Raw genomic sequence first — 144,179 nt, 5'->3', positions numbered from 1 at the left:
GTGAGGTGTGTATATAGATTCATACATGTGAATAGTTGTAAATATGTAATAATTGTAAGTGTAAATTTGTACATTGTTTATAAGCATAGCAAAAGGTGTATCCAAGTGTGACTAATTAGGGGACACCGGAGACTAGTAGCGAAGATAGTTTATGGGACGTCTCATAACAACAAATATTCCCTTGGGAATATTCTTTGTTATGAGAGGGCATTTGAGACGGTTCCTCGTATAGGATGAGGAGATTTTCATTAGATTAGTATTTCGTGTTAATATTCTTATATGGATAGGATGCGCGGACGTGTAAGTTAGTTTCAGAATCTGAGACGGAAGTAACAGGTGGACAGGAAGACCGAAGGGAAGCTAGGCGGACAGGAAACATGTGTCCAGGCGTGGAGTTGACTGATGAGGGAATGTATGGACTTTGCCTGCGGGTGGTCAGTAAGATGACGCCAAGCCAGGTTCCAAAAGAGATGATCTGGTATATGTCAGAGAATTGTCAGGACGCCGGAAGTAGGGGGATGTTCTAGTTAACGAACAATTTTGAAGAACGCGTCTTAAGTGACGTAAGTGTAATCATGGCCAATCAGGATTCTTAATAGAGACACGTGATATATAGATAGGAGGGCGAAATTCTATGTTTGGTGGTTGAAAGTAGGGGATAGTTTTGGCAGATAGACGGAAGGCATATAGAACGCGTACGGAGAAGTTGCACGCCACATATTCTCGGCAAACCTAACTCGGAAGTATAACAATTTACGGACTTAGAATTTTTTTTTAGTGGGTGTAGTAAGAAGTCGTGTGTTGCATTATTATTATAAGTCTGAATTCTTTCCTCTCATCACGTTATCAACTGTCCGTTATATTACTGGTGTTTTATAGTACAAAATATATAATCACGTGAACTCAGAAATTAGTATACCAACTTGTAGGAAGTGAGAGCGAGATATTATACACTTGGACGCGCATTTCTGCTAATCTGAAACGAACACTTAATAATAATAATAAACGTTCTCATAGTTCTTACCAACAACTTCTGGTGTGCGCCTACATCATTTCAACCTACGAGCACGTCTCCCAAACCCCATGTCCCGACCGTTTTTGCAGCTGACCTGGGAATCTCATACCTCTACCGGAGTAATCTCGAGGAGGCTGGCGCCCAAATTGATCAGTGTACATAGTTAATTATTGACATCGACGTGCATCCTCGAGATACTTTCCATATACGAAGGAGCTGGCAGCCGAGGGCAAGGAAAGGCGTCGTGGGCACCAGCAACGACGACGACAGACGACCGTCGCAGACATGGCGACCCCAACGAAGGCCGACCGTCGCAGATATGGCGACCCCAACGAAGGCCGACCGCTTCATCCTTCACCCAACATAAATCCAGTAATTTCGTTGTTTCTTTTGTCCCTTTTGTATAGGCCTATCCTTCATGAAATAATTTAAGCATTTCTTGTGTTGCATAATAGTTATTACACACATTCTTCATGTTGCGCATGTCTAGTTTTATACAAGTGATGAAACAATGTCCGTGAAGAATTTTGTTTACTTGTTTATTTTTCGTTCTAATCTCAGACACCATAGAAAACATGCGTCCCACATAAGTAGGCCTACTTTTCGAGTTTGGCAGAGAAAATTTTTTTTGACAAGTTTTGGTATATTTTAAAACACGAATTGAGAATTGACATCTTGGAGCTCCTCTATTTGTTTCCAAAATTCCAGAATCGGCAACTTCAAATAGGCCTATGACGATTTTTGTTCGGCGGAGAAAATTTAGCAAAAGCCTTCTTGTAAGGAATGAAGATTACCTTGTGTGTTTGAGCGAGAGACAGAGAGGGAAATTTACTAGCTATTCACATCATCACGTGAGAGCTACATGGTTGGTGAGTGTTGTTTTCGTCTTTATGCGTGTCCGAAAGGGAAAGATAGAAACAGAGAGATTACTGTAGGCTGGTGAATCTACGAATGTTTATTTCATCACTTTTGACCATAAAATGAAGGCGACTGTGCCCACAGAACAGTAGAACATTATTTCGTATCACGAGGCTTGGAGTTTCTCAGTATGTTAGGCTTCTTGCTTGGTTTTAACAAGAGCAAATAGGCCTAATTGTCCAGGAGTAAAAAACGAGGGAAAAAAGAACACTCTGAAAATCCCTACATTTTCGCAATTAAATACAAATAATCCCTAATAATCTCGAATATAAGTCTGTTGCAGCAATGATATTTCTACATACAAAAAATAAAAAAATGTGCATCAATTAGGAAAAAACTCAAATTATACCAGCCTCTCAACTTAACAATGGAACATAACTTACAATAATAATACACATAGCTTATAATAATAATTAAATTATTCTAAAATCCGTCCCCGCACCGTAGCGTCATGCTCTAAGGCATCATGCCTAGCTCTGGCGTTACGGAATGAGTGCTGGTTTGAGTCCTGATGAGAAAAAATGTATCAGGAAATTTAAACTAGTGTATGGGACTAACAGGTAGCTAAGTACACGTTATCCCCTTCTAGATGAATGATCGTTCACCTCTGCCGAACACATAGGCTATGGGCGTAAGGCAACTAGTCGGCTAGTTGGCCTTGGCTCTTCATGGACTATCACGCCAGGCATTATTCTCATTTAACCTACTATATAATACGCAAGAAATGCCTATACATAATTAAACCCAATAAATATCTGATCATAAACCCCAAAGTGGAGAAACTTACGGACAATTGGTTTAGGACAGCGTTTCTCAAACTTTCTTGAAGTGGGGACCACTTTTTAAAGTCAGAACAGTTCCGCTGACCACCTTACTCTTGTTCCCTTCGAAAGCAAATTTATCATTTTCGTAGCATATTTTAATACCAATAGGCCTATATTTATATTTTAAAATTGAATTAAGATTCGGTACTTTAGTTTTCTGTTATGAATTCGGGTGGTCCCTGGCTGTGTTACAGGCGCGGCGCCAGATGTGCAGGAAAAAGGTTTCGAGAAACACCACGTATATAGTGCTTTAAATCCTTCTTTTGTTGCTGAGAGTAGTGGAGTGGGAATTCGATAGACGGGTAGGGTAATACATTTCATAAAATGCAGTACTGAGAGAAAAAGTGAAATTCGATTGCCATGTGTCATTTCCAAACTCTGAGATTTTAAGCTATAGTGTGATACGCAATTCGTTTGAATTTTATTTTTTCTTCTGTCTTTTTTGAAGAATCACAAGGACAGACCTCGAGGACCACAGGTGGTCCGCCGACCATAGTCTGATAAATGCTGGTTTAGGAAATCCCAGGACTCAGGTAGACAGTGTGCCAGTTTCTCTTGACGACCTAAATGACCATTTTGCAACGGCACAGTCAGTAACCTTGGATACGGTCGACAAACAGCAGACAGTTCACGAATTACAAATGACTCCAATTCCGAATAGGGAAATATTTTTCTTTACTTATGTCACAGAAACTGAAGTAAGAGCGGTAATAAAACGTATTACTTCTAAAGCTGAAGGTGTGGATAATATTAGTATAATATTATTGAAGAAAATATTGGACATAATACTGCCGACGTTAACACATATTCAACGCCTCACTCATAACTTCTACCTACCCGAACCTCTGGAAGAAAGCCTTTATCCGTCCGATCCCTAAAATTAAAACCCCATTATGTGCAAATGATTTCCGTCCAATTAGTATCCTACCTGCTCTATCAAAAGCTCTGGAACGTATTGTTCACAAACAACTAATGAACTATCTAAACGAACATGCCTTACTGGACGAATACCAATCCGGGTTCAGAAATGGACATATACGACTACAGCACTACTAAAAGTGAATGAGGATATACGTGAAGCCGCAGATGATCGTAAATTAACATTACTAACATTACTTGACTTCAGTAAGTCATTTGATACAGTTGACACGGACCTTCTATTATGTAAATTAAGACTTCTGAACCTTTCTGAAAGTTCTGTTACTTGGTTTGAATCCTACCTTCGCGAACGTCAACAATGTGTCATTGCATGCGATTATTCTTCAAGATGATGTGTCGTGAAATCTGGAATTCAAAAAGGATCAGTTCTCGGACCTTTACTCTTCATGATTTATATTAATGACGTGACTAAAATGATAAAACATTGCAGATACCATATGCATGCTGACGACTTGCAAATTTATTTGCATTTCCACCCTGACGAGACTAGTGACGCAGTAAATAAAATAAACGAAGACTTGAATTCGATTTCACTGTGAGCACACAAATTTGGATTAAGGTTAAATCCAGAGAAATCACAAGCAATCGTAATGGGACATAATCGTCTACGAAGCAATCTTGATAGTGGTACTAAAGCACATATAATATTGAATGGGATTATTGTTAAATACAGTGAAACAGTTAAAAATCTTGGCATTTTTATGGATGGCGATCTAAATTGGAACATTCAAGTAATACACACTTGCAAAAAAATATTTTCTCAACTTGACTCCTTGTTTCATATGTAAGAATTTCTACCACTTAGTCTAAAAAAGAATCTTATTCAGACGCTTGTAATGCCCCATTTTGATTATTGCGATTCCTTACTAACTAATGTAAGTTCACTCTTAGCTTAGAGACTACAACGTGTTCATAATGTGTGCATACGATTCATCTGCAATTCTCGTAAATTTGACCAGTTACTTTCATGGGTGCGTCTGAAGGAACGAAGAACAATACATTCACTGTCTCTTCTATTTAGAGTCATGCATACTTCTACTCCGAATTATCTCTTATCGCGCTTTCAATTTCTTACAACTCTTCGAAACCGGCATCAAGCACTTCTTTCTATCCCTCATCATAGAACGTCTCTATACTCATCCTCCTATACTGTAGAAATACCTCGTCTCTGGAATTCGTTACTTAATGACGTCAGGGACTGCCGGACTTTATCACAATTCAAAATTAAATTGGAAAATTTTGTCTTGTTTAATGCTTTGTAGGTATTGCTAGAAGTGTTGATTTGTGTTTTTTACTCTAGATTAAAATCGCTAGTTTCTTGTTTATGTTAGTTAATTCGTTAGAATACAATTAATTGTACTTAATCACTCATTTAAAGTTTGTGTGACTGCAACCTGTGTATATTTTTGTGTGACTTTACTTTGTTTATAGTGTTTTTCCTTTTTATTTCTGCTATTGTATTTGTATTTCTGGTGGTGTGGAAGGGAAGGCCTGATGGCCTTAAGTACACCAGAATAAATAAATAAATAAATACATAAATAAATAATTAAATAAATAAATAAATAAATAAATAAATAAATAAACAAGTTAATGAATAAATGAATGAATAAATAAATAAACAATAAATAAATAAATGAATAAATAAAAGCACGCAGTTAGCCCATTAGATTCACAGACTGTTTTGCACTCGCTTTCCATCTACGTTATTCCTTGAATTAATCCAACAACAAAGCATTCCTAGAAGAATCGAAGGAAGGTAGACCTAATGTAATAACGATATCGTAAGACTGTTAGCAGGAAAAGTAGCGATTCACTTATTGTAATGAAAAATATAAGTACCCCACTGACACAGACATCATGTACTGGAGAATTAAATAAGCTATTTTCTATATAGTATGTAACTTATTATGAGTGAAGAAAATCGACATGGGAAAAGAGCTATAATATTTATATATTGCTTTATGTGGTGTAAATTTCAGTTTCGTATTCAAAGCACTCACAGTCGTAGAATATTTTTGTAACCTGGAAAAGTGCTTTCGGCTCTCTAATATATTTCTAGTTCGTTATTTTACGACGCTGAAACTAACGGGCCCCGGTTCAAATCCTGATTAGAGCAAGTTACCTGGTTGAGGTTTTCTCCGGGTTTTCCCTTCAACCTGGGTCACTTTCGGCGCTGAACTCATCTCGCTAGCATTTTCATTTTAACCTCACTCAGACAACACATAGCCATAGCAGTTGATAAAGTGTCGTAAAATTACCGATTAAAAACCGACGCTGTATCAACTAATGGGATGGAATTTGTGATAGCGTGATGGTACAGTTCTTGGCAAGATGAGGCAGAGGATTCGCAATGGATTACCTAACATTAGCCTTACTGTTGGGGGAAATCTCGAAAAAAATCTCAACGAATAATAATAATAATAATAATAATAATAATAATAATAATAATAATAATAATAATATCTCTTTCGTAAAATTCTGAATTATCCTGTGTTTCTCCAAGTAATATTAAATCGTCCGTGTATGCTAAGATGATAGCTTTGTTTGGAAGCTGTATTCAATAATTTACTTTTTTAATGTGTTCGATACCTAAGTTGAATAATGTTACTTGCTTCAATCCACAATTTATTTCTAATTTCCCTGACAGTCATTTCGTGAGTAACGTACTATGAAGAAGTAATTGGTCTTGTTTCAACATTTAATCTGAAATCTATGTATAGATATAGGATACATCATGTTTCATAATTAACTAATAATTAAATGCAGAGCTTTCATTTCAACTAAATTACCATTTATATTATTTCAATTAAATTTAATTTAAATAAAAATAATCGACACTGTAAATATTATGAGGGAAGTTTAAAACCTGTGTTCATTGCATTTTGTTTCAGCCCAATACCTTTTGAAATTTCAAATAGCACCCCTATATTGTAAGTCTTACCTAATTTAAAATAATTTTCATTTTTTATTTATGTAATTAATTTGTTTTCACATTTTTTTGTTTTGTATTGTCCTCGTCTGACAACCTGGATTGTTGTCATTGTCGGTTGGTTTTAGGGTGTAAACGCTGTTTATTTTGAGTGATTTCCTAAATTGTATTAATTAAATTCAAATAACTAAATTTGCTAAATTAAGTGTTCAAAAAGTACTCCACTATTGGCTAAACAGCCAAACAACCTATTTAGGAGCTGCTTTCGCTATATAGCACTGTCATAGTAGCAAAATCATACCTGAATTGCAGAAGTAGCCACCGATGTAGCTCAATCGGTTAAGGCGCTTGTCTGCTGATCCGGATTGCGCTCGAGCGCGGGTACGATTTCCGCTTGGGTTGATTCCCTACTTGGTTTTTTCCGAAGTTTTCCCAACTGTAAGGCACATGTCAGATAATCTATGGCGAATCCTTCTCAACCAACGAGCCGCGCCTTGGTACCGAGTCCTGGCATCAATTATACCGGGCCTCCAGGTATTCTCCTAATTTGTTACTTTACTTTTCTAAGCACTTTTCACGAAAAAAAATATTGTACATATAGTGAAAATATTCTTGGGAATATAATTTTCGTGATTGTCTCGAAAAGCACAGATCATAAACTCTAAATTTTAAAAATCTTACTAAATATCAATTGTGTAGCAAATGTCACCGACCAAGCCACTTATTTTTAATGACTGGGAATTTTTCAGTCTTAGAAATGTTTCAATATTCGGGAAAGGGATTACCGCTGTTTATGACCAGTCATAAAATTTGTCTGCAAGCCGACTACAACAAAGGGCGGCGAAACTTCTGTCCTCAAAACTGAACGAAATAGCATGTGTTGCAGATGTCTGACCAATTAGCTGGGAAGTATAAACAATTTTTGTTCACATAAATTGAAGATTAAAGCAGTCTGTATCGGCTGTCGATACTGAAATCGTCGTGAATACTGTCTCTTACCAAGTTCGCATTGCAGTGTGCAAGTGCTTGTTTCAAAACCAGAGTGTCCTGATTTTTTAAAGGTAATAGGCATACAGATTTAAATAGCCTATTAATATGAATAACAAACAAGGGACTTTGCTCAATTTTGATATTAAGACCTTTCGTACTGAATATGTTTGTTACGGAATATAACTAGCGATGCATCCACCTCAAGTCCACAGAGCTATCTTCAGGATCAGCGGCATGTTGGGAAAACTACCAGCAAACAGGAGAAAATGTCTGCATTCACTCGTAAGTGCGTTGGCACTTAAAAATTTGGTTTCATACAATATCCTGGCACTGACCAATTGCTACGACCTCAATGTGTCATTTGTGCTGCTGTTGTGAGATTGGCCTATGTAGCTATGAAGACATTGCAACACAAAACGTTATCCAATTTATTAAAAAACTCCAATCAATTCTTCTTGAGTAAAACAGATACACCGTAAAATGGGGTAACTTTGCGCCATTTTCTAGTTAAAAAATTTGTTTTCAGTCTGTATGCAGTCTTTAAATGTCTAATTTTGAGATGGGCAGTTCCTTTATACGTTCTAGGGATATGCAGGAATGTATTTAGCCAGTCATATCTTCAAAAATAAATGTCTTTTGAAATGTTTAATCTGCCAAAAATTGGTGCAACGTTACGCATAGTTGGGGGTTACTTTGCACGGCCAGAATTTTAAGAGGGGTGGTGCAAAGTTTGCCACTGCTGGTGTTACATTGCACCATACACGTGTTAAACAATGAAAATATAATGTATCAGGAACAGAAAAAATGGAAACACAGATTCAAGAACTGCTATAAATAGTAATACGGAAAAAACGTTTTGAAAAACTACACAAAATTTCAATAAGCTTATAAGTGATCACCAGAGGGCGGACCAGAGTGACCAGGTTCCGTGGCTTCATGTTACTGATGCAGAGAGCAGAATGTCTCGGCACGTGTTCCCTAGGTACAGACAGTGGGTAAAGAATTATACAGTATGCAGTAGGAACATCACGTTCCTCTTCGCAAACAGGTGGCGTATGCTACTACTAGTGAAAGCAAATGCGAAGTTATTATTTGGGAATACGACGTATCCAATGAACTACGCATAGTAGTGGACCTATAGTTAAACAGAGCAATTAGGAACAAGCGTGTGCTATTTGTGTTGTTATTTATAAACTGTCAGAATGCCTAAGGAAAAACGTGTACAAAGTGAAAAAGTGAACGCTTGTACACCAGTTCGGAGGTAATATCTTCAGCAGTGAAGGAAAAATAATTACGTATAATATATGTAAAATGACGTTAAGAGCTACGAAAAAATGGCACTTAGAAAGGCATTGTAACAGCAGACATCACAGGGAATACATACAAGAGAATCCGTCAACATCGGATGCAAATGTAATTGTAGGAACATTTATACCTAACTCTACTGGAAAGAAATATGTACTAACGTGTGAGACGATAGAAAATGTGAACCACACAACAATGGCAACTGTATTTTCTAATGCCATGAGTATTTTGTGTCGTACTGGTATCAGGTATAATAATGTACTTCTTTTAGTCACAGATGCTGCGCCCTATATGATAAAGGGGCCAAGGACATAAAAATAATATATCCTAAGTTGGTTCACCTTACTTGCTTACCATACTGACTCCATAGAGTGGCGGAAGTAATTCGCTCTTCTTATGGTGACGTCGATAGCTTTATAGGCAATGTTAAGAAATTTTTTTCTGAAAGAACCTTCCCGAATACAAAAATTCAAGGAAATCGTTCCCAGGGTTCCCCTTCCACCAAACCCCTAATAACAAGTTGGGGCAGTTGGATGGAGGCTGCCTTCTATTATGCCACATATTATGTTCAAATTGTGAAAGTGATCAATAGTTAAAATTCTACAAAGGCACATGTAATTTATTGAAATAGCAAAATCCCTAATTTCAGATGATCTTGCGAGCAGTTTAGATTTCATACAGAATAACTTTTATCACTTACCGAAAGCCATCACGTTGTTACAAACATCTGATTTGCACATGCCAAAGGCTATAAACATATAGAAGAAATATCTGTAAAACTTAAGGAAACCAAAGCCGGAAGTTACGAAAAAAGTGAACGAGAAACTTCAGAATGTGTTAGCAAAAAATAATGGTTTTTTCAATCATGTGTGGTGTGCGAGATGTGTTGCTGCAAAAACAAACAGAGCCCTCCAGATCAAAAAGTGGAAGAAATGTAATATCAGACATTGATATTAATATTCCTGATATAGTACATTATTCGTATGCACCTATTACTTCTTGCGATGTCGAAAAGAGTTTCTCACGATATAATTTTTGTTTAAGTGAGAGAGGCAGAACGTTCACTTTCGACAATCTCCGCATGTGCATTATTGTCCACTGCAATGCACAGACTATGTAGTATTCACTTTATACGTAAGTACAATGTAGTGTTTTATAACGGAGCACAAATTCACAGCCGTCATGTACAGCACAGTGTACGCATTCTTTTGACACAACTGTACGGACATTGCAGGTACGCGCCCGTTGTGTACTTCTGGAGTCACCGTCTCTGCTTCAACATAAACAGACTATAGTAAATGGTTAGTAAACTTGTAAGAACAGTCACTCTAATCCGTCCTTTGGTGATCACATTCTTCTAAAATATTGTTTCAAAAATACTGTATTTTCAGTTCTTTCGAATGACAAGTCGAGATAACAGCACGTGAATAACTAAAAAAAATATCCGTATTATTTTGTGTCAAGTTCTGGAATGGAATATTAGCAAGCCCTTTCTTGATACTTTCTTGGGTTGATTTACTCTCCCAATTACATCCTTCCATTCATATTCCATAATATTCTCCATTTCAGTTCATTTGCAAGATTTGAATGATTTTGCCACTGCCTTGATGACAGCATTGTTTGTTTTTATTCCCTGGTACCTGTCCAAGCCGAACCAATTGCTGACACCTTTTGGAACACTTCATTTGGAACTTTGTCCCTCAGTGATAAGCCAAATATCCTTCTCAACATTTTCCTTTTGGCATATTTGGAGATTGTTATTAAGTTTGGCAGTGAGAAACCATGTATGACTTTAATATGTAATAAAAAGAAAAACAAATTCAAGTAATTTAGCTGTAATACAAAGTGTGAATTATAAGCTTAGTAAGCGCTTTTAAACTTCATTGAAGATTGACAAATGAAAATAATGCAATTAAAATTTTAAAAATCTTTGTTTGTGTTATGGTGCAAAGTAACCCCAATTTAGCCTCAAATTCACCTTGATTAGGAAATTATTCTGTAACACCATTTGCCGACAAATCAGCTGCACAAGCGAAACTAGAAAGTCTAAATGGATGAATAAGGAACAGATACACATATAACTTATCTTGAGACTGTGCACACCATCTGCGATGAACGGTAATTAATATGATATATATTTCAATCAAATTATGCACACGTTCTGTTGTTAAGGTATAGAAATATCACAAACAAATTCTATGACCACGAACAGTGGAAAATACTGTACATATATACTATCTATTGGTGGAAGTGATGAACAGATAAATTTGGTTCACGTAAACACCTCTAGACATATATAAAAAGTTTTTCATAGATGGTGCAAAGTTACCCCTGCAGGTGCAAAGTTACCCCATTTTACGGCACTTAAAATAGCAAGCAAAATTATGTCCCAAGTTTTAACCAGTGATACTTCACTTCTGACGTCATAATACTATTTAATATAACGAAAAATAGTCAACATTGTATACTTCACCTAAGATAAACAGCAGCATTAAAACCAGACTTTTGAGATGAGGAGGGCATGTAGCAGGTAGGATTGAATCCAGAAATGCATACAGAGTGTTAGTTGGAAGACCTAAGGGAAATAGACCTTTGGGAGGCCGAGACGTAGATGGGAGTATAATATTAAAATGGATTTGAGGGAGGTGGGATATGATTGTAGAGACTGAATTAATCTTGCTCAGGATAGGGACCGATGGCAGTCTTATGTGAGGGCGGCAATGAACCTGCGGGTTCCTTAAAAGTCATAATTAAGTAATTATTCATAAAAACAAGAAAATAAAGTCTTAATAAACATGGGGCCTAAAAGAAATATCACCCGAGATACAAGTAGGCCTACTTATTCACCAAAGTCACAGGAGATGCTCAATTTGATTTCCATTTTTACGAAGGAGGGACCTGAAGCCTTCCACCGTATCCTGAGGCTTATTGTGCTTACCACTCCTGATGTGAGAATGAATACATCACGCCGCATCATGTAATTATCCCGGGCTATGGCAATGACATTTGTGGAGCTTCTTTCCAAAAGGTACCAAATTCATAATTTTGGAAAAATGAGTTAGTAGTGGCAGTGCATACCTACTAGGTTGCGGCATTTTTATGCGAAAGAATTTTTGTCAATACGTACCTAATCCCATAAATTTACATTTTATAGCAAAACATAGCATATCCGCTTCAGCTTTCACAGCATAAAGTACCTACTACTCTTCCAACGATGTGGCTGTGTGTTGTTACGTCAATTTTCTTAAAGTTTCAGTAATGGCTGGCATGTGTGTTTTGTGTTATTCTGTGTAACATTTTTGTGATTCTTGTTATATCACTTTATGGTGAACGCTTAAAAATGGATTCTGTTATTTGAGATGAATATGTCGATGTGCAGAATGTACTGGCAAGTAAAAGAATTGTAAAATGTCTGCGAATTCATTGTAAACAAAGTATACTGAGACAGGAAAAGCTTAAAGTTGCTGCAAGTGCAAAACCCGACATTTCATACAAACGTAAGAAATTTTGAAAAGCGTTATCCATATCAAATAATGATATGGTTCATGAAAATAAGCAATACTGGCCCAATACAAATGCAGTGAGCCAAAGAACAATCAATAATTATAATGGGATACAAAGACATAAAATCTCGTAAAAGACAGATCCAAGGGCTAAGAGATTTAAATTTAGTGCAGCCAAACGACCGACTATTCATCCTACAACAGAACTAGTAGGTGCACATTCTGCATGCGCAGTGACACCAATATGTATGCTCAAAATACTGAGGAATGGGATAGGATATGATTGTATTTTGGTTCAACTAAAAAAAATACCGAACTGTAGCCATGTAAAAGAAACTAAGAAAAATGGTTTGATATTTCTAATTTCTGTTAGGTAGTATGAATTACTTTACAAGAGAGTCGGGAAAGTAAATAACATGGCATTAGATACATCTTTATTAATGTAATTGACATTCACTATGATGTTTGATAAGTTTTGCTTTTGTTCCTGCTGAGACAAGATGTTAATTCTAAATTGTGTCTTATATGTGGAATAACATTGTAATTAATACTACGAAATATATTATTAGGCCTATTGTAAATTATTTAGTCATTAGGTGTACTGTATAGAAACGTTTTTGAAATTTTATGCCAAAACATACCAAATCGTCCAAATCCAAAATTCAATTCTTAATAACTTTGGAATAAAATGTGGAATAGCTCAAAATTTTGCTCTAACAATCTTAAAAAAGTGCAGATAAGCCCTAAAACAAAAATTTATATTATATTACAATAATTATTGTAGATTCAGTAGGCCTACTTCCCCCCCCCCCCTCTAAAATTTGTCCAGGTGGATTGAGTGTCTATCTTTTGGAAACAAGCTCCACATTTAAATTAATGATGGATAAATGAGTCCCAACCACAGACATAGGTCAGTCGGCTAAGGCGCTTGCCTGCCGATCCGGGATTGCGCTAGCGCGTAGGTTCGATTCCTGCTTGGGCTGATTACCTGGTTGGGAATTTTGAAACGTTTGCCCTAACCATAAGACAAATGTAATGTATGGCGAATCCTCGGCGTCATCTTGCCAAATATCTTTTCACCATTACCAATCCGATCGACGCTAAATAACCTAGTACCGGTAGTTGATACAGCGTCGTTAAATGAGTCCGATATCCAACGCCGGGAGGTGCCCAGCAATTCTGCTTTAATTTTTTGAAGGAGAACCTCGGGAAAAACTCAATCAGGTGACTTGTCCCAACCAAGGTTTGAACCTGAGCCCGCTCGTTCCTCTTTCAGGCATAAAAACCGTATCTCCATAGCGGTGGACGATTTCTATTTTAGTAAGCATTCAATATTCTGAGAGGTGGTAGTATTCATCAAAAGAAGAAAAAGCCTGATCAATACAGACCCTAAAATTAAATTTTGTACAAACAAGGGCTCTGAAGTTGGTATTGTAAGAACAGCACATTTTCTAAGCTCGTGTTCCTTGTTGGGTATAGGCTACAGTACAATATTGGAAATGCGGTGAACAAAGGGGTAAGAAGGTGTGATTTCATAAGACTTATGGTCCATTCCAGGAATCTGTGGAGTAACTTCACGTATATGGGGGCGGAGTCTTTCTGTGTCGGAGTGTATTGCGGGCAGCATCAGCTCGAGTCCGCTATGAGGTAAGATGCTCGTGGTAGAAAGTAGAGTAGAGTTTAGATATAAATTATCCCCTCCTGCAGGCGATTGCTCGCTTCGTTCAAGCAATGTCTCCCCCCAGAGCAGTCACTGAGTCCACACCTGTGGAGTAACGGTTAGCGCGTCTGGCCGCGAAACCAGGTGGCCCGGGTTCCATTCCAGGTCGGGGCAAGTTACCTGGTTGAGGTTTTTTCCGGGGTTTTCCCTCAACCCATATAAGCAAATGCTGGGTAACTTTCGGTGCTGGACCTCGGACTCATTTCACCGGCATTATCACCTTCATCTCATTCAGACGCTAAATAACCTAAGCTGTTGATAAAGCGTTGTAAAATAACCTACTAAAAACAGCAGTCACTGACCCTAGCCCTCCCACATACCACTTGCACAGAGTTATTGTTTCGTCTTCTACTTCACAGATTCCTCGGACGGACCTTAAGGCAGAAGGATATGTTCGAATTTACTGAACTGAAGTTTCTAGAGGGGGAACAACAACCCAGTACTGCGACCTTTCACGATCCATTGTGCTAACCTTCAAACTAGGCGTATCCCCAATTCCACACCGGCTGACTACACTAAGATTCGCTGCGTGCCTAGGTTTCCAGCAGGCAACTCCACTCGTCCCTAGGTCAGCCCCCACCGTGTGTTGCCAGCAGGAGTTTGGGGAATGCTATAGAATGATGACGAAATGGAGAAATGTTGACAGAATGATGTAGATGCCTAATATGGGGAAACGGGAGAACCCAAGAAGACCCCCAAACTGCGACCTTGTCCGCCACGAGAGTCACTATGGATTATTCAATGAAAAATCCCAGTCCTGACTGGTACTCGAACGCGGACCGTCTGCCTGACATGTTGAAGTCTGACCACTTAGCCACCGTAGGGTTGCGTTACAATGAATGAAAATCACATTGAACATCTTCCATGATATTGATGAACACGTAGATACTCATACTTTATTTCGGAAGATATTAATAAAATTAAGGACCCATTTTTATTTGACTTCGCTTTCTTGTTGTGCTCTCAAAACATTGAATGTTTTCTTAAAGCTCTGTTTGTAGACTTCTAGAACTCTATATCGGGAAGACTAAACCGATTTATCGCGATTAAAACGAAACAGCATCAATCTGTCTTTCCTAGCATTTGGGGACAGAGATAGAGGAAATATGAGGATGAAAACAAATTATTATTTGCCCTGATGCAGTAATGATTGCCATAAATATATTCTGCAAAACTCTAGACCTACTTTTGTATGGATAAATTTCCAGCGTTCAGATCACTGTTAACTCCTTCAAAGGACCTTGGCCCGAGACGTGGAGCGAGTGAGACATGTCGTCACGGTTTATGTCGCCCACGCAGCCTATGCGCAAAACAATATCTTTACAACACTGCCATCATGGCGTACAAGACACAGAAAAGGAACGTTACACCTGTTGGTGGCCTTCTTATAAACAACGGGGCTCATTTTTCAACACCGCCATATTGCCGGACACGTAACTGGACTCCTATTGGTAAAGGATACATATTTCATTTGCGTAGCGTGTGCATAGCCTACATGCTGTGGAAAAAAGTAAAAAAGGCGAGGAAAGCAATAAAATGCAGTGATGCCAGGTTTCCAGACACTTGCTTTGATGCAATATCTCACGCTCCTTCGGATATTGGACCAAGAGTTAAAACTGACTTTCAGAATTATACACGAGAGAAATTTGAATGTGAAAGCAATAAAGAAAATAGCATTCGATTTTGTGTCATTTAAAATTAGAAGTAAAAGATATTAACCTGAACGAAGAAGGCATTTGCGAACAATAAACCAGATATTAAGTACCCTGCTTTGATTCTCATCGCAACAAACGAACTAATTACGATTTATAAGAGCTATAAGGTAAAGTACCCAAATAAGAGACACTTTTTTTTAACTGCTTATAAGTGAGGATAGGAGTAGACATTTTTAATCTTAATGAGTGCAATACACACAGCATTTCGTCTATTTTTAGAATTGACAATACAAATTTTAGTCAATTTTTATTGTTATTTTAAATTATTAAAAGAAATAAAACTGGGAAATAATGATGTTTTAGGAGGTTCCAAATAAGAGATACGTGTGTTATTTAACTTTATTTTTTAATCCTTTCCAGCCCAAATTAAATTGAAAATTAAAAACAATATTTTGACATGAAGGAGAAACGCTGCCCGATAGTGTTTTGTTTCGGGATTTCAGGGGTGCCAGCTATCTTAAAAATAACCTAGAATATGGCTATGATAACATATGGAGTCATTTGGCATTTTACATGCGTTCTCAGAGCAGGTAAAGTGTATGATGCCATATGGAATCATTGGGCTGGAAAGGGTTTAACATGGACAAAAATTATTATCATTGGGTGAAAATTGAAGCAATTTATGACATTGTTAAATCATGAGGATACTTTAATAAATCCAGGAACATTTTAAAATTGAAGGGGTTAGTGCAACAGTGGTCTAACTCCTCTCAACAGCAATTTTGTTGTTTACTTGAAATTTTTCCAAGTGAAATTAATATGGTTTACGAAAATAACACAAAGTCGGTCAAATTGGACATGAATGTACTAATCTTACTTAGGCTACTATTGCTAATGTTAATATTTTGCTACAGACAGAAAAATAGATAGAATATTAAACTTCGATCTCCATATTTTAAATTTAAGTTGATTGCACTTATTTTGCGACCCCTTTAATTGATACAAGTCCTATTTGGCTGTATAGAGCAAGTTGGACAAATAAAAATTCTTCATCAGTGCCGCAGTCTTCGTGTGCCCAACAACGACACATTTTGAACACTGAGTTCTCCCCCCCCCGGACCCTGATGTCCTCTGAAAAAATCGAGTGCAAAACAAGCACTCTCCATCATCATAATTTTCTCCATATTCCGAGTCACTAGAGTTAATTAATTGCATTTTCACATCGGATTCTTCATCACTGGACTAACTCAAGCAGTGCTTCTTGGACTCATTTTTTCTGTAGTTTTGTTGTTTTTCGAACTTCTTGCGAGCTCCATCTTTTCTTTTTTTTCATTATCTAAACTCTTTCTCATTTGTTTCTGATAAAGAGTTGATATTATGATAGCGCCTTTCCTGTCCTGGATACTTTACATGCGACTTCACACTGGCTGAAGCTTGCGGCTCTTGAGGTGGTTGTTTCTGTTTCTATAACTGTGCTATAACCAAAGTCACCGTTTCTGGCACGTGAAATAAGTAATGGGAAAGTTGAGAGCCAATAACTTATCTTTGCCACGGTCTGTGGGCATGAAAGCTGACAAATGTGATTGGCAGATTGTTGACGTCACATCTGTTTAGGAGATGGTACCACTCTCAGCCGAAGTTTGGCAGATTGCTTTCGTGACGTGTTGGGTGTTATCTTTCTCAGCTACACTGGCAACAAGTGCTCACAGACTGGTTTTTTACTCAAGGACAACAGCCACAAACGCTGGCACTCGGTGTAGTGGCGATATTTACACAGGTCCAACGAAATTTTCGAAACCAGGAATCACAATTAAATTTAATAGTTTTAATAACTGCACAAGATTTTTATTTGAAATATGTAGAGACTATTTCACGAATTACGCACTTATGTTTTGATGTTTAAGTGAAGTAAATATTGCCAGACTAGCCAATTTTAATTGATTTTAGCTATTGATATTATTGTCATCTCAATTAATAATTAATTGTAGTCATTAATAATGATAACTTAATCATTTAAATTAGTAATTTTGTAATGAATAATTGAGGACAATGGATAATTAAAGTTGACCTAATTCGTATTTAATTTTAATTAATAGTTCAATTAATCTTTCATTGGTTCTTACGTAGTTTATGGCAGACAAAATGACACGACTAAAACCATTAACGCCTTTCGTAAATTCTCAATGGTGAGCATCATAATAAAACCAAATAAGGGTTTTAAATAAGAGATACTATCTCTTAATAGGACCCCTAGGTATCTCTTATTAGGGACCGGAATAAATAAAAATGAAATAGCTTCCCAAGGTCATAAATTATTATCTTTCTTATTAGCAATCTACCTTATTATATGCAACATTTTCCCAGCAATTTTATAAAATTAATAATAAATTTGTTATACCTTACATTAACTGCTGTTCACTTCCTTAACAAAGACCATCAAAAAGTTCAAAATGTGAAAAATTACTTTTCTTGCTCTCAGCTGCGTTGCTTACTTTCAACTGAGGTTAGACAAATAACACGATGTCTTAGAAGCACAAACATTGATTTCCCATGGTTGTCGAGAGATGGCAAATTATACCGGAGAAATTAACAATGTATCTCTTATTAGGAACCTGTCCCTTATTTGGGTACTTTACCTTAGTAATTCAGTAGAATTCCCAGTTCTATCTGCCTTCCCCGTTAGTTGCAGGTGTTACTTGCGCAAATGTTTTAAGAATGCTACCACTTATCGTAAAACAATTTAAAAACTAGTATTATTTCGTCATATCTCATCCGTGAGTATTTTACGTATTTTTACGTAGCTGTAGTTTATTTAGCTCTTTCTCAGTCCTTCAGCAAATATGGCGTTTTTGCGTTTGGTAGAACTTCAAAAAATTTTTTAGACCCTATAGTATAAATTAAAATAAGGATAATCAAAATCTACTTAAAACCTATCGATTACCTTCTAAAAACATCTTTTCTATATTTAAAATCTAACTTATAAGGTTAAACAATTGTACAAATATAGGGGCCTAGCCCTATAGTTTTTAAATTTTGATCACAGAAATCGCAAAGATTATATACAATTCACTAATAGATCTGTTTACAATAATAGGAGAATCGTTAAGTTATCTACGACCAAGATTGCACGCACGCACAACGCATACACACAGTGTTCAATTGGTATGGAATATTACACAAAGGCCTAAGCTTAACTTCTTAAATATTAATTTTACAAAATCAAGTTTTATACAAAATCTGTTGGAGGTAAACCATAAATTACGATAGGAATGTTCGAAAAAAATATGATTACATATTTAGATAATTAGGTATACGGGCTGTGACAGTAAATGTTATTTATTTTTAATGACGAAATATTTTAAGATTTACATAGGCTTATTCTGAATCTCAATTAAATTTTACGTAGCTTATATTACACACTTGCCCCTTACTATTTAGTTTTAGGCAATCCTTCATTTTATATATTATGTCGGTAATGCCCACGAAATTCTGTTTGTCTACTTGTTGCTTGGGAGATTTTAACGCAAGGTTAGTAATTTATGAAATTTCTTACATCCAGGTTGGGTAATTCCTTAATTTATTTGAAGTAGACAATTCTGTAGTTTACGAATCTGGCTTCCAGGCTTAGCTTCCTGTAAAGTTGATTTTGAATAATTTTAAAGGGAAAATTGTTCCGGGACCGAGTATCGATCTCGGGACCTTTGGCTAAGCGCGCCAACGCTCTATCACTGAGCTATCTAGAAACGATACAAGACCAAAGGACAATTCTTTCCTTTACGCCCACATAGGCATACCTCAAGTGGGTTGACAAACGTCAAAGATCCAACATAGAGTGCACATTATATTGTGTGACTTTAAATTGTGGTTTCATGTTAACGAACAGGGGCGTATATTATGCGATATCTGATCTTGGATCGTTCCTGGGTAGCTCAGTAGTAGAGCATTGGTTTGTTTAGCCAAAGTTCCCGGGTTAGATATCCTCTCCCGGAACAATTTTTACCTTTAATATTTATTCAACTCTACAGTTTATTTGACTGCCAAGGAAAGTTAGCACCTGTTGATATTAGACACTTTCTTCGTTTTAAAATTCTAATGAAGTAAGCTACTATGATTGGTCAGGTTATAGGCCTAGCCTACAGACAAATTTTAATAACGCATTACATCTAGTTATTTAGCCTATTTGTTAAGTATTTACGTTGGTAGACTTGAAAACACAATAATTCATAATCTCATGCCTGAACTGCGGTTTCGACATTAAGAGAAGAGCATTAAGTAACATAGACCACATAGCTTACTGAGAGAAAACCGTCACACCATCATTCGCTAATAGGCCTACACACCTTTATCACCATGAGAACCGCACTACTTAAATTAGTTAAGCGTTGTTATGTCATAAGCTTTATTAGAGAATTCATAATTTTATTAATTTTAGCTTGGAAAATGAACGTTTCTGCAGATGCATTGGTTACAAAGATAATCAGAAGTTCTCATAGAAATTTCCAACTCGAAAATGAGAGCGGGCAGAAATGTGATTTAGTATTAGTCTATATTATCACTTTAAATACCGGAGTCATGAATTTTGTTTCCAGTGGAACTGAAATTAGTAAATTATTAATATGTTCCGTAATTTCCTTAATATTACATTCTTCTCGTTCTTTAGATTCCTTTCGACTTGCACAACCACTTTCAAATCCCTCATTGATATTAACAGTGACAAGTTAAAAGGGAATAAAATGTAATAACGCAGTAGACTCATTGACACGATCACTTAGGTACGTGTAAAAAATTAATAAATACTTTCTGATGTGTAGCATACATCATTTGAAGATGAGGTTACATGTTTCTCACATTTAAATAAAATGTCATTCAATATAACTGTAGGACTAGGCCTATAACAATACTGGCCACCGGCGTAGTTCAGTCGACTCAGGCGCTTGGCTGCAAATCCGAAGTTGCGCTCGGATGTGGGTTCGATTCCCACTTGAGCTGATTAACTGGTTGGACTTTTTCCGAGGTTTTCCCCAACCGGAAAGCAAATTTCACATAATCGATGGTGAATCCTCGCCTCATCTCGCCAAATACCTGCCACTTGTCACCTATCCCATAGACGCTAATTAATCTAGTAGTTGATACAGCGTCGTTAAGTAACCAACTAAAAATAGCAATATTGCGTTATATACAATAAATTAATAAGCTTAAAGGAATTTGATATGATCTCTGATAAAATATAATATGGGACTACAACATTAGTTATTGACATATAAACTATATAGTGGCTCTGTTGTGAGGCCTACGTAAATTGTATTGGTTGTAAGTTGAGAGGCAAAGAACATGCGATCAGGTGGCCCGGGTTTGAATCCCGGTCGGAGCAAATTACCTGGCTGAGGTTTTTCTGGGGTTTCTCTCAACCCATTACAAGCAAATGCTGGGTACTATCTGTGTTGGACACCGAACTCATTTCACCGGCATTATCACCTTCATTTCATTCAGACACTAAATAACCTGAGATGTTGATACAGCGTGGTAAAATAACCCAGTAAAAATAAAAAAAAGAAGACATTGCGAGAGAGCTGTGTTAGGTAAGAGACTTGGCCGCTCTTTAAGCATAACGAGAATATATAATAGGCTATATATTATATAAGGGAGTGCACGCAGCTGAGACATAGGGTATCTTTTATAGGACAGTAGGCCTACATTGCCGGATCAGCGAGGACAGAGAGGCAGCAACAAATAATATTCTTTGCGTTCAATAACTAATGTTTGGGTCCAAAAATTAAGATTTGATATATTATTATTATAATTATTATTATTATTATTATTATTATTATTATTATTACTTACTTACTTACTTACTTACAAATGGTTTTTAAGAAAACCGGAGGTTCATTCTCGCCCTCACATAAGCCCGCCTTCGGCCCCTATCCTGAGCAAGATCAATCTAGTCTCTACCGTCATATCCGCCCCTCAAATCCATTTTAATATTATACTTCCATCTACAACTCGGCCTCCCCAAAGATCTTTTTTCCTCCGGCCTCCCAACTAACACTCTATAACCTATGCATTTCTGTATTCATCCATACCTAGCCTACTACATGCGCTGCCCATCTCAAACGTCCAGCTTTAATATTCCTAATATTTCAGGGGAAGAAAAAAATTCGTGCAGTTCTACGTTCTGCAACATTCTCAATTCTCCTGTAACTTCACCCCTCTTGGCCCTAAATATTTTTCTAAGCATCTTATTCTCGAACAACCTCAACCTCTGTTCCCATCTCAAAGTGAGAGTCCAATTTTCACAACCATACAGAACAACCTGTAATATAACTGTTTTATAAATTCTAACTTTAGCTATCTGAGAACAGACTGGATGACAATAGCTTCTGAACCGAATAATAGCAGGGATTTCCCATACTTATTCTGCATTTAATTTCCTCTCGAATGTCATTTATATTTGTCACTGTTGCTCTAAGATATTTGAACTTTTCCACCCCTTCAAAGTGTAAATTTCCAATTTTTATAACTTATTCCATTTCGTACTAGGTTCTGGTCACTAGACATAATCATAAGTTATATTGTTTCTTTTCGGGACATACTTCCAAACCTATCTCTTCACTTGCTTCAAGTGAAGTTCCCTGTTTTCCCCAGGAGTTGGTGGATTTTCTCCTCACATATTCATGTCATCCGCATAAACAAGCAGCTGATGTAACCAGTTCAATTCCAAACCCTGTCTGTTATCCTGGACTTTCCTTAGGGCTATTACTATTATTCCTAACTCGAGGTCCCCAGCGTTCGCCAAGATTTCCCGTACATTAAAACGGCACTGCGAAAGAGTACAATAGCAACTGTCTGTAAATGAACATTAAACCTTTAACATTTCACGTTGGTCGGTAATTGATTGTCGGTGAGTCTAGTAATGAATCATAAACTCATAATTAAGAGTATTAGGCGAATGCACGTGATGTAACTGTCATGTAATACAGTAAGTTAACCGCGTCTGTGGCTCAAGTGGTAGCGCGCTAGACTTTCATCCAGGCGGTCCGAGTTCGATCTCCTGGGCCATGACGAAATTTTTGATGAACAAAGCAGACGTGGCAGAAGGTTTTCCTCAGGGTACTTCCGTTCTCCTCTCATTCCACCAAAACTCTCTACCTCCCCCTCATTTCATCTAGGCCTATCATGCGCAGTAGTCTGGAGTGAAGTCTTGGGAATAGTTCGGGTTTCTGACGATATAGGCCTAGGCTCTATCATGTGTTGAGTCACCTGTCAGCCTCGGAATCACGAATGCCGCTCAGTCCACTTCTGGAATTCGACAATCATCGCATAGCATATAAGAACGCACAATGGGTCAAACAGTGCCTAAGCGTACAGTCTTAGAAAAAAGTTTTTGGCACAGATACTTTATAAGTCCCAGCAAGGAGGCAGTGCGCATGATCAGAGGATGAGCGACCTGGTTTACAAGAGAAAGACTAGCTGATGTAGTAAAATTAATTTTGTTTCGTTGTACGACTGATCATGCGTACTGCCTCATTTCTGGGACTTATAAAACATCTGTGCGATTAAACTTTTTTCTAAGGCTGTATCCTACGGACGCGTCCCGGGTCCAGCCCGCGTAAAGACAGCCAAGCCAACAGTGCATCTTTTTATTTTTTCATTTTTCTACTTGCAACGAATACCAATATGGCGCATGACTCACGTGATCTTGCTTCGACCTGGACTCTGACATAGACCACACCCCGGTCGAGGTGGGTTCCTCCAAGTGGTGACCGGGGGGTGCAATGGTGGCTCTGGTGCTCTTCTTTTCGGCCATTTTTCGTCCTATCACCAACCACTCCTCTTCGTTCTCTCTTCTTTTTCATCACTATTTCTCTCCGCCAGCCGCCATTGCATGCGGAACGCCAACCACATCATCACAGCCATTTTCATCTCTCCATCCCCACTGTTTTTGTTCTTGCCACGTTCGCCACCATGACGGGATTTGTTAACAATGCCTGAAGAGGCTTTATTCTTCTTCCCCTTCTAATTCTTATATCTATTATTAGGTTAAGTTTCTTAGGTTTATAACTCCCGTCTCACCAGCGGGGATCTTTCCTATCTCCGTGGTCCTGTCCCACGGTTTCGAGCGCGACTTCCAACTTGTGTGGCCCGACAGGGCGCCCAGCAACGAAGCAATAGTGGACCCTTCATACTGCCCCTATATGCAAGTCTAGGTGCGGAGCCCGGACCAGTAGTCATGTACACTCACGTGGAGCCCCAATGGGGGCCCGGAGCGACTTAAACGTCCCGGTGACCGATTCTGCTCGCCGAGGCGGATATATCGCTCCGACGTGTTACCGCTGACGTATGGGTGTCGCAGTGTAATCAACCACAAGTCCCCTGAAGCTGCGTGCGGTCTCGGATTGCTCCGGCTTTGGGAGGGTCGGTCGGAGTTAGCCGCAGTAGTCTGGCACTTGTATTCAGTGTAGAGTGGGGAGCTACGGGCGGTTATTCCCGTGGTAGGGGCATAAAACTGCGACACGCCTCTGGTGTAAGACTTGCCATTAGGTGTGTAATGACCAGTTTGAAGGGTAACTTGCGTGAAGTGGGTTGCTTGGGATCGGGCTGTGGGGGGGTCCCCACGGCCGGCACAGACCGAGAAGACTTTTTTGGTGTCTTTTTCTTCCGCCCCCCCCCCGGTGGCAGGCTGACGCCGACGGTTCCGTAGGGGGGGCCAGTTTCAAAATGGCTTCTACGCGCTCTTCTTCTCCTCCTTCAGTAAAAACTAATAAGAAACATAAGACAGGAGAAAGTATGACTGGTGGTCATATGACGAAAATTGCTATGGAATTGGACCCTGAGAAAGTTACTGTAAAAGTGCCGCCTCCAAAGTTTATCAGTATCACATTGGACGGAACGGAAAAAACTATGAAAGACATTAGTCCATTCTACGTGAGACGTGCGCTCGATGGACTCGTTGGAAAGGTCAGAAATGCAACTCGACTCCGCAACGTTAGTCTCCTCGTTGAGACTGCATCTGCAAAACAGAGTGAGACGCTGTTGAAAGCAAAGTTGCTGGGGTCATACCCCATCAGAGTTGAACGACACTCCTCGTTTAACACCACGCGAGGAGTTGTGCACACAGATTCTCTAGATGGTCTATCAGATGAAGAGATCCAATTAGAGCTGGCGGAACAGTCCGTGTCCAAGGCTTACCGTTTAATACGGAAGCGGGACGGACGGACTGAACCCCTGAGCACAGTCTTTCTGACCTTTGAAACGTCTCTCTTGCCAGAATATATCTTTGTTGGGTACGAGCGTGTCCCTGTGCGTGCGTATGTGCCGAACCCAATGCGGTGCTTTAGGTGCCAACGGTTCGGACATACGCAAAAACGTTGCACAAACAATATCATCTGTGCAAAGTGCGGCGGTGCAGACCATGGGGATTCCCCATGTACTGGCGCCGAGCACTGTGTGAATTGTTCTGGGGACCATGCTTCAAATTCTAAAAACTGCCCAAAGTATATGCTGGAAAAGACGATTCAAGAGCTTCGAGTCCGGGAAAATATTAGCTTCTTTGAGGCACGTAAGCGTATTTTAGATAAAGAAAAGAAGGCAACTGAAAAGTCCTATGCGTCTGTACTGCAGAGAGCAACAGAGGGAATCGATGCCACCACACAAACGCCACCTCTTACGAACATACCTGGGAAGCGAATTGAGATCGCAACCCAGACATATGTAGACGCCGCTACTCAGACTGCTGAGTCAGACGACACTTGTGGACTTGACATCAGGCCTTACGCCCCTAAGAAAATTATTGCTATGACAGCCGAGAAGGATTGTAGGCCTAGTAGAACACCAGAACGTCGCACTCCTAGTTCGGGTGGCAGGTCGAGATCACGTTCTCGATCACGTCCTCGATCAAGATCGCGATCAGGAGTGCGACGAACTGCAAGTGAGTCGCCGGAGTCGAAGACAAAGCAGTCGCAGGCAAAAGCATCTTCCCATAGAAAGGAAAAGAAGAGAAGATCCCCTGTTAAGCCACCAACATGATATAGCTCCTCTTGATGACTGATATTGTACAGTGGAATGTGAACGGTGTACGAGCAGAAATACAGAAATACAGCAATTGATCTATCATGAAAACCCTGCTATTTTATGTCTACAGGAGACACACCTTCGGCCCGAAAACTCCCTAAGTATCTCGGGATACTACGTTCACCGGTACGATCACCTTGCCGGTATTCGTGCCAACGGAGGTTGTGCTCTCCTATTCCGCCAAAGTATCTTTTCCTCTGTTATCAACATCAACAGCCCACATCAATGCATAGCTGCTCGAGTCACTCTACCTTCCATCCAGTTCTCAATAGTCTCTGTATATATACCCCCAGACACACCTTTCACAGTGCATGACATTGAAGACATTTTCTCGCAGGTACCTGCTCCATATCTGGTAGTGGGGGATTTTAATGCATCCCACCATTCATGGGGCTCAAATTCCGATGATGACAGAGGAAATAAAATAGCAGAGGTATGTACCCGTCTAAATCTTGTTACCCTGAATTCAGGGGAAGCAACACATCTCTCCTTAGCTTACGGTACATACTCCATGATAGATATCTCCATTTGTAGCCCAGTTTTGTCCACGCATTTCGAATGGTCTGTGATTCACGACCTACATGGTAGTGACCACTATCCCATTCGAATGCGTATGTCCGCTTTACGTCCGGCGGAATCTCTATCTCCAAACTGGGTTCTTAAAAAGGCGGACTGGGTCGGATTTTCGGAGTCCATATCATTCGATGATAACGGACATGAAAATGTGGACTCTGTAGTAGACCATTTCTCAAATGTGGTTATAAAGTCAGCGGAATTATCTATCCCCCGGTCGTCCTGCAGGCCAAAACGCTTCTCTGTCCCCTGGTGGACGGATGCCTGCAGAGATGCAATCCGTGACCGCAAACGTGCTTTACGCCAATTTGAGCGCCATCCGACCCAAGAATATTTTGTCCAGTTTAAACGTCTTCGAGCCAAAGCTCGTCGCATTGTGTGCGATGCTAAGAAGACGTCCTGGACAAATTACGTCAGTTCATTGAAACACAACGTCCCAGTTAACACCATATGGGACAACGTCCGTCGAATAATGGGGAAACGTAGTTCTGTAATTCCGGGCCTTCTAAACAATGGAGTAACGACCACCAGTCCAATAGACATTGCTGAAATATTTGCTACCACATTTTCACAAATAAGCAGCTCAAATAATTACGACCCGGAATTTCTGAAAATCAAAGATACTGCAGAAAAACGAAACCTAAATTTTCAATCTGACAACACTGAAGACTACAATGCACCGTTCACATCCGAGGAGCTGGAGGCGGCACTAGACACATCCCCTGACACCTCCCCTGGCCCTGATAACATCCATAACCGCATGCTTCGTCATCTTCCACCAGCTGGAAAATCCTTTCTTCTGTCTATGTACAATAGAATCTGGACTGAGGGTGTATTTCCATCTGCTTGGCGTTCTGCCATTGTAATTCCAGTCCAGAAACCGGGAAAGGACCCTTCTTTACCTGGCAATTACAGGCCAATCTGTCTCACCAGCTGTGTGTGCAAGGTTATGGAAAAGATGATAAACAAACGCCTGATGTGGGTACTCGAATCGGGAAACCGATTATCTATCATCCAGTGTGGTTTTCGCAAGCGCAGATCCGCCGCAGACCATCTTGTTCGGCTGGAGACCGCCATTAGAGATGCTTTCCTCAAGAAGGAACATCTTGTGGCGGTCTTCTTTGATCTAGAAAAGGCTTACGATACCACGTGGCGTTTTGGAATTCTGCAAACCCTGTATGACTGGGGGCTTCGTGGCAGTCTGCCAACGTTTATTGCGAAGTTCATGGCAGAGCGGTATTTCCGAGTTCGAGTAGGCACCACACTTTCTAACGAACATCTCCAAGAAAATGGCGTTCCGCAGGGGTCTGTATTAAGTGTTCTTCTTTTCTGCAATGCGATCAATGGCATTGCCCACTGTGTAGGTAACCGAGTATCTTCTCTCTTGTACGTTGATGACTTCAGTCTATATTACAGTTCCCGATACCTCCCATCTATCGGTCGACAGTTGCAACTGGTCATCAATGTGCTATCGGAGTGGTCTCTTCGCAATGGATTTAAATTCTCCACTCAAAAGACGCAGTGTGTCCACTTCTACAACCAACGTGGACTCCATCCACATCCTGAACTGCGTCTTAATGGAGTGGAGTTGCAATATACAGACACTGCGAGGTTTTTGGGTCTTATCTTTGATTATAAATTAACGTGGGAGGCGCATATCCGTGATTTGAGAAGGCGTTGTGAAAAATCTTTAAACATTTTACGCCTTTTGTCAGGGGTTCGCTGGGGTGCAGACCGCATAGTGCTTTTACGTCTATATCGTTCTCTTATCCGTTCAAAGCTGGATTATGGCTGTTTTATCTATGGCTCAGCAAATAAATCTAAGCTACGTTTCTTAGACACTATCCATCATCATGGGATACGACTCGCTACAGGTGCCTTCCGAACGAGTCGGATAGCGAGCCTGTATTGTGAAGCGGGGGAACAATCACTGTATCGGCGACGTAATGTCCTGTTGTGCTCATATGCGGTTAAACTCCGCTCGCAGCCTGAGCACAATTCTTTCGACTCTTTCCATCATTCGACTCTTTACGGCCGATACAGTGAAAATGCACGGAGACCTCGTCCAGCAGGTGTGCGATTCCGTGAACTGCTCTCTGAGCTCGACGTCGATCTACCATCCGTTCGCACACTAGAATACACCACCTCTCCACCGTGGATTATGCGACGCCCCATGTTTGATGTAAGCCTGAGCCAAAGTTTTAAGAATTTTACACCAGCTTTTGTTTATAGACTTCGTTTTAGTGAACTTTTATCCCGATATCCAAATTATTCTTTAGTTTATACTGACGGATCCCGAATAAATGATTGTGTTGGTTGCTCCTTCGTTGCAAATGGACAGATATTTAAATATAAACTGAGCGAATATACCAGTGTTTTTACTGCAGAATTATATGCTTTTTACAGAGTTTTATTGTTTTTAATTCGAGAACCTCGGGGCAGATACCTAATCTGTTCCGACTCTTTAAGTGCCATTCAGTCTTTGCAGTGTCTCTATTCAGAGGATCCCCTTGTGTTAAGAACTCAGCAGCTGTTCCACACACTCCTAAGCTCTGATTGCGAGATTGGAGTAGTGTGGATTCCTGGTCATGTCGGAATTCGTGGGAATGAGGCCGCAGATGCTGCAGCCAAAGATGGTGCCACGAATGGCACTCTGGTATATTGGCGCGAGAGGTGGCAAGACTTACAAAATTATTTGAAATGTAGAATATGGTGGCAATGGGAAGGAGAATGTTCTGCACAAGAGGAAAACAAATTACAAAGAATAAAGAATACTGTTCGAGTTTGGGATTCGTCCACAAGAGCGTCACGACACGAAGAAGTTTTACTCACCCGGTTGAGGATTGGCCACTGTTATCTGACACATGGCCATCTGCTACGTGGCGAGCTTCAGCCGGAGTGTGGTCTATGCCATGTTCCACTTACGGTGGAACATTTTTTATTGCATTGTAGAAAGTATGACCGTGTCCGTCGGCAATATGGAATTCGGCCGACTCTTCGTGACGCTCTTGGAAATGATTTTAATTGTACAAATGCAGTCCTGAGATTTTTATCGAGTACTGGACTTGACAGGGTAATTTAGTTTTTGACCCGTTTTAATTATCCTCCGGACCCTTTACATCCGGAGGTTACACTTGTTATTTAGTATATAAGTTTTTTTTAACAAACTTGACATTCGGACATTTTACATCCGAGTATTTTAGAAATACGCCTGATAACTTATTTATGGTAGCATTTGTATTGTTATTTTGTCTCTTTTTAAATACTAGTTAAGGTCAGATTTTTATAATGTTTTATGCATCACCCTGCTGAAACTGCATTTGTATACCTCATTTTAATCGTGACAACGTTTTTTAGTTCTTTAAGCATTCTGATTATTATATAGTCTCTGTTCTGTAAAGAATTTTAGATAAGGGCGCAAATAGCCATAGATGCTGACGCGCCCTTTTTAAACCCCACTAACTAACTAGACCACACCTCTTTCACTCTTCCGAATTCGTCAGTCAGTGTATTGTGAGTACAAAGTGCAGTTAGGATATGTGTGAAGTGACGGTGTAAAAGGTAAGCTTATTGATAAAAACGCCAAGATATTTTGGTGTACAGCATATTTATACATAGGCCTAAAGCAATTTTGTGAAGACATAATTGTGTTTGTACGAGAATTTGTTCATAAATACGCATAAATTCCAATACGCATAGAACAACAATTCACAGGATTGACGAAAACTTGCGCTAAACCGATAGTTTTTGACATAAGAACCAAAGCGTAAACGAAGTGTTCTCTCATAGGTAAAAATGCCAGTTCACCAAAGAACTATACCAAAGTAAGACACCTCTATCTTCCCCCATCAATGCAATTCGCGGGAAATTCATCAAAAGCGGGCAAGAAGGAGATGTGGCTCGTTTGATGTAGTTCTTCAGATAATAATAATAATAATAATAATAATAATAATAATAATAATAATAATAATAGCCAAAGACTGTAATAACTTTGCCTGCTGATCCGGAGTTCCTTTCGGGAATTGGTTCGATTCCGGGTTTTGCTGATTGACTGGTTTGGATTTTTCCAAGTTTTCCCCAACCGTAAGGCGTATATTAGGTAATCTATGGCGAATCTTGATCTTATATTGCCAAATAGCATTTAGCTATCGCCAATTTCACCGACGCTAAATAACCTAGTAATTGAAACAGCGTCGTTATATAACCAAGTAATAATAATAATAATAATAATAATAATAATAATAATAATAATAATAATAATAACAGAGTGCTTAAATTAAATTGTAAATCATAACCACAAACGAATATCTTCCAACGCATTAACCAGTGATGAGTCCAGGTGGAGGACGGGGCATCCCCCCTCCCCGGTTTTCAGGGTGTCTCCCCCGGAAATTTCATAATGTTTTCAACTAAAATATAGAATTTACACAATATTTTAGCCTGTTTTAATTTTATATGACTTTTTAGTAATTGAAGCATGGGCTGTAACAACGTTGTAAGTTACAATTAGAAAACATTATAGAAATCATTAAAAACTAATCAGAAGGCGAAAGGTGTCACATCTTGTTGATAAAATAGCGAAATTCAATGCAAATTAACATTATTTGTTAGCTTCTATTAATTCTTTGACTTTTTAACAAAGAGATCATTTAAAGCAAGATAGAAATAATATTCCATGTAACAACGTTGTATGTGCAGTGATATACAACGTTGTTACACTAACAAGTAACAAATTATGGGAAATATGTATAAACTTACCAAAATACTGAATTTTAAATTTATTACAGTACTTGAATTACTACATACATGTATCAAACATGAAAGATTATCACTTTAAAAATTAAAAGGAATCAAATTTTTATTTGTCAGACTCTCATAAAACTCCTTGTATTGAGGCCAAAAGGAACTGAAACGTGTTCAAAAGATCTTCCTTTGTAGTTGGTTTGATAGGAAGAGATGTAGGATATGCTGTTTTTAAATGTAAAATATCTTGCAGTACATTCATCTCTTCCTTTGCTCAGTTTGTTCGAAGAGTATGATATTCAGAGCTATAAAAAAATGGGGTTTTTTCATTTTTGTTTTGTAAATATATTATAAGTTAGTTGATATGAAGTGATGTGGTTTGTAAATAATGTAAAATGGTGATTTCCTGTGCGGCGTTTAAGTGCAATGACACGTGGCTTAGAGGTCAGGAATTTCTTTTCACATGTAAGTACACACGCTTTAAAATAATAAAATTGAACTCTGGAGGCTACATTGAAACTGTAACATATGTATATCTTAGATACCATATTTGAAAAAGTTCATAATTAGGCATCAATCTGTCTTTACAGGTTTCCTTTGAAGAAGCCCGAGCTACTTTCTAAGGGGGCTTGTTGCTATAATAAGAGACAAAATTGTGCCCTCACATTATGTAAAATTGTGTTCGTCTCATTTTAAAGAAACAGATTTTTGGGGAAGTAATGGCAATAGAATTTTGAAAGATGATGTATCGTCCCTGTTTAATTTTCCAAGTCATTTGCAAAAGGTACGATATAATATTATCTCTGTTGTTAAGATATCAATATCATTAAAATTCAATCAGTAGTTTACGATAATTAAAAATACTTAATTGTTAGTACAGGTATATCAGACCGTAGAGAAATCCCACTGAGTGAATTATTTGGACTTACACATCAGATGTTAAACACAATTTAGTGGAAAGATAACTTTTTGTTTTTATTATGTAAGTGAATTTATCTGCAAGATAATGAACTTTCACTCAAAATCCATATACGGATAAATAAATGAATCGGTTATTGTTGAAACGAACTAAGTCCACTTTTTAAAGTTTTGAGATAATCTAAAAAAAACTGTTTTGTGGATAATCTAGCGAAGATTAAACCAACATATATTGTACACATATTTTTTATGTGTACAATATATGTTGGTTTAATCTTCGATAGATTATCCACAAAACAGTTTTTTTTTTTTTCGATTTCTCAGAACTTTAAAAAGTGGACTAGTTCCTTTCAACAATAACGGATTCAAATATAAAGATGATTCAGGGTTCACCTTAAAGGTTTTTTATACTTTGCCGGGTACATCTTATTAAAAAAGCAATGAATGCGATCTTATTGATATTACATATGTGCATAAAAATTATGTACCATACTCCGCAAGCAATGATAATATATTTATTTAAAATAAGAATACAGTATGTAAAGAAATCCACTCATAAAAAGTATGTCGTTTTTCTACTTTGCATAAAGTGATTATGTTTATTTTTTAGGTTTCACGTTACCTATTGTTTGCAATGTATTAGATACAGGTATTTTTTATAATTGATAGCATTTCTTTTATTAATTGAAGAATGAATTCAGTCTAATTTGGCACCTTTGCGCATTATATTTTGCCAGATTACTTAATATGTCGTGTGGTCTAGAAGTACTGGTAATATAAGCTTCATTTTCGATTCTCTAAAACTTAACAACAGGTCTATACTGACTATCACATATTTGTTTCACTTATGAATTTGATTATAATAAGAACATGCGTAATCAAGATGCATGTATTTATGTTTTGTTATCTCAGAGTAATTTATGTTAATATAATTTTCGATTCTCTGAAACCTAACAATTTACTGATTATCGTAAAATTATACGTTCTGTAATGTGTATTGTGTAGGCCTATTTATGGATGTATGAGCATGTTTTCTATAAATTGCTGCGTACGTATTTTCTTTCCTTTAATGCTCTGACGCATATCAATGAAACATTGAATATGTTTATTTCGTCCTAATTTTACGTTAAACGTCGAAAATGGTCTAAATCTGTCAATTTTAGATCATCACAGCATTAAATTTGGTGATTTACGTACTGTTATTATGCGTCTGCTCTCCAACACCATGGCGGCAAGCGCAGCGTTCAATTTCCCCCGGTTTCCTCGTTCTGCGCAGCCGAGACTGTAGGGGCTTGGCTACACAGAGCGTTTGCTTACTATGTCGAGTAGGCGGTGCACAACTGGCATCAAGGCCATGCAACTCGCGGCAAACCATCTCCCCCATGCTCGGCAATCCACTTCAGTCTCTCTGTAGGAGTGGTTGTATTGACATTAGATTCCAGGTTATTCTTCTGATTGTGTTAGAGAGGTTTAAATTTAGAATTAGGAGTGGTCTTTTGCTATTTGGAACGGTAACATTAGGAAGATTTCTTGCAAATCGTATTTTTACCTTTCGGCAATCACTCTTTTTCAGATGTCTCTACCATAAAAATCATTTGCTCTGATGTAAATTTCTGTGGTATCATGTGAACAGCTAATGTAAAAACTTTACTAACACAATCAGAAGAATAACTTGCAAGCTAACGTCAACACAATCACTCCTAAATCTAAAAACTAACTGAATCTATTTGAAAATTATCGAAGAGAAAAGTGCTTAATGGTATGCTTGCTAAAAACATTTTATAACCCTAATATGTTTCTATAGTAAAATTCCACAATTTATCAATTTATTATTTTTTAACACCGGTACTATAAACTAAGTTAATGTATGTCTAATCTCAAAAGGATAACAAGTTTTCTACATACAACTCTGTTCTACGTATTTCATTTAGTTCTGGTAACTCTGATTTTATAATGTTTCTGAAATTAAGATAATATTTGAGGCACTCAGAAGCAAAGTGATACAAGTGACATTTAGTAAGTTTTGAGATAAGTGACTTTGAAGTTGAAACGGAAATTAAAAAATCTGTTACAGGACTATGTTGCTGTAAATTTATAGTTGTGTTTGTTGGTACCTATATTTTTTAACTTCTAAATAGAAATTATCTATTCTAAAACAGTTTAGGTAAAATAGGGGCCTAAAGTCACTTGTATTATTTTGCCACGAAAGTATTTTTGTGGAAAAGTAATATAACTGCAAGGGTTTTCAGTATTTTTATATTATTTAAAACAAGAACAAGGACATTGCTTACAACATTGAAACATTTCTCTCTTAACAGCACTTGAGCTTTCTTATTATCATATTATAACAAAAAATGTGTCTGTATAACCGAAAGAATCAATCAATATTCTTATTGTATCCAGTTGTTTGCAGACAACATAAAGTCAACTATAGTCCACTGTAGTATTTTCAGTTCTTCTTTTTGATAGTAAATTAGGGGTATTTTGATCAGTGTTCATTATAGACGCCTGTTGCTAGTAGCCAGAGTTGGGGTGTAGTCAATATATACTGCAGAGATGTGTCTTCTGCAACTGATACCGATGATTTTAATTTACTTCTTTTGTGGTTTATGGATGGACAGTATAGAAGAATGTCTTCCAGATCTTCATCATGATTATTACACCACAGACACGTAGGAGCATCAGAAAGGTGAAATCGGTGTAGGTACAATTATGTGACCATATGATCTGTTTTGACTCTTGTTAAAAATGTTTGAATATGTCTGGGCAAGTTTTTTGTAAATTTCCAGGTCATTCGGTTTCTTTTGAACGGACTGTAAAATTTTTCCTTTGTCACAAGAGAGCCAATTGTTGATTCATAAGTTTATAAAATGAAACTTTACTGAAGTAAAGGCATTGGATAGAGATATCATTTGAAGAGGTCTTGGTTGCAAACATGTTGCCTGTTTCGCAACGTTATCGACTTTCTCGTTTCCAGATAGACCACAATGACTAGGTATCCATTGAAATTTTATTTTCTTTTGGAGTTTTTTTAGTTCACTTAGTTGTTTCTGAACTGGAATAATTCTATGTGAGTATAGATGTGGTACATATTTGATTATATTAAATATAGCTCCCTTGGAGTCGGTAAGTATTCAAATAGATCTTTCAGAAATTTGAGTAACACACTAAAGAGCAGCATCAATAGCTAGCAATTCAGTGTCAAGACTGGAGGAGGCTGAACATGGTATGAAGTAACTTTCTTGATATTTTGGAATATAATACCCTGCTCCTGATGTTCCATCATCAGGGTTTAGAGATTCATCTGTATAAATTTGAAGGTAATCCTTACTGTATATGTGCTGCAGAGTAGTTCCATGGCATCTAACTTAAGAATGTATGGAGGATCATTTTTGAAATGATTTCGTGGAATTTGTAGGCCATGTTCTGGAATTATCCATTTTCATGGAGGAATTTCATTTACAACTGGAGTTTTACAACTGAGTGTGTCTGTGATATAGACTGGTATTTCTTCTTTGTTTATTTTGTAGAAATTACATACCGTAAACTGGGGTAAAGAGGATCACATGTGGTAAAGTGGATCATATGTGTATTGTTAGATAAGTCAGCGCCACATGGATCACACATGCAAAGAAAACTATTTTTAGTGGCATTTATAAAAGAAAGGTTTTCTTTGCATGTGTGATCCATGTGGCGCTGACTTATCTAAGCAATACACATATGATCCACTTTACCACATGTGATCCTCTTTACCCCAGTTTACGGTAGGATATTATCTGATAGTTTGAAGAACATCTGGGATCTGGATGAGGTTTGCAATTTTAAATGTATTTTTAGATCCTTTTTTTAATACATAGTGTCTGATTGGTTAAATATTATATTCAATTTCTAGGGCAAAAGTTGATGTGGTTTTTGGCACTCCGAAAGAAGAAGGCTAAGAAAATTTCAAATTTTAAATGAAATTCAGCCTTAGTCGCTGTTCATTACGTCACTAGCCTCATCTAATGAAGTCACATCTCTCTCCTGAAACATCTATGTTTCTGTCATGAAGTGCATCTGTAGTGTTTCTACCGCGAATATTCCTTCAACTTCCTCTTCCACGCACTTTTCCACGTCCTACAGTCCTTATTATAGGCCCATCCTAATGCTTCACGTCATCAAAGAAAGAGTGGTGTATGAGTGGGATGAATTTCATTCAAAGACGTTATAATAGTATACTAGACTCACACGGAGCGCTGGTGTGCTGTCCAAAATTGAAACCAGTCTGCGCATGTTTACGCCGCCATTAAATAGGTACAAACAGCGGTAAACACGAAGCCCGAGCTACTTGCAAAGTGGCTTGTTGCTATTAAAAGAGATAAATTTTTGCCTTCACCTAACGTAAAATTGTGTTCGGCTCATTTTAAAGACACGGATTTTTGGAAAAGTAATGGCAATAGAATTTTGAAAGATGATGCTGTACCATCCCTGTTTAATTTTCCAATCCGTTTGCAAGAGGTACGATATATTATCTCTGTTGTTACACTATCAATATCATTAAAAATCAATCAGTAGTTTACGACAATAAAGAATACTTAAATTGTTAGTACAAGTATATCAGACTGTAAAGAAATCCCACTGAGTGAATTATTTAGACTTACACATCAGTTATTAAACACAATAATAATTAGTGGAAAGATAACTTTTTGTTTTATTATGTAAATTAATTTATCTGCAAGATAATAAAAATCGATTCAAAATCTATAGGTGGATAAGTAAATAAGTAAATAAATAAATAAATAAATAAATAAATAAATAAATAAATAAATAAATAAATAAATAAATAAATGGCTATAATAGCTAAGCCTACTTTGTGAACTTATGATTCAGGGTTCATAATCAATATGTATAGACCTAACTAGACTAATAAATTAGCCAGCCGTGGGTTTGATCTTGTTGGAAAACATGCTATGTTTCAGATGTAAGGAAATGAATACATAATTTCCTGTGGGAACTAAATATCACTAATGGTATTCTAGGAGGGGGGAGGGAGAGAAAAGTTATTTTCCGCTCAACCATCTTTTGGCGTTTAACAGCAAATAAACATGATTTACCTAATTAAGTGTATAAATATTTAACCATTTAATATTACATTGTAGCAGATTTTTTAACTTAATAGAGGTTGTTTTTTGTAGGTTGAGACGCCACCCCGCAGGCCATTAAAATTACTTTATATTTGTGAGTGGTCTATGCTGTCATTTGTACAGCAATTTTTGTTGTTGTTTTGTTTTTGCAGATATTCCTAGTGCATTATTTTTCATCGGGGGGGTTATAAATGCATATAGTTCACATACAAATAACCCGTTTATATTTTGCCGGATATGTATTATTAAAAAAGCAAGGAATGTCATCTTATCGATATAACATATGTGCATAAAATTATGTATTATAATTCCGCAAGCAATGATATATATATTTAAAATAACAATAGATTATGCAAAAAATCCACTCATAAAAAGTATGTTGTTTTACATAATGTGATTATGTTTAGTTTTTAGGTATTCATGTTACCTATTAATTGCAATGTATTAGGTACCGGTAGGTTACTTTTTATAGTTGATAGCATTCCCTTTATTAATTGAAGAATGACTTATAAATGCAATGTAATTTTGCTACCTTTGCGCATTATATTTTGCGTGATTACTTATGTTCTGTGGTTTAAAAGTACCGGTAATATAATTTTCGATTCTCTAAAACTTAACAACAGGTCTATACTGATTATCACATATTTATTTCACTTGAGAATTTGATTATAATAAGAACTTGTGTAATCAAGGTGCATGTATTTACGTCTTGTGATCTAAGAGTAATGTATGTTAATATAATTTTCGATTCTCTGAAACCTAACAATATGCTGATTAACGTAAAATTATACATTCTATAATGTGTATTGTGTAGGCCAATTTATGGATGTATGAGCATGTTTTCTATCAATTGCTGCGTACGTATTTTCTTTTCTTTAATGCTTTGACCCATATCAATGAAACTTTGAATATATTTATTTCGTCCTAATTTTACGTTAAACGTCGAAAATGGATATAATCTGTCAATTTTAGATCATCACAGCGTTAAATTGTGTGATTTACGTAATGCTATTATGCGTCTGCTCTCCATCATCATGGCGGCAAGCGCAGTGTTCAATTTGCCCCGGTTTCCTCGTTCCGCGCAGCCGAGACTGTAGGGACTTGATTTCATTAGCTATTGCAAGTTGCTACACTTAGCAAAAGTTATCCTTATTGGATCACTGTATAGTTGGTCCATCTCAATGTGTGCAGACCTTCCATGAAGATGTAATCTATTACCTCTCTCCATTATGGCAAATGAATTAGTCATACACAGAAGAAACGCAAAAACAATATGTAAACAACGCACTTGTATTAGTTTGCCTCTCAGTCACAACTCTGTATGCATTGTAATACAAGTGTAAGGCAACATGGAGCAGCACTGACTGGAACTGCACTTATATTACTTTTTCATTGAACAGAAGTGACGTTAATGATTTAGAATATATGCTTATCTCACTTTTTAAAAAAATGTCACTTAATTATATTACTTTGCTTCTGGGTGCCTCATTTCTCTTGATCTCCGAGTTTTTCCGAACATTTTGTTTTCACTCATCCACTTTTCTTTTAAGCTTTCTTCCCGAATTTGCATGTTTTTGTGTAGAGAATGACAACAGTACAGGTCTACTGTCCTCCATACTATCCTAATTACAGGGTAACTAACTATTCAACCAATTTTTGTATATTGTGAAATGTATCTTTAAAGTAGCCTAATATCATGGTCACCAGGATTTTGTGTAATTCTCTCCATTAGCTGTACCACTGCCGTGAGCGGTCCAGAGAAATACTAGAGCACCAAACCATAGGCCTATAACTAATTGTTACTGCAGGCCTACATATAACAGTAAGGACGCAATACTAGGAAAGAATTCGTCCTGGAGAATTACCTTCTATTGCTTTAAGGAATATTGTGAAGACTAGCAAAAATGTTGTTTCTTTCTCTCCCACAGAGAATTGTTGCATATTAGTGTAACTGTTATTTTGTGTAGTTTACTTCTATATAATGAGTGAAGTTTTCTACTCTTATCAAAATATGGGATATTATTGAGGTACTGTACGTCTTCATTTCTTATAAATAATTATAGCACTGATGATGATGATGATGATGATGATGATGATGATGATGCCTAAAGGAAAGATAGTGAACCATTGCCATATAAGAATCTAAAATGAAAAGGGAACTAATTTTGCTTATCAAGTGTCAGGATTTGTTTTATTAAGCTAGTATAATATCCTGACGAGGATAATGAAGACTGGAGCCAATGTATTAAGTCTGATTGTCTCAATATTAAAATTTAAATATGAGGTAGACCTATATAGCCTATTGGATTAAATAACTCTGTAAATGTCATGAATTTACATGTCAAATTAATTTTACTGGTATGAAATGAAATGAAATAATGGCCAGAGTTAGTAAGATATCTTTTGTGGTAACAATTCACAATTTGGATTTTGGTTTAGGTACTTATTATTATTATTATTATTATTATTATTATTATTATTATTATTATTATTATTATTGCTTACTCCACTGTCCCAAGTCATGTTGGTACCCCATAAGGGACACAAATAAGGCATCACTCATAAGGAAACTAAGCCACGAGATTATGTGGTATGGTGGCCAGTTATTTTCCCCCTTCATTGTATATATCTCTGACTAGTGCAATATTTCCCTAATCAGACTTAAGATGTACACGAACAATTGTTCTTCCTTTGACACGTAGTCTATCAAGTGACATGTGCTGCCTGATAAAGTATGTAGGCCTAGAGATACGGAAATAAAATTTGGAGCTTCCTTACTTTATAGGTTTCGCTTACAACTCACTTCGCATGTGGAATAAACAAGACCATCAAATTTTACTTCCGTAGGCCCTATCTGTAGACCTACATAGGCCTATCAGCCAGAACCTCAGTCAGAGAGATTATCATTATTAATGCTAGAATTATTCATGACAAATGCGGACACCCCTACTGGATACTCCTTATTTTGTTGAGGTTAGGTAACTTGGCAATCTTACTTTATTAGACCTATGGGTGAAAATATTAGGAAACGTTTCAATACCAGTAGGTCTATATATAGGCTACACAGTCGGACTAGTACATGAAAAATCATTCAGAAACACAAAATTAGGCAAAATAACATAAATGCTATTAGTACGGTACCTATTATTGTAATGTTAGCATTTTAGGGGTTTAATTCTGAGATACGTTTTAATACACACAAAATCACAATAATATATGGTAAGTCTCTCAGAATTCCTAACAACTAAAGAATATGCCTAATAATATAGTCCTAATTGATAAAGACGCCTGTATTTTTAAATACACTTTTGTGTTGATGTAGGCTATAAGATATTGACCAAGATTGAGTAATTCTCTACATAAACTGTACCGCAGCCGCCAGAGGTCCAGAGAATTAGTAGAGCAAAGGAACTTATCATTTATTATTACTCTACAAGAGGACCAAGTAAAATGTGCCTCTTGTGGTACAGTTCTTCTGGAGAATCACCGGAATTTGTTTTAGTGTGGGCCAAGGAAATTAAGTTAAATCTATTGATGAGTAGTTTATTGGCAAGACTCGTAAGATTATTAAACAAAAATTCATTCAAATGATTATTTATTACTTCAGGTGAATTATCTATTTAAAATTAGGCCTACTGATATATTTTAATGAAGAGAATTTATGTACTTTCTGAGCGATTCCCGAAGTATTACAGTTGATTTTCTATGTATTAAAATGTCTCTCGCACAGAGTTCACAACAATGAAACATAAACGGCATTGTTATAGCAAGACTATATCCGTACATTATGATCCATTGCATTTTTGCGAGTGATTTCGCGAGCGTTGTGATGATTTTGGATGTATTAAACGTCTTCCAGAATAATTTACACCCCTAGAAATAACATTACCGGCAAATTTATTAGACTAAAGATTTCAGTGATAGAAACTAAATAAACAATAGTTAGACTATTATGTATTCAATAAATAATTTTAAATTCAATTATTACAGTATTATCAGGGCCTATCATTGTTATGTGTGCACGTGTGATAGGCATAATTTCTTGCTAGGAGTAGACGATTTCGTCAAAAGCTTCGGAGTTTTAAATTATGGTGAAATAATTAACATTGATTCCAGCGTTATCTGTTATCCACCTGGTTTCATTAGTGACAATTAATACGAGTTAAAATAAATAAGACTATAATTTATTTTGAACCTTACTGAATATGCTATACTTATGGTATTGGAATCGACTGCAAGGGTTTAAAAGGGCTTGTTCTAGCATTACTTTTTATTACTATCAGCATCTTGATATATCTTGAGCACGATATAACAATAGTTAGCGTCTATGGGCTAGTTCTTTTCATAGGACTATTTAAAATAGACACCTTTTTTCAACGGGAAATAGAATTTAATTTTTTTACTGAATTCCATATTATTACTGCAAAAAAGGAATTCTGCAATGTGTGTTTAGTATTCTGAAAACAAACTCTTTAAAATACACTAGTTTAAAATTTAGCTATGGTAATTCAAATAGCCTACTTCTAAAGTCCCCAGTAGCTTAATTCGAGGTTCTCTATCGAGTAACATTTCAGTGAGTAGACTAAACCCATTTATGCCCAGGTGGGTCGTTTTCGACCCATTGATTAAAATTATTTTCAACGCGAATTAGTCTAGGCAACACAACGTATCTATTTTTCTTAGATGCACAAAGGTACAATGCACTTGTGGAACACGCAGAAAACCAACAGACCACGTCATTATTGCGCGGGAACTTGCCGAATAAATATGACGCAACTACCGTCTGCCTTGGAGAAGAAAAAGTGAGTAAAAACTCTTCTCAATCCGTGAATTTTATTAACGATCAGTGTTTCCTGCCAAGAAGATTCAGGAGAATATGTATCGTGTATGTTTTTGTCAATATTTACGCTATTTGCTGTACAGTAGGGCTTAGAATTTAGTGTGGGTCGATAACGAAATCATTTTGTTTTCTTATTGTTTTCCTTTGAGCGATGTTTTGACGAACAACTACCTCAATAGAAGTTTGTGTAAGGATTAGGAGTGCTTTTGGGAATGATAATTCTGATAGCACTTCTCAGAATATCTCAGGCTTATTACCGCTTTCGTTTACAACATTGTTTTATTTGTGTAATGTTATATCTCATTGCTTGGGATGCACTCTGGATAGCCATCGACGAACTAAGTAGTTCATAATTCTCGGCACTAGCGGCACCTATGAGAGCCGAGTGTGAATAACAATCAGAATGACCCCGTTTTGTCTTTTTATTATCTTCATGAGAGTTCCCTACTGGTCCCATCTGAAAACTGAGATTCTTCATAACAATTTCCATAATCATAATTATTCCCTCTTTTCAGACTCACTGGTCTGACAGTAATCTAAATTCTACAATAATTGGAGAGATCTGATTCTTCCGAAATCCCAAAATACGGGGCAGATACATTCATTGGTCTGCCTGAGGATAACGGATACAGATTCTGGAGAAGACAATTGCAAGGACTCCAACCGAGCTCAACTACAAGCCGCAGCAGAGTTAGTGACAGAGCTACCAGACATTGTTCAGCCTTATAATGAGGAAGGGGGCACCGATATTAGAAAAGATTCAGATCTTATCAGCAATGAAATTGAGAATTCCTCACCGCCGACACGTAGAAAAAAGCGAGAAAAAAATAAAGGTGAGCATCACGTCTATCGAACATGAAGTAGCCCCTTTACAAGAAGAGGAAATCAAAGTTCGTCTGCCTTATGTTTTCCGTAAATGTAATTGCAATATGAGTGGAGTACATACTAAACTTCTGATATACATGGAAAAAATGGCACATACCATTACTTTCGTGGTTATTAGATGTGTGCATGAACAATGCTTGGCTTCTCAGTCAATCGATCATATGGAAAATCTTTGGATGCACTCGCCTTCGGCCACAAAATAACGCAAGACTAAAATATGACACTTCTTCAAAAAGTGGAAGACGAGTTCATTCCTTCGATACCATCAAAGAACATCGGAGAAAGGATCACTGTGGGCACTATAGCCCAACGACAAAGATGGCGATACAAGATTTGTGGCAATGTAAAAGCATGTCAGAGATGCACCATATCATGTGTAGAACTAAGGACTTACCGGTATTTCATGTATTTTTAGTAGGTTATATTACGACGCTGTACCAACATCTCATATTATTTATTGTCTGAATGAGATGAAGGTGATAATGTCGGTGAAAAGTGTCCGGGGTCCAGCACCGATAGTTACCCAGCATTTGCTCATATTGGGTTCAGGGAAAAACCCGGAAAAAAAAACCTCAACCAGGTAACTTGCTCCGACCAGGATTCGAACCCGGGCAACCTGGTTTCGCGGCCAGACACGCTAACCATTACTCACAGATGTGGACCTTATGTCATGAACCATAATTTATTGTGTTTCAGATTATTTATTTCTTCCAGTACAAGGTTTCCTTTCAGATTTGTGAATGTAAAATACATGTGAATGTGAATGTAGCTCTCAGGGAAATTATAATTACTATTCAATAAATATTAAAAAAAAATCGTATGAGTTTTAATATGGTTTGTTTATACATTACTTTTAAATTTAACAAGTTGCATACTACGGAAAAGCATAAATAAAACTAGAAATCATCAAAACATTATAATGAACAAATTCTCGAGGAAGTGCCTAATGGGTCGTTATCGACCCACCCCATAAATTTTTACCGAAGTAACAAAATCAGTATTTTCATAGTTCCTCATGCTTACAACGTCCCTCTGACTCACTTAATATATGTGAAACAAAAATTAACAAAAAATAATCTGGGCATAAATGGGTTAATATCGGCTCGAAGTAAAAGGAGCTCTATTTCACTTATTTTAACATAACTTACAGAAAGTCCTACCTATAGCTTTCAACTCACAAAATGTTATGCGGAAACTCACTGAATGCTTTGTTGACATCGAAATATAGGCTATTGAATCGCTTTACTAATTATAATTGATGGTCGTAACTTAGCCTACATGAGCTGGTGCTAGGAAGTTAAAAGGAGCTTAGCAATGGAAAAGGTTCTCTTAATACAAAAATGATCATCATCTGTGGACATCTGGAAAAGAAACTAAGGAAGAAACTGGTAAAGTACTACGTGTGGAGTGTGGCATTCTATGGGGGTAGAAACATGGACATTAGACTACGATAAAGTACAGAGAAACGGCTAGAAGCATTTGAAATGAGGATATGGTGAACAATGGAGCGTACCTAAAGGACAGATAGGATAAGAAATGAAGCTGTGTTACAGTAAAAAGAGTGGTTGAATGAAGAATAAAGCTGAAGGTGATCAGCAAGAAAAAAAGAAATTGCCTGGGTCACTGACTGTGAAGAAACTGCCTATTGAAGGATGCACTGGAAGGAATTGTAAACGGAGGAAATGTTCGTGTCAGAAGAAGATATCAGATGACAGACAACATTAACATTTTTTTATTTTAGTAGGTTATTTTACGACGCTTTATCAACGTCTTAGGTTATTTAGCGTCTGAATGAGATGCAGGTGATAATGCCAGTGAAATGAGTCCGGCGTCCAGCACGGAAAGCTACCCAGCATTTACTCATATTGGGTTGAGGGTAAACCCGGAAAAACCTCAACCAGGTAACTTGCCCCGACCGGGAATCGAACCCGGGCCACCTGGTTTCGCGGCCAGACGCGCTAACCGTTACTCTACAGGTGTGGACAACATTAAGATATTTGGACTAAGAGGAAGGCGGAATATAGGAGAGATTAAAGAATGTTAGTTTTTTGTGAAGGACTTGTGCTCTTGGGCAGAACACTACGAATGAATGAATATTTTTCGCACAGGTGCACAAACGACAGTAGCCTATATATCCTTAACAGTAGACAAAGTCATTGACCAGTTTAAAAGTTAAAATGGGACTAAATAAACCACATATAATCTTACGGTTTATGTTAATACACAATTTTTAAGTAGGTAGATCCTGTAGGAAAGAAATACTTTTATTAGATTGATCTTTCTCAAAATAGGGGCTGGTTAAATTCTAGTTGGTATTTTAAATTTAAACTTTTTATATAAATCTTAAAATTACGTTAACATAATTTAGATACATCTGAGGTCCACGAGTAGGTGCTTTCTCAATACGAAACTTACTGAATCCCTAAGTTATTAATAACATACGGAAAAGTCCACAATGTACAAGAGTTAACTTATAGTTCTTTTTAAGAATCGCAACCATCACTGAATGCATGTTAAAACTTTCTATCTCTCATCCGTACAGAATGTCCCTAGTGAGTCCATCCACAAGTTGCACCTCAGTACGTGGCATCGCTCGCAGAGTTCCCCACACCTTTTGCACCTGCAATCGGGGCGTGGTTCATGAAAGCCTTGTCCCGTGCACAGAAAGTCTAATCATTATGTGCCTCAACTCGAAGTCTCCCTGTGCCCACTCGTTGAACATGGCGCCGCTCGTGTAGAACGAGCACAGAATACATATTACAAAAACTCGAGATGATATTGATTTACAGAAATAAATCATTCCAAAGTCATTACCGCTAGCCTTGCCACATTCACTTTATAAATATTACATTACATATACAGTACTGTGGAACTATTAGGCCTATTAGGCTAAACTGGAAACGATTATATTATTAATTAATAAATAACATTCAAAACGAAGTAACTGAAGATGACGTTATACTTCCGCCAAAACGATCCTACTACCGATACAGGTGGGTGTGTTACATTCGATTTTATTTATTCCTTTAGGGGAGAGTTGCCTTATTTGTACCATTTTACACATTATATTTTTTCTAATTTTAATTGACAAATGTTGAATTATTTCAATAGCGACGTCTTAATTCCTGGTATGTTGGGAGGATTTTCCTAAAAAGAAAAGTTTACTTATTTCCCTGAGCTATATCAAAAGCAAGTTTCCTAACATCTGTTGGAGTTAATCCAAACACCATTTATTCAAACTTTAGAATGTGATTTTCAAGTTCATTTTCAATTTATGCCGAAAATACTGTGGTTCTTCCAAACAATTTCACATCTCCATTAGCAATTACGTTTTTGTTTTTCGCATGTTTTAGTATTGTAGGCTTAGGCACATTGCACATTCGGGCACATTCATTTATTCCATGATCGCCATTCATATATGCAGCAACAGCAAGATTTTTGCCATTCTGGAATTAATGTAAAATGCAATTATAATTTGTTACAAAGGAAGAAACTTAAAAACGTCAGAACATGAAATGTGGAAATTACTCTATTAAATTCTAAAGGCATAATTTAGTGTGTTTCTGCTATTTTTGTGTCACAGTAATTTTTATTATTTGTAATAAACGTCTGATATGGCTATTTTAAATTCAGAATTGAATGTGTTTTATTTCCTAAAAATAAAAATTACAGCATTATATTCATATTGAAATGATTAGAAGTTAATAAATTATAATTGCTGATTTAAATTAGGTATGCTTTTCTTCATACGTCACTATAATTTCAAACATTTATAATGAAAGTTCCTGACTTGTACCAGTACATTATAGGAAACTGAAGCCGGTACAAAATACGCAACCTAGCCATGTTATCTTTGTTAAATTATTGCTGCTTAACGGTTTCTAACAGAAGTCTGTAACTTAATGACAATTACAATATATAAATGTAGTTTGAAATAATATATAGCATTGTGGACTTCCACTTACCTTTCGGAAGTAATTGTTGTAGCCAGGTAGCGCAAAAACTAGATTGAAACTGCCTAAAACAAGTTTTTTCACTTCATGTCTGCACAACACAACCCACAGGCTTCGTCTCTCATAAAATGGCATGTTTGTAGATGTAATTCACAATGTTTGACGTAGATGACAACACTTATCAAGGAACTAATTTTCAAGACGGTGGTACAATTTAGGCAATGGTACAAATTACGCAACTCTCCCCTATAGTGTAAATTTTATTACTGAACAACAATGTAATTTTATTCTTACGACAATAATAATTCCTTTCTACAGTTCACATTAAACGCTCTCGGCAACAATGGGATTTGCTCTCCGCACAGCAACACAGCGTTCGTTATTGCACTCCACAAACGACAATGACAAATTACTTGAACTATTACGAACAACAATGAACTGTTAATTTAACTAATATTCACAAAGCACTATTTACAACACAGAACTGTCAGTTCTCAGTTCACAGATCGTTTGTCTTGGCTAGTTCTTCTAGCTCAGTCACTCGCGTTCACAGAATCTCGAACCCCAGACCTTCAGAGACGATCCGCTGCACTTCGAACTCAGGTCCCCCAACTGCGGTCCACTGCACTCGAACTTCGGGCTTCAGGCTCCACAGTTACGGACACAACTCAAGTCGCGCTCTGGTCTCGAAGCTGGCTTCACTGCTACACAAGACTGTCTGGCTTGCTCTCCACTGACTTTAACAACACTGCCTTACTGACTGACTGACTGACTGACTGCGTTCACTTGCGCGTTGTCTTTTATAACCAAACTATAGTTTCTCGAGATTTCGCGAAAGATTCCACTCTCGAATCATCCGGATATCTCTCCTCTCTGCCGCAGTCGCTCTTTCCCCTTTCTCCCCACCATAGCACATGCCACAGGAAGCAGATGCGCGCGCAACCTCCGCGCCGGCCGACCTTGCACTTCCTTCTGCTGGTCGTGAGTTCGAATCTCACGTCGCTGTCACAATAATATATTTTATTTTGCATAGGTACTAATAGAAAGAATTGCAACCAGCAGTAGAAATTAATTTCAATATTTGTGAAAGCTTTTATTTCATACGTTATTTTCATTCGCAAACATCAATAATAATGCAATAACTATGGTAACATGTTATATTTTGTAGATAATGAACTTGACAATAAAAAAAATGTTACACCAAACAATTTTACCGAAGATCCTATTTTTTTTTTTTTTTTTGTGAAGGAGATTCTATTTTCTCTATACAAAACCGGGACATCTATATGAAGTTCTGGCAAAAAGAAAATAATGATAATGTGCATCAAGGGACCAGTTGCATTATTAACTCTAAACAAATGGATCAACCTATGAAAGTAATTATTGTAGGTTAGGATTTTTATTGGATTAGTGGTAAAATAAGGTCAAAGTGTTTTTTTTAGCCTTCCAAACTATTTAATACCATGCCGCATTTTAAAGAGCTATCAAATTAAATAAGTTGTATGTAAGTTATGTGATTTATCAATGACAGTTTCCAATTTTTACTAAAAATACGTGCTTAGCGATTCTGTGTTACAAAACAAAAAAGAAACTGTGACTTCTCCAGGAAATTACGGATGTATGGGGTTCCTATTACCATAAGAACTTCTATAACGTAGTAGCTATTTTGCAATGTTTTGGTAGCAACAAGATGGCGTCAGATTCATCAGAGCGGCTTCACTCCGTCCAGAGGTATTAAAATACTAGTGTCTACTCTATGTATTCTGTGCTCGTCGGTGTAGAACTCCTCCCATATGCTCACTTCCTTCTGCTGGAGTTCTTGCAAGAGTTAGTACGCTGGAGTGGCTGGAAGCAGCAGCTTCGGAAGGAGTTCTGCCAGGTAGAACTTCCCTCTTGTCAGTTCATATATAAGGCGTGAAGGGGTGTATTGGATAAACATAGTGCTCTTTTTAGGAAGGACGCTTTCAGCTAATCTCTAAGTTATTAGTACGGGCTTGAGGTAACATAATTTTAATTATCATTACTATAGTTTTATTGTATTTTATTTTAATTAATAATATTATTGACTGTATTCGAAACATTCATTCAAATCAGATGAATATTTTTATGTTTTCCTAACGGCAGACTAATCCATTACTACTCTCAAAATTTAAAAGTAACTAAATCAAAACAAACACTTCGTAGAGCTTATGTTAATACCTAATTAAAAAAAAATAGGGCGAACTTTATGTGTAGGAGAAAAATACTTTACTGAAGTAGCAAGGAGTTAAATTAGAAACTTAAGAACTAAGCATAAAGGCCTATAATTTAGGTACCATTGCACCCTCAGTAACTCATTTTGAGCTCCTTTCTCTCCGGATCGCTCCGTGAATTCAGACTATTAATGTTGGTTTGAAAGAAGGGATCTTTAATCTGTTATTCAAGTTTTATGTTTCATTATTACTGTCATCATCATTTATTATTATTATTATTATTATTATTATTATTATTATTATTATTATTATTATTTTTATTTTTATTGTTATTATTCATTCGGCTTCTAGTCGTCATGAAGAGCAGTCGACTTTTTGTGTAGCTCCGCTGTTTTCACAGTGTTTAGTTGTTACTACATTCGTCTGTGTCCTCATTTAAGGCGCTTAGTTAACTGCGTACAATGCCGCCTAGTAAAGATACATGTTCTAAATGTAGCGCTGCTTTCTTCGGCAGACAAATGTTCCAAAAGTGTGTTGGGCCTTGTGGCCTAAGATTTCATCTTGACTGTTTAAATATGAGTGAAGTGGAATACGATTTTTTCATGAAGGGAGGCATTTCCTCCTTCAAGTGTGATGAGTGTACCAGTGCTGCGAAGGCGGTTCATGGTGATAACACTCCTGTGAAACCGACCAAGAAGACCGATAAGAAGATCATCTCGCCTACTAGGGAACTTGAACTACCTAATTTACAAAGTAAGGAATCTCTCTCTGTACAAATAGAGACGGTACGATTGAATAGTGAACCCATTCTAGATACTTTAACAGTTATTCTGGAGCATGTTAAAAATCTTGAAAAAGAAATGGGTGAATTAAAGAGCGAGAATACTGCCCTCAAATTACAAATGGCCGAGATTTTGGTAAAAAATTCCTGTCCTTGTAAGCCTGATCAGATTGTCCCTAAATTGGGTCAACAGTCCACTGTTCACCCGGTTACTAAATCCTACAGTAGTGTTTTGTCTGACACTGTTAATTCTCGCAATCATGCGAAGTCAGCACCGAGTACTTCATTTGCTCTTACTCATCATAACAGTAATGAGGTAATCTCTGCTGTCGTACGCACAGACGATAGCACTGTTGCGTTATCAAATAACGTAGACTCTGATGGTTTTCAAACTGTCACTCGCAAAAAATTTAAGAAACGAGATCCTAAAGTTGGCACTCTAACTAATAGCAACTTAGAAATGGCTCCAGAGAGAATCAGAACCAAATCTCTTTTTGTTTCTAGATTTAGTCCTAATGTAAGCGAGAATAACATTAAGGATTCACTCTTTCATCAACGTAAATTAAGGTCTCTCGAAATAACTAAATTGAAAACAAAATACCAGTCGTATTCCTCTTTTCATATCTCAGTTGATGAGAGGGATTTCGAGTTAATTAATAATTCTGATGTTTGGCCTGCGGGATGCCTCATTGCACCCTTTTTTGGTAAACTTAAATCTGAGCAGCATTTTGCTCCACCAGGTACTTCAGTTGATTCTAGGGTTAATGCCTCTTAATATTATTCTCTAACTCTCAATGCACAGTTCTAATAATCATCTTGAGATATTTTACCAAAATGTTCGTGGTCTTAATACAAAAATTGATGAAATTTTTCAAAATGTAGTAAGTAATAATGATATCATTATCTGTCTTACTGAAACATAGTTATCTGAATCAGTATTAAATACAAACTTATTCCCTAACAATTATACTGTGTTTCGAGCAGACAGAACGTATGAGGACACCAATAAAAAAGAGGTGGGGGTGTCCTAACAGCGATTAACAACCAGTTACCTTTTACCTGTCGGCGATATGATTTAGAAATTATTAATGAATGTGTTTCGATTGAAATTAAAATGGCTGATGGTATTAATTTATTAATTGGAAATCATTACTTCCCACATGATTTCGGTCATAATCACTTAAAATCTTACCTCAATTTTCTTGAAAAAAACCTTGATACTCATAATTTTAGAATAGTAATTATTGGTGATTTCAATTGTCCTGGTATGGATTGGTCAACTGGTTTTAATCTTAATGATATTCATTACTACTCTAAAATTAAGTCCAATGATTTATATTCCTCGTCTTGCCATCTGGGATTAAACCAAATTAATTTTACTGTCTCAAGTAAAAATCTACTTGATCTTGTCTTTACTAATATTATTAATAGTACAGTAAAACTAGCCAATCATTCTCTAGTTTTGGAGGATTCTTATCATCCATCTATCTCCATTAATCTTGAAGTGTATTTGTCGCTACCTGATCACTGCCAATCTAGTACCTTCATAAACTATTCTCAAGGTGATTACTTGAAACTCTATTCCACTCTATACAATCATGATTGGAATTCCATATATCAAACTACTGATGTTAACGTTGCTGCTAACGCGTTATCCCAGATTATGAACAAAGCTATTTCTCTTGCTGTTCCTGTCACTTTCGTAAAAAAATCGCACTATCCTAAATGGTTTTCAAATACCTTGCGTATACTTATTAGGAAAAAGAACAAAGCACATAGAAATTTTAAGAAATTCAAAACTGATCACCATTATCAAATTTTTTCCAATTACAGAAAACAAGTTAAAGCTATGATTAAATCTGACAAATTTAAATGGTTACAATCCATTGATGAAAATTTGAAGAATGAACCTAATACATTTTGGAAATACGTAGAATCTTTTCGTAAATCCAATAATTATCCCACCGAATTATTAATAAATGGGATTCACATTACTGATCAGCAAGAAATTGCTAATGCATTTGCTAATCAATTCAAATCGATTCAAAAACAGCCTAATTCTAATCTCTGTTTGTTGGAGTATAATTCTACTGACTTCTTATCCTTACCTAAAATTACAGTTGAAGACGTTTCATTAGCCATAAAAAAAGCTTAAACCTAATAAATCAAAGGGCACTGATGGCATTCCTAATTTTATTATTAAGGGATGTTCTAATATTCTAATACCCGTTTTAACCTTTATCTTTAATTTAAGTTTATTAACCGGTACATACCCTGTGCTTTGGAAAGAAGCATCCGTTATTCCTATCTTTAAGAATGGTAAAGAAAATGTTGTTTCCAATTATAGACCTATTTCAATATTAAACAATTTCTAAAAAATTTTTGAAAAAATAATCCACAAACATGTTTCATTTTATGTTAAGAATAAAATTAATTCAGCACAACATGGTTTTACTAAAGGTAAATCAACAACTACAAACTTAGTATCCTACCTTAATCTTGTTATGCCTGTTGTTGAAACCCAAGGTCAAATTGACTCAATTTATATCGACTTTAGCAAAGCGTTTGATGTTGTACCTCACAATATTCTGATAAATAAATTTAAAAACTTTGGTCTCTCTTCTAACTACGTGAGCTGGTTTGAAAACTATTTAACTAATAGACAATGTTGTGTTCGTCTTAGTGATTCTCTCTCGGACCCATTTAATTGTTTATGTGGAGTTCCCCAAGGATCTACATTGGGCCCTCTATTATTTTTATTATTTATTGATGACATATGTAAAAGAATAAGTTCAAACTACCTATTATTTGCTGATGATCTCAAAATCTTTCGCTCAATAAATAGTTCTGCCGATTGCCAAACTCTTCAAAATGATATTAACTCCATTGAACTTTGGTCTGACATTAATGGAATGAAAATTAATGAAACAAAAACTTTTGTCATTTCGTACTCTCGAAAAACTACTTCCATAAAATTTAATTATTCTCTTAATAACGCCTGTATTATTAGGAAAAATTCTATAAAAGATCTTGGTGTACTACTCGATTCTAAATTATACTTTCACGATCATGTTCAATACATTTATAATCATTCAATAAGAATGCTTGGTTTAATAAGGTCTATAACCTATTCTTTTTCTACTCCTGAGTCACTATTAATTCTATACTTTACTTTGGTTCGCTCTAAACTTGAATATGCATCTGTAGCCTGGAATTCCATTACTTCAACCGATTCGGTTAAATTGGAAAATATTCAAAGAAAATTTATTTCCTTATGTGCTTTTCGATATATACCCAATTCCTCTGACTTCAACTATGATATTACCTGTAAATATTTTAACTGTTGTAGCCTTTATGCTAGACGTCTAAATCTTGATTATCAATTTTTTTTGCAAAGTTATCAAGGGTGATATTGATTGTGAGTCTATCATAAACAATATCAGCCTTCGTATTCCTACAAAAGGTTTAAGATTTCAAAAAAAATTTTATAACCGAAATTCAAAATCACTTTCTCCAGTCTGTAGATGCATAAAATATGCCAATTTGCATGGGCACAATTTAGATCCTTTTAAGGTTTAGTTTCGTTTTTATTATTAGTTTTTACTGTTTGTACTCAATTGTATTCATGTATGTTTTTGTTATTTAAGATATTATTTATTTTTGTTTTGCACCTTTGTATCTTCTGTTTGTGTATTGTGCTGAACTATAATTGGCCTCTGGCTGTTGTTCAGCACACAAATATTAATAATAAATAATAATAAATAAATAAATAAATTATTACTATTAGGCTACTGCTAGGCCTATTAAAAGTACTGCCAGTGCATGCACACCTGATGGATATGTCATATTTATTTCTCGGTAGGTTATTTAATTATATTTGCACTATGATGACTACAGAAACTAGTATAATCCAAAGAAGAGAGGAAGATCTGCCCACAATTGAAGAGGTAGATATGGCCATTGACAAGTTGAAGAATAGTAAAGCACCGGGTGCCGATGGCATAAAGGCAGAAATGATAAAGATACCAAAAACAGTCCTCCTTCATAAACTTCACACAATTATCTGCCGTATTTGGGAAACAGAATGCCTTCCGAAAGAATGGGAAGAGGGTCTGATCTGCCCAATATATAAGAAGGGAGACCCCCCTAGAGTGTTCAAATTATAGAGGGATCACGCTGTTAAATATAGGATATAAGATCTTTTCAAATGTCCTATATAGGAGGATATTACCACATGCTGAAAGAATTATAGGAAACTATCAGTGTGGCTTTCGAGAGGGGAAATCAACCTCTGATCAGATACATGCAGTACGACAAATATTTCAAAAGACTCGAGAGTATAAGATTAATACGTACCACCTGTTCATAGATTATAAGGCAGCATACGATAGTATTAACAGGGAGAAGTTGTTTGATGCCATGGAGGAGCTTGGAATTCCTACGAAGCCTGTTGCCCTGACAAGATCAACCCTAACTAGGGTTAATTGAGGAGTTAAACTACAGGCAAGACTTTCAGAACCTTTCTATACACAGAAGGGCCTTAGACAATGTGACGCACTTGCATGTCTGTTGTTCAATATTGCTTTGGAAAAGGTTATCCGAAGCTCAGGAATTGAAAGGAGGGGTACAATATTCCACAATTCGGTGTAAATATTGGCTTATGCTGATGATACTGACATTGTTGGGAGATCAGAAAGAGCCATCAAAGATGTATTCATCAACCTAGATGCTGCAGCACAACAAATGGGCCTCAAAGTAAATGAGGGTAAAACCAAGTATATGGAGGTATCAATAAATCCATCAGAAATGGAGTATCCTGAAGTAGGAGGATACAAGTTTGAAAAAGTAACTGAATTTAAGTACCTAGGTTCACTAGTCACCTCAGATAATAATGTGAGTGCAGAAATCCAACATAGATTCCTCACAGCAAACAGATGCTATTATGGACTCCAAAAACAGTTAAGATCACATGATATCAGCCTCAGCACTAAGAGCAAATTATATAAAACATTAATAAGACCAGTCTTGCTTTATGGATCTGAAACCTGGGCAGTTGGCAGTGCCGACAATTTTAGGCTGAGTATATTTGAGAGAAATGTTCTGAGGACGATATACGGACCAGTAAATGATGAGGGCAGTTGGAGGAAAAGATATAACTTTGAATTATACCAACTTTTTAAAGAACCAGATGTTTGCAGAGAAATTAAAGCTAGGAGAGTCAGGTGGCTGGGCCATATCTGTAGGAAGGATGAAAATTATCCTTGCAAGAAATTGACTCTCACTATACCTTTTGGCACCAGAAAAGTAGGGAGACCTCAGCTAAGATGGCTGGATGAAGTGGAGAAGGATATAATAGCAGCAGGTGTTAGAGGATGGAAAACAAAGGTGTTAGATCGAAGGACATGGAAAAGTATCGTTGGGGCGGTCAAGGCTGGAACCCGGCTGTAGAACCAAAGAAAAAAAAGGGTTATTTAATTAATAATTTCAAAGTTAAAAAATAAATAAAATAGTTAACAGTAATAATCGATTTTAAAAATAGGCCAAGGTTGATCTGTATCTGTAGGACTAGAACACCACCTTTTAGACTGAATTATAAGTTTATGAATACAAAGGGTTGGTTAGTGTTTAATTTTCAGTTCCTTGTAGTGTGACGTGTTAAAGAGGCTTAACATTATTTCACAAAATTTGAATGTGTTACTTTGAGCTATTTCCTCTTATTTCACCAGTGGCAATTAATATCGAAACATTTAATTTCATGTGTCATAGCATTACTAATTAAGAGTTATTGCTATTATTATTACTATTATTATTATTATTATTATTATTATTATTATTATTATTATTATTATTAGCCTACTGCCATATGCATAGAGTAAGCAGTGCTTACTAAGCACATACGGATATACCAAGTTTTGCTAATGGTACACAATTATATTAGACAATTAATATCAGAATGGAATAACAATACACAATAATAGACAATGTATATAGGCCTAATTACTTATATTAACCTACAATCTTTAAAATAAATTCTTATTATTGGGAGAGATACATTATTTTTAAACCTGTATAAGTTATTCATATTTTCGGAAGGGAAATACTGCAATCTCTTTAAATTAAATTCTTTATACACTACTTAATAGTGAATTGAAACAGATTAGAATCATGAAATCGACTGACTTTTGGTGTTTTGCAGCTTAGCAGGGTGTAGACCCAATTTTATAAGGTAGGGCTAAATTGTGTTAAAATACATGTTATAACTTACGCAAATATTTCATCATTTACACTTCGATTAAGAGTTTCTGAGATACAGTGTTAGGGTCCATATTACGTCATTCTAAATGGCAGTTACACATTTAATTTTTTAGTCAATAACCTGGTCGAAATATAAAATTCAATAGCATTTGTATGTACGCAATGAAATTGTATAGGCCTACTACATTAAATAAAGAAAATATAATTATATTCTATTATATATTCTTGCTAAGTTTTAAGTCTAAGCTGACGTCACTTCACATATTATAAAATTAATAAAACTGCATGTAATATTGTTGAATTCTAATTAGCTTATAATACCATGTGGAATTTACAAACATTTTGCCGACGTTCTTTTACTTTCGTCTGGAAATTACATTGTATTTTTGTTATAAGTTAAATAAATTTGAAATTATTAAAAATTACTTAATCTGCAGAACAAGGTCAAATAAAATAACTGAATGATCAAATTTGCAACTTTAATAATCACATATTTTCTGAAATATAAAATAATATAAATTCGTTTTAATTAAACTATTTATGCATATTTTATTACATTAATATACGCGTAGGATACGTAGGCCTGTATAGAAATTAAAATGTAGCCTACATGTTATATAAGCTAGGCATAGACCTATATATCTTCTGACTAATCAAGTAGGAACTTGGCTGTGGAAGTTGTCTGGAAAAGGTAGACTAATAGGTAACTATAGTACGAAAATTTAAATTATTGCCTATATAAAAATGTAAATCGCACGCTTTAAAAAATGAGCAATACAATAATAATTTCTACTTTAATACGTTTAATATTTGTTTTCATTTTCTAATAACTCAAGCCGTTAAGAAGAACGGTTATGGCAAACAAATACCAACCGTCATTTGAATGGTCACTTGCCGCCAATTTAGTGATGGGTCCAACCGGCTCTTAGGCGCGAGCTAGCTCGTCAGCTTGCGCTCCCAAGAGAGAGTCGTTCAAAAGAGTCAATTCGTTCACGAGCTGGTTGACAGGTCCTTCGTTCGCCAGCTGGTTGCCAGCTCTTTCGTTCGCGAGCTGGCTGCCAGCTCGTTCGTTCACGAGAGGCTAGACAGCTCGCGAACGACGTCGTTCAAGAGCTGGTTGCGTAACATATCGAAACTATCAATAGACTAATAGTCTCATCTATGACATAAGGAATCAGAAGGATAACAGGGACAATCGTATTATGTTAAACAAAATAGATGAAAAAACAAAGCCTGCAACATAAACGTTACGTATATTTTTCTACACAAACATCAGCTGATAGAAAGCCGCGTAATATTAGTTTCACATCCGTCCGCTACTCGCGTATGGCGCGGTCTGGAAGTGCCTCGCGAACGACCAGCTCTCAACGAGCGAGGTAGCTCGTTACTAGCTCGAAGGAGAGAGTCGTTCAAAAGAATCAGTTCGTTCGCGAACGACCCATCACTAGCCGCCATATGAGTGATTCATTTCGTTTCCGGTTCTTGTCGAGGAAAGATGTGTTACGCGAGTGTTCGCTTTCTTGCTGTTAATTAGTTTGAAGAAGTGATGTAGGAATTGGTTTTTAGATATATCGTTAATTTCTTTGTTTCGACTATATTACTGATATTGAGATTACGACCATTCTCGTTTTCCTTTATTAACACATTCAAATGCAAATGGTTGCTGGTTATAGGGAAGCGGGTAGTGCAGTGTGAAAGTGTAGGCGTAAGATTTAAACTTGCAACTTGCAAACGCGTAACGAAAGTGTTGGCAAGCCTGGTTGTAACTGTGTGGTCAGCCATTTTGAGGTGGGTAGAATTTCTAGCAATTGGCTCTTGTTTTCCAGGAGTTTACTTCTAGAGTTTTTGTAATGAGTATTTGTGGGATTTATTGTTAACTTTTCTGGTTCTTTAAGAGCATTTTAAACATATTTATATTACGACTAGTTGAAATTCCATTGTCAATTATTGGAAATAACAGCGGCATAATGCTCTGCTGTAAGATATTCCCGCGTCGTCATTTTTAATGGTAGAATACATTTGTGGTATTGCAAGCGAAACTGTTATCTAAATCTAATTCGGGCCTAAATACACAAGTATTAACGTAGGTATAGTCTTCATTTGTTTTGTGGCTAAGAATACTTTGTTGTGCAGTGAAGCATAACATTTGCTTTGTTTTCACATAGTTTCTAAACAATTCAAAGGCCAAAATTACATTGCCCATGCAAGGTGATACACATTTAACAGATAAATAGGCCTAATTGAAATTAATTTGATTTTCATTAATTTCATGGTTATGCAGTAGTCCTACATGCATCTTAATATTTAGTGCTTTTGGACAATTCGTGATATAGGCCTATCAATCTGCATTCCATAACATGGAAGAGTCCACACCTGTGGAGTAACGATCAGCGCGTCTGGCCGCAAAACGAGGTGGCCCGGGTTCGAACCCCGGTCGGGGCAAGTTACCTGGTTGAGGTTTCTTCCGGGGTTTTCCCTCAACCCAATACGAGCAAATGCTGGGTAACTTTCGGTGCTGGACCCCGGACTCATTTCACCGGCATTATCACCTTCATTTCATTCAGACGCTAAATAACCTGATATGTTGATACAGCGTCGTAAAATAAAAATAACACAATAAAATAAAAATAATAACATGGATATAATTGATATTATTCCAGGCCTAATCATACTAATTACTCATTAAAGTCACAGACAAAATTTTGTCCTTGCAGCTATGAATTTTAACTTTTTGATAGTGCTAAAAATCTGTGATAATACTTTGCATTATGTGTCATATTACAAGATGGCGTCAGGTAGCTCAATCGTAGTGTCGCATTGCCACGTTTCACACCAAGTTTCAACTTCTGGAATTTTGTTATTACATTGGTTACTATTAAGGCATTATTATTATTATTATTATTATTATTATTATTATTATTATTATTATTGTTTAGTCAACTGTCCGAAAACAGATCTTAACCTCACAAATGATACCAACAAGACAACACTTATGAGACAACTACGCCAGGAGATAGGCCTAATGTGGTAGGGCGACTAGTTACTTTCCCCCTGAATTGCATATATTGTCGATTAGCTACATATTGCACTAATCAATATTATTATTATTATTATTATTATTATTATTATTAGGCCTATTAATTTTTTTAGAAAAGCTATTCTTTTTGGAGGCACTAATACTTTTCGTTTTTTTTTTTTGCTTCACTGGCTTCTGTGACTTATATAGTCCTACAGCGATAAACTCGTGATTTTAGTTAGGCCTAGTGCCCACATTGAAGATTCAGTATGTTCGCGCCACTGTAAACGAATTTTTCACAATTTTATCATTTTGACAACACATTTAACTTTTTATTGCACTATATATGGAAAGTTCGCTATTTTAAAGCAATGCTTATTGCACAAAACGCAGTTCAGAAGAAAAATGTAAAAATAATGAACGGTGGTTCGAATGAGCTGGACATATGTCATGTTGTTGGGATGTTTACCGCTTCATCCGCTAGGCGTCTCCTGTCTCGACGTAGCATGACGGCAGCATAGCAAACAAAATAATTTAGGAGTGTAGTATTACGTAAAAGCTTAAGTGACACATAGAGTATGAGCTATTCTGAAGTATCATTTATTTAATTGGCTAATGTTCTCAAGCTAAAAGTGTGCTAATTGCTTCGTACAGATTTTTTTTTTTTTTTTTTTTTTTTCAATTTTTAACTAAAAATTACATCATTCTTATCCACTTGTCACCAAAATTGTTACAAATCATACGACTTTAGGAAGTTGATTGTTTACAGTTTAATTATGCATCCTAATGTATAGTCTTAAAGAATTTACAAGCGTGGCGTGATTGTAATAATTGTTGTGATAAATTCGGAAGAAAAATGTAATTTTTTTGTAAAAAATCGAAAACAAATTCTGTACGAAACAACTATGAAATACAAATAATATTTTTAGTTTCAGAATACTAGGTAATTAAAAAAATTATACTCCTGAATAGTTCATTCTTTATCTGTAATATTCTTTTACCTTTAGAACTGAAGAATAATGGTATTTTATAAACAAATTCAAATTAGTGTATAACTCTGAAAATATTGAGAATATTACACATATTTACACGACATTTTTTGCTCAGAATGACTTCGGAAATAAGCTCCGTAAGTGGCGGAAAATCCTAGTGAATCACTCTGTATATATGTAGGTTATAGGCTATATATATTTTTTTTCTAAGTTATGAAGTTGTGTCACAAAATGTCATATATCAAATGGAACCGTGCATCATAGTGTGTGTCCACAACACAAGATGGTTCTGTGCCAGTGGCGGCTCGTGCCGGATAAATTAGGTGAAGGTCAATAGAATTCTAGGTAATTTCCTGGAATCGTTATATACCCGTGACGTCGCGAATGCTTTTGTAACCTATACGATGGGCATATTGAATTAATGTAATATATTCACCATTTTCTTAAGTTTTATGAAAAGCACAGCATGTAAAATAAACAAATTTTCAACATTTTCGGAAGCTACGTCCCTTTAATACCGAAGAATTCACTGTCCCAACAAAACTTCCACACAATACATACCACAATATAATAAAACAACCACAAGTCCACATGACATAAAAAAGACAAAATCTAACACATTTTATACAACACATCAAATTAAAAGAGTACACAAGAAATAGGACCCATAACAAAATTCAAAATCACAATCATAATCGTAAACTGTTTTCATATTTTAAATCAACTTCGGAACATGCAACTTCCAATATAAGCTTACCTCTCCAGTAAAATCAAGCAGCTACGATTAAATCAAAGCAGTATTCTGTTGAACAGAAAACTTACACTTGAACGGAAAAGAAAGGGGCACTAGTAATTTCATCTCTTACAAGTTCATTGATGCATTCAGAAATACAATCAATTATTTCATTTTGAATCGTTTTAGATTTCCCAGAAAGAACAGGCCTAATTTTTTCATAGTGATTTCTAATTTTCATAGGGCCAATGAAATGAGAGCCAATAATTCTTTGAAATTCCCCCTGTTCTGTGACGAAATACTCTCATCATGACAGCGAAAAGCCAACTCCTGCTTGCTTAGAAACAATACCGTATCGATTGTGGTGTGCATTACCAGTCTATTTAAACGTACGTTTTCATTAAATTGACTTACGTATAACCTATAACTTTCCTTTAGTGCATCCGCAATGGTGTTCATGTTCTTCTGCAGTGCCTTTAATTGCAAAATACATTTAATGTGTTCAGCTGAATCTGCATGGCTGTAAAGACCGCGAGTGACATTTCTGAAATCGCAAAATCCAGTTGAATTCCAAGCGGGTTTCTTGTTCCCCAGAAGAAGACAAGGCCAACAATATAACTTCTCGTTATAGTGACTCCCACATAACCAGTTGCAATCGGCATACCACGAATCTTGAAACTGAATATTGTATGACCGACCACCACTTTTCACTTTTTTCGTAGTTATATTAATGTGACTTGTTGTTCTGCGGTATTTTAAAATATCTTGCTTATCTTCTGCACACCAACGAGAGAACGGTGTCTCCAAAAGATTACACACTAAATCGTTTAACGGATTCATGTTTTCATCGCATTAATACACGTAGTAACACCTTCACACTTCGCTGCACTTGTCACAACAAAGAATACGTAAAGCGAAATCATTGGTCAGCGCGGGTTAAATGTACAACGTAGTTTCAAATGTTATGCCAACTTTCTTTATTACAGGGTACTCAAATTATTTCAAAATCCATACAAAAATAATATATTCAAGAGGTGCTAACGTTAAAAAATACCAAAATATATACCTTATATACTAAATTTAAACAATATTTAACTTCTTTACAGAATATTTTATGTTTTCTTATTTAGTTGCAAAATATTACAGTTTGCCACCCTGATCCAATGTTTGGACGAGAGAGAGATTCTGTCTTTCAAGAATAGAGAAAGGAGATGAATGCCTGCTCCACAGACCCTCATAATAGCCTCGCAAAAGGGACCAGTAATTCATAGTAAGCAACTCGTTGTCATGGCAACCGGGTGTGTTTACTGAAGGCGAAAAGGAAAGCCTCATTCGGACCTTCAGCTGGTCTGCTAGCCACGTGGCCTGACTGGTGAGGGGTTCGTGTGAAGTACTGCAGTGAACGTTAACTGAGCGGATTACGCCGAACAAGATATTAAAAAATAGAGCAAAATATGGTTTAGTGAAGAATTCATTTTATTTTAATTTCTTGATAAAATATATTTTATTAAAGCACGAAAAAAGGGGTGAAGGTGGCCTTCATGTACTTCACTTGAATAACCGCCACTGTTCTGTGCTTGTCTGAAATAGAACAGAGAGAAATGTTAAATCAGTTGTCAGTTTAGCGCCGTGCAGGATGGGTGTAACCCGTGTTGAACAACGCTCGTATATAAAATAGTCGTTCTCCGTGGGAGGTATGCCAGAGAATGCCACAGAGAGTTGGTAGAAGCTGTCGGGAATAATGCCTTTACGTACCGGACAGTCGCGAGTTGGGTAGCTACTTTGAGGGCCTTTAGAATGGGTAGGTGTGCTGTAATGATTCTGGCACAGGAACCCTGTAATGTTATGGCAGCGGACGTAATAAACATAAGGAGCAAAATGTTGGCGTGTTGTGAAATGTCCGCACCTTTCCCCCATTCCTTGTCCTTTCATCTGTATAACTTATTTCACATTTTACACCCACATTCGAATTCCTACAAAAATAGTTGCTATGACTTATGCCCCAACCCTCGTACAGGGCCTATACACAGTATAGTGGTGCGCAATCACGTGTTACATGGAGCATAAGGGAGTCGACATGATATTGGAATTCATTCGTAGTGGAGATGGTTCTGAAAATGTGGAACGTGATTTACGAATTCCGGTTGTGAAGTCTACATAAGTCTAAGTTACGCATTTTTTCTTTCCATTATAGCCCGTTCAGGTAGGCCTACATACGCACAACGAGTTTGTATACATTGACGTAACAAATATGCACATTTTATTGACATTAAATTTTAGAATGATACCTGGAAGAGCGACAATTGTTCGATAAAAGAGATTCAGGACGGCAAGAATTTATTAAATTTCCTAAGATTTTAGAGCGGAGTCAAAATTATCAAGAATAATTGGGGGAGAGTTGGGTAGTATCGGACATCGGGTAATATCGGACAGTGTGTTTCTTTCATTTACCATACGATGATAGTACCTGAATGACACGGTTACGTTTCTGTGATGTCGCAAACAGAAACGTAACCATGTCATTCAGGTACTACCATATGGTGGTAAATGAAAGAAACGCACTGTTCGATATTACCCGATGTCCGATACTACCCAACTCTCCCCTACTTCAGACGAATCAGAGACCACAAAGATCAAATATTTTTGTTTGCAGTGTAGTAAGCCTAAGAGCTTTTGAGAAAACATTTTATTCCCTTCTGAATATAAAACACAAAACATATACAAATAATAAGAATAAAAGTATAATTATACAATGTTCAGAGTGAACCGTAAGCAATGTCTTTAATTTCAGGAGATTTTCCTTCGATATATTTCAAACAAAAAAGATTAATAGAATTTTGCTCGTTTTCCCTTTCTTTTCGAGTAAAAAGTTATTTTATATGAAATATTTCAAATTGTATTTTGGGAAAGCTATTGAATCAATTCCTAATATACTCAGTCAATTTAAGACAGTAGTGTATTATGATAATACATTATTGAAATAAAGCAAGTTTTGTCTTTTAAATGTGCAGAAATTTTATCCGAACAAATGTAAGTTAACTTTTCGTTCTGCAAAGCAATTTTACAATGCTATATTTGTTCTGAATAGATTTCTGCACATTTAAGGGACAAACCTGAAATTACTTCAAGCATCTATTATCATAATACACTGCGCTCTTAAATCGACTGAGTTAAATCAATGGATTTCTGAAAACACGCTACGAAATGTTTAATATAACATAATTTTTATCTCGAAAAGGAAGTAAAAACGAGTAAAAATGTATTAAACTTTTTTCATTGTTTAACACTTATACAATCACTGATTAATATTATAACTTCTTTAGTGTGTTAACTTTTTTTAGGAAATTACCAGGTATTTTCCTAAAACGCTAACATAGTAAACAAGTTGTAAATTTAACAGTAAATTTTTTCTTTCAAATATATCTCAAAGAATTATCCACTGAAATTAATAACATTACCTAGGGTTCACCTTGTATATATATATATTTAACTCATAATTACAATAAAAATTTAGTGGGGGGATTTTGGACAAAGCTCAGATACGTCAGAACTTGCTTTCAGAACGTACCGGTAACAAATATTTTTAATGAAACAAAATATTTTTGTGACTACTGTACGAGTTATGACGTCTTCGAGAACACTCTTAAGTTACACCTTACTTTTATATCATTTGAAAGAAAATATTTTTATGCATTACTTTATTTGTTTTATACAGAACCAATATGAGAGTGGTTGCAATGGTAACAATTTTGTTCTTGTTACATTTTGTTAGTGTTCGTGTTCTGAAAGCAATTTTATTAATAAAATTAACATAAACAAGCAGTTATTAACAGAAAATGAGAGAACAGATTGTGATGACGGATTTGGTGCCAGAAAACGTACACAACAAGAGGTATGCACACTTTTTAATAAAACTTATGAAAATCGACCACCTGCTTCTTTGTCAACTGTGAGCAGAATAGAAGCGAATGTCAGAGATTATGAGCTGAACATTCTATCAAAGTCGCCTTCAATAGCAACCTCTGCAATGGAAGATTCACCCTATTTCCTCAAAATCCTCAGGCCCGTTTTAAGGTCAAATTTATAAAGGAGTAGTTCGGTAATTCTCAAGAAGAGCTACACTGAAGAAGGCACATTTTTTCTTTTGTTTCGCTGGCTTTGTAATATTATTATAATGACTATTACAATTTTATACGTTATAGACCTACTACTTTTGACCAATAAAACGGTACGAAAGGACGTGTTTCAACCAGTCATTACTATTTATCACTACAATTTTATAACTTCCCTAGCATTTGCTTCTTTGTTTGCCAACATTTCAAATTGCAAATTCTTTACGGTTCTATAAAACATGCTTTGCGATCGTTATTTGTTTCCCACATAGTCAACTGAACATGGCGGCTCCGTTCAAACGTTTTTGTGAAGTTAACATTAGTGAAATAAAATCGTAGCAATTCAATTAATACCTGTTTTATTGTATTAGAGTACTTTATTTCTACTAATCTTTATATACTTTCTTCTGTTTTCATCACCTCCCTACCATTTGTTTCTTTGTTTGCCAACATTTCAAACTGCAAATTATTTACGGTACTATAGGCCTAAAACATGCTTTGCGATCGTCATTTGTTTACCGCATAGGTAGTGAACTGAAAATGGCGACTCCGTTCAAACGTTTTGGTGAATCTCACATTAGTGAAGTAGAATTTTAGCAAGTCAGTTAATATTTTATTGTATTAGAGTACTTTATTTTTTCTAATCTTTATATATTCTCTTCTAATCGTGTAATAGTTAATTATATTCCACTAGAGTTTTGATTTTCTCTAGATAAATCAAAACCTCTAGTGAGATTATGGTTAAAAAACGCGTGTTTAGTTTGGAACTACAAACACTTTCAACATGAAAATCATTTAGTAGTTACCTGTATATATAAATCACTGTTGCAGCTCCTTTCCTTACATGTTATAAGGCACTAGACAGGTCCGGGACACAGTGCTAGGGAAACAGACCATGTTCCTAGTATAGTAATGCATTCTGGAGTTCTATCATGCTATGTTGGTAATTGCAGAGGAGAAAGGCAGATTGTCCAGAAAAAAAAACTACACTAAAGAAGGCACATCTCACTTCTTTAATAATTATCAACACATCATGCGAGAGGTGCAGGACGAGTTACAATAGATATGATGCCTTTCCCTAGTGTTGCATCCTATACCTCTCGATTGCTACATTAATAACAAGTAGGGTTAGGTTAAATTAGGTTAGGTTAGTTTAGGTTAGGTTACTGGGGGCTTTCAAGAAGTGGGGTTAAGACTAAAAGATGCATTAGAATGTAGAGATAAGTATCAAACGATTTTTATTTTGAAAGATTTTGTGGCTGCAAACTGAAATCACGTGTTTATCAATAGACATATCTCACAGACGCTAGTGAAGCAAAAAACTACCTTTTTCGGTATAATTTTATGGAGAAGTACAGGCAATTCTTACATACAGTATTTAATGCATAAAAATTACTCACTTCATATTTGTGGATAAGAGTAAAGATCTTATTTGCAGCTATGTTGTTGTTTAGTGAACTGTCCGAAAAAAAAAAGCCTGGACCGCACAAGTAAAACCATCAAGACATCACTCATGAGGCAACTAGGCCAGGAGATAATGGGGTAGGGTGGCCAGTTTCTTTCCTCCTCTATTGCATACATCACTGAATAGCTACATATTTCACTATCCAGATATAAAATGTATAAAGAACAATAGTAATTCCTCTGAACATGTAGTCAAGTGAGATGTACTCCTGATAATTAATACATTTACACATGAGCCAGAACCACAATCAGAGGTAAATTGCAGCTATTTTAATGTGAAATACTGAAAGTTGCACTGAAACTGAGACAATGTTCGCCAAAGCGGTAGTGGTAGTAACTGTGCCCACTTTGGCGCTGTATTATTGATATAGGGGAAATTGTTTTATACGAAAATATTCGCAGCAGCCGTGGCGAAGTTTACCAAAACTGATAATGATATTGCCATTCTGCTTCTATTTCACATGAAACCGATAATTTGACAGTGTTTATTTTCAGGTGTCGGACAAATTCAGTGACAGACATGACCGTGAGAGACGACACAGATCTTCAGTCTACAAATCAGAACAACAACCACTGTTATGCCGTTGGCCAAACGGTTAGTTTTATATTTATAATTGCTCGAATTTGATACTTCGATAAACTGTCCCAGTAATTACACAACTTTGGGAACTGTTGCGCTGTCATTGTTTAAGTTATTAATTATATTAGTTGTAATAAGTGATTAATTAATTATTTACAATTATTTATTTTCTATTGTAAAAAATTGCACTAGAAATATAAAATGTTCGCTTCAGTAAGCTTGTAATTATATATAACACGCTACAAAATGTGTGTCAAATGTGATCAGCTCACTGGAAGTTTGATATTTCTTTTACAGATTATGCCTGACTTCAAGCCTAAGCGTCGATTGGTCTTTCACATTAGCCTGAAAGGGGAGAGCCGAAGTCAGAACAAAACGCCGTGGCTTTCCAGAGGGCGAAAGTTGGTCAGTTTTTACTACATATAGGCTCCAACTTAATAACTCCACAATACGATTTCGTTTGCATGGAAATAATATGTCTATGCACACTTTCCTTAGGATCGTGACTAGAGGCAGGAAAAATATGAAATACCATATTCTAAACCAAGTCTGCAAGTGCTATCGGAACTATGATTTTCACGATTAGTAAAATGTCATTAACACCAAACGTTTTTCATACTTGTTCTCATTTTGGTAAAATATTGATATTTTATAAATAATCTTCATATTTTTCACGATTTTCCCCACAAATGCTAATATTTCTACAACCAACAATGTACCGGATTTTCCCGATCTTAGAGGCCCAAGGAAACAAGCTCATTGAGATGTTTTCGGCAAACACTAAAGAACTCAAGCCAACCATTACACCAACATTCCGAGATTACCCAGAGCAAGTGAAATCTTGTTCATATTTTTTTAGTCATTCAACCCTTAGCGTCAATGAATTCGACGAGCCAAAAATAAATAAATAAATAAATAAATAAATAAATAAATAAATAAATAAATAAATAAATAAATAAATAAATAAATAAATAAATAAATAAATATATAAATAAATATATAAATAAATAAATAAATAAATAAATAAATAAATAAATAAATAAATAAATAAATAGTTTCCAATCCACATTTTGCCATTTTTTGAAATGCAAGCAAATAAAATTGTTGTCAGTGTTGCCATGGCTAGCTATACACGTATAAATTATTGTTTTAAAAATGAATTTTGCTGTCTACTTGACTTATGGACTTTTTGAACCTTCATAGGTTTTCCATCGTAGAAAACAATATTAAATAGCAGAATGTGGTAATATTGTACCATAATACGTATATAGAAAAGTTAGTACTTGTGTTGTCATTGTAGCCAGTATTTAGTTCCGATACCGTAAACGCAAGTGCAAAAAATAGAGTTATCTAATTATTTGGTTCAGGTACATGTTTGATGATGCTGAGAAACTTTAATTATGCAGACTGTATTTTAGTTATAGTGTCATATTAAATATAGACAGAAATGTTAATATATGAAAGCTTATTTTGTAAATATGATGTAAACTTGATTCAAATAGTTCAGGAACGAAGATATTTTAACATTGAAATATTCATTTTGCATTTTGTTAAATAAATTTCCTATAACTTATTAGCAAAATTTTCTTGAAATTGTGCCGGTCTGCAACAATGACAATTGAATGCCTATGTCTTACTATTACTGTCTAAGATTTTAATCATTATAAAGTTGTAGTCCTTATTAACATAATACTGTAAATATTTGACATTTATTTCACATGAACATTTCAAGTTAGGCTAGGTAACACATCATCAGTATTAATCATTATCAGTAAAGCTTTAAGGACTAGTGGCATGTTCTAATCTCACTGTTGATCAAAATCTATTCTAAGAGTCACATTGCCACCGGTTTTCTGTTTGACTGTCACTTAAGTGGCCGATTGCATCAACAGATGTAAAAACTTGGCAAATTATTATACTGATTTAACAACAAATGTAACCTAAACACTCTTTCATGAAGGTTAAGTCCTTAAAATTCTGAAATTAGAATCATAATTTCCTGTGCTAAAAAAACAATATTATTATTAAAACCTGAACTAGGCATATGGTGCAAATCTCTTGTAAATGCTGAATCGCTGTTTAACATTTTAAAAGTACTTCGTTGGGAAAGAGTGTACATGATCGATTGATGATTTCGAAATACTATCTCAGGACGAATTCTTTTACTGAGGTATCTGGAGAAGACACTGGCTTTTAAGGAACCCGCAGGTTTATTGCCACCCTCACATAAGCCCGCCATTGGTCCCTATCTTGAGCAAGATTAATCAAGTCTCTACCATCATATCTCACCTTCCTCAAATCCATTTTAATATTCTTTTCCCATTTACGTCTCGGCATCCCCAAAGGTCTTTTTCCCTCCGGCTTCCCAACTAACACTCTATATGCATTTTTTCTGGATTACCCCATACGTGCTACATGCCCTGCCCATCTCAAAGGACTGCATGTTATGTTCCTAATTATGTCAGGTGAAGAAAACAATGCGTGCAGTTCTGTGTTGTGTAACTTCCTCCATTCTCCTGTAACTTCATCCCTCTTAGCCCCAAATATTTTTCTAAGCACCTTATTCTCAAACGCCCTTAAACTATGTTCCTCAGAGTGAGAGTCCAAGTTTCACAACCATAAAAAGCAAACGGTAATATAACTGTTTTATAAATTTTAATTTTCAGATTTTTTGACAGCATACTGAATGGAAAAAGCTTCTCAACCAAATAATAACAGGCATTTCCCACATTTATTTTGTGTTCAATTTCCTCCCGAGTATCATTTATATTTGTTACTGTTGCTTCAAGGTATTTGAATTATTCCTCTTCAAAGGATACATTTCCAAATTTTATATTACCATTTTGTACAATATTCTCGTCACGAGACATAATCATATATTTTGTCTCTTCGGGATTTACTTCCAAACCTATTTCTTTACTTGCTAAAAGTAAAATTCCCGTGTTTTCCCTAATCGTTTGTGGATTTTCTCCTAACATATTCACGTCATCTGCATAGACAAGCAGCTCATGTAACCCGTTCAATTCCAAACCGTCTCTCTTATCATGAACTTTCCTAATGGCATTCGCTAGAGCAAAGTTAAGGTGATAGTGCAGCTCCTTGCTTTAGCTCACAGTGAATTGGAAACGCATCTGACAGTATCTGACCTGTACTGACTTTGCTGTATGTTTCACTGAGATATATTTTAATTAGTCGAACTAGTTTCTTGGGAATACCAAGTTCAATAATAATATCATATAAAACTTTCTCTTTACCGAGTCATATACCTTTTTGAAATCTATGAATAACTAATGCACTGTACCCTTATACTCCCATTTTTTCTTCATCATCTGTCGAATAAAAAAATATCTTACCAATAGTTGATCTATTACGACTAAAACCACACTGATGATCCTCAATAATTTCATCTACATTTGGAGTTAATCTTCTCAAATGATTACTGGACAAAATTTTGTATGACGTCAACGAAAGTGATATTCCTCGAAAGTTAATACAGTTATTCTTGTCCCCCTTCTTAAAGATAGGTACGATTATGGACTACTTACATTATTCTGGTACAATTTCCTTTTCTCAAATAGCAAGTACAAGCTTATAAATTTCGTTAGATAATGCGCTTCCACCCTCTTGTATTAATTCTGCTGGAATTTGATCAATACCTGGAGACTTATAATTTTTCAGATTTTCTATCGCAATTTCGAATTCCGAAAGTGTGGGTTCGGGTATAAATGGCTCAGCAATTTGTATTCCAATTTCGTCTCGATCATTTCTATTTGGTCTATGTATATTTAGTAGGCCTAGTTGCCCAAAATAGTTTTTTCCATATTTTCAGGATTGAATGAGAGTCTGCAAGCAAGTCACCATTCTCATTCTCGATCACGTTTACGCTTGCCTGATATCCATTCTTTAATTGCTTTATGCCCTTATGTAAATATCTATTGTATTTTTAAGATTTATTTCTGCCTCATTAAGTTTTTTGTTCAAGTAATCTCTCTTTTCATTCATAAGTGTACGATTTGCTTCCCGTCCTTTATTGAAATAATTATTTCTTTTCGCCTCAACTGGATCCTGTAAGAAATTCAATTTTGCCTGTTTCCTTCTTTCTACTACCATGCAACAATCTTCATCAAACCACGGTTTCTTTTTCTTAGTTTTATAATAACCTATGCTCTGTTCAGCTGCAATTTTGAAATTATCGGATATTTTTCCACAAGCTACTAACATGTAACTCTTCCTCAACTTCGTCGGAACTTGGTAGTACGGCAAACCTATTTGAAATTTCGATCTGATAATGTTGCTTAGTTTCCTCGTCCTTTAATTTCGGAATATTGAATCTTCTAATATTAACTTGTTGCTCTACTCGCTTGGCTACTGATAGTCTTTCTCTTAGTTCTCCAATTACCGAATAATGGTCAGAATTACAGTCTGCCCCCTGAAGGTTCGATGTCTACTATACTAGTATGCCTTCTTTTATCTATCAAGATATGATCTATCTGGTTATGTGTCAATCCATCTGGAGAAGTCCAAGTATATTTATGTATATCCTTATGGGGAATGTTGTACTTTTGACAATTAAATTTTTTGATTTGGCAAAGTTGACTAACCTAACTCCATTATCATTACTAGTTACGTGTAGGCTCTCTTTTCCAATAGTCAGTTTATAAATGTCCTCCCGTCCTTTAGTTTTGAAATCTCCCAATAAAATTTCATGTGCTATCTAGGTAACTCATCAAAAGTGTGTTTCAATTCTTCATAGAAGCTATAATTTATATGGTCGTCTTTCTCTTCTGTAGGGACGTGAGGATTTATAACTATGATATCGCACCATCTACCCTTAAGTACTAAATACGATAACCAATCACTGATAAGTTGGACCTTTTTACTATTGATTTTATTCTTTTATGGATAAAGAATGCTGTTACTAATTGGTGATTATCGCTTCCTTACCCATAATACAACAAGTGATCCCCTATTTGTGTTATGCTGATCCCATCTAACCTAACCTCCTGTACTCCCACAATGTCTATTCTATATCTAGCTAGTCCTTTTGCTACCAATGTTACCCTTCCTGTTCTATATATACTTGTAACTTTCCAAGTACCAAGTGTCATAAACTTATTCCTTTGCTGTAGTCGTACGAGAGAATCAGTCCCATTCCGAGGCTTATTTTGAGTTTTCGTAACAAGCTGTTTTTTTTTACGGTGATGGGTTGTTAGCCCTTCGCCCAACCCCCAAACTGGAGGACCACCACTCATCGGCTGTCCGCTACTGCTTATTCAATATATTCACAGCTGTCCTCCATATGTGGATGCCGTCTCCTCGGTCCACATCCTGAGGACGCGCCATGCCGTGGTGATAGGGACCTACAATACATGGTGTGAGGAAGATGAGCACACCAAATTCGCGAGAGGTTAGAACTCAATGGCAGTAGGTTTATGTCTCTCTTCCATGCTACAAATCGCGGGCTCAGATTGACAAGGTTCTATGTAGTGTAGTGAATTTTACATGAGGTCATTTTAAATGTTTGGTTGTTAATAAAATCAAATCAGATGAAGTTTTTTTTTAAACATTTGGGAATTTTTATGTAGTTAGAGTCGTTGTTTAACATATATAGAACGTAAACTGTTCATCATTAAATTATTTACCTTGAAATGAGATGAAAATAAAATGATTGTTCTCAAATGGAACCTTGTAGTTCCAAATTGTGATTTTTTATTCTCAAATAGAATCTTGTGTTTCCAAACTGATTTTTCTAGTTACATTACGACAAAAAACTAAAGAGATCAGCATATTTTTTACATAATTACATTCACTGTTAATATTTTTTTCCCTTAAAATTCTTCTCAATATAAGGAAAGGTAATGAAAAGTAGAGTATAAAAATTATTAAGAAATCATTTTTAACATTGTATCTATAAAAATGTATTGTTTGGCTAAGTTATCATGTTGAAAACATAATACAGAAATAGAACAAAATAAGAATGAATTAAATTTTACCATTATTTTTCCAAGGGGATAAACTCTTCCAACGTTTTAACATTTTGCATTCAGTACAATATAGCATTCATGCTTCTAAACAAATATAACATTTACTTCTCTTTTAATATCATATTTTGTTTTTTTCTTATAATTTATAGTATTAACGTTAACATAAAAAAAACCTGTTACAACATTTTCTTGTTAATGCAGGATAATATTTCCTTGTACAGAAAATTATTACTGTTTGAAGAGGTTTTTGAAATAAGTTTTATCAATCTCTAACATCCACTTATACATTGACTGAATGTCAGCTAGTTTTTCTTTTATAAGTTTACGCCTGTTAATAGATTGCAGTGGAAGTTTAACCACATTTGATTGACGTGTTTTTACTGCATACGCCAACTTAACAACATGAAATTTAGAATCTCCATGGAAAAGCTTATACCCAATTTTGAAAGGGAAACCTTGTTCGAAAATCAATTGAATGACTTTACTAAATGGAAGAATTGAATGTGGCATGGCATAGCTACTGATAGCTTTTTTCATAATCCTTAAAATGTTGGGCCAAAATTTGGATAATTTTATATGGCTTTTTGCGGTTACATTCTTAAGCATTCCCAAAAGGCCTAGTGAAGACCATATTTGAGAACATCTCACTGTCTTTTCTATATGGGGATAAATATTATCTACTTCCTTTATAGCAGAATGTCCTGCGAGTTGAATATTTTATAACAACTGATTTGATTTTTATGTCTTTGCAAGAAATCAGCCATTGCCAGATATATGATAGAGTTACGATTTTGAGGAACACAACTGTCAGTCAAAGTTACCACATTTTTAACATTGGGATGATCGTCGAGGATTTTTTTCCAGTAACTTTTTAATAGCACTGACAATGTTGTTACCTGAACGTCCAACTAAATATTCAGTCTAAACTGCGCAATAACCTTTCTTAAAACTGATACATGAGCTGTCATATTATATGTAGCCAGTTACCTCTCATAAAATGAAACACTAACATTTGACTGTGGAATATTTATAACATTTTGCAAATAAAAACAAACAGAACTGAAGTGAAGGGGGAAGAATGACTTTGATCATTCTCTGCAAATAACCTAATAGTAAAGTAAAAGATTTATTCACTACGAGTGAGATTTATACTATTATTATTATTATTATTATTATTATTTTATTATTATTATTATTATTATTATTATTATTATTACTCTCTTAAGAAAAAATCATGTTATTGACCAATGTGCTAGGCAAAGCTATTTTGTGTTATATTTACACGACTAGCCATGATGCCTCATAACCTTAACACAGGGTAAAACTAGCATCATTCTGTTTTGCTGACAGCCAAGATGAGAATTAAGAATTAATATATCCGCGAATTACTGTCTTTAATAAAATTAATTGCCGGAACCTTAGGCTACTTATCTACATTTTTGAACTTCATGCCTACAGGAAAATGCTATGGAATATATTCATTGTTGCTTGATAAATAATGCGTTCTGATACGTAATCATTGTCTGAATTTGAATTATTGCAATGCTTCGATAACACCATTTCTACCACTCCCTTACCTCTCGACATATTGTTATTATTACGACAAGAAAAGCACTAAATAAAATACACTGTACACAGCATAAAGAAACGGTCTGGTATGTTAATTAACAATGACAATTGAGCAACAGATAATATAACACAGCAGACAAAATGTACCAGTGCTACCAATATCAGTGAAATTATTCATGCAATAATATTGTGGTTTCAAAGTACGCCTAGTCTATATTTATATTGTGCATTTACCCAAATACCATTACATAACATCAAAATTGATTAACGGTACTGAATGAAAAATTTCATGCTTCACTATGACATATTATTTTAAAAGCATAATGTTGAAAAGGCTACATTGGTTTATCTGATTCAAAAAGAAACATGCAAATAAAACCTTGTTACTCTCATGAGAGAACTCGGTGCGTAGGCCTAATTAGAACCTTTTCAAACGACTTTATGACGAACAATAATTGAGATATCAAATTATAATTTATACGGTAGATAACTGTGAAGTAGCAGAATTCAATGCAACAAAACTCTTAATTTTGCTAAAAATGTCACATAGAAACTTGTCATTATGAGCCCACGAGATGTTAATAACTATTTTGTAATGCTGTAGTGAGAATGAGACCAAAATATGTAACGTTTCCATAAATTAATAGCGGCCAGAAAATGTTGCGTTGCTTAGGCTAGTTCTTGCGGTAAACTCCCACGTCAATTGAATGCATTAGTAATCTACGCCGTTAAACATCCTTGGCTTTGATTTTCACACATCCTGTTTTCTTGTAATTAAAATAATTTTAAAATATTTGCTTACCAGTTCCAGTAACAAAGGCTTTTCTATATTAGTAAAAAGTTGGATCCTTTATTTCTTTTCATGTGGTCAATTTCGCGGTTCATTTTTAATAACAGTAATAATTGCCAAATTGCACGGTTTTTTTCATTGTGAAGGGAGTGAAACGTGTTCAAATAATTTTGATTCTAACACGGCCTCTCTGATTCATACTATACACAATTTTCGTGAGAGTTAACAAAATATTGGTTTATATCTATGTGGAAATTATTGGTTGCAACGAAATTCACGAATAATGCTAACAGAGTTGTTAAATTTTTAGTTATATGTTAACAAACATGTTCGTGCATTTTTAACGTTTGAATTTGAAATCTGCTCTAGAATTAAATTTGGTATTTCCCAGGAAGGTATTTTACAGTGTTGCCAACTTCACAATTAACACGGCGCTAAACTCATAACAAAAGTTGTGAAAATAGACTACTAGACAAATAATGCAATTTTCTATGAAAAAACTTCACCAATTTACAATTTTGTCTAAAATATCTGCTTCCCCGTCTTCACCTAATGTGTAACAAGCTGCTATTTGCGAAATTCTCTGAACAGGACGGCGACTCTTGTGAAGTGTAGGATATTGATATAATTTTTGGGATGACATCTTCTGGTAGTTGTAAAAACAGCTCTCTTTTTTCTGAGACGATATCTTAAGACTTAACACTGCGTGTAATATACTAATGTTGATTTTTTAAGTTTACCTAACTTAACAGACTATAAACTTCGGCTTCAGAATTTGTTAACGTAAGAATGGACCTAGAACTTCGTAGTAAGCGTAATTTCACAACATTTCACATTGTTTCATTGTGGTTCAATGGCTGTTATAGTACTTCGATATTGAGTGAATAACTTTGTCAGTTTAATTATAAGTCTTTTGACTAGTTTTAAGACAATTTTTTCTCCTTTTCAGTACAATAGAGTACACTAATAATACTCGAATTTCCGAAAAAATAATTCTTTATGATAATTTTTTAAAATTTTTTCGTTGTATTCTCAAAAGTAATAAACACTATATTTGGCACCATACAGAAGCAGGAAGAAGTGGGAACGTGACATAACTCTATATTCGGAAATTTGGAACTAAACAAGAGTGCCCGTTTTACAGTGTTTGCAATTATTGTAAATTTTGGTTATAAATTCTAAAATTCTGCTTCATAATCTGAGTTTGTAAAGTCGAATTTAAAAAAAGAAGTCAAATCTTTACAAAGAAAATGTTGCATACGTTACAGGCATTTTCCTTCACACTGAAGAAGTGATTTTGCAAATGTGTAAACTTTATTTGTAAAGTAACATTCTAACTTCTGGCAGTTGCAACGCTGTTGGGGGTAACCCACTCAATTATTGTCTTTACGTGTGTAAAGTTTGGAAATGCAAGAAATTGTGCATAAAGAAAATAAATACGTGTTTATTAAATTTTTTAAATTAGTAACTCAACACCATTACGGGTTAAACTAGAGCATGGACGAGGTTCATCCAGGAAGTAAGATCGAATGGCCGATAAAGAAAACAAAAACATCAATAAGAAAGAAATATTTATTGCAATATTTACAGAGATTCACTGGCTACTTTTCAACATTTTCACCAGCGTCATTGAGGATTAATCGTACCGGTGCACCAACGTTTGTATGCCCGTGTCATAGGAGTCTGTCGCCAACGACTGGCGGCATGAAGTCACTGCCGTCTGTGCCTCAGCTTCGTTGTGGAAACGTTTTCCTGGCAGGAAACTCTTCATGGAACGGAAGACATGAAAGTCACTTGACGTTAGGTCGTGGCTGTAGGGTGGATGGTCGAAGATCTCACATCCAAACTGAAGCAACAGATACCGTGTGGCGTTGGCTGTATGGGGTTGTGCATTGTCATGCAAAAGCGTGATGCCTCTTGTCAGCGTGATGTCTCTTGTTCTGGAACGTCTTCCTCGGATTTCGCAATGTCTGACAATACCGGTCAGCATTAACGGTCTCCCCTTGCGGTAAAAACTTGCGCACGATGACACCACGTTCATCCCAGAAAACAGTGCACATGATTTTTTTGACAGAGATTGTCTGCTTGAATTTGGTTCTCACAGGTGAACCATTATGCCGCCAATGCATGGAATGTTGTTTTGTTTCTAGTGTGGCATGCGATACCCATCTTTCATCCCCAGTGACAACATTGTCGAGAAACTCGTCACCTTGCTTTTCGTAGGCCTACCGCTGGAGGAATTTCAATGCTGCTGCAAGACGTTTCGTATTGTGTTCATCTGTCAGCTGTTCTGGCACCAATCTTGCACACACTTTCCGAAAACCAAGTCACCGGGAGACTATTTTGTGCAGCAGTGAGCGAGACATCTGGGGTAATGGACCAGAGAGTTCCGAAATTGTGAATCGCCGGTTCTGCAAAACTGCTTGCCGCACACTTTCCATCAGTTCTGGCGTCATCAATGAAGGTCGGCCACTACGGTCTTCGTTGTGCACATTGGTTCGGCTTGCAGTGAATTGCCTGCATTATCGTCTAACCATACTGTCGCTCATAATGTCGGGTTCACACATGTTGCAAAATTGGCGGTGAATCTCTGCTGGAGATTGCTTCTGAGCGTGCAGAAATCGGATAACTGCACGAATCTCGCAGTTGGTGGGAGACAATAACAGTACAGCCATTTTCTCCTAGCGCTGCGCAATAATTACTGCCGTTACAAGACTGAAACTGCACTGTATTATTCTCACATACCCCCTCTACCTGCATATGCGCATTCCCGTATAACTAGTCATGCCATCTCTGGATGCGATTGGAACTTACTTCCTGGATGAATTGACGCGATTGAAACTTAAGATGATCCTCGTATAATGTTATTAATATTCATTGACTCAAAAAATATAATTAATTTAGACCAGGCCTAATTAAAGATGATAAATATACTGTATTCCGGCCAAGAACAAACACGTTCACATCTCTATATGAATATAATAAATGGTTTGAAATGAGTCCCAATGCAATGAAGGCACTGTTGAAAAATACAAGACTTCATATCCAACATCCAACGCGGGAAAGTGTAGTCTAACCTCAGAACAACAACTTTGTATTGCTTCGCATTGAATGGATATTGTGTGTTAGTTCCATACAATAGCACATATTCATGGAGTGTTTAAGTCTTCAGTATGTAGAAGTATTATTCTTACAATATCCTTTCAAACTGCACTTTATTCTCATTTGGAAGCCAGAAACTAGCCCCGCTGCGACTCAAGTGCTAGCGCGTTGGTCTTCTATCCAGGCGGACTGGGTTTGACTCCCGGCGAGGTCATGATGGAATTTGTTGAGAAAGCAAACGTTGCAGAGTGTTTTCCTCGAGGTGCTCCTGTTTCTCTCTCTCTCATTCCATCAATACACTCTACCTCACTTCATCTGTTATCCGCAATAGAAAAAATAGGCTGGGGTGAAGTCTGGGGGTAGCACGGGTTTCCGATGCTGATATAGCAGTCGTCGGCAAAACGTTAACGTAGTTGTCGCCACATGAAACGCAACCCGCCTTGCAAGACGAGGGGTGGTAGAAAACAGTAGGCTGGAGAGAAGAGAGGACTGAACCTCGCCCGTATAGTCTGGAAATAATTAACCGAACTATATGATGTCTTTGCATCCTTCTGATGGCTTTGAAATTATTCATCAGCCTATCCCGATCTTTTAATTACTGAAGTGAAATGTTATTCTCTATCATAAGTTGCAATTTGTAATTGATCAAATAGAGTGGGGTTATTTTACGACGCTTTATCAACATCTTTGATTATTTAGCGTCTGAATGAGATGAAGGTGATAATGCCGGTGAAATGAGTCCGGGGTCCAGCACCGAAAGTTACCCAGCATTTGCTCATATTGGTTTGAGGGAAAACCCCGGAAAAAACCTCAACAAGGTAACTTGCCCCAACCGGGAATCGAACCTGGGCCACCTGGTTTCGCGGCCAGACGCGCTAACCATTACTCCACAGGTGTGGACCCTCAAATAGATGTTGGTCGGTCAATCGGGGGTGCGCTTTACATTTAACGTGTTTCATTTTTTAAAGTATTTACTCGCGTATATGCAGTGTTCTTTCCGATTTCTGATAACGAATTTGAATGACGTTATGTGCGTCAGGAGTCACATGACAGATGAACTTCGGAGCGAGGTGACAGACCAGTAGTGAGTGATCTCATAGTCAGAGTGCATGGCGACTCATAGCAGAAATTCCCAAGAATATCTAGCCTTTTTGGGAGGGATACATAACAACCCTTTTCGATGTCAAGTACAGTTAAGTGGAAATAAAAGAAGCCTGCAATAATGGAGGTTTTGTTATTTCCAAGAAAGGCATCTTCTGTGTTCATAATAAGATTAGTAAAGCTCGAATGAATTTAATTTATATCATCTCGTGGGGTGCGGGGATTTGTGACGGGGGTGGATTTGCTTGTTTTTTCCACTTTGGAATTAATCCAATCCGAGCTTTGCCAGTCTTATTAAGTACACACAAGATGCCTTTCTGGGAACTAACTAAACCACGTTTTTTGCAGGCTCCTATGATCTTCACGTAACTGTACTTGGCATTGGAAAGGGTTGTTATGTACCCCTCCCAAAAAGGCTCGATATCTTGGGCATTGCTACTGTGATACACCGAACACTCTGATTATAAAGTAACTCACTACTGGTCTGTCACCTCTCGCTGCAATCCAGCTGACGGTGTGATTCCTGACGCACATGGCGTCATTCAAATTCATTATCAGAGATCGGAATCAAACCTGTCGAACCTACATTGAAATAAAACCCTAGCACAAAATGACCTAAGGAGTGAATATTCTGAATTGTGAATTTTCGGGAAATTTTTAAATCTGAGAAATTTTCCCTTATTTAGGATTCTTTGCAAAGTTTCAAAATTTTATAATATCAAAAAATGATATTCGGCAACGTTTTTTACTTAATCAGTATTAATATTATGGCGAAGTACAAATGACAATACAGTTTTGTATAGGCCTAATATCTCATTATGGTGGTATTATGAAACCCTTTAAGTAGTTCAGAACATTGCACAACAAAATAATTTCTCTTTCCATTCTTTTACAAATATTCTTTTAGCTGCAATCTTTACGTTCAATGGTTTATGCCCGTGTGCACCATTCTCGCTTAAAATTTGACCATGGTTAAGTCGGCACTTGACCATATTCAACGCCAATTTGCGGAGTATCAATCTCGATCAAAGTTTATAAAGCGAGTTGATGATGATCAATTTTGATCACGGGTGTGGGACCGATTATCTTGAATTGAACATGGTCAAGTCGAGAAAACCAAAATGGCGGCACGATTTGACGTACTTGATGGAAGTGAAGATGAAATGATGTATCTTGAACACGCAAATAACTGCGGAAGTAACAGAATTGGTGTTATTGTAGAAAGAGTAAGTTTGTAGATGAATAATGACAATGTTTTTTTTTTCTCAAAATAGACTAATGTTTTATATATGTTTCTGCTTTGGAAGATCGGGACTTTACTTGAGGACAAAATATTATTTAGGCATAACTGTCCAATTTTGTTAACATAATAATAAATTAGTTATTCTATGCCTGTAATAATATAGTAAAACTAAATGACCATTTTGTAGAATGCGAGATTATCACCTATTAGCTATAGATTTTCCGTTTGACACTATTAGGACCTACATGACGTTTTGGACAATTAGGCTATTTACGCTTGAATTAAGAGAAATTACACGTATACCTTCCTTTCCCTCTTACTCCAAAATTCCAACCTTGTGAACACAAAATAAAGGGATAAATTTCAGAACAAGGATACTTTCCTTTCCCTCTCCTACTCCAAAATTCCAACCTTGTGCACACAAAATAAATTGGCACTAAAAATTTCCTTTTCGTATGCATAATGATGCGTATTCGACATACACAGACGAATTGTTTTTTTTATTTTAAAATAATTGTTAGCGAGGTATCCGTATACTGAAATTTTCCCAAATAAATTATTGGCACTGAAATCTGTCTTTTCGTAAGCAAGATGATGAGCATTCGACTAACACATACAAATCTACTCTTTTTAGTAGCCTATTCCAAGATAATTGTCAGTGAGGTATCCGTATACTGAAATTTACCCAATTATTATCAATAATATGAAATAACCACTGTATAAATTACGTTACAAATTATGTGGAATTATGTAAACACGTATAACTCACGTGAATTGTGAGGTTAAATCCAACCAGGTAGCCTGCTTTTCTCTTAGAAAACTTCCGTCAGTACTTTTATTCTCTAATATGGATGCAGAATTGCTGACGAGATCTAAAAGAATTCCCACTTCGAACTGTGAGAAGTTCGGTGCTCTTTTCTTTTTTTCTTCCATGATTATTGAAACTTGTTATTTGAAAACTGCGAGGATGTTTGAAACAGTCCGACAAAGAAAGACGAAGCGATAATTAACAGAGTGCGTTCGTTCGCTGTTTTATACGCAGTAACCTAGCGCTCAGATGATTCTTCTCAAGCGAACGTACCGTCAGCTGACGGTACTGAGTTGATCGAGGGAAAATGTCGGTGCACCGCATCTGTAACTTGATCATTGTCAAAAATTAACCATGTTTCCGTGATTGCTGATAAACGGGCTAGATGATCGAGAATGGTGCACACGGCCATTAGAAACAGACATGATGATCGTCAGTTACAACTACTTGTTTATGTACTCTGCCTGTTCTACGTAGAGTGAGTGCGGATGGAGGGATGAAGTAGGGCTGGGAACGGAGCAGTTCGGTTCGGAGCAGTCACTGTGACGTCATTTGTCAGTTGATCCGAGAACCGAGCACAAATTTATGGCGGCAGATTTAAAATTTGGCTAGATTGAGTCGATTTTAGAGTGTACTTTGAAAGTGAATCCAAGCGTGTTTTAAAAGCGTTGTAGTAAAGCGCTTTCTCTTTACTAATTGACGAGAAAAAAAGTGCTTCTCTTCGTTGCAAAATGGCAGTTGCAAATTTTATTTGCGTGATTACAACTATTTGCAGAGTTATTTTACATGAAAGACTTATTTAACCTCAATGCTCTTATATATGACAGACGAAAGAAAAACCGATAAAATAATTTATAATACTAACGGCTAATAAATTAACATGTGAGGTAAACGTTAAACGCTGCAGCTAAGTAAAAAAGAAGATAGAAACAAACGGGCTCCATGAAACGCTGCCTTAAGCACTTAAAAAATAACACACAGTTATTTACTATTACGGAAAATGGATAAAATAATTGATAAAACGTGGAACCTTGAACTGAAGATCATAATGTTTATTTATTTTATAACATTACTAGCCTTCTATATAACCATGTTCTATTTGGAGAAGAGTAATACTATTGATAAATTAAAGTAATTAGGTAACATAATTCGTAGAAATAAATACAAATAAAATGATGAATGTTGAGGTAACACAAATCAAACAAACACAAATAAAAATATATAATGCACTTCCTTTTTTAACATATTTCAATATGAATCAAACAATAATAATAATAATAATAATAATAATAATAATAATAATACTTATGGCTTTTAAGGAACCCGGAGGTTCATTGCCGCCCTCACATAAATCCGCCATCGGTCCCTATCCTAAGCAAGATTAATCCAGTCTCTACAATCATATCCCACCTCCCTCAAATACATTTCAATATTATCCTCCCATCTAAGTCTCGGCCTCCCAATAGGTCTTATTCCCTCTGGCCTCCCAACTACCACTCTATATGCATTTCTGGATTCGCCCATACGTGCTACATGCCCAGCCTATCTCAAATGTCTGGATTAATATTCCTAATTATGTTAGGTGAAGAATAAAATGCATGCAGTTCTTCGTTATGTAACTTTCTCCATTCTCCTGTAACTTCATCCCTCTTAGCCCCATATATTTTCCTAAGCATCTTATTCACAAACACCCTTAACATCTACTCTCTCAAAGTGAGATTCCAAGATTCACAACCATACAGAAGAAGGAAGTGGCGAGAATGAGTGGGATTCCATACGCCTGATAAAGTTACCTGATAACTTATTGATCCATAGGAGTGAGGGAAAAACTCCGGAAAAAAAACCTCTCCCAGGCAACTCGTCCCAAGTGGGCAATCTAGCACCGCTGGGTTCGGGAGCGAACACGGTACCACGAGACCACAGTGATGGGCATCTGAGCTCTTAGTTTTATACTGTGAACGGTAAAAGTGAAGCAAAATGGAAAATTGAAACCCATTGGTACTTTTCCTTGCAGATAGTTGCGATATGACAAGTTAGTTAATGCTGCTATAAAGAAAATCTGAAATTATTCTTGTGCTTGTACTTCACAAATTACAGTAACTTTTGAGGAACCAATCTGATTATTTTACAGATGCAGTTCTATCCTTGCAAGGCGATTGGGCGCAGAGAATCAGTTGAAGAACCAAAGGTAAAACAAATCAAACTAGATGGCGAAGAAGGAAAAGACACACAAGAAACCAAGAAAGAAGAAAAGGAAGAAGAAGTCAAGAAAGAAGAAATCAAACAAGAAATGAAGAAACAAGAAGTGATGAAGGAACAAAACGGCACTGAAAATCTTCGTAAGAATATGCTTCGCAGCGTTGTGGATTCCAGTGTCGAAGAAGATATCCCAGTTGTCTGATATTATCCACATGAAGTAACACATCCCCAGCTATACACGCCGACACCTGTGCCATCGTTCGGATAAAGGTCTGTCCTGCAATAATTTTTTCTTCAGTTTGTGTGAATATGAGAGTGTGATCTATTATTAGTAGGGTGCGGATTCATAAGCGCCAAAAACCGTGTAAATATTCTCAAAACTTAGGAAAACATGCATTAAAAATAGAAAATATGCAAGGAACAAACGTTTTAAAGCCGGGCACTTGACGATGAAGCCATTCGTCCTGTTTCGCTCCGATTTTCTCGTAGATAGTTTCTTTCTGGAAGGTTGGACACCTGACGAGTTGCTCCCCTTCAATCTCTTCATTCAGCCCGCACAATAGACAAATAATTGACTGGAGGATTCCTAGTCTGTCTAGGTGTTTGTCTTGCAGTCATGGCGTATAATTAATATGACAGCTGCTACTCCAAACTTCCTGGGTGAATCAGGACCCACTCGTCATCATCGGCTTTGATTTTCACACCGACTGTTTTCTTGCATTCCGAATTATTTTATATTTAGTTACCAAATCCAATAAAAAACTTTTCTATATTAGTAAAACGGGATCCTTTATTTCTTTTCACATCAGTAGTTTTGCTGTTCATTTTAAACAAATGAGGAGATCGGGAGTAAAACATGGTAAGTGACGTTTTAGTGTTTAAAGTTATAGGTAGGTAAACTTTTATACAAGCAACTTTTTATAGTTACCAGGAAAGTAAAATCTGTATACTTCTGCCATCTGTTGAGATGTTGGAAAATAAATTACTCCATTAGACGCAGAATGTAAAAAAACCATATTCTGCGCTACATATCTCTTTTTTGACAAAAAGTCAGTTACCCGAGCCCCTCAAATAGTAATTGCCAAAGAGATCATAATATTGTACAAGTTTTCTCAATTTGAAGCGGGTGAAACTCGTTCAGATTAGGCCTAATTTTAATTTTGACAAGACCTTCCTGGCTCATTCTGTCCCCCATTTTCGCTAGAGTTAAAAAAAAAATTAGTTAACATCCGTCTGGAAATCGTTGTTGAATCCGAACTGCACGAAAAGATGTTAATACAATCGTTAAAATTATAGCACGTGTTAACAAGAAACAGATTAGTGCATTTTTAACATTTTGGTAATGAAACCGGCCCGTAATTTTCTGTATGCTTAGCATTACTTTTAAGGGGTGTGCAGAACATGCAAAATATGCTAAATCCGCAGCGTATTCATGAGTGTTAGTGAAATTGTATGTGATATTGTGATTAGGCCTATACGAGTAAGTGTGATTGTGGTTATGGGAGTATGTGAGTGCGATAGCGTGAATTTGTGTGTGTGTGTATCAATGTCCCTATGAGTTTCGTGTGATTCTGAGAATGTGAATGTGCGAGCAGGATCAAGAGTGGGACATAACAATCAATGTGTAATTATGTCTTCGTGATTTCAGTAATGGGAGTACGTTAGTAATTATCGTGCGAAAATTCCAGTGTGATTGCGAGAATTTTGAGTGTTACTGTTATAAATCCTCTGATTGAAGTTCTGCCTGATATACATCAGGCAGTATATCTCACTTGACGATATGTGCCAGAGGAAGAATAATTGTGTGTATGCATCAGAAGTCTGGCTAGTATAATATGTAACTAGTCGGCGATGTATACAATGGAGGAGGAAAGGAACTGGCCACCCTACCACATTATTTTCTGGCCTAGTTGCCTCATAAGTTGTGTCTTCTTGGTATTCTTGTGAGGTTCAGACCTGTCTTCGGACAGTTGACTAAACAACAACAACAACAACAACAACTGAAATTTATTTTGTGTCTGATTCTAAGAACGGGGGCATGCAAATTGAATGGTAACAAGATTGTTGAGTGTGTTTTGTTGATACTGTGATTACGTGTTACATAATTGGCATTGCTATTATAATTTGCACTGTTCTTGTTTTCTTTGTGTCATTCAAAATATTTTATTTCAGGATCATTTTGAAATGCAGTGACTATGTCGTGAGATAGGTATACGCCCATATAAATTACGTTCTTTTTTCTCAAAAAGTTAAAATCAGAATTGGAAGCGTAAATTTTGTGGAAGTTTTTGAGCATGCACTTACACAATATGAAACAGACAAAAAAAAAAAAAAAGAATAATCACGAGCTCAAAAGCATTTCCGTTCGATTTCCATATATTTCTTTTTCAGAAGTTATTGTTTGAGATATTTAAAACAAAAAGTTTAGTACACTTTTGCTCGATTTTGCTTCCTTTTTTAGATAAAAATTGTTTTATATGAAACATTTCATAGGGTATTTTGGAAAAGCCACTAATTTAATTTCCAATATACTCAGTTAATTTAAAAGTGTGCTGTATTATAAAAATACATTGAAAGAATTTTAGTTTTGTCCTTTAAATGTGCTGAATTGTGATTCGAACAAATGTAACTTTTCGTTCTCCATAGGACTTTTACAATGTTACATTTGCTGGGATCAAATGTCTGACATTTAAAGGACGAAATAAATTTTTTCAGTCATTTATGATCACAATATTCTGCTTCCTTAAACTGAATTAGCACATTGAGAATTAAGTCAATAGTGTTCGCAAAATACGCTATGAAATATTTCATATATAACAATTTTTATCTCGTAAAGGAAGCAAAATCGAGGAGAACTGTATTAAACTTTTTTGTTTGAAATGTCTCAAAGAATAACCCCCTGAAATTGATGACAATACTAACGATTCACTCTGTATATATAGAGTATGCAGGCTGTGCTAGGTTACTTTGACATTAAAATTCGTCGAGGGATATTTACTCAAAACATCAAGAAAAGCATAAATTTTGGTAGTACCAAAGCGCGATATGAAGATGGAACATAGGCCTACTTTCAGAATACTTTTAGTTTCTCGCGGTAGATCACATACAGTAATAGTCCACATTTATGTTAGCATGCAACGGAATACCAATGCGGCAGCGGTTGTTTCACAGGAATATCGTCACCTTAGGTAACATGACAATGAAATATTTTCTATAACAAAGCGGTTAATCTTAATATAGTGCTGGGCAATCACTTATAGGTATTGATTATGATAATGCGATTATGCTAGTGGGGTAATATACCTATGATTCTTGTGTGTGATTTTCTTTTGGCACTGTGGATGACATGTCATATAGGCCCTAACTGAAATTCCTGTTATAATACTGAGCAAAGAAGGTGGATTTCTTGACACTGTCTGCTATTCTAATGGATTTTCCTTCCTTTGTTAACTTCACAATTAAACTTCGAATAGCTAATAAAAGTTCCATAATGTACACTTTTATGGCATTTCTTGCACTCGTCGACCTAGGTGGCGTAATCGGTAGAGTGCGGGCCTTCTGTGCCCGAGGTTGCAGGTTCGATCCCGGTCGCTTGAATACGACAGGCTTATGTCAGTGATTTACTGGCATGTAAAAGAACTCCTGCGGGACAAAATTCTGGCACACCGGCGACGATGATACAACCTCGGCAGTTGCGACCATCGTTAAATAAAACTTTTTTTCTTGCACACCCTTTCGCCTTAAGTAATAAAGTATGTACTAACCGTAACTAAATTGATACAGTTCAGTTCTCACATTAAGCCACTAAAAATGACCTTTACAGCAATGGAAAGAACACATGTATGGAGATCTTTCTTCACCTTCAACTAACGATCACTAACTTATCACATGTTTGAGAGGGAAATGAACACACACAGCTTCGCGTTGTTTTATATACATGCCAGGGGCGATTTCTCCGGGCATGCTATGCTTGCTGCGCAAGCCCAATATTTTCGTAGAATGTGTATTTCTCAAAATGGGATTACGTACATTAAAATTTCTTTTGATTTTTGTAATAATGTATAGGCATAATACCATCCGCAGTTTGCACACCGCAAGATCGCAACGCTTGCTCGTTTCTCGGAGCTACAGGAAAGACGTAGAAACAGCGAGAATATGATGCGCGCGCAAGTGCCTTCCTCCTAATCCGTCCCAGTCGCACATGCTTCTGTTATATGCTACATGAAGCTCTGGCCCGAGAGCTACACCGACTGTTTAACGTTACACAGATGGCAGCAGTGTTGCCAATTCAGCGGTTTTCCCGCTAGATCTAGCGTTTTTCGGCGTTAGTTTAGCGGGTAAAATTTATGAAACTTGTATTGCTGATCTAGGGATTTAGCGGGTATTTTTAGCACTCACAGCGGCAAAATAATATAATTTTACATTGACAATATAGCAATTTAGCGATTTCTGCAAGGCTTCACAACGGATGATTAAGAATCGAGTTGGCAACACTGATTGGCAGCAGTTTTTACCAGTGAATGTGCTGTGATTTGCGATTGTTATGTAATTTTATGAGCGGAATGCATATGTTAGCTGCTGCATGTATTATTAGTTCTTAAACGTTAATTTGAAGTGTTGCAATGAGTTCGGAAATGTGTGTTATTGAAACTTCATTATTAAATCCATTTTCCCGGAGGACTATTCAAGTGAAGACCGACATTATAAAGAACGGCAGACCATGTCCAGGGCTCCCAGATTTAAAAAGACAGCATAAGGAGAAAAATATAGAATATGTGCGCTCGTTCAGTGCATCTCAATACAACAATACGCATTGGTTGGCAGGGTCGAAAAAACTGAATAAACTGTTTTGTTGGACGTGTTTGTTATTTTCTACAGATAACGGTGTATGGTGTAAAAGTGGCTTTGACAATTTAAATACTTTAACATTGTCTATTACAAGACACGAAAATCTGCAAACCAGATGAATTATATCCTCTCATATTCCCCCATCAATTTAAAGAGCAAGCCTAACTTTCGTGACCAGCATTCGCCCCTGATACATGCACCATATGCATATGCATAAAGTGTTCTATAATCAAGTAGAATTTTCTTCTTACTACGTACGTACATATTATTGAATAAATAATGTAATTACGATTGGTGTACAGAGACTTATTTTACCCACTGTACGCTCGTATACAGATTAAAGCGCACAATGTGCATACGATGCATTTCTGTTGCAGCTCTTTTAGGATTCTTCTAATCCCGCCACGTTCAGCATTCGTTTGTATTAGACGGTTTTATGTGACTCCATGCCGATTGTCCTGCAAATCTTAATTTCTTAAGGATCCTTTAAATGAGCTGCTCGGGTGAAGACAATGTTAAGTAACATTTTCACATAATTATATGTTATTCATGAAAATAATGTTATGTCACAAGATCTTTTCAGTAGACTACTATTTGTCTTTTGTATGTGAGACGTTTTATATTGAAGTTTCAAATGTTGGCAATACATGTCAGTGTTACATGAGCATGAGTTTTTCAAACATTAAAGTTACTGTATTTCAAAATGTAGTTTTAGTCACTTAACATTGTCTTCACACGAGCAGCTCAAATGCTGCTATGTTCAGAATTCGTTTGTATTAAATGGTTTTATGTGATTTTATGCTTATTGTCCTGTAACGTGTAACTTCTTGAGGATTTATCTAATGCTGCCATGTTCAGCATTCGTAGGTATTAGACGGTTCTATGTTGGTTCTATGCCTATTGTCCTGTCACTCGTTAACTTCTTGGGGATTCTTCTAATGCTGCCATGTTCAGTATTCATACATATTAGACGATGCTATGTCATAGGCGAAGAGACAACAGTTTCCTTGAGAGAGGGTCAAAGCAAAACCATAGAATCCCCATATAACGGGGTTATGGGGACATCATTTACCTCATCCCCCCGTTATAGCTTAACCGTTGTAGAGTATATCGGAATATAATCATTTGATAATAACGGTATTTTCGGGGGCATGTTTCTTACAGTTACGTCCATATCCGCGATGCTTCGGACCGAGTTATATAGGGCTTGAACTGTAGGTCTACTACAAATAATTATAATAGGACATAACTTAAAACAATCTCCTTTTTGTCTCTCGTACAGAAACACGTGCATACATCAATAAAACTACGTAACAGTGCTAACAGAAACATTTCATATGAAGTTTACCTTCCTGAAGGTATCATGAAATGTAAACCCTAATTATTATTTAATCTCGTGTTTAAGTTTACACATTATTCCGGGATCACTTTTAATTTGTTCTGCATTGTTGTGCAGTATGTAACTCATATTTCTCCAAGTGGCGGCCTGAATACCTGGAGACTTCTAACACATGAGTACCGGTTGTTACAAAAGAAAAATTACAATGCTTCCATTCCTCAAATGAGGTATAGAAATTCTTACACATTCAGAACTTTAAAATAAATATTATAGTCTAGACACATGATCTGAAGACTTAATTCGTCAAATAAAGCACAGAAACTTAATCATAGAGAAAAGCATAAAAGATCTTTTGAACTCAATATTTTCTAATGTTAATAGCAAAAAAGAGTTGAGACAAGTTTGGAGGGGTAGTGCACCCCTATGCACCCCCATTACTCCGTCTATGGCTGTGTGGTTCCATGCCGATTGTCCTGCAACCATTTTGTGATTCTATACCTAGTGTCCTGCAACTGGTAACTTTTTGGAGCATTCCTTTGGACTAGACGGTTTTATGTGATACCATGCCTATTACCATGTAACTCGTAATATTCTTTTCAATGGCTTCATTCAATGTTAAATCTCAGATATTTATTACAGTTATCTTTGGTAGCTAGTGGCCGTGTATCTTAATGTCGGCACGTGATTGTGAATTAATCTTCAGAAATTATGTTACATAAATTATATTAAATATTTACATATTATATATTGCATTGAAATAAATCACTATTTTTTAAATTAAATAATTCTTATGTGATTAAAATGAAAGGTAAAGCCACTTATGACATCATCAGATCAGTAATAAAAGCACACACTGAAAATGATTAATGTATTTCCAAAATTCTGTCCGTCTGACAGCGTTTTCTTCAAGTACTATCATCCTAAAATAATGGAGTTTACGTTATATTTCACCTCCACATTTTACGAGAGAATATTGAAATTCAGAATGCAGTAGATAATATACTAGTACGTCATCGGGATAAAATTATATACAAATAGCGAATGCAGGAAAACACGCTTCTTTTTACAAAAAATTGTGCTAATACTGCGTATAATTGAAAAATAATTGTAATATATCAGCTATTAATATACTGAATTTCACTGTCACATAATTTGTGTAAATAGATTATCTTCTTTAGCAACTGCCAGAATATTTATAATAAACTATAATGACTATCTCAACACAAAAATAGCGTAACTGACGGATACAGTGAAAGCGAATTAATGTTATTGCGTGACAAAGAAATTGCTTCCATGATCCTCGGGTTGTTTTAATGCATGATTGCCAAACTGGACTTCACGTACAGCTAATGGATATTTTACAATTAATGAGAAATGTCTCCTTTGGGCATCGACCACTTTCTGGCAGAACAAATACCCGTCGCACGAGAAATATTGAAAGTTAGTCGCCATTAATAATTGCAAATGATCTACAGCTCAGGGATCAGAAGTGATGTGTTGTATTCCTAAAGCGAGAGAATACTCTAGATCAGTGGTATTCAATCTTAACGTATCTCTAGGGGTACGCGGGGTTGTCTCAAGGGATACGCACCCCAATGACTACGTATGTAAAAATGCTGATAAATTAATTTTATTATACCTTTTGGTATTTATTGCAACTTACGTATTTTCTTTTACAGTATGAACTCTGGTTTTTTCTTGTTTCAATAACATTTTACTTAATTTATTACTTTTATTATTGCATACATGGCTATTGTATGAATGAATGAATGAATGTATGTATGTATGTATGTATGTATGTATGTATGTATGTATGTATGTATGTATGTATGTATGTATTAATAATATTATTATTACTTATTTTGCGTGCAGGAGTCATAGTCTTTTGTTATTTCTTATACAATCGCAATGGGATACGAAGGTAATAAAGGTATTTTGGGGGTACGCTAACAAAAAGGTTTGACTACCACTGCTGTAGGTGACAGCAATGAACATTCCATCATCGTGACGCAAGACTGATCAGTCCAAGGAATTCATATTGGCAAGGCGTTGGCTGCAAGCAACCCAGAAATGACAGCGTTTAAAATTTGTTCCCTCATAATTAAAATAAGTAGAAGGAAACATCGCGTCATATTCTGAAGAAACGAGCATTAACTTTGATGGAATGACAGGCAGATTGAGACTTTTATTATCCTTGGGTCGTGAGTCACAGTGTAAGAATTCGAGCGAGGCCATAAAACAAACATAAGCCTAAGGGCCCAGGGACATTCAATACGACTTCTTTGTTCAATTTCATTTGTGTTTGGAACTGCGTAAACAATTAACGTCACGTAAAATAATTTGTGGTTCTATTTCGACTTTGACTGGCTATAAGAGATATGAGAGTCTCAGCCCATTAAAATGTTTTTTCCTTGGAGGTTTCATATTCCTACTCCACATTTCGTTACTACAGTCCAAGTCAAGTAATAGTAACAATAATAATAACAATAATAATATTATTATTATTATTATTATTATTATTATTATTATTATTATTATTAAATTTTTATTTGTCATTTATATTGGCCGACTTAAGGCCATGTGGCTTCCTCTTACACGCTCAACCAGGTCACAAATATACTATCAGATAATCAAACAGTGAAATTAATAATAATGAATAGTAATAGTAATGGTAATAATAATAATAATAATAATAATAATAATAATAATAATAATAATAATAACAATAACAATAATCAGTTCCTTTTTTTCTAGAGAAGAAGTTGTAACTGTGCAAAATTCATTGGAGCAAACGGAGAGATGATTACTGCCAACTGTACCTGTAATTCAAGACCTAAACAATGTTCAGAGAGAAAAGCGCATTAAAAATATAATTAACCCTTATTAATTTTCACATCTTAATGCACCTTTAAGAAGAAATGTAAATTAAATTCGTGTCAATATAAAATGACTCAATTTGGATTAACAAAATAAATAATTAGTTTGTAACGAAGACATTTACAAAACTAATTACCGGTTCCCAAAATATCAGAAAATTTTGCACAGCATAGCAATTGCTTCAGTATTTTCTCCCTTTGCGTTACGCTTTTCCCTTCCGATGTCTGTTACAACATGACGGCCTTTTCGAAATCAAGATTTAACATATTTGTCAAGGTTGAAGTCGATGAAAGGGGGCCCCACAATTCTAATAAGAATCAGGTTCCTCATGGCGTTAACTAACAGAGATAATCTCAACGGCGAGATAATCTCAACGGCGAGACAATGAAGTAGAGCTGGGAAAATGCCTCACAACACATTGACCACTCGAAATTCCAACTAACCATCGTTATCATCATTTACCAAGGGGAATGCACTTTTGATGGTTAGGTAGTTTTTTCGATATTTAACTAAACTTTGTTGAAAGTACAGTTCAAATTACCTTCATCTCAGATAGTTCTACATTCCTATGTGGAACTTAACCCCCTATTCCGACCTCGCCAAGTTTTTCCTACCTTTAGATATTGCCTTCCAGGTAACAATTCTGCATTTCCTTATATCTTTATTTAGGCTACACAGTTTCACCATCTGGATTTCGGAATACTACAGATGTACCTACTTATCACGGTGAAAACAATTTAAAGTGCAGGATTCTACTGAAGAATAAATGTTGATGAAACAAGATTCAATAGTCAGGAAAAAATTGACCTACTGAATAAAATCTTTCATATTGGCAATTCTTCATCCAGCAATGTGATAGCTAATCTCCCATGTTAATATTATTAGGTTAAATTTACTTTCGTGCATAGGTAATAGGGAACAATGTACCCTCCAGTTAAATTTTGTACGTGGAAGTGAAAACAATAACTCATCCGACAAGTCTAACAAACCCATTGTAACTCGAAGTTCGTAAATTTCAATGAATTAATCGTTAATAGAAAAAGACCCAACTTTAACACTTGATCTCAAATCAGTGTGGTTCTGACCACGGTAGAGGAAGGTCGTGTGTTTCCGATCCGGCTTGTGTACCGTGACGAGAACTGATTGATTACGCGCACGTAAAGTTTCTTATTGTTTACAGTGTAAGTGACACAGTGCGGTCAAATAACGTACATTAGTAACAGACAATATACATCTAATTAATATAAATAGTTGTGCTTAAGTGAATTTCAACAAGAATGACGACCTTTCGTCGTGTCAACACCATCAAGGTTCAATTTGAGACAACGGCAACGAGACCTACAGCAATGGAACTGCACCGATGGATACAACAACAGTTAAAGATAACAGCAGACCAGTTGGACATGGTACAGCTCAACACACAGGAAAGATCACTTTATCTCAAGGTAATTTCTTCTAACTTACTTGAGAGAATAGTACAAACATATGAAGGGGAAGTACCTTTTAAATATGAGAATGGTGAAATCACACAAGTTAAAATTAGCAAAGCAGACTTTCCCTCATTCATAGTGCGAGTATTTAACCTCCCCCCGGAAATACCAAATTCCGTAGTGACACAAGTGTTAAACCGATATGGAATCATTGGCTCAATACGAAACGAACAGTGGAGTACAGCCTTTCCCTTCCCAGTCAACAACGGAATTAGGGCAGTAAAAATGGAAATTAAACAACATATTCCTGGATCAGTAAAAATTGCTGGCTTCCCTGCTCAAATAACATACGTAGGTCAACCGCAATTGTGTTTCGTCTGCCACGAGCCAGGTCATCTAAAAGAAGAATGCCCTAAACGAAAAACCAAACTGAATGTGAGTGTTCAACCCAGGAAACTACTGCTAAGTGACGTTGTTGCGGGGATTACTGAGTGTTCCGCGCCAGCTTCCCATGCCGCGGAGCACACCGAATCTACTTTAACGACGGAGCAAATACATGACGAACAGCCCAACCCAATGGAATTAGAAGAAACACATCCGGCGTCTCCTACACCTGTGATCAAGTCTGTAGAAAAGTCAAATGACGTAAATTATTTGAAGGCAACGGAGGACTCTAGAGCAAACACCTGAAGAACAGGATAACAAAGCAGAATACGAGGACATGGAGGATAAAATTCGACATCAGGAGAAACATCCAGCAGAAGATACAACAATGTCTGTGGACTGTAAAGCGCAAGAGCAGCAGGTAGATGCAACTCCCAACAAAAAACTGAAATCAACAGTAGAACACGAAATTATACGAGATCCTAGGCTGCGTAAAAGAGAAATAGCAAATTCAACTAACATCGTAGAAAAAGATTCGTAGAACACTTTTACAATAAGTAAAATTAAGAACAACCCGCGACCCCATCCTTACGCGATATACGGTCGTACTAAAGAAGGAACCAAGAAAGAAAACGCGGTTGAAACGGGTTGTAGCCAGGAGATAACACTGCCTTAAAGTTTGGCTATGTTCCGTAAGCTAAAGCGTTTTGTTGCAAATATTTATTATGAAACGTGGTGGTACATTTCCTAGCAAATATTCTTTACGTGCGATCACAGTTCTTTACTTTTTCAGTATGGTAATCTTAAGAAACTATGCTACGTTAAATATAAATTGCATACAGAGTAAATTCAAGCCCCCCCCCCTCCCGCACTATATATACAACGATGCAGCCAGCGCAGCGCCTTTCTCAGCGCCCTAAGCGCAACAGGGGCAGCAGAAAAGCCACCAAGGCTACCACGGTAGAGTCCATCTCCGCCCCTGTCCCACCGGCCCAGCAGGAAGCTATTGCAAGCACCTCGAAAGGCCCGACCGGTCAAGGCGCGACCTTGGACCAAGTTCAGCACTTTGCCGAGGCGTTGCAATTAGCAAACCCTAACCTCCCGCTCGCCCCAATCCTAGAAGGATTAACCAGAGTGATAGTTCTCCTTATGGAGAATCCTATGTCTGCCCTCCCGGAGATATTTAAGCTCCTAACCTCCCTCGTTTCTCTCAATGGCCAGACGAAGTGACGGAGTTGCTAGGATGTGTATATGGAACGCCAGGGGCTTAGACATGATAGACATGATTTCAGGGCTTTCCTAGACGCTAATAATATAGACGTAGCATTTATAACAGAAACGTTCCTGACACCCCAAGTAAATTTAAGATACGCGGGGTTTAAAGTCTATAGACAAGATAGAGCGGGCAGAAGAGGCGGAGGTGTAGCGGTGTTCGTTCGTTCTACGATCGCGCACTGTGAGTATCTCCTTCCCCAGCTAGCGGCATTAGAGGCAGTGGCTATTAGAGCCTACATAGGCAGACTCCCCTTTCTGCTTATGGCTGCCTACAGTCCTCCGGGCATACTAGATGAACGCGATTTAGATATAGTGACAAGTCTATCCGATAGATTCGTAGTCGCCGGCGACCTCAATGCGAAGCACGCTAGCTGGAACTGTCAAAGCCCCAATCGGCAGGGCGATAGGCTTTTTCTTAATTCTACAGGAAACGGATACGTCGTGATGGCCCCTAGGGAACCCACACACGTACCGGATGCTGCAAATCAACTGCCTGACATATTAGACATCGCTCTGGTGAAAGGTCTCACAACTAGAGCGAGACTAACAACCCTGGATGATCTTCCGTCCGACCACCTACCGGTGATAATGGAGATCATGCACCCAGTCGAACTCTCCCCAACCGCTGAGAAATTCAACTACAAGGCGGCAGACTGGGTGTTCTTTCAAGACCAGGTAGCCGCTACGCTTCCACCACTCCCCCCTGAAGTCACTCCGGCAGGGATAGATAGGTCAGTTAGCGACCTGACGGAGTGCATAAAGAAGGCAATGGTTGCTGCAATACCGAAACGGTCTTCACAACCGGGACGGATGCAGCTCCCAGCCTATATTAGAGACCTAAAGATCGCCCGCAATAAAGCAAGAACATTGTGGAAGCGTACTAGGTTAGATCAACATAGAATAGAAATGAACCGCTTGCGCAGGCGGATCAGTGAGGCGGTCCACGAAACGGTCGTGGATGCTTGGAAATCCAAGGTTGAGACGATGGACAGCAGAAACATGTCAGATGTCTGGCGTGTATCTCGAGCTCTGTCCAATCCGTCTCAATCTATTCACCCATTAGTAGTAGGTCCAGATGTCACGGCCTTTATTCCTGAGGAGAAGGCTACCGCACTGGCAGACGTTCTAGAGACCACTTTTCAACCCGTGGAACAAAATTTAAACTTGCCCCACATCAGAGCTGTTGAGGAATCGGTTCGAGACCTCCTTAGCAGGGAGCCGGAAAATGGGATACGACCTACGAACACCCACGAGGTCGCCCATTTCATTCGTCGCCTCGGCCCTCATAAGGCCGCAGGAGCCGACGGTATCCAAGGAATTATATTGCAGCATCTCCCAAGGTCAGCTATGAAGCGCATAGCAGAGATAATTAATAACATCTTGGCTTCCGGTCACTATCCCATTCCCTGGAAAGAAGCTCACGTAGTTCTCTTTCCAAAGCCCGGAAAGGATAAGACGAATCCAAGCAACTATAGGCCTATTAGTCTCCTCAGTTGTCTCAGCAAACTGGCGGAGCGGGTCATACATAGACGCCTCACTGAAGTAGTATTGCCCCAAATCAGGAACGAGCAATTCGGTTTTCACCCTGGTCGTTCCACTACACTCCAGGCACTCCGCATGACGGAGGACATTACCTGGGCTATGAGCACGAAGCGTGTAGTAGCTGCAGCTTACCTGGACATCGAGCGAGCATTCGACAAGGTTTGGAATGAGGGACTCCTCGTTAAGTTACTGGGCATGGGAGTCCCAGATGGAATGATACGCCTCATTTCTAACTACCTCCGAGGCCGTACATTCAAAACCCGTGTAGGCACTAGTTTCTCCACCCCCCGTGAAATTCACGCAGGAGTCCCACAGGGTTCCATTATCGGGCCCATACTTTTCAATATATTTATTAATGACCTCCCATTTCGCTATATCCACGGCAGAAGTAGTCATCTGTATATCTATGCAGACGACACTGCCCTCTTGGCGATGGGCAAAACCTATAGATTAGCGTCCCGTAGATTACAGTCGATCTTAGATCACCTCCAGCCGTGGTTCCACGACTGGAGAATCAAGGTCAATGTAGAGAAATGTCAGGCCATACTCTTTTCACTAAGAGCGAGGCTCGAAGACATACCACCACCACCCACACTTTTCGGACGAGAAATGCCGTGGATGAACCAAATTAAATATTTAGGGATCATTATGGACTCTCATCTCAACTTCCGAGATCACATCCAATCCCTTCTTCGTAAGGCCAACGGGCTGATAGTTAGACACTATCCCATTCTGGCGGCCTTAACTCCTGACAACCTGAGGGTAGGTCTAACCATGTATAAGGCCCTCATTCGCTATGTCATTACCTATGCCGCACCCGCATGGGGGTTTGCGGCAGTGTCCCATCTCCGTAAACTCCAAGTTGTCCAAAACCAGGTGATTCGACTCATTACCCATCTCCCCCGAGTCGCCTCGAGAAGAAAGTTCCATGATGAACTAGAGTTGCCAACCATAGACGAGTTCATTGCTCGACTGGCTAGAAACCTGTATGCGGAAGCTCGTGCTAACCCCAACCCGCTCATATCTGGCCTCGGCCAGTATGATCCTAGGTTACGGCGTAGACACCAGACAGGTCCATTAGCTATACTATTGAGACAGGAGGACAGGGAGGCTGGCGTTACTCCCAGGTTTTGGTAGCCACGACTCAACTCCATGAGACTCCTTGGATAGTGAAACCGCTGTAAAATGACCTTGTCTTAACTGGGCTAAACAAAATCCCTCCATAACATTATCTACTTTTGTTGATCGATGGAAATCTAATAGAGCCAATTGGCTAGTATATATCCATCGATTCATAGAGTCATTCAACCTAAGAGCCAACTGGCTAGTCTCTGATATTGAGACAACTCATCCTGCCTAAGGTTTTTCAGTGGTTTTCCTAAGGCGCTAAGACAAATGTCGGGATGAGCCCTAAAAGAAATGGGCCACGGACCTGCACTCATATCCCCATGAATCTCCCTAATTAACAATTACATCTCCCCCCCCTCTTCGCAATTGAGCCATCATATAGCCAAATGGCTGGTCTCGAAATTGAGACAAATCAACAAGGCTCATGACCTCCTACATAATAGCCAAATTGGCTAGTCTCTTATATGAGACAACTCATCCTGCCTAAGGTATTCCGTGGTTTTCCTCAGGCGTAAGACAAATGTCGGGATGAGCCCTATAAGAAATGGGCCACGGACCTATATGCCCTTCCCCATATATATTCCACCTTTATTATAAATTATTTATGCCCTAGTTCAGATAATATTAATAGTCTATTAAACATACGAGGTCACTCAATAAGTCGCAAATTGAAAGGACAGGGACCTCTCGACTTGCAGCTTAGATTTCACGTCGCTTCTTCCGACGGCCTTCACCTGCTTTGTCATCGAACAACAGATGACGGCGTCTTGCCATCCTAACGGCAAACACCAGCCAACTCCTCCTCGCCCCGTTCCGTGATCAATTGATCAATCTCAGCCCCCCTCGCGTATGTGGTACCTAAGAGGTTACGTCCAATTTTGGCTTCCCCTTCAAAATTTTCTAGAGCTCCTTCAGGGGAGCAGCGTAACCCGGAGTGAGACTAGTGGCCAACAGGCTTGGAGCTCACATATTTAGTTTTGTACAGCCCCCAACCCCTTGCAAGGACGCGTTTTGCGTACCTTTTAAATTTTCCTCCCAAGTCTCCTTCGATTTTTCGATTTCGATTTCGAGCGCAGACTGTAATCGGCACACGCAGTAGAACCAGCCGCACCAGCAATAGACACCACTGAAGATGTTCACCGCAGCAGTGAACGAAACGTTTGGTCTCACAACTAACAGACCACGGCCTCATAGCCCGGAAAACTTTTCTACTATTGACGCCGGCCGTGAAAGCCTACACTCCAATATAATCCCTCGCCTGTTTTAAAAATACTAGTGACGGACTTAAAACTTGTGGACACATGGGAAAATAAGCATGGAAACAACGTAACGTTTACATTTCACAGACAGAACAGTGCGTCCCGACTTGACCGTTTTTACATCAGTGAAGCGTATACAAATGACATAAGCTGATACAACGTGACAGTCATTCCCACTCCATTCTCCGACCATGATTGTGTGCTATTGTCAACAATAACCGAAACACTACCTCCTTTGTATGGACGCAGTTATTGGAAACTAAACAATTCCTTAGTTCAACTGCATGATGTGAATCAGAATTTTAATGATCATTTTGAAAATATAAAACGCAGAGTAAAAAATTCCCCTCTAAGTATTATGCAGAAATGGATTCGTATTATAAAACACGGAATTAAGTCGTTCTATCATTCTGCGGGATATCTGCGAGCACAGGAATGTCAAGCTACACTTCAATTTTATTATCAGTTGTTAAATGAACTTTATTCTCGTCACAAGACAGAAGGTAATAAATGGGAAGTAATCAGTCAAATTAAACGCACAATATACACTTTACAGGAAAAGAAAATGTATGGAGTAGTAATTCGAGCGAAAGTTCCTACAATAAACGAAGACGAAAAATGTGCCCTCTATCACTTGGTAAAAGAAAAGCAAAAACACCATGTCAAATTCATTACAAATCTTCAGACGGCGGCTGGGAAAACTCTCAACACAAACAAGGAATGTATAACAGAATTTGAGAAACACTTTACGTCTCTGTATGCAAATATAAATACATCGCAGCAGCAAACACAAAAGCTACTCAAACATATCAATCGTCACTTATGTGTGATCCAGCAAGAAGAACTGCAACACCCAGTTACAGAAGAGGAAATCCGGAAAGCATTAGACTCAGCACCTAAACACACAGCACCCAGTCCAGATGGTCTAACATACCAGTTTAAAAAAAAAACACGTTGGGTAGTGATGAAATAATATTTGTTGCAACTGTTCAACTATATTTTTAATGTTCATGATATAACTGATGGGTTCAGTGACGGTGTGGTGACGCTCATCCCGAAGAAGAAATCTCCTAGTAGAGCAGCCGATTATAGACCCATCACACTATTAAACACCGATTATAAACTACTGATGAAAGTTCTAGCCAACCGTTTTCGACCTATGTCTGAAGATATTTTTGAAACAGGGCAAACATGTGGCATCCCTAATAAGTTCATTATACAGTAGACAATCTCACTGCCATCAGAGACACCATATTACACTATGAATAACATCCAAATGAAAGTGGTGCACTGGTATCGCTCGATTTTGAGAAAGTTTCGACAAAGTGAACCACAATTATTTATACGCAGTCATGCAGAACTTCTGTATACCTCAGAAAATAATTAATACCATTAAAGCGATATACGCAAAGGCACATTCTCAAATTCAAGTTAATGGGTTTATTAATAAAAGAATTCCAATAAAATCCTCAGTCACACAAGGGTGTCCTCTATCTGTTTCTTTTTGCCGTCAGTGTAGAGCCATTTATACGACTTGCACATCAGGTACTGCACTCTAGAAATCGAGTACCAATACCAATGTTTACAATAAGAGTGTATGCAGACGACGTTGTCCTCCTGATTCGTGATGTCGAAGAGTGTGAATATCTACCGGACATTTTGCAAACTTATTGTGAGGCCTCAAACGCGCAAATAAATTATCAAAAGTCAACTTTATTGCCCGTAGGGAAATGGCCTCAACAACAAACAATTAATAACATCCCAATTAAAGCTAAAACAAATATGTTAGGTCTAACGGTGTGCACCTCCTTTGACGATATGGTGGAAAGCAATTGGTCTAAATTTACTGCCAGCAGCCGACCCTCAATGTTTAAAAATGTCACCAGAAATCTTAATTTGTTTCAGAAAATTTGGCACGTCAATGTATTTTGTCTGTCAAAATTATGGTATATCGCTCAAGTTCTGCCAATGACTAACAAATATTCATGCATCATGGAAGGAGCTGTAAACTATTATATATGGAAGGGGCATTTCTAAAGCTAAAAAAAAAAGGCAATTATATCTACCGAAAAAAAGAAGGGAGGGTTGCAGCTAACAGCCGTAAAACAGAAATGTCAAGCACTTTTTATACGCAACATAATGCGAGCACTACAAGGAAGGGGGGACCAGGTAGATATAAATTTCTGGGAACATCACACACCATTACTACGAAAGAGGACCTCCACATTACCACACTTGATAAGACAATCTTGGGAACAGATTGAAAAATGCCCAGCAGATATTTTGGGGGTAAATGGCCCGCAACAAACAAAAATGATATATCAGCAAACTCTGCAAGACACTTATCAGACACTACATATAATGGAACGATATCCGAATGAGAGATGGTCCAAAATCTGGAATAACCTCCACCTGGCGGACATTCCTACCACATGGAAGATTTCAGCATATGAATACATCAATGAAATTATCCCAACGGAAAAGAAGAAGTATCGCCACAATATCACTGCGTCACCGGCCTGCAAAAAATGTGGCTTTTTGGATACACAAAAACATCGTGTAACGAACTGTGGACCTGCAAAGTTTGTTTGGGAAGAAGCAAAAAGACTACTGTATAGTATAGGAGACATCTAGAGTGTGAATGGTATGAATCAAGTCCTCCTTTGTATCGACCCACCAACAGAAAATAATGTATTCGTACATGTGTGGTTGGCAGTAAGTTTGCTGTATTACCAATTAACAACAGAACTACCAACTGTAAATGACTATGTAGGAATGCTGAAAACGGAAAAGATTAAAGTAAAATATAAATATCAAAGTGATGCTCGAACCAAAATCCACCAACTTGATCTTCATCAATTATAACAAGTCAATATCTTTAGATTCTAGGTTGTAATTCTAAAATAAATACTAAGATGTGATCTCAGAAGACTATGTAACAATGTCACAGACGAACGGTGTTTCTATATATATATATGCAAGTTAATTTGTTTGCAATATTACGGTTTTGAAATGGACGGTATATTTAAAAGAAAACATTATATCCCAGTCTATTCACAAATGAAAATATGCTAATTATTATGTATGCAATATTTTAAGTGTAATGTTTATTTTCTGTCAGCATTTTTCAAAGTTGATTTCATTTATTAAATTACAAAGATTTAGTAGAGTATTAACATGTGTCACTTTGCCTACAACGGTAACTGTATTTACGTATCCTTTAGGTAAGCTAATCTTTAAACATAAATTTAAAGTGTGTAATTATGTAAATCAAAAACACAAGTCTAACAAACCCATTGTAACTCGAAGTTCGTAAATTTCAATGAATTAATGGTTAATAGAAAAAGACCCAACTTTAACACTTGATCTCAAGTTGCTTCAAGTATTTATGAATTACGCTACAGACAGCGTATACACCAAACACATCGAAAACTCCAGTCTTAACGAGAGAACCCCTACATTTACGATACTGTCGACATTGGTTCGTTCCACAGGGTTGCCACAAGGAAAGTAGTCAACGTACTAAATCCTTGTCACGAAGGTACTGTGTAAAATACTACATATATTAGTTAATTATGCATTTTATTATTAATTATAATGAACGAATTAGCAGCAATAACACAAAATAAATTCGTGAAATATGTTTTAGTTCTATTAATATACTGTAGCCCACTTTACTATACAACGTATTTTTCTATAGAGTCTATCTTGCTTGAATATCCACGAGGAAAAACTCACCACTTGGTCATTTACTTTGAGGGTGTCTGTTTGGCAGAGGGTACAATATTTTACGTTTCACATATATTGTTACCTTACTTCCAAAACCTCGTAACTCGCTCGGATGTCGCTTTTCACTTTTTGGCCGATTTTAAATATATCCAGATATTCGTCTACTGATAAAACAGTGCAGCTTACTTTAGCATACTAGTGCTAAAATCGGTCTATTACGAAACCACTTAACTTCTCTCTCTCATAAGTTGATTCCAAAACCTTGTAACTTAATAGAGTAGCGTGTTGCTAATCATTGCTCTCTGTGGAGCGAGTACACTGTTCGCATGTAAAAAGCTGTTTCATTCTTTCTTGTCATTAACTCTTTATTATTTGTAGATATTCCCAATACAATCGCTTTCCTGAATATGTTACATATAAAATAAGATGTAGTTCATGACAAAAAGCCACAAAAACCTTTAAAATGTCACCGTTAATAAAGAAGTTTTGAATGGATAGCTTTGTATACAAGATGCATGTTTAAGAGGTTTTATTTATAAAATGTCCTCATACAAAAATGAGTACGGTAACAAAAATACTTTAAATAACTTATTCATTTTGATTTGTGTTATATCAAGGCCCCAGAATGGGTGTTCGCTATGAATCTGCACGGCATCCTCATGTGTCCTTGAATGACAGCGTTACATCTCTACTATAAGATGAAATTTGTGTATACAAATTTACAATTTACAACCTCAAAACACAGGAAGGCCATTGTTTTATTTGGCATGAAGATGATGAGCAGGTAACTTTCAATTAATTCAGCACAATCCTCTATAATTTCATTTCAGATCTGCCAACAGTTTCAGGAGATAGTGATGGTTGCGCAACTCAGAACAGAAATGTTACGCTGAGCAGTGCCTTGCTTCATGTCGCCCAACGAAATAAAATGACGGTCACTCAGAAATACTTGTATAAGGGTTGATACTCAGATGGAATGTGAAGCTATACACTCACTTATTGGAGGGAAGTTAAATAATCTAGAGATACACATTCCACCAGAGTATGTGTCTATTTGTAAGTTAGCTCGTTATAAACCAAAGTCCTTTCCAGTGTCATTTTGGATTACATATATTTTCGAAACTTCGGTGTACTGAATTGTTATGGCTCTATTAGGCCTGGTTTCAAAATAGATGATTTTAAGAGAACTGATTTGAGATCCATCAGACACAAACAAGACGGCATGACTACAAATTTCAGTATAATGATGACTGGACACCATTATGGCACAGAAAGAAACCCTAAGGGAAGCAGTACTGTGACTGTAGTGTACAACCAATCGTCCTCGATAATGTTCCAGAGTGCATCTTTTGTGGTCGGCCGACGTGGCATTGTATTTATCATCGCGTTCACAGTTTTCTTGACCTCCGACTACACATTTTCTAGGACATTCAGATGTGGTGAACAGGGAAGCCATTCTATCAGTCTGATATATGGCCTCTCTGAAAACCATCTCATGACCTCACCACATGTGTGAACACGATGATTATCCTGTTGAAATATGATCTCATAATCATCAGGATATATCATCTGTGCAGAGGGAAGCATAACATTTTCCAATAAGACCTTGTATTGTTGGGCATTAAGATTCCCATCGAGCCGCCATATAACACCCAGGCCGTCACTGGACATCCAGCCCCAACATGGAGCAGATACACGGCCACTGCGAAAGCGAGTTGTCACATGCGTAGGATCGTATCGGGATCCCCGTGAACGGTAGACTATTTGCCGCCAGTAATTGTCAGAGGAAAAAGTAACTTCGTCTGAAATTATTACCTTATTCCAATCGAAATTAACATTTTCCTCTGCAAATGCAAGGCGGAATAATCTGTGGTCATCAGTGATGCACCCTTTCGTTGCTGCCACTCTCGGATGACGTCCTACTTCCCGCAGACGCCTTATGACAGTGCGAGAAGTTCCAGGGAAACGGGCATTTACTTTAATTGAAGAAGCAGATTGATGCGGGTTCGCTTCTACTTCTGCAACTAAAGCAGCGTCCTGTGCAGGAGCATGGTGGAAGAATACTGGTGTGGCGGATCGTTGACACAAATGCGTCGAGTCTGCGCATGTGACGTCACACTGGGATGTCAGAGCTGGGAATCAAGCACAGCAGTCGTTATGGTGAGAAAGATTGCGCGAATTTTTTTAATCTATGCGAAAGAAATATGCAATAGAATGCCGGGCTGTGTTATGTACTCGAAAAAAAACGAAATGAACCAACATAAGATACTACGGATTTCCGAAGGACAAAGACGTAGCTACTAGCGAGCTCGTGGATCACTGTCGAAGGGCGGACAAGTTCAATTTATAAGACGCTAAATTACGATTTTTAAAACAAGAATATTTGTTCTGACATTACAATAATGTAATGCTACATACTTGCTAAAGTCTTTCTCATGACAGTAGAAACATTTGAATGTACGCATTTACAAATATATTAAATATTATTGATGTGGAAATAATAATGATAATTATTATTAAGTTATTATTATTACCATTACAATTATTATTAATATTATTATTACTACTACCATTACCATTGTTATTATTACTTTTGGGGAGGCCGAAACTTAGATCGGAGGATAATGTCAAAATGGATTTGATAGTACATACTGGATTAATATTGCTCAGGACAGGGACCAATGGCGGGCTTATGTGAAGGCGGCAATGAACCTCCGTGTTCCTTAAAAGCCATGGAGTATGTCGCTAAATTTTGGGATTGAAAAATAAATTTTATGCCATCCAGAAAGTCTCTTTACAACGCATTTTTTATTTATAACGAAGTCTCTGATATGGTACATTTTATTCGAGACAGACTTTACCAGTGAAACGTAAACACCTGCAACATTGCTCAGTTTAATTTTTCTGCCTGGCGATAATTCGAATGGAAGTGAACGCCTTCGTAATTCGTTTACTCTTCCCAATAATAAAAACAAGAGTTTATAATCGTCAGAATATATTGGTCACTTTTAGTATAGCTATACGGTACGTGTGAGCGGGTGATAGTGCGACTATTTTATCAAAAGCATTTTATTTAGATTTTATCATAGGCAAATTTTTAATGCGAAAAAGACAATCTGAATTAAGTTCTGGGTAGATGACAGCAGTGCTAATTCAAATAATGTGAGCGAAATTTCCCTCCAGGGTTTATAAAAACGTACTGCGTTTTGTAAATAGAGTGATTAATACTTGCAATATGGTTTTACGTACCGTGAAGATGAATATAAACAAAATCCCAAGTGTCTTATATGAGGAAATGTTTTGTCGACGGTGCTGAATAATCTAGAAATACACATAGAACTGCTGTTTTCAACGTCATAATTGTGTGAATCAACATTTTCTACCATGAAAATAGTGAAATATAAACAAAGGAACAGACTTACGTGATGCTTATTTACGTGTTGTCCTGTCAACCATAAGGCCACGAATAGAGAAACACTTTGCAACCTACCAAGCGCAGACTTCACATTTATTTAAATAGGTGAGTTTTCAAAAACGATCATAGAAATCTTTTATCGGACATCCAGCATAGATAAGTTGAAATGTTTGACACATATCTTTGTTTTTTTTCTAATGCTACTCAAGTTGCTATTTTTTATTGTTTTTTTATTGAGTATTAACATCGACCTATGTACAACACTGGATATCCGACACTACATAGAAGTTTTTTCAGTGCTTTTCTCTGGCGGAACGCGCTGGAACGGCGTTCGGGCATATTTTTGTTACATTTTTCACCATGGAACCGAAATATGTGTGAATAACTATGTTTTCAATATAATTTTTCTTTGAATTTCGCTTAGACCTTGACAGCCTTAGTTGGGCGTAAAGGAAGTTAAAAACGACAAAATTCCCTTGCAGTGAACAGTAATCATTTCCATGTCCGCTATAAAATATTCTACAAAGAGCTCCATCACCTTTTTCTCCAGAAGAAAAGCACTGGTTGTTATTATTATATTGTTATTAATAAAAACAAATGTGTGTTGCGATATCGTAGGCGTTCAGTAAAGTGTGTCGTCAGTCAAAAAAGGTTGGGAACCTCTGCTCTGTATTAACACAAAACTGAAGTAATTGTCGATTATTAATTGAACATAATTCAGTATACCGATACGAAATCAGTTCACATCACCGTCATTGTCATGGCCGACTCCCTAGAAATTAACTTATTAAACAATAATCAGAAGACGTTTTATATTTCTTTAATCTGTGACGTTCTGTTATTATAGTTCTGCATTACGTGTATTAGAATCATGACAATCTAATATTTTATTATATATTCAGTTTCATTACGCTTAAACGCCATAGGCTATAGATATAAGTATACAACATTATAATATTTTGTATTCCTTAAAAAAAAGGAGAAGATTGACAAGATTCAGTACTTTTAATAATAAAATCGTTCTAATAATTTGTTTCTAAGCAATAAAGGCTCTAGTAATATTAATAGCATTTCCCCATAAAAGATGAAATGAATATGAACATAGGCCTACAATTTTAAAGTTCTATCGACAAAAATTCCAATAAACGTGGTACTATTCACAGCTGTAATATAATAATTATCAAAATTAAAAGAGAGTTCAATACTTGTTCGTAATTCACTGCTTTTTTTGCGGTTGTCCATTAATTCATTTTTCACCTTCAGTGCACAGAGTTATTGCTGTATCGTCAGCATATTATCATTGTTCATAATTATAATGTCCCCTAACAAATATTTATTTTCATCAACGATGCCTTCGAGTAACATAATAAAATTATGATCAGAACCGCCTCAATGTAATGCTTTACCGAAGGCAAGGCTGGATCTTGGTCCCGGCGTGACGTCATCTGTGCAAGTGAGAGGGGACGATACCTGCGCACCGCCTCACCAGTATTCTTCCACCATGTGCAAGAGTTGAAACACGTCTTCTACCGGAACCTGGCTGACTATGTTCAATTCCTTCTCTGGATAATCTCGCTCATCTTCTAGCTGTGGAATCGTGCATTCCTAGTCGCCTACCTGCCTCAGTAGCGGAAAATCAGGCCTCCCTCACAAGAGAGAGAAGAGCTTGTCTTCACGTATCTGGCCTATGTCTTCTGTCAGCCATGTTACCCCTAATAATTACAAGAGATAATGGTTGTTTCACTTTTAATATGCGCAATTACATGTGCGCAGAACTATGTTTATTTTCAGAAGTTGCAGATGTCTCTAAATTAATTACACATCAATATATAAATAAACATCTGACGTCCTTACGGGGTACACGACCTTGAATCGCCTACACAAGAAGCAGGACTGTTACCACGGAGCTATTACCCTAGATCATAATTATATACCCAGATTGCTCTGCCTTATAGGCTCTGACGGTAACAATTTTTGTCAGGTTTATTATGCTGCCATTTAGTTGTTACATAAGGAGTCACGTCATAACACCTATTTGAATTGCATTAGCGATTGTACTGCCATCTTGTGTTCGTTTACGGCGGACGTGTGGCGATCCTGGCGGTTGTTCTCTTCAAAGTGCAACCGATTTTAACATAGGAATGAACAATCTATATTATATGATTTGGGCTGTTACGAAGCAGATATGTAACGGCACTATTTACGAGTGTAGCCTATATCTGGAACGCATTGGTTTTGTCTTAAACATTATTCATCTCGTTTTTGCAATACTATTAACTTTATGATGATGATGATGATGATTATTATTATTATTATTATTATTATTATTATTATTATTCTCCTGTTTGTATTGCTGTGAATAGTATTAACGGCTAACAACTGCCGAAGTGAGATTCATGAGAAAAATTGCTGGATAGGCCTACTCCCTTCTCGACCATCATCGGAACGTAGATATTCTGAAGGAATTAAAGATTGAGTCTATTGTCCATTATCTGCAGCAATACAGGCTTCAGTGGCTGACACATGTCAAGAGGATGGATCGCTCTAGATGGCCCAGGCAGATTTTGTCGTATGTCCCAAGAGGTCAAAGATATTTAGGAAGACCTAGGAAACGCTGGCAAGAGACCGTACCAGATCCACTGGGATCTAACACTTGAAGGCTGATGATGATGATGATGATGATGATGATGATGAATAGTATTATTGTTATTATTTTCGTTGTTGCAATACTATTATTAGATTCTTATTATTATTATTATTATTATTATTATTATTATTACTACTACTACTACTACTACTACTACTACTACTACTACTATTACTACTACTACTACTAATACTAATTTTAGTAACTGAACAATACTCCTTATGGAGAAGGGAGAAAATCCAAGAACTGAGCATCTGTTTTAATTCAAGGGTAATTAGGAAGAATTCTCCGATATTACTGAACTTTTTGTTTAATTTTTCAACTAATCCAAGCTCCTGTGCACGTTAATATAATTATGTATCATTCGTTTCCAGCTAGAGAAAAAAATAAAACGAAACAAATATATATATATATATATATATATATATATATATATATATATATATATATACGAAGGCGGGTACGAACCCGGGTTTTCTGCGTGTAAAGTCAGAGATTTACCACGGAGCTATGACACACAGTTCAAACCGTTGTTTGCCGATATAAGAGTATGTTCTTGGATCTCGCTGGTTTCGTCCTTGCTACTCTGATTTTACTTTTGTCTATCAGGCGCACATCCGAATGGAACTTAGACAAATTTACGCTTCAAGAGTCCGGTCATTTTTTTTTGTCTAAGAGTGTACTTATGAACCATATCGCCATAAAATTTCACGCTTCAGTTGCTGCTACAACTATAGCTTAAAACACGGTCAAACATTTTACATCCTGGGGTCCTGAGAATATGTTTTATTCCTTTTTTATTGTCGGTATGTCGCGTTATGTCGCCGCGTCCGTAGTCCTAATTGGGAATCTTAGAAAAGTCTCAGAAGAACTTGAGGTCAGCTTCGTTTATTTTCAGTTCTTTTATTTACAGTTTTCAACTCTGTATGACTCTTTCGGCGTGTGTGTTCAAGATTATTATTATTATTATTATTATTATTATTATTATTATTAAAACGAGAGCAAAAGATTGAGCGGTATAGTCTACAGTCCTAGTCCCAAAAGTTATTATGAGGTGTTACACAACAGCCTCGCCGGATTGTGATGAGTACTAGGGTTAGGGTTAGGGTAGGTCATGGTGGCCACGGGTGGGTTAGGACGACTCTTTGTACGTCGGCAATACTGAGGCCTGTTGTGCACCCCGAATATTACTGGATGAATGAGTTTGAAGGTGTACCAGCCCACCGGCAGCATGTGACCCCTCACCCGCTATTCCAATGGGGGCCTTCTATCCTCCCCAGCTCTACGTTCATACCGGCAAGGTGACTAAGCATCACAGGATCTATTCCAAAGGCCCTTACAAGTTGTCGAAGCGCGGATGAAGACATGCGTCTTGACCTGAATATGGATATTGAATGAGATGAAGAAGATGAACGATATGATATGAAATTTAAATTCCTTTTCTACACGGGAGGGGAAGGGAAAATGAACCGTGGTAATGAAAATTCGAACCCGGCATCTGCCTAAGTAACAGTGAAAACCACATGAAGCGTACTAGTCGCCGATTTGCGAGTACTGTATAACCTAAATTCGCCTTTAAATATATCAATATTTAGAGTCCTACGTTTGGTTACTTTGAATACTGGCTAGGTCTAAATTGAGCAAGTTGCAAGTTAACAGTTCACACTTCAATGAACGAAGCAGTCTTCCTACATGCACCGGTACTGTGTGCCTACATCTTAACTAGTGTCTGTTTGTTCTATTTGAAAACGTCTGTTGATAATGCTCATTTTTCATTAGAAGCTTCCTTTACCATTGCTGTTCTCCTTTCGACTTCCTGGCAGCAGCTCATGTTAATATTCATAGTATACCCCAAGTATTTGAAACTTCCCGCTTGTTGTATTGTCTCAATTCCAATTCGCACGCCTACCGCCTTTATTTTTCTTCCGATAACCATGATTTTCGTTTTGTCTGCATTTATCTTCATCCCATACTGCTCACATCTATTGGTTAGCTCCATTAGTATATCCCTTCATCTCTTCTTCCAACGCCAATGCCGTACTATCAGCAAATTTTATGCACTTTATTTTTATTATCCTACTATCACCCCTCCCATTTTCTGAAAACAGATCTTCATTGAATCCTGCAAATAGATGTTGAACGGAGATGATTTTTAGAAGAATCTCTCTATAAGCTATTACGTAAAATGCTCGGCAGATGATGAGAAAACAAATAATCGAAAGTTAAAGAAGAGGAAGGATAAAAATAATGTACGCCTTTTTTTTACAGGTTTCCTGTTGCACCGTTCCATGTTGATGTCCTGTGAAGAAGAGAGCAGATGACTCATAGGCCTATGGAGTGACAGAGTACTTATGTACAATGTATTCCTGCTGAAAACTGACTCATGAATTTCTTCGGAGCTGAATCGGCACTAAATTTTACAATATATTTTACCAATATCCGGACAATAGTAATTAATATGTGCGGTTGAAGAAGCTATTGTGAGATTTGTTCTCTCTAATTCATTGTCATATGCGTGACTCACAACATTGTTATGTTTGCATTTCGTATTATTAATAACCTTGTTTTGAAGGCGTTAATAGTCATAAAAATTATTTTTAATGTGATAAATATTTCTATATATTAATGTAAAGCTTATATTCGACAAAATTTAATGTCTTGTAAACATTAGTGCCAATTTCAAGTCGAAAGATGTGTGAAACATATATATGGAAGTTGAATTTTATTATCCTGAAATCTTTCGTAAGCCTTACACCATAATAATACAGCTTTTCTACTGTTGACGCTAAGAGGTACAGATATTATAACTTATTAAATATCACGTAAAAACAATTACTTACTATGAGTTTGAAGACAATGGAGGAGGAAAAAACATTTAAGTCTTATCTTTTTAAATAGCCTCTCTGTTTTTGCACATAGCCTATCAGTAATTAAAACCGAATACTTAATTGAGAAATTGTTGTAATACCTTACGTCCAACTGTTCCTTTTCGATTTGGAGTAGTACAGGATGCATTTTTAGAGGAATTATATGCTAATGAAGAGGGCAGTAGGTAAGATGCTAAAAATCTGATATCGACGTGAGAAATTCTTGCATTTACATCTTTTTTGTATTTTTTAACGTGGAACATTTAAGTGAGCACCTGTCCAGGAAAATGTTTACTTGAATTTCTGTCGGCCTAATACTTAGCGCTTCTTGAGCGTTAGCGGGAGAACGATGCAACCCGCAACACATCGTTATTGGAAAATAAATATGCATTTTGAATACCATCGTATATTTTTGCATTCAAAATAATATTAGTGATCTGATCAGGAAATGCTGTATGTATTTCTTGTGATGCAATTGTGTGATTTCACAGTCTCAGGTGACAAGACAAACATTTTTATTATTTACTGAAATAAATAAATAAATAAATAAATAAATAAATAAATAAATAAATAAATAAACAAACAAATCAATAAACTAATTAATTAATTATTCAATTAATACGTGAGAAATATATTGATCATGAGGTCACATTCGATTATTTGAAATCTCAAATCATCTTGGAATCATCTTAACTTTTTAATAATTTGAGATCAAATTATGAAGAATGTTCTTATTTATTTCTTTGAAAAAATGAATAAATAATAAAAATTAATCATCATACCCTGGCCCTGTGATTATTTGAAATCAACTACCATCCACTTAAATGTTGCTTTTAGGCGAGTATATCGTCTTTGTCTCGTGAAAAATAACAGTCGGATTGCAGAGGAGCTCCTTTGGCTCCAATTTAAAATTCCGTTGTTATTCTGCATGTAAAATTCAAGGCTGAAAGCATTCAAATAGGACTTGAAATGTAATTGAAAATTTATAAATTTATGTCTATAAGCAAACAAGACATTCGTCTGCCTGTGCTAACAATTATTATGAGGCTGTGCTTCGTGCACTCTGATTTATAAGAAATAGGCCTAATTATTGCCGTTGAAACGTTTGGAGGTGATGAAGAATCTGCTTCTTGTGTTACAGCGTCAACAGGAGCATTCTGATTGCAACCAATTTGTATTATATACGTTTATTTAATGTTTGTGTTACATTAATTTCAAATTGTACTGGTGATGCTTTTATAGTTAACTTATAGTGGCATTGTGCTATGTGTGTTTACTCATGACTTTATATTGAGTGATGTAAACATGAATTTAAGTTGTTCTTTGTTTAAGTTACATTAATTTCCAAGTATACTTTAGTTGCTATTGCAGTACAGTTAATTTGCAGTGACATTGCTTTGTGAATGATTACTTGTAACTTGGGCTGGGACTTTCGTGACTAAAAAAATGTGTGTTTAGGCACATAAAATGAGCTTGTAAAATAGTAATAAGTTATATAGACATTTAAATTAGTAAAACAGGTCCCCAAAAGTTTTGTTTCAATTTATACAGAAATAAAAAATTACAACATTTTTATTCAAAATTTGCTATGTGATCCATATCATTCATCTTTTCGAAATTATTCACAGTGAAGCTGAGTTTATCAGTGAATTTCAGTTTGTAAGCGGAGATGGAACGCTTCACACAGAGGTTATAGGGGCGTAACAGAACTTACTGAAATTTTGCATTACAATTTTAGCAGGAGGATTAAAAGTCAACAGGGAAATCGTCACTCTTTCTTTTCATGCCTAGCTTCACACGCCTCAGCACTGACAAACCAGGATTTTCCCTTAACACTGTTACAATTATCTCTTATCTCATCCTGCAACTGCCTTCTCGAATTTTAAATTTTATTCTCAGCTTCCTGTATTAATAATAATTGATGTTCACGGCAGTTACCCTAAAATTTCATGTCAGCTTGTAAATCTGGAATGAGTTATGAAGACATGAACGTAAGGTGTTCTTTGCTTGTTTGAGTTACTCCAATTCAAAGTGTACTAAAATTGCTATTGTAGTATTGTTTTTTTAAGTAGCTTTGCTTTTTGTATGTTTACTTAAAGCATACTCTTAGAATGAGGGATTGAAACAAATCTAAGGTGTTCGTTGCTGATATATGCACGATACGCCTAAGCTTATACTTAATTTTTTTTTAGACGGATGGTGGTGTATGCTATTAATTAAAAAAATATTATAATCAATTTTTGTTACTGCTTTGCTGGTATATATATATACATACAATATAGCCTAGTGAATATTATTTTCTAGATGGTGGAGGTATATGGTACTAATTAATAAAAATAATAATCACTTTTTTATACTTCGTTGCTGGTGTATGCACGATACACTGAATTATTACGTAGACGAACGGTGGTACATGTTATTAATTAAGAAACATAATGTAATCAGTTTTGTGAAATTAAATTGGTGTAATTTGTATAGTCATAAAAGATTTGGCTGATGGTTGTATAATGTATTTTTTTCCATTAAAAATTAGATTTACAAAGAAGTGTTGATTATTGTATTGTACAGTCAGTAATATCTTCGATTATTGCTGTTTGCAACATTACTCTTGTGCAGTTTCCTAGCCTTAATACAATTACTGCCATCAATTCTGGAAAATGCCTTTCTTTTGGAAATGCAGAATGTCTTGAAGTGCAATGATGTTCAATTTCTATGATAAAGAGAATCAATGCCCAGATTACTCTCACCTTCATCGGAATGATTACAATACCAATTATGCAACACGAACTTTTAACTGCATTTTAACGTCTAACTGTTGAAGTATAGTATTTTGGAAATGTTCTATAATATGTGCTGCTACTTCGAAATTTCCTACTTTGATTATCCCCAGATCCTCACATGATAGACTGGAATGTACAGTGCTCGTAAAACGAGTAAAACGACCGGATACTGCTCAGAGAGATGCGCAGAGTACTGGAAAATTCAATGTTGTACTTGGGGAGGGGGTTATTCTCTGACTTCGAGCCTTGAGATAGGCCATGCGGGAGGGCGCTCTCACAAGTCTCCGCACCTACTTTCCCTCTCACGCATAACGAGCATCATGTCGTTTCATTTCTGTGACAATTTTTCACAGAATGTGACATTATACATTGGTCAATTAAAAAGAATCGCTATATTTATGTTTAGCGTGCACGGATATATGAAGCACAATGGAGCCTTATGAGATTTCTGACTCTTACAATATGTTATGTAATAAATACCAACCTAATGTCCAATGTACTGTGAATTCATATCCCGTATAAACGTCCTGGGTACTATTTTGCATACAGTAACTTTATTATGCATTATTATATGTTGAAGAAGAAATATTGGTAATAATGGGGATTCCTAGGCCTGGATTAGTACATAAATGTGCTGACATTTAGGGCATTGTCTTGTCTATTCCTGAGATACATCTGACAAAACACGTCCATTCGTTGAAGATCACTCATGATTTCTACCTGTTTCGTAAGGGAACAAGAAGTAAAAACATATCCTTAAGTGGCACAATTGAAGAACTTAATTCGTCTCCGAAAATGAGGAATCCGGAAGAGTACGTAAATCAAACAGGATGAAAAAGATGGCTTATCTTTTACTCCAAATGTTATCCAACTTTCGTCAGGGGTGTGGGAATAATCACATATCGGTAACTTTATCTACTATTGTAATTATATAATTTCACGTTTGTCAAAATTGAGCCAGTTCTAGCATTGAGGTGTCTGTAGGCCACTTATTTATCACATTATCAATTTCAGGAGATGTTAGTAATCTTAACACGAAAAGTAATATATTGCTGAAATTTACATAGCGATGGTATTGAACAATAACTTCGTATGTCAAAATATTGAAATTTATGAGAGAGAAAAAAATATTTTAACATCACCATAACAAACCAATATCTGACACAAGAGGTTATTTCAATCTCTTATTGTAAATTTTGTACCCACGACTTGACATAAGATGTTTCTGCAGAAGATTCATTTCATTCATTTTTGACATTTAAGATTGCTGTTCAACAAAATCAACATGGATAATTTCCTGTCTAATGTCACATAACACAATAATAATATATGAGGCACTCAGAAGCAAAGTGATACAAGTGACATTTTTTTTAATTGAGATAAGTGTATATTCTAAATCTTTAACGTCACTTCTGTTCAGAGAAAAAGTAATATACTGTAAGTGCAGTTCCAGTCACTGCTGCTCCATATTGACCTTACTCTTACATTACAATGCATACAGAGTTTTGACTGAGAGGCAAACTAATACAAGTGCATTGTTTACATAGTGTTGTTGCGTTTCTTCTGTTTATGACTAATTCATTTGCCACAATGGAGAGAGGTAACATATTACATATTCGAAACATCTTCATGGAAGGCCTGCACACATTGAGCAGGACCAACTATACAATAAGGATAATTTTTCTAAGTGGAGGAACTTGCAATAGATAAATAAATTCATCCCACCCATACACAACTCTTTATTTGATGACCTGAATCATGAAGGATGGGCCTATAATGAGGACTGCAGGACGTGGAAGAGTGCGTGGAAGAGAAAGTTCAGGGAATAAGTTACTCGCTGTAGGAGTCCTACAGATGCACTTCATGACAGAGACATAGATATTGCAGCAGAGAGAGATGCGACTTCTTCAGATGAGGCTAGTGACGTAATAAACGCGACTAAGGCTGAATTACATTTAAAATTAAATATTTTCTTAACCCTCTTCTTTCGGAGAACTAAAAACCACATCAACTGTTTCCCTAGAAATTGAATGTAATATTCAACCTATCAGACACTATGTATTAAAAAGGGATATAAAAATACACTTAAAATTGCAAGCCTCATCCAGATCTCAGATGTTATTCAAACTGTCAGATAATATCATGTGTAATTTCTACAAAATAAATAAAGAAGAAATACCAGTATATATCACAGACACTTCAGTTGTGAAATTCCTCCATGGAAATGGGTAATTCCAGAACATAGCATACAAATTCCAGGAAATTATTCCAAAAATGATCTTCCATACATTCTTCAGTTAGATGCCATGGAACTACTCTGCAGCACATAAGGATCATCTTCAAATTTATACAGATGAATTTCTAAACCCTGATGATGGGACATCAGAAACAGGGTATTATATTCCAAAATACTGTAAATTTATTTCAATTCAACAATAGGATTTTATTCTTCCAACAATAATTCCTTTGTACAATTCACCTTAAACGCTCTCGCCAACAATAGGATTTTCACTCAACACAGTATTCGTTATAGCACTCCACTGACGGCAATGACAATTTACTTGGACTATTACGAACAACAATGAACTGTTAATCTTAACTAATATTTACAAAGCACTATTTACAAATCAGAACTATCAGTTCTCAGTTCACAGTTCTTCTAGCTCAGTCACTCGAGTTCACAGTATCTCGAACCACAGACCTTCAGAGACAGCCCACTGTACTCGAACTCAGGTCCCTCCAACTGCGGTCCACTGCACTCGAACTCAGGTCCCTCCAACTGCGGTCCACTGCACTCGAACTCAGGCCTTCGGATGCTGACACAGTTGCGGACGCACACTCGAGCCGAACTCCGGTACACAAGACTGGCTTGCTTGCTCTGGCTTACTCACTGACTGGCTGACTAATCAACTGAAACTGCTCGAGCTCGCTGGCGTTTCTTCTTTTCTAGCAAAGTCATAGTTGCGAGAAATTTCTACAGGTGTCTTCTCGAATTCTGGCTATCTCCACTTCGGACGGACTTCTCTAGAAGATTCGTCGCGTTGACGTAATACACCCCCTCTCTTCTCTCCGCCGCGCGCCGTCCCTCAGTGCTCCGCGCGATCAGCTCTCTTGCGGGACGCTGGTCGTGAGTTCGAATCTCACGTCGCTGTCACATTGCTCCCTCCTTAGGAATGCTCGTCTCGGGCAGTCCCTTGGTAGGCTGCTAGTCGGTCCAGATGCACCACCATCATATTCCCTCGAGGTTGTCGCTGGATGCGGTACACCACTTCGTTGATCCGGGTCACCACGCGGTATTTTCCATCCCAGGCACGCTGCAGCTTTGGTGATTTCCCTTTGGTCCTGGTAGGTCGATACAGCCACACCAGGTCGCCCTCCTGGAATCCTGCAGAGTTGGCTAACCTGTCGTAGAGCACTTTCATCCTGTCGCTGGCCATCTTGAGGTGCTCTCTGACCAGTTGGTGAACTCCATTCAACTTCTCGGTGAGTTCTGCCGCATAGTCAGTCGCTGACTGGTCGGCGCTGGGTGGCGTGCCAAACAGCAGATCACAGGGCAGGCGCAGCTCTCTCCCAAACACCATGTTTGCCGCTGTCATCCCTGTTGTATCGTGGACCGAAGCTCTGTAGGCCAAGAGGAACAGTGGGACTCTGGCATCCCAGTCTCGTTGATGGTTGGACACCACCTTCCGCAGATGCTCTTCCACGGTTTTAATGTAGCGTTCCACCATACCATCGGACTGTGGGTGGAGGGGAGTGGTCCTGGTTTTATGCACCTCGAGCAATTCTCCCATCAGGTTGGATTCGAAATTGCGCCCCTGATCGCTATGCAATTCCCGGGGCACCCCGAATCGGCAGATGAAGTTGTCAAGCAGCGCGTCGGCCACCGTCGAAGCCTCTTGGTTGGGAATCGCGTACACCTCTGGCCATTTTGTGAAATAATCCATTGCGACTAGCAGGTAGCGGTTCCCGCGATCCGTGACCGGGAACGGTCCAGCAACGTCGATGGTGATCCTCTCAAAAGGAGCTCCCACGTTGTACTGTTGCATGGCTCCCCTGCTGCGGGTCCTTGGTCCGCGACTGGCTGCACAGGTGTCGCATCTTCGGCGCCATTGTTCCGTGTCGGTCCTCAGATGCAACCAATAGAACCTCTGCCTTAATTTGTCCAGCGTCTTGTTGGCTCCCAGGTGGCCTCCAGTCACTCCAGCATGAGTCTCCTCCAGCACTTCCGTCACCTTGCTTCTGGGCAGGACAAGTTGTTCTATGCGGGTCCTTCCATCGGCCGACTCCCAAATCCTCTTCAGGATACCGTCCTTGACAGTGAAGGATTCCTGGACTCGGCTGGGCGGCAATTGCTCGGACTGCGTGGGCGCCATCTCGCTCTTCTACTTTCAGGCAGTGTTTGCAGCTGTCCGGACACGGGCGTCTTGATAAGTCATCAGCGTTGGAATGTTTCTTCCATTGGCGATGTTCGGAGGTGAAGTTGTATTCCTGCAGTCGTTGAACCCAACGGGCGGTCTGCCCCTCCAGATTCTTGAAGCCCAATAGCCAGGTGAGTGCAGAATAGTCTGTCCTCAGATGGAATTCCTGGCCATACAAATATTTGTGGAAATGCTTCAGGGCTTCCACAATGGCAAGAAGTTCTCTACGCGTCACACAGTAGTTTCTCTCAGCCTTGGATAGTGTTCGGCTGAAGTAGGCAATCACCCTCTCTTGCCCGTCCTGTTCCTGAGAGAGTACTCCGCCGATGCCTAAGTTGCTAGCGTCCGTGTCGAGCGTGAACTTCCTTCCAGGGATGGGATATCCCAGTACAGGAGCAGTGCAGAGCGCCTCTTTCAGTGACTGGAAGGATGACTCCGCTTCGTCCGTCCACTGGAATTGTCGTTTCTCCTCGGTCAGCTGGGTTACAGGCTTAGCGATGTTGGCGTACCCAGGTACAAACCTTCTGTAATAAGTGCAGAGGCCGAGAAAGCGGCGCAGCTCCGGCTTGTCCCTCGGTCTCGGCCATCCTCTGACGGCTTGTAGCTTCTCCGGGTCTGTGGCCACTCCGTTGATCCCTACTACGTGCCCCAGGTAGCTGACCTTCTTCTGGAATAGGTGACATTTCTTCGGGTTCAACTTCATTCTGGCTTGTTGCAGTCTCTCGAACACTTTCCTCAGGTTCGACAGTTGTTCGCGGAAAGTCTTGCCGACCACGATGACGTCATCAATGTACAGCAAACAGGTGTCGTATGTCACGCCTCTCATTACGGACTCCATTAGTCTCTGGAATGTAGCCGGGGCGTTGTAGAGGCCGAACGGCATAACGGTGAACTGCCATAGTCCCTGGCCTTTAGAGAATGCCGTTTTCTCCTTGTCCTCACGATGCAGCGCCACCTGCCAGTATCCTGACTTGAGATCCAACGTCGAGAACCACTCTGCTCCGGCCAGGGTGTCCAAGGTGTCGTCAATTCGTGGAAGGGGAAAGCAGTCCTTGGTGACGTCATTCAGTCTTCTGTAGTCCACGCAGAAACGCAGGTCCCCATTCTTCTTCTTCACCAGCACCACAGGTGATGACCAAGGGCTGTCGGATTCCTCGATGATCCCTCTTGCTTTCATGCCCTCTAGTTGGCTGTCAATCTCCCTCTGTTTAGCTAGAGGGACGCGTCGAGGAGGTTGTCTGATTGGGCGAGCATTTCCGGTGTCGATGCGGTGCTGAACTTTCTCCGTTCTCCCGTAGTCGTTTTCGGACAGACTGAATACGTCTTGAAATTCTGTCAGTAGATCGTGGACTTGTCTTCTTTTTCCTTTGTTTAAATTCCCCGCCAATTCTCGAGCCAGCTCTTTCAGTGATGGGTCTAGATCTGGACGTGGTCGGTGACACTCCTCGTTATCTGCCAGAGACGTCACAGACACCACGGGCTCGACGCTACCTAATACAGTTCCACTAGGCACCTCCTTGTCCCGATTGGTGACATTCAGGATCCTCACCGGTACCACCTTCTGATTCGGGAGTAGGGATCTGGCCACATAAACCCCATCTATCGGAGTTGTTTGCGAATCGAGGAGCAGGTTTCTCTTAGGTTGTCCGTCCAGTCTTGCCGTCACCACCATCTCGCAGCCTGCCGAGATTGTCACATGATTCTCGTAGGTGAGTCTGCTAGCCATGGGTTGGTCTTCGACGTCCCTCAGGAACACTTCATCCTGACCAAAACGGAGGATACGGCTCCGGACGTCCACCGTTGCATCGAAGATCCGCATGGCGTCGAGTCCCAGGATGACGTCTTCAGTGAAGTTGGCGACGAACACCCACATCTCCAGTCTTCTCTTTCCCAATGTCAGATCCAGGAAAACCTCTTTTTGGATCGGCAGGTACTCGCCTGAGGCAGTACATAGCTCATACCGGCTCAGCGGCGTCCTGCCAGGTAGGCCACGCACGACTTCCGGTCTGGCGATAGTGAGCGACGCCCCGGTGTCTACCAGTACTCTGCATGGGCGGCCTCTTATCCATCCGTCAGCAATCAGCCCATCGTCGCATCTTCTGTTAACCGTCTTCAAGATCAGCCGAGGGGATGGTGATGACGGCGCCGACGTGCCCCTCATCGCATCGGCCCCTTTTAGTTTTCCTGTTCGTGACCAGATCGGTCACAGTCCCTCCTCAAGTGCCCAGGTTCGCCGCAGGACCAGCAGGTAGGCACTCCTCGTCTTCGTCGCTCTGGTGATTTCGGTTGACGTTCCTCGACGTCGGCCGCCGCGACGCTCCTAATCCGGTGCGATGCCGAGACGTTCGCCGTCAACTTGGCTGCCTCCATCCTGAGGGCCGCCGCCAGAGCTGCGTTGATGGTGCGATGCTCTGCCAAGAGTAGCTGTTGTCTTATTTCGGGGTCTCGAACTCCGCTGCCGAAGGTGTAGGCCGCCTCTCCAGCAATGAAATCATTAGGTAGGCCCCTGAGGGCCTTATGGGCCAGTTGTTCCACCGCCATCGCAAATTCTTGCAGGGACTCGCTTGACTGTTGGACCCTCGTTTTCAGTTGAGTCCTAAATGCTGCCGCAAGTTGATGGTCACCATAACGTCCCTCCAGGGCCGCCATAATGCCAGTGGCTGTCCCATCTTCCGGCACGCTGTGAAGAATCTCCGACGCCTGTCCTTGAAGCGCGGTCAGCAGCTGGGTAGTCTCCTCCGCTGGCGTCCACCAATTATGTGCAGCGGTGGCCTCGAACTGGCGACGGAATATCGCCCAAGACGTCGTACCGTCGAACTTCGGCGTCTTGACGTTGTAATGTCTGGCTGAAGGCGATGGTTCCGCAGGGCCACTATATGGAGTCCTCAACTCTGTGGCCGCTTCTTGCATGGGACGTCGAACCTCCTCGGCAACTATCTGTTTATGTTCTCTAGCCTGGAGATCCACCAACGCGAGGATGTGCTTGTTTTCTTCAGCATGTCGGTCCATCAACGTGAGTATGTGCTAGTTTTCCTCGGCGTGTTTGTCCATCACCTCACTCGTCTTGTCCAGCAACTCGCTCGTCTGCTCTTGACGACGCTCGGGATCGCGGATTTTGCCGTCGAAATGGTCTACCTCCTGTCTCAATTCGGCTACTGTCTCGTTTATAGTTGTAAAATTCTTGTTTAGGTTGTCAAGATCGGCTTTGAGTTCGTCTTTCACGATGGCGACAATTCCATCTACGTGGGCCGAAACGTTTTCAATTTGCGTAGTGACGTCATCTTTCACTCCGCTTATGTCGCCTTTCATCTCCGTTTTCACTTCACTTATGTCGTTCTTCACTCCACTTATGTCGCTTTTCATTTCCGCGATGGCTTGCAGGATCAGCTGTAGGTTCTCCATTATGTCGATAATGTCCCGATTCTGACACCAATGTCAATTTATTTCAACTCAACAATAGGATTTTATTCTTCCAACAATAATTCCTTTGTACAATTCACCTTAAACGCTCTCGCCAACAATAGGATTTTCACTCAACACAGTATTCGTTATAGCACTCCACTGACGGCAATGACAATTTACTTGGACTATTACGAACAACAATGAACTGTTAATCTTAACTAATATTTACAAAGCACTATTTACAAATCAGAACTATCAGTTCTCAGTTTACAGTTCTTCTAGCTCAGTCACTCGAGTTCACAGTATCTCGAACCACAGACCTTCAGAGATAGCCCACTGTACTCGAACTCAGGTCCCTCCAACTGCGGTCCACTGCACTCGAACTCAGGTCCCTCCAACTGCGGTCCACTGCACTCGAACTCAGGCCTTCGGATGCTGACACAGTTGCGGACGCACACTCGAGCCGAACTCCGGTACACAAGACTGGCTTGCTTGCTCTGGCTTACTCACTGACTGGCTGACTAATCAACTGAAACTGCTCGAGCTCGCTGGCGTTTCTTCTTTTCTAGCAAAGTCATAGTTGCGAGAAATTTCTACAGGTGTCTTCTCGAATTCTGGCTATCTCCACTTCGGACGGACTTCTCTAGAAGATTCGGGAGGGTCCCCTTCACTCCGTAAGTAGCAGCTGCGCGCGCACTCTCCCCTCGTCGCGTTGACGTAATACACCCCCTCTCTTCTCTCCGCCGCGCGCCGTCCCTCAGTGCTCCGCGCGATCTGCTCTCTTGCGGGACGCTGGTCGTGAGTTCGAATCTCACGTCGCTGTCACAATATCAAGACAGTTACTTCATACCATGTTCATCCTCCCCCGTCTTGACACTGAATTGCTAGCTATTGATGCTGCTCTTCAGTGTGTTACTCAAATTTCTGAAAAATCTATATGCATACTTACCGACTACAAGGAAGCTATATTTAATATAGTTAAATATGTACCAAATCTATACACACATTATTATTCCAATTCAGAAACAACTAATTAAACTAAAAAAATCCAAAAGGAATAACATTTCAATGGATACCTAATCATTGTGGCATACCTGAAAATGAGAAAGTCAGTAACGTTGCGAAATAGGTAACATATTTGCTACCAAGACCTCTTCAAGTGATATCTCTATCCATTTTATTTTATTTTATTTTATTGCCTTTGCTTCAGTAAAGTCTCTTTTTATAAACTTATGGATTAACAATATGTTCTCTTCTGACAAAGGAAAAATTTTACAGTCCGTTCAAAAGAAACCAAATGACCTGGAAATGTACAAAAAATTGCCCAGACATGTTCAAACATTTTTAACAAAAGCCAGAACAGGTCACATTGTCACTCAATTGTACCTTCACCGATTTCACCTTTCTGATATTCCTACTTGTCTGTGGTATAATAATCATGATGAAGATCTGGAACACATTCTTCTATACTATCCGTCCATAAACCACAAAAGAAGTAAATTAAAATCATCAATACCAATTGGAGAAGACACAGCTCTGCAGTATATATTGACTACTCTGGCTACTAGCCAAATGGATCTATAATAAACACCGTTCAAAATACCTCTCACTTCTCATAAAAAACAAAAAACTGAATAGACTATAGTGGACTTTATGTTGTCAGCAAACAGCTGGATACGTTAAGAAGATTGATTGAGGGATTCTTTCGGTTACACAGACACATTTTGTGTTATAATATGATAATCAGAAAGCTCAAATGCTGTTAAGACAAGAATGTTTGAATGTTGTAAGCAATGTTCTTGTTCTTGTTTTAAATAATATAAAAATACTGAAAACTGTTGCACTTATATTACTTCTCCACAAAAATATTTTCGTGGCAAAATAATACAAGTGACTTTAGGACCCTATTTTTAATAAAATGTTTTAGAATAGATAATTTCTATTCAGAAGTTAAAAAATATAGGTACCAATATATACAACTGTAAATTTACCGCAACCTAGTCCTGTAACAGGTTTTTAAATTTCCTTTTCAACTTCAAAATCATTTATCTCAAATCTTACTAAATGTCACTTGTATCACTTTGCTTCTGAGTGCCTCATATGCTTGAACTATAAAGATATATAGGTAGCTCAATTTTATCCTGATGTGCGACCACATAATTGCTAGGACGTATCTTCAGTCGTTTAAATTGAAGGGAATTTCCATCTAATTTCTCTGTATGTTAGTAGGGAATCGCAGATTGGAATTAAATGTAATCTGCGTTGTGAGCAGTATCTGAGACTGAAGATTAATTTTCCTTAATATCCAAAATCTTTCTGCATCACTCTGCAAGATATCCGCTAATATTATTGTTGAACATATTGAGATTTATTCATACCTCTGTCTCCTAGAACATTTGCAGACAATTCAAAAGTAAATCCGTCATTACTTGTGGAATACTTCGTTTGAGCTATTTTGCACTGTAATTCTAACATCCGTTTGGAAAAAAATAAGTAAAAACTGGATGAATAACGAAACTAGGCTGTTCAAATTCTTTTGTGATTGTCTGATAGGGCATGTGAACTACAAAAAAGTGAGAATTCTAATATTTAAATTTTCATAAGAAGAAACTTACTGACGTTGTGTAAATGCAGTGGCGCCATTAAGAAACTAGCTGGTCGATGAACGGGAAGTTTGAAGTGACGAAGCCTATTTTTTTTTTTTTAAGATTATACAAATGTATGGTCCGCGCAGTGATTCGGAGCTTGTCGGCAAGAGACAATGCGGTTGTAGCTGCGTTAAAGCGGTGTTTGAATATTGGAATGGAACTGATTGATCACTGTGATAAATATTCAAAACCATTTTGAACTTACGACAATGTGTGTATTGACTGTTATCAGATTGGTTGTGTCTCTAATGTAGGCTATGTTGTGACCAAAACTACTTCCGACTTGACAGTTTACAGAGAAGGGGGAGCAATGTTGTCATGTTGTCCATCTTGTGTAAGCGAGCGAGCTGCCGATAGAGTGCAGTAACGAAGAGCTGACATGAACGTATACATCGCTAACCAACTTATTGAATATTATGCATTAAAATTAGTGTAGATTATTATTATTTTAATAGTGCAGCAGCAGTAGTAGTAGTAGTAGTAGTAGTAGTAGTAGTAGTAGTAGTAGTAGTAGTAGTATTATTAGCAGTAGTAGTAGTAGTATTAGCAGTAGTAGTAGTAGTAGTAGTAGTAGTATTAGCAGTAGTAGTAGTAGTAGTATTAGCAGTAGTAGTAGTAGTAGTAGTAGTATTAGCAGTAGTAGTAGTAGTAGTAGTAGTAGTATTAGCAGTAGTAGTAGTAGTAGTAGTATTAGCAGTAGTAGTAGTAGTAGTAGTATTAGCAGTAGTAGTAGTAGTAGTAGTAGTAGTAGTAGTAGTATTCAATGGGTGGTAAGAATAAACATGAATATATAGTATATACTGGACTTTTTTAGTAAATACTCTTGTTAGTAAGAATAAAAATATTTGAGTACTACTCATTTTTGATTACATAGGCCCCCTACTCATGACATGGAAGCGTAGTAGAATACACTGAAGCGTCCATTTTGTACAGAATATATACTCATGCTTGATAAGAATAAAAGCTAGTATATTCTCATTTTTATAAGTTCGTTCTCATGTTATTCTGAGTATGGTTTGTAGCAGGCTCAATTCTGAGTATTTGTTGATTTGTGTTCAGTTTAAAGTTAAATTAAAAGAAAATGGCAAAATTTATGAACAATGTAGTTCCTCATGGACAAATATATACAAAAAAGACGTGAACTTCAGAAGACTTTAACACTTCACAAAAGTGAATGTGAAATTGGTTAAACACATATTTGTTATTCATAAAAAAACATGACCTATAAAAATATAAATGTCTATCAAATTATAAAGTTAGATTGTATTGTTAAATATAATTAATATTTACAGTTTATTTTGTAAAATTTGACTTGCAAAATGCAATAATTACTTGTAACTTTAAAATTATATATATATTTATAACCGCTCCAAAATAATAATTAGGCCCACAATTAGCATAACTGGAATTCTAGAAATGGATTGTAATGTCTATCCAACATCCCGTAATGACGAATTCCCAGTGCTATTTTCTTGTTTCCTGTTTTATTAACGTCACTTATTTGATTAACTGTCTCTTTCATGATTATTTATTTATTTATTTATATAATTTATTTTATTTATTTAATTAAATTAAACTAATTAATTGATTTATTTTATATTCAATCAATTAAATAATTAATTGAATTATTTTATTTATTTATTTAATTTATATAATTTATTTATTTTATTCTTATATCCATTATCAAAATTTACAAAAAGCAAAACACAAACCACTATAGCATGCTGATAGCATGTGAAAGTCTTTAAAAAGAACTGAGCATCACGGTGCAATGTGATCAAAGAGGATAGGTAACACGAGTATATAATAACTATTAAGCGATCGAGATGGCTGTAGAGATGAGTGTATATTCGCATTAGGTAGAATGTCTTCCTTCTTACGAAAATGAGTATGTTCTAGTGGTTACGATTATATAATCACAGGAAGTGTTCATACTCTTAAGTATAAAATTTGAGAAAGTACTTAAGCATTATTCTTACTACCCAATGTACCTATTGTAATATTGTTAGAAAAGCATTGAAAAGACTATAAACTGTAAAAACAAGCTAATGCGATACCTTTACTTTTATGAGTGCCTTTATTTGTCCATGTAATATTGTTAGAACAGCATCTTGCTTGAAAGCATTTATTTGTTACATTTTTCTCCACTTTTCCCTTTTCCCCAGAGTTTCAAGTTTTGAGGACCCTGCGTCATCTTCATCTATACGGTCTTTTTCATTTCCAATTTCGATAACAGTGCTCTTAATAATTTTAACACAAGCAGCATTTCTCATTACGACATGCGTCAAAGGTAAAAGAGGCCCGTCATTATCTTTCTCCAATTCAAAATACTCTCTTACGTTACACATAATCTCTCGCGCTTCACTGTTAACGGGACACCTTGTACAATATTCTTTGTTCTCCGCCTGCCTTTCCTTCCTTCCGAAATTGCACAAATCATCTGTTTAGAAACTCTCACAGAAACTAGAAAACACACACTAGTCACACACTCCACCAATGACAACGTGTAATATAATTTAAACACAATAATTATCGATACACTGAAACAATAATAAAACTAAACAATAGGCTCTAACTTTTAATTCACGCAACAAACACGCTAACGAGCCAACTCAAAGTCATCTCGGGTATTATATTATACACGTGCAACTTGTAAACATAGACACGGCAACACCGTCCCGTTACCATGGTTACGCGTCTCTCGTGATTGGTTGACTTGAATGGTTGCCATGGTAACATGTTAAAGGCGCCATTTGTTAGGTCGGAAGTAGTTTTGGACAGACCATAGGTCTTTTTTAGCGATTGTGCTTTATCCTTCAAGAGAACGTAGAAATTAGACTTGCAGCGTGTGCGGAAGAATAGGAAAAGTGTTTCTTAATCTCATAACGTTAACTCGGACGCCATCAATGTACACGTGAGTACGGAGTGTCTTCTGAAGAATGGAAAAACACACCACACACAATGAAAAGGAGCTGAAAGGATTGGCGTTAATCTTTGTGTTTTGTCTCCGCCTGCCTAAGAAGAATGCGGAAAATGGTACCGTGCATGCAACCATGCCAATGTGACGGCTTAAAAACGTTACGTCTAGCCTACTCTAGCAGTAGACATTTCACTCACCAGTAGGAATAATACTACCAACTGTATAATAAGGAAAGTGGAATGAATTCGTTTTCAATAGTTTTCAGTATGTTCCACACAAGTCTGAAGAAAGCACAGCAGATAAAGAATTTCTACTGAGGCCAACCGGAAGAGCTACAGTTTCCAAATGAGTGTCTCCAACCTCAGGGGTTGCAGATTCAAGTTTCGGGGAGTGGAATGTTTATCATTAATAGTGAGAGATTTCTTTGGGGATATCTTCAAAGGTGTTGTGACTACTTGGGGTTAATGTCTAATTGGCGGAAATGATGAGCGTATGAAAAAGTAAACTTTATTTTATAGTTTATTTCGTAGAATTTATTGCTGATTTCACAAGAGCTTCAAATGTCATTTGTCTAGCTGTTATTGTCTACATACCTCTCCGTCATTGTCCATGTTTCTGAACCATAGACTGGAGTAGATCTTTCCAAAATATTATATACTTTTAATCTAGTGTAACGTTGATTTAAATAGTGCGCTTAAATACTGAGTTAATAACTCCCATGACTTATACAAAATTAGTATTTTTGAAATATGTATATCTTTCTTTTGTTCATGTGAAAGATTGTAGTCTAAATATTTAAATGCGTTAACCTGTTCTAAAATTTTACATTCAATACAAATTTTTCTTCTTACGGGTTCTTTTCCATAGAATGTCATTATTTTGAATATTTCTACAGAAATTTCAATGTTAAAGTTTTTGCAACAATATTTAGAAAAGTATTGATTTTTGGAGACCATTTTCATTTGTGACTAATAATATCTGATCTGCAAAAAGAGTTATATCGATTTAGTATATCTATCAGTGGTTCATTTAAAGACGGTCGCAACTGCAGATGTTATATCAGCGTCGTCGGTGTGCCGGATTTTTGTCCTGCAGGACTTCTTTTGCATGCCAGTAAATCTACTGACATGAGCCTGTCGCAATTGAAAACACTTAATTGCAATCGACCTGGGCTGGGATCGAACGCGCAACCACGAGCATAGAAGGCCAGCATTATACCAATTACGCTACCGAGGCCGACTCTATTAATGGCGATGTATCCTCCTTTGCACATCTGTTTCGCCATTTACGAGGGTCACTGCAAAAGTAACGCACAACATTTTTTTAAATGTAATTTTTTATTCTAAAGCTTTGCAATTTATGGAGGTCACAGATACATTCCCCCCTTATATTCAGATTTAATTTAAGTCGTCCCGTGTGTGGCGCCATGATAGCACTCCTTCAAGATGGCTGCTGTACTTGACATTCGTCAGAAGCAACGTGCTGTAAGCGAGTTCCTGTTCTGTGAGAACGAGACAGTGGGAAACATTCACAAGAGATTGAGGAAGGATTATGGAGATGCAGCTGTCGACCGCAGTACGGTTAGTAGGTGGGCAAGCAAATTATCTGGTGAAAGAGGGCACGCCAATATTCGGGATATTCCACGCAGCGGCAGACCCTGCACTACACGAAGCCCTGACAATGTGCAGCGAGTTAACAATATGGTTGTGGCTGACAAACGCGTAATAGTGAAAGAATTGTCACTCCTATTTGGAATAGAGAAGCATGTGTGTGCAGAATATTGAAACTTTTGGAGTTAAAAATGTTTGTGCCGGGAGGATTCCGAGAATTTTGGCAGAAGCCCACAAAGAAACCCGAAAAAGTTTGCAGCGAAATTTTGGACCAGTATGAGAATGGTAGAGATGACTTTATTGCAAGAATTGTGACAGAAGATGAAACACATAGCTCCACAATTTTGAACCGGAGACAAAGAGGCAGACAATTGAGTGGCATCATGCAAATTTACCAAAGAAAAATAAATTCAAAACTGCGCCTTCGGCAGGAGAATTTGTGGCTTCTGTGTTTTTCGATTCAGAAGACTCTCGCTTGTGGATATCATGCCACACGGAATCACCATTAATTATGAAGTGTATGTGGCAACTCTCAAGAAACTTCAAGCTCGACTGAGTCATGTTCGACCCCATCGGGATAAGCAGGATGTTCTGCTATTGCACGACAGCGCACGGTCACATGCCAGTCACAAGACCACAGACCAGATCAGAAAACTTGGATGCACAACACTGAAACAACCGTCTTACAGTCCTGATCTGGGACCATGCGATTACCATCTCTTTGGTAAACTGAAGGAATCCCTTCTCGGAACGAGGTTTGAAAATGAAACAAGATCAATATATCCAGGTATTGGAAAACAGGCTTATCCCTCAGCTGAACGAATGGTTCCCAAATGGGGAGAAATATATTTTCATGCAAGATGGTGCACCTTACCACACTGCTAGGAGTGTCAAAGCGTTTCTGGCTTCCAAAAACATTCCACTTTTGCAATGGCCAGGAAACTCACCGGACTTGAATCCCGTTGAGAACGTCTGGGCTCTCGTAAAAATAGAGATGACAAAATAATTTATTACTACCAGAGTTCGACTTATTGAAAGGCTGATACATGTTTGGAATCACAATGAGAGGATCCAGGAAATAATACAGAAGTGTATTTAAGCATGCCAAAGAGAATTGAAGCTGTAATTAAAGCCAAAGGACGTCGTACGAAATACTGAAATTTCTGTAAAAATGAGGTGTGGTTGGTTATTTATCAATATTTCTTGAATTAACATTGTTATAGTTGTAATTATACTTAATATTCTTTAAAAATTAAATATGTAATGTGAATTATGCTTAAGAAAGGAAACTAGAGTTCAAATGAGGAAGTAATATGTAAAATATAGTAAAAATGTGAGTGATTATAATAATGTGGCCAGGCACTGTAGTGCATTACTTTTAGAGTGACCCCTCGTATTTACCATATAATTAAATACAGTAGAATCTCTATTATCCGTGGTAATGAAGGGGGTGGACTGAACGGTTAATCGAAAAATTGGATAATCCGTACCATAAAAATGTTTATTAATTAAGTGCATAATACACAATTTCGTAATTTCCTTTGTGGTCTTGTGTTAACGTGCTATGTAGTGGATCAGGAGATCATTAAAAGTTCGGTTGTCAACGACGGGTGCCTAAGTGCCAAGGATTGATGGTTGATGATTGTCTGCGGAAAGATAGGAATACTTGAAGTCTCGTGTTGTAGATTTACGTACTTTATACATAGGAATACTTGAAGTCTCGTGTTGTAGATTTACGTACTTTATACTTTTTATCCTTTCTTTTAAATTCGCTTACAGTTGAACGCCAATTTTCTACTCTGAAGCAGCATTAACCACAATTTCATCTTTCCCAAACTTCTAAATTATTTGTAATTTTTTGATAATTGAATCCTCTAGATTCAAAACCCCCTAAAGACCATTTTGTTCATAATTGAGTTATGCCTACATATTGCTTGCTAAGAATGAATTCTAATGATTTATATAGTTTGAATTAAAAGAGCCATTAAATTTAAAGCAAGAGGTTTGTTAAAAGTCACTGTTAGGTTGAAAATTCCCACTATTTGGAACCAGTTACTATCAAAATCCATCAATTTGTGAAAGTGGATATAGAGGGTTTTGAATCTATAGGATTCAATTAACACAATACCTTTTCTTTGACAATTGTGGAAGACATTTGAATAGAAGTTATACAATACGTCCACTTGAATAGTAGGAATAAGGACGATAAAAATTGTACACGGGTTTGTAAAAATTCTTGGGGTAATTTCTTTGAAAGCAAGTAGTGATTATTTTACAAGTAATTAGGGTAAATTAGGGTCTGTTGCACAGTCGGGCATGTTGGACACTTTGTACTTCAACGTGTTACCTCGCCACTTGTGGGCACCACATTCTGCTAGAAGTCCATGACGGTAGTAGCCCCATTCGTGGCTACTTCAGTCATTGACTTCTAGCAGAATGTGGTGCCCACAAGTGGCGAGGTAACACGTTAAAGTACAAAGTGTCCCACATGCCCGACTGTCCAACAGACCCTAATTTACCCTATGTTTGTTACCGACAGCGAAGCATTTCTGCTATTTACTTTGTAGTTAAAGGCTTGTAATAATCTTCTGTAGAAACATAACTTACAGTACTTCATATTTTTTTTCTGTAGTAAGAAGAAAATAGGAGGTAGAAAAAAAGTCGGATAATCCGGCAATCGGTTAATAGGGTGACGGTTAATCAGGTTCTACTGTATATTACAAAAATACCGTGGGAAATAGGATAACTCTCTCGAACATCTGCATTTATGAATATAAAATCTGTGATTTCGCTATTTAATTTGATAGCGATTTTTGTATCTTTATAAACATCAAATAGGGGAGAGGGAGGCAGGTTGGCTCAAATTTTAATTTTTTTTTCTGTAATTTGGATAGCATTTTATAAAATCCTGGAAGATGGCCGTTCTACATGGTTCTTTGGCTATTTGGAGAGATATTTGAATTTAGATTTCATCACGATTTAAATTTGAAATGTTGTATTATTTTGAAACATGCAAATTGAGTCAACTTACCCCGCCCTGGAGGAAGGTTGACACATAGTATGGGGTAGATTGGCTACATGTTAAATAAGAGCAAACTGCATATAAGATTAGCTTTTTTTAAGTTTAGAATTTATTTCTTTACACAGGCAAACGATTCAGTATGATGAACACACATAAATATAATATAACCATTTAGTTAAACACTGAGATAAAAGAAGAACTGAATCCTAGAAAAATAAGGTAGAAAAATTAATTTTGAACTTATAAATGACCTTATATCATATTGACTTTTTAAAAAGTATCTGAGAAGGAGTTTACGCAAACAGACTTTCCTTTACCATCTATAAAATTTTTATGTAACTAATTTACACTCCCGGCATTGTATCCGCTCTTCACCTGGTGCACATTCTGAGTAAGATTTAACACAATACAGGCAATATGACTCTCTGTCGTCTTCGTTACTTTCCCTTCTTGAATTATTTTTTGTCTTTCTCACTACACTTCAGTGCGTTGTTAGTATTCAAGAGAAGTCCACATCCTTCATACATTACAGCAATATGAGTTTTGCAGGAGAGAAAATATTGTTATAGCTTTCTCAAATTCAAGCTTGTCAAACAGAAGGTAATTTTTAATTATATCATATTTTTGTTACATACTGTATACATACCTTTTGTAAGGTTTTGTGAATTTGTAATGGTTTACAATTATTAATGCAAACACTATCACAATAACGTATTTTCTCTTCCCATTTCGTGAAAATAAATTAACCGCATTCATTTTGTATATAAATATTTATTATAAATATTCTTATATAATTTTATACCATTAAAATGAAAACTTCGAAATCTGAAATGCCAGGACAAAGTAAACATGCAAACGAAATGATATCTCCTGTCAAAGTTTTGAAATCACTTACCAGCAACAAGAGGTGCTACATCAGACCTAGACAACTCAACCTAGTTTTGACGTACAGTTACCCTTAAAAGGAATGAGACGACTCTTGATCGTCGGAAGTTAAAGTTCTACAGCGCGGTTCACTCGATATCGACGTAACAATAAATACCATGACATATACAACAAGAATTGTTACAAGGACCACAACAAGGACAAGGACCAGAATAAGAATCACGAAGAAGATAGCCATTTAAGGCCACGATTTCACAACATTGCTCGAGTCACAAAATATCATTGCTTCTCTGTACCGAATGGCAAATGCCTGCTGTGGGATCTACATTCTGGACTGCTGCTGTCGCTGTCTTGTCTCGGTAGCTCATATAGTAGCGTGTCGGTTCCAGTGTATAACCGAAACGTCTCGTGTTCGATCCCAGGTAAAACTTTTTTATTGAGGTGCAATTAATTTCTTCAGAGTTCCTAGACTGTCTAATTTGTCGAAAAATATGGAATAATTTATGCCCAATTTCTGGGTCTTACAAGTGGGCTGAACCTCGTCAAAAAATCTTACTTGGAAGTTAAAAGTATTCTTCCTCAAACAATAATCATAAGAAACAAAAAGAGACCTGTTAACTTAAAATCTTGTCCACATGCCATCAGCTTCTATTACAGCTCTAAGTCAATCCGGCATGGATGTCACGAGATTGTGGAATAGGTTCTGATCCCCGGCGAGATCTTCCCAGGTGTCAACAACGTGATTCCACAATTCGTCTCGCTTTCGAGGGCGTCGGTGGGCATAGGTGGCTATTCTGTAGTGACATAAACATAGGTTGTCTCTCGGAACTTTTCCGTAAAAGTAAATTAAATTCACTCCTTGAAACTGACAACCTTAGTCGTAGCGTAATTTTTCCACCAGCATACAAACTGAAGTAGCACAATCATTGATAAAATTTTTGTACACAGAATTAGACTGAATTTCTATTCGACAGAATCTATAATTAATGGCTTGTCTGAACATGATAAACAAATCCTAAGTGTTTCCAGTGTCACTGAACAATTTCAAAATATTAATTTAAAAACTAAAAAAGGGTTCGTAAATGCTGTATCTAGTGATTATTTACATTTATGTCTACAAAATGAATCTTTGAAGAACGTATATGATACTGGTACTACTGATATTAAGAGTAAATGTATTGTATCTTTCACTTAATTTCAGAATCACTTCAGTGGATGTTCTCCACTCAATGTTGTGAAAAAATTCAAAAGTAAAAAAATGTAGATAACGCAGGGACTTAAAAATCTCATGTATTAAAAAGAAGAATCTCTATGTAATGAGCTGCAATGTAATGATCCTCATGTTCTTAAATACTACAAGAAATACAGTGTAATTTATCAAAGATTATGAAAGAGGGAAATAGAATACATTTGAATAGAAAAGTACAAAATTCAGATAATGCAATTAAAGCTATTCGGAATGTTATTAAAGTTAAACTTGTAGATATTCTAAGAAAGAAAATATTTTTTCATTAAAACAAGTGATTATAAAGTAGAGGATTCCAAATCTATTGCAAATTCTTTTAACGTTTTATAGTATATGGTACAGAAATATTATTGACAACTTAAACATTAAAGATTTTGCAAAAGATACTACAATTGGTTACTTAACAGTTGCATTTAATAATTAGTATTAATGTATGTAATTAGTCAATAACTGCAACATTGCTTTTTCATTCAATCATAACATGAATAAAATTGAATGCACATTAAATTAAACACTATTGGAAACACGTAGATAAAATAGTTAAAATCAACTGAAGGGGTGAGAATGAAATAATCCAAAGCCACACTTTTAACAAAAAGTGTTTTGTGCGAGTGCATTTCTTACACATATGGGAAAGCTACTAATAAAATATTGTAATAATTGCTCAGCAAATGACATAGCCTAAGGAGTCTAAACCTTTGTAAAAGTTTGTCTGTGTGGCTTAAGAATATTTTTTAATTTCATTTTAATTGTTAGTTTTTATTATATATGCATTTACATTGTATATGTGTGTATATAAATGCATTCACTAGATTAACGTTTATAATATTATAACTTGTAATTTTGTATTGTCTGTGATCATTAACACTTAATCTCAGGACTTTGTAAAACTCTATTTCAACGTTACTTAGCTATTTGAACATTATTTAGCCAAAAAAAATTGTTGATGTAGACTGAGAATCGAACTCGCTCTATATTACACAACAGGCAGAAGTCTTAGCGTCTGAGCTATTGAAACGACACGAAAGTTTTCCGTTCTGTGCGGAGTGTTGATCTAGTCATGAAGGTCCATTGTCGATTTAACTACACGATTTACGTATATATTTATATTTTATTTACGTAATATTATCATATTTTTTGCAGTATTTGAAGTGAATTTCGGAACGATGGTAGTAACAAACCAAATAGCCTGCATTTAAGTAACTCAATATTCGTTATCTTGTGTATCAGTGCTCTGGTCTCCGATCATGCGCAGTGTCTTACATCTGAGACTTAAGAATATTCAATCGTCTCATCCTTTTCCAGGGAAACTGTACGTATGTGCAGCGATTGCGAGGCTCGTACAGCTAATGAGGTCTTCTGAGTGCACGTGTAGCTGGTTGCAGTACGGTATGGGAAATTCAGTGTAAAGGCAATGCGAGTGTTCATTCGTTGTAAGCTTCGAAAGTTAACATATCTTTGTGTTGGCTTCTAATCATTCGATGTCTAGTTCCTTCTCAGTATGGGAGAACCTTTTCCTTTTTGTGTCGTGTGATGAAGGGGCAAAAATGTTTTGATTGTGGCAAGGAAATGCACTGAGTTAAAGATGTTTAATCTACAATGACAATATTCTTTGTGTCACTCAAGTGAATATGACAAATATCAGGGACATAAACGTGATGAGATGACACAACAGTTAAAGGAGACTGCTGTTCATCAAATTAGCGAATATTCTGTTCGCTTGAGCTTCAAAATTACAATTTTCTATGTACGAGTATAGCGAAAAATGTAAGGCCATTTACTGATGGAGATCTTGCTACTGTAAAGCTGTTATTGTGAAGGCTGCAGTGAAAAATGTTCAATCTTCTAGAAGCTTTTGAAATTGTAAGCTTAAAGACAATAGTGAGAATTAAAAAATCCAGAAAATCATCGTAACAAATTTCATCTTGTGTATTAATGTTTAATGGTCACATTTTCTTGAAACAGAAAAGTAATGTTTATTTTAATTTTGCAAAGAAAAATTTGTTTCAATGTTGCTGTGAATAATAGCATGTACTGTAATATAATATATACATGCTTAGATATACTTTTATAAAAGTGTTCTACAGTATATTTTTAAAAAGATCATTATTATAATTCAATCCTAATTATTATTTATCGTTATAGAACTTCAAACAGTTTCTTTAGAATTAGTTATATTTGTGTTTGTGTGAATTAGCTTGAATGCATGTTTTACAGTTCCTGTTACAATTTTAATCTCCTGGACAACATTAATGCAAGTTGTATTCTCAGTCATATATGTGTATCTTTAGGTCCACACATGATCGGCACACCGGCGACGCTGATACAACCTCGGCGGTTGCGAGAATCATTAAATAAAACATACTTTCAATCATTCAATCACCATCCCTACATCTCTTCATGATCTTGTCAACCCTCCATCAACCACCGCCCCTACAATGCTCTTAATTCGTTCAAAAGGGTACAGTGTGAAGAAATGCAAGGTAATGCAACAAGATAGAGATGTATGTGCATTAAAAAAGTAGAAATCTAAAATGCAGTACAGTATTTAGTTTTATTCAGCTTTCATTTCTTCCCAAACTTATCAATCAATTGTTTCCTACGTATAAATACCAGTATTAGGGATTCACATTATTTTAAGTTTAATTTGGTGAATATGAAAAAGAATTATTATCACGAAATAGGAGCCACCATCGCAAGACTCCGCTGCGAAACACGAGCGCAGCGATCTTCACAGTAGGCTGAGATGACGTCACAGGGCATCGAGTTGACGACCACTGTGCTAGATGATGCAGCATCTAATGAAGAATATTGAACATTATGGCATGAAACTGTTGCTGGAAGAATGGAGAATGGCATAGCTTCTTGCTTACTGTAGTAGGCTCGATTCCATTTCAAATAGCAAACTAAGATTTTAACCATTTGGTCAGATAATTGCACTGACCAAAATCGAAATGTGCAAGTGACACTAATTTACACCGGATTCTTTCACAGCTATCAAATCTTGAGTTCAATCACAATTCTTGTGTAAGGTCATATACACACATAAAGTCGATAAGTTAATATTTATGGAACAATAGCCATCGGCGTGGTTCAGTCGGTTAAGGCGCTTGCCTGCCGATCTGAAGTTGCGTTCGGGCGCGGGTTCGATCCCCGCTTGGGCTGATTACTTGGTTGAGGTTTTTCCGAGGTTTTCCCCAACCGTAATGTGAATGCAAGGTAATGTATGGCGAATCCTCGGCCTCATCTCGCCAAATATCATTTCGCTATCACCAATCTCAACGACGCTAAATAACATAGTAGTTGATACAGCGTCGTTAAATAACCAACTAAAATAAAAAAAAATTATGGAAGAAACAAAAATATTGAAACTTCCAAGCTTGGAATTGCTGTTCATCGTGACTAGGCTCAACTCATCCGAACATGTCAAGTAAAGAAACGCTTAACAGTCCATGAAATGCAAATTGAAGAACACAAATTGTGTTTTATTTAACGACGCTCGCAACTGCCGAGGTTATATCAGCATCGCCGGTGTGCCGGAATTTTGTTCCGCAGGAGTTCTTTTACATGCTAGTATGTCTGCTGACTTGAGCCTGTCGCATTTAAGCACACTTAAATGCCATCGAGCTGGGCCGGTATCGAACCCACAAACACGGGCATAGAAGGCCAGCACTATACCGACTGCGCCACCCAGGCCGACAAAAGCTGAAGATTTCAAAGATTTTTCGTCCCTAATGGTTCTTCTTCTTCTCCGTTTTTTGGGCATAGACGATCTAGTAACGGTGTTTTTTTCCAAATACCGAAGTTATTATGGCGTAAAGTCTCTCCTGCAAAATTTCGAATTATCTCTAACAAGATATCTTTTTCCAAGGCCGCTTATCAAGAGGTTGATAATGTATGTCATCGTAGGATTTCTCTCCAACTACTTGTAGAAATTCCACTCATTCGCACCAAAGCCAAACCCATCAGCTAAGCAAAATATACGGACCTCCAAACATTGATTAAATCGATCCCAGAATGTTATACTGCACTTTACAGAGCTATACCATATGACGAAGAAGAGTTAACATCTCCGAGCTGAGTAGCCAAATTCCATTGTTATTTGAACAGAGTCAGGCTCATAAGTTTTGTTTTCTATTTTTCTCATTGTATTTATGTTTTACTTAAAATGTTTTCCTCAATAATGTTTAACTTTGCCTATCAATCTGTGCAGCAAACATTTATGTAGTAGGCCTATGTTCTACCAATTTGTTGGTATTGAATAAATACATTTTGAGGCTTCAGAGACTTTATATCGCCCTGAAAATCAAATAGAAAATTGGAAATACTTCGAAAAGAAATTTTTGGAAAAGTGGCGTATGTCTATTTTATTATTCTTAAATAATTAATTTTGGACGTAACTTTTAAATAAAATATTTCGTAATTACATATACACAAAAAATCATATCTATTTTTTATTGGGTTATTTTACGACGCTGTATCAACATCTAGGTTATTTAGCATCTGAATGAAATGAAGGTGATAATGCCGGTGAAATGAGTCCGGGGTCCAGCACCGAAAGTTACCTAGCATTTGCTCGTATTGGGTTGAGGGAAAACTCCGGAAAAAACCTCAACCAGGTAACTTGCCCCGACCGGGATTCGAACCCGGGCCACCTGGTTTCGCAGCCAGACGCGCTGACCGTTACTCCACAGGTGTGGACAATATCATTTCTAAAAATCACAATCAAAAGTTATATATGGGCTATTCCATATGAAATCGGACAACGAAATACCATGACATGTCAGAATTGTCTGAAAATTCGTACAGACGTTTAGTATATGGGAACTAGTAAATGTACACATTTTGGCTTTTCTTAGCCCAGTAGTTTTTCAGATAAAATTCCTTAAAATTTAGCGTATTTTGTATTTTCTTCTTAATTTAAACACGTACTACTACGCCTGGCTTCGAAATAAAAAAATTAAGCTATAGCTAATTTTGTAGTGCACATTTCAGTGTATTAATGGGGTGTAACACATATATTTTATTGTTTGTGGAAATTATGGATATGCTGTTTTTTGTGATTTATAACTTGTTACCACCAAAAAAGTATGTATATAAAATACTATAATATTAGTTATTGTTGAGACAAAAATTACACAATTTTTTTTGAAAAGCTATTTTAAATGAAAAGCCTTAAAATAAATATTTCAAGTCTCGCTATAAAAATAAGCGCTCCCTGCAGCGTCATACGGCGATGTGAGAGAAGCCAGAATGTTCTTATCAGCTGGCCTTGAAACAGCTGGTGTGTAGTCACAACACAAGCAATGAGACGGATACGTGACCCACCAGCCAGTCTTCTGCGTATATTATTACAGGGTGACAGTGGATATTCAGTTCCATTGTTTGAAAGTTTTCTTTTATTGTGTTGCAGAAAATTCAACAAAAACTATTATATTAAGGTAAGATAATGTTTACGTATTGCCTTAAAAGCAAGACTTATAGATATCAATCATGCTATCACAGATTCGCGTTACAAAAATACACGTGCACATTATCAGTACTGAAAAGTCAAATCCTTTTTTATAGGGTGCCTAAAATGGAAAATCGTTTTAGGACAGATCGCTGCTTCAACCCCTTCCAACGATTACATAGAAAAAGGACCACAGAAAAGTTGAAGGTAGTGCTAAATCGGATGTTGGAAAAGTTTAACATTCCCATTAACTTAAAAAAAACTCTGTGAGAATGTGTAAAACTTGTTCCGTGCAATTATACAAGACTAGACCATCCCCTATGGATATTACCGGTACTTCTAATGAAACTTTTCTCCCATGCTGCCGATAGTGTAGAAGTAACCATCAGTAAACAGTAACAGGTTAGTGTAGTGATTATGTAATTATTTTAGTATTCAGAGAAATACATCTTTCATTTCGAGTTGTTTTCAGATGCGTGAACTACTCGCATGACGGAACCTACGAGCTGCTAGCGTTGGCCAACTACGCACGCTCAGCTTGCTGTGGGATGGAACCGCGCGGCGGAGAAATCCACGATGAGAATTCTTTTCTTTACTTTTTTTTCCACCCTTACCCAAAGAAAATTTTGGATCTGTAAACTGTGTTTTATTCTATATTAAGTCGCCCATATTGTCGTATTTTTATGTTTGAGCTATTTCGTCAAGAAAAAAAGTAAAATAAATAAATCTGCCTAGTCAAGTGAATAAGAATTTAAAAAAAAATCCCTCCAAATTCATTATATTATTCTCTGAGTCTGCTTTAAAAAGAGATGTCGTTGAAAATTCTACCACTAAATGTCTCTGAGTAATGTTCTTCCAAAGCTAAGAATTTTATGAAAGTATGATAAATATGACGCTCTATAAAATGAAAAGTAAATCTAGTTGGGGATATTTTAATTCACCATTAGGCTTGTCCAGTGAAGGCCTTTCAAAGACAGAAGCACCGCTTTTTTTAAAAAATGCAAGGTCAAATTTTCTTAAATTTTGTCCGATTTCACATGGAACAGCCCATATGTAATGAGGAATGTGCACTCATACATCATTAGAAACAGTTTTTTTGCTTCTCCTGGAAATTTACGAAAATGGACATTCGCCCTTTTGCTTCTCAGGTACGTTAATATTGCTGACACAGTTCATATTAGATGAGTAAACTGCTCACAATGCGATATTCGTCAGATCTTGTTTCTCAATCAGTATTAATGTTATAAACAAAACACAAGTCACAAATGCATTGTTCTGGAATCTGTATTGAAAGACTTACGACTTCCGTTTGATAAGCTGTTGACTAATGGAAGTACTGAATGAGCAATATATGCAGCTGTTGGAATATAAGGAAGGGATAGAAGGAAGAAATAATTTGGTCAGGAGAATTTTTTTTTTCTCACAATCTTCACTCAGCCTCATATCAAACTGAGTACTGGGTCTTTGCAGGGTGCAAAAGGTGATCGGAGCGTGGTGCCAACCACACTTCTACCTCATTCTAATGACAATGTCAAGAAATCATGGAGCTCTACTTTCATGCGTCCGAAGCTCCTGCATGACGTATAATATAGCCGATAATATTTACCTATAGTAAACTAGTCCAATTGGAAGACTGTAAGATGACTACTCAAAAATATTGTGACAGCATCCTGCCATCATTTGAGGTTCACAACTCATAGATTAATGAACGTAGAGCCTTGTTCGGGATCGTAAAAAAACGTTGCCTTAGATATAGACTATGGTTAACAGGAAATTTGAGGAAATCCTTGTAATTTCGTTCAAAATATCCATAGGAGTTATGGTAACTGAAGTAGGAGAAATATATGTCCACCGATATGAAATAAGGGTCAGCACATCTGACTGTTAAACGAGTGAATCTGGGTTCAATTCCTCGTTGGAGGAAGTTAACTTTTTGGATTTTTCCGGGGTTTTCCTTCAACCAATCGAAGCAGGATTGCTGTGCTGGACCTTGGACTCGTTTCGCCATCTTTAATTGACATATCATCAGCATCCATACCATAGCCGGAGTTAAGTTCACGATGCGCCATGCTGTAAAGTTTCTACCAAAATTTAAGGACAACCTGTACTTAAAGACCTACTTATGTAAAATCCTCAGGGATCAAATGGCTGTGAAAATTAAAGTTTTTTCTGCAAACCCACTCTCTCTATCTTCCAAACTCTGGGTTATATGACAATTTTTCTGTTATGAAAAAATATTGAACAGTTGCAAATTATTGTAGGAAAAAAATTAATTACTCCAGAATGCGTTCACCTAGATCAGCGAATTTTCGGATAGAGTTATACTCATCTGAAAGGTTTCTTGTGCAATTAGTACTTTTTGTTTTAAAAAATTGCGACAGCTCGTTCACGCCTTACAATCCACATTTTTTCTCCTGTTTCCTTTAGGAAAAATGGCCATTTTATAAAATTCTGTTATGTTTGAAATTCGCGAAAAATTGACCCGGGAGTGCCGCTGCCACTTAAATCATAACATTAGGAGTTGGTAACACTGGTCAATCAGCTTATTCCCTCCATTTTTAGTAATCAGCTCTGGAGTTTGCTACAAGTGTGGGAAGATTAGATGTCTTCCTTGAAAAACTGAAAATAGGTGGAAATTCAGCGAGTGTAGACATGAAACGGCAGATTATTGTGATATAAAAGAATGACTTGAGATAATATGTAACTATCCAAAATTCATTAATCTAAGTGTACCCATTCTTGAGTAATTAATTTCTTCCTACACAAAGTATGATTTTTCTGTTAGTTTTCATAAGAGAAAAATTATTGTTATATAATCCACAGTTTGAAAGCTAGAGATATTGGGTTTTCAGTAAAAATAAAGTCATTTTTCACACGCATTTGGTCCCAGAATAAACACCAGTGTGTTTCACAGAAGTATAAAGACAGGAATGAAACATCTCTTTGAAGAGATGTTCTTAAGCATTTCCATTGAAAGCGAACTCAAATTTCCGTTCCATAAAATCTTTTCACTTTTTCTATTACTGTGAATAAAATACAGACATCAAAATCATGATCTTGTTGTGTAGCCCAGTTTCTGTGTGATGCTTTTCCAATTCACTGCGGGCTAAAGAAAGTAGATGAACTATCACCTTTACTTTTTAATTTGGCTTTAATATGGCATTGGGAAAGTCCAGGATAACAGAGAGGGTTCGGAATTGAATGGATTACATCAGCTGTTTGTCTATGTGAACG

The 144,179-nt window shown here is 37.1% G+C and overlaps 1 protein-coding gene across 2 annotated transcripts; it reads left to right on the top strand.

The window, feature by feature from the left end:
- The first annotated feature begins 29,923 nt into the window (after positions 1-29,923).
- LOC138708010 (uncharacterized) lies at positions 29,924-115,101 on the top strand. Of its 2 annotated transcripts, none has more exons than XM_069838119.1 (5): positions 29,924-30,000; positions 66,942-67,041; positions 67,324-67,431; positions 83,755-84,092; positions 111,964-115,101. In XM_069838119.1, exons 2-4 carry the CDS (start codon positions 66,967-66,969, stop codon positions 84,022-84,024), a joined length of 453 nt encoding a protein of 150 aa, XP_069694220.1. In that variant the 5' UTR covers positions 29,924-30,000; positions 66,942-66,966; the 3' UTR covers positions 84,025-84,092; positions 111,964-115,101. The 2 variants fall into 2 exon arrangements, with proteins under 2 accessions (XP_069694220.1, XP_069694219.1); XM_069838118.1 differs by lacking the exon at positions 29,924-30,000 and adding an exon at positions 57,599-57,917.
- The last annotated feature ends 29,078 nt before the right edge of the window (positions 115,102-144,179 follow it).

The sequence above is a fragment of the Periplaneta americana genome, chromosome 10 (assembly GCF_040183065.1).
Source record: "Periplaneta americana isolate PAMFEO1 chromosome 10, P.americana_PAMFEO1_priV1, whole genome shotgun sequence".
NCBI lineage: Eukaryota > Metazoa > Arthropoda > Insecta > Blattodea > Blattidae > Periplaneta > Periplaneta americana.
Note: the sequence above shows the minus strand (reverse complement) of the source record. Positions and strands in the feature narration are given on the sequence as shown.

Coding starts and splice junctions, on each gene's coding strand:
- LOC138708010 (XM_069838119.1), top strand. CDS start 66,967: ATGACCGTGAGAGACGACACAGATCTTCAGTCTACAAATCAGAACAAC. Junction 67,042..67,323: donor GTTATGCCGTTGGCCAAACG/GTTAGTTTTATA, acceptor TTTCTTTTACAG/ATTATGCCTGACTTCAAGCC. Junction 67,432..83,754: donor TTTCCAGAGGGCGAAAGTTG/GTCAGTTTTTAC, acceptor ATTATTTTACAG/ATGCAGTTCTATCCTTGCAA.